This window comes from Megascapheus bottae, chromosome X, assembly GCF_031878675.1.
Source record: "Megascapheus bottae isolate mThoBot1 chromosome X, mThoBot2.hap1, whole genome shotgun sequence".
NCBI classification, from domain to species: domain Eukaryota; kingdom Metazoa; phylum Chordata; class Mammalia; order Rodentia; family Geomyidae; genus Megascapheus; species Megascapheus bottae.
This window is the reverse complement of record NC_143547.1, coordinates 36097019-36240554: the sequence shown is the minus strand read 5'-3', so window position 1 is coordinate 36240554 and position 143536 is coordinate 36097019. Positions and strand designations below refer to the sequence as shown.

The window sequence follows — 143536 nt, the reverse complement described above, 5'->3', positions numbered from 1 at the left end:
TGAAAGTTCACAGTATAATTGAACCAAAATACTAGCCCATTTGCTAGGAACATTGTCAGATTCAGAGAGTACTGTGAATTTACTGGGATTGAGACAGGGCATCATTCAATTACAAAGAGTTCATATGGAAGAATCCTCTCAAGCACTCTGATTCTCAGATTTCAACCACCTGAGTAGCTAGGATTACAGACATGAGCGACCATGCCTGTGCTTGGAAAGTAATATTTTAAATGTACAGAGGAGTTCCCAGCTTGGTTTCCTCCCCTAAGAGTATCATCCTCCTTTAGTTGAATTGTTTGTGTGAGAATGCCTAGAGTCCTCAAGTCCAAGCTTCCCAGGCTGGCTTTTTAATGGTAATTTTTGAAATCTCAGGTACTTTTCTGCTCAGACTGAACTGTATCTCCATGTCCTAAATAGCTAGGATTACAAGGCAGGAGCTACCAGTGTGTGGCTGATTAGCGTGTTGGTTTATTTTTAAGTCCTATTTTTTAAAATATTTGTCTACCTCCAGTTAATATTTTGAAATCTTAAAAGGAGAACTATGCGGTCAAACTAAAAACAGATTATTATATAAAATATTTGAGCTTCTCTTTTCCAATCACATTAAGGAGATTTGGATTTGAAGGAGAATGAGGCTTTCATCTGATTAGAAAGGGCTGTCCTTGAGTTTGCAGTTTGGTGTAGGGAGAAGCTAGTGGGGACCAAGCTCATGCTTCCCACAGCTTCTTGATAATCTAGAGAGAAATAGCTACTTAATAAATCTTGGAGATAGGAATGCAAAGCTCAGGGTTACAAATAATCTAAGAGATTTCTATGTAGCAAATGGTACACAGAAGTCACAGAGTGATTGCCAGTTTGGAGATGCAAAGTGAACAATGTCCCTAACTGATGACCTACCGGGACAAATGACCTCCTCAAAACCTTCCCAAGGTTTGGCATTTTGTAAGATGCCAGATCCAATTAGGAGGAGAACCCCCTACTTTTTTGGTGAAAGTGGCTATAGAGATTGAATTAAGAAAGGGGAGTATTTAAAAGCTATTTAAGGATATTGACAAAGAACATAGATGGAAATTACTTGATGTGAACTCCAGGTGAAATTATAATCTTCTTAATAAATTCCAGTTTTCACCAGCATAGCTTCCTGAGTAATCTAGGATTAAAATAATAACATGGTTTAATATGGAAGTGTGTTTTTTCCCCTTTTCTTTGAATTGCATTCTTTTTTTTTTGATCCTCTTATGAGCTCACTAAACTATTCTTCCTCCTGTATTTTTCCTTTCCACTAAAAGAAAAAAAAATAAATTTACTCTTAAGTTCCATAATAAAAAACCTGCTCAGTGCTGGGATTATAGGCCATGTGCTCACGCTTCCAGTATTTTCTTTTTTTTTTTTGCCAGACCTGGGCTTGAGCTCAGGGCCTGAGCACTGTCCTTGGACTTTCTCAAGGCCAGAGCTCTGAGCCTCAGCACCACTTCCAGCTTTTTTCTATGTATGTGGTACCAAGGAATTGAACCTGGGTCTTCGTGTGTGCTAGGTAAGCACTCTACCACTAGGCCAACCCCCCTCCCCTCCAGTATTATCTTCTAAAGGCTTTTAATTTGTCAGTACATTCTAGCCAACGACTAATCATAACAATTGTGCAATCCAACATAAAGATTCTGTTCCTGGGGCTTGAACTCATGGCTTGAGTGCTGTTCCCAGACCTTTTTGTGCGCAAGGCTAGCACTCTACCACTTGAGCCCCAACACCATTTCCAGCTTTTTCTGAGTAGTTTATTGGATATAAAAGTCTCATGGACTTTTCTTCCTAGGGCTGGCTTTGAGCTGTGGACTCTGGGCCTGGACATTTTCCCAGAGTTCTTCAGTCCAAGGCTACTGCCCTACCACTTGAGCCACAGCTCCACTTCTAGCTTTTTGGTGGTAAATCTGAGCTAGACTTTCACATATATTCCTGCTCATGATGGCTTTGAACCATGATCTTTAGATCTGTCTCCTAAATAGGTAGGATTACACGTATGTGCCACTAGCTCTTGACTATTTTTTTTTCTGAAACCTGGGGTTTTAACAAAAGGCTTGAGCACTGTCCCTGGCCTTTCTCAAGGCTAGAGCTCTAACCCTTGAGCCACAGCACCATTTCCAGGTTTTGTATGTATGTGGTACCAAGGACTTGAGCCAGAGTCTTGGTGCATGCTAGGCAAGGACTCTTACCATTAGACCAAACTCCCGGCCCTTTATTTTCTGTATATGCTGGTACAGGGACTTGAACTCAGCATGTGCACTGTCTCTTAGCATTTTTTTTTGTTTAAGGTTCGTTCTCTACCATGTGAGCTCCACTTCTACCGTTTTTCTGATTAATTGGAAATAAGGATCTTACAGATTTTTCTCACTGGGATGGCTTTCAACTATGGTCCTCAGATCTTAGCCTCCCGAATAGCTAGGATTACAAACATGAACCTCTAGTACCTGGCCTGAAAGATTCGTTTTTGATTCACCATTTCATTGGTTTCATCCCATGGTCATTGGCTGCACTGAGTCTGAGCTTGTGGTGTGGCAGAACATTCTTTTTTTTTTTTTGGCCAGTGCTGGGGGCTTGAACTCAGGGCCTTCTCAAGGCTAGAGTTCTACCACTTGAGCCGCAACACCACTTCCAGGCTTTTCTATGTATATGGTACTGAGGATTTGAACCCGAGTCTTCATGCATACTATGCAAGCACTCTATCACTAGGCCACACTCCCGGTGCCTAGAAGAACATTCTTTTTTTTTTTTTTTGCCAGTCCTGGGCTTGAGCTCAGGGCCTGAACACTGTCCTTGGACTTTCTCAAGGCTAGAGCTCTACAACTTGAGCCTCAGCAGCACTTCTGGCTTTTTTCTATGTATGTGGTACCGAGGAATCGAACCCGGATCTTCATGCATGCTAGGCAAGCACTTTAACCACTAGGCCAAACTCCTGGCCCTAGAAGAACATTCTTATGGTGAGAAAATGAGAGCATATCTACTTCATGGAGGTCAGGAAGCAAAGAAAAGAATATACAAAAAGAGGGATGGGAGTTTTGCCTAGTGGTAGAGTAGTTGCCTAGCACGCATGATTTCTTGGTACCATATACACAGAAAAAGCTGGAAGTGGTACTGTGGCTCAAGTGGTAGAGCTCTAGCCTTGGAAAAGCTCAAAGAGGACAGTGCACAAGCTCTGAGTTCAAGCCCCAGGACTGGCAAAAAAGAACATGCAGAGAGGGGCCAGACCAAGATGTAGCCCCAATGACACGCCCTCTACAGTGACCTACTTCCTCCTATTTTGCCTACTGTTCCTACTGTTCACTATCTCCCAATAAGGCCTCATATTATGAATCTGTCTAGGAATGAATCCATTCATTAGGTCAGAGTTCTCACTTCCCAAATGCTCATCAGCAAGTAGCCAAGCCCCTAGCACAGAAGCCTATTGGGAAAATTTTACGTGCAGACCATAACAGTACCTGTCTTTCCTCTTCACTCTACAGCAAATCCATCATTATGTACTTACAGTCAATTCTCCAGAACCATATCCTAAATTGATCTACTCTATACACTATGCTTTGTGTGTGTGTGTGTGTGTGTGTGTGTGTGTGTGTGTGTGTGTGTGTGGAGGGTTATGGGGCTTGAACTTGGCCTAGGCGCTGTCCCTGAGCTCTTCAGCTCAAGGCTACCACCTTTCCCCTGGGCCTGGGTGTTGTCCCTGAGGTCTTCCGCTCAAGGCTACCACCCTACCCTTGAGCCATAGCCCCACTTCCAATTTCCAGTTTACTAGAAGTTAATTGGAGATAAAAGTCTCAAATCCTTTTGTGCCTGAGCAGGCTTTGAACCTTGATCCTCAGATCTCAGCCTTCTGAGTAGCTAGGATTAGCCTTCCTACACTATGTACATTAAGAAATCTTGGGGAAAGAGCTGGGGATACAGTATTATTTTTGGTTGGTTGTTGGGCTTGAACTTAGGGCCCAGGCATGGTCTCTGAGCTTCTTTGTGCTCAAAGCTAGTGCTCTACCACTTGAGTGACAGTGGTTAATTGGAGATAATAGTCTTGCTGACGGGCTTCTGCCATGGCAGGCTTCGTAGGGTTGTAATATAACGCTTGCCTAACACTGAGTCCTCTGTCTAATGCAAGAAAAGGGAAAATTAACCAGCAAAAGGACAGAGGCTGGTAGAGGACCAGCCTTGAGTAGAAAAGATCCCAAGAGTGAAAGGCCCCAAGTTTAAGCCCCAGTATTAGCACACAAAAAACTGTTATCCCAATTTCATATTCAGTGGATACACACTTACTGAGCACCTTTCATCTCAGTAGTCCATACACAACCTCATCCCCACACTGGAGCTTGATCTTGGCAGAACAGGTTTTTTTTTTCTTTAAGACTGAACTCAAGTACAAGGATGCAGTCTGAGGAAATATTAGATTGTCAGGGCCTCAAAAAGGGTTCCCCTTTTGATGCGAAAACCCATCATCTCCATAGTCTTAGGTCATTTGGGGCCTCTCAGTCTTGTGCCCCTCCTCTACCTGTAAAGATAGATGGGATGTAACAAACTTTCTTTTAGACAGATAAGGAAACTGAAGCTTGTAATGGTACAGTAGACAAGGAAGAGTTTCTTACTGTCATCCCACTATGGAGTCAGGAGCCTTATCTTCAACTAACTAGCAAAAAGGCAGAGCTGGAGGTATGGCTCAATTGGTTAAGTGCCATCATGAGTTAAAAAGCCAAGTTAGAGCTTGGCTAATACAAGTACACACACACACACACACACACACACACACACACACACACATAATTGGTAAAGAGAGCAAAAAAAGGAACATTTGTAATTTTCCTAATCAGAGAGCAGTATACTTCTTGTACTTTGGCAAATGAGCCAGGGAGTAGAGAGAGAAAAATCATCATAAAGTTGTCTTTAATCATAAGGGAAGTTCACAGGTTAATGAGCTTACTATTAGTCTCTTCATTTATTTAGTAAAGGAAAATTTTTATCTTGTGCTGTTCCTGGGGCATGAACTCAGGGCCTAGGTGCTGTCTCTGAGTTTTTTTTTTCTTAAGGCTAGCACTCTGATACCTGAGTCACAGTATCACTTCTGGCTTTTTGGATGGTTAATTGGAGGACAGTCTCATGGGCTTTCCTGCACATAGCTGGCTTTGAACTATGATCTTCAGATCTCAGCCTCCTGAGTTAGCTAGGATTAAAAGTGTGAGCCACCAGAGCCTGGCTTTCAAATGTGTATTTTATGAATACTCAGGACCAGATATATGCCTTGTCCTCTAAGGAGCTGGAGAGTATTTTCCTTATACTGTATTACAGTTTATTTGCACATATTCTTCTCGCAATTCCTCTTTTTAAAAAAAATTTTTTATTGTAATTAGTAAAAGGGTTACATGATATTTGCCAGATAGAAGGTGCATTAATTCACATACATTGATACCCTTTCACATATCTTGGTACCTATTACCCTCCCCCCCTCGCAATTCCTCTTGATTGTCTAGTCAACTCTTTCCTTTTTTGGTCCTAAGGCATAAACTTAGGTTCTGGGAGCTGTCCTTGATCTTCTTTTACTTAAAGCTTGTCCTCTTCCACTTGAGCCACAGCTCCATTTCCCGCTTTTTGGTAGTTTATTAAAGATTGGAGTTTCATAGACTTTTCTGCCTGAACTGGCTTCGAACTGCAATCTCAGCCTTCTGAGTAGCATGAGCCACAGTGCCCTATTAGACTCAATTTACTTATTTATTTATTTAGCCAGTTCTGGGCCTTGTACTCAGAGTCTGAGCACTGTTCCTGGGGGTTTCTCAAGGCTAGAGCTCTACTACTTGAGCCACAGAATCACTTCCGGGTCTTTTTTTCTATGTATGTGGAACCCAGGTTTATATGCATGGTAGGCAAACACTTTACCACTAGGCCAAACTCCCTGCCCTAGACTCAATTTTTTTTGCATTTTTTATTGTAATTAGTAAAAGGGTTACATGATATTTGCCAGATAGAAGGTGCATTAATTCACGTACATTGATACCCTTTCACATGTCTTGGTACCCATTTCCCTCCCCCCCAAGACTCAATTTTTTAACACAAGATCTTGTTATGTAACCTAAACTGGCTACTAATGCTCACTTGTCTTGTCAACTCTTAACTCCTCCTCAAAGTTTAGTCCAAATCTACTCTCCTATAGGAGGTATTTATTAACTGGCATCTATTCACTTCGCTGTGTCTGGAGGCTGAGGTTAAGATAAAGATGAAGGAGCCAAGCTTGGTGGCTCACACCTGTAATCCTAGTGACTCAGAAGGCTGAGATCTGAGGATCAATGTTCAACACTTGCTCCGGCACAAAAGGACTTCAGACTCTTATCTCCAATTAATCTCTAGAAAATGGGAAGTGGGGCTTGGCATAAGGATAGGGCAGTAGCCTTGAGCTAACGTGTTCAGGGACAGTGCCCAGGCAAAGTTCAAGCCCCATGACCTACAAAAAATAAAATAAATAAAAAAAATAAAAAGATGAATGAGGCACTGTCCATTTTAAAGAAGCTTAATGGGGCGGGAGTTTGGCCTAGTGGTAGAGTGCTTGCCTAGAATGCACGAAGACCCGGGTTTGATTCCTCGGTACCACATACGTAGCAAAAAGCCAGAAGTGGTGCTGTGGCTCAAATGGTAGAGCCTTAGCCTTGAGAAAAAATCCAGGGACAGTGCTCAGGCCCTGAGCCCAAGCCCAGGACTGGCAAAAAAGAAAAAGAAGCTTAATGGGCTGGAAACTGAGAAAGGAACATAAAGGAACAGATGGTGACAAGAATGTGCAGGTGGATTTCAGTATGTGCTTGTCTACTTCTACCTGAGGACATCAACTGCAGAGAAAAGATAATGAAGAACCTGAGGAATCAAAGAATGTCAAATCACAAATGGCTAAACCACAGACACACACACACACACACACACACACACACACACACACACGCCACATGTGAATGAAAGGGTAAATAATTTTGGAGGAAGCTGAGCACTGGAGGCTCATAATTGTAATCCTAGCGACTCAGGAAGCTGAGATCTGAGCATCACTGTTTGAAGCCAACAGGGGCAGAAAAGTCCATGAGAACTGAGTGTCAGTGCCTGGAATCCTACATACTTAGAAGGATAAAATCTGAGGATCCCAGTTCCATGCCATCCCAGGCAGGAAAGTCTGAGACTCATATCTCCAATTAGCCAGCACATAGCTAGAAGTAGAGCTGTGGCTCCCATGGTAGAGCACCAACCATGTGGGGGTTGGGGGGGGAAGTTAAGGGAGAGCACCCAGGCTCAGAGTTCAAGCCCCAGCACTAGAACCAAACCAAACCAAACCAACAACAACAAAAAGTAAAGTTCATGAGACTCTTATTTTCAATTAATAGCAAAAAGCCAAAAATGGAGATGTAGCTTAAGTGGTACAATGCCAGCCTTATGTGAAAAACCCAAGTGAGAATTTGAGACTCCAAACAAAATAATTTTGGGGGTGCTGGGGATGAAACTCAAGGCCTCATGCATCTTAGGTGGTTATTCTAACCATTGAGTAAGGCATTCTGCCCAGAACTTGTATTTTTATCCTGTGGATGATGGAGAGCCATTGAAAAAAATTTAATTAGTGACATAATCTGATTAAATTGTGTGGTATAAAGCTTCAGCTCTGCAATGCTTTTCTGGAACTGGCTCTTGCTAGTTCCTAAGAAAGATAGTTGTTAAAAATGTCAGGAGTTGTATAAGCCAGTTGAAGTGGTGTTAGCACCCTGAAATTATTCATGATGGGAGTATTTTCATCATGAAAGTCACAAATGTTACAAATGAAAACTTGTTTTTTCCCTAGACAGGTTGGTGTTAAACATTTACCAGAACACAAGTGGACTGGAAGGACAAAACTGAAGTAATAAAGTCACATGCAAGAACAAAAAAGGAGAGGTCTCAAGAGAAAAAGAAAGCAAAAGGGGGGAGGGTCAAGGGTGTGGCCTATAGGTAGAGTGCTTGCCTACCATGCATGGATACCCTGGGTTTGATTCTTCAGTACTGCATATACAGAAAAAGCAGGAAGTGGAGGTGTGGCTCAAGGGGCAGAATGCTAGCTTTGAGCAGAAGAGCTCTGGGACAGCACCCAGGCCCCAAGTTCAAGCCTCAGGACTGACAAAAAATGTCCTCTACTTTTTTTTTTGCCAGTCGTGGAGACTGAACTCAGGGATTGAGCACTGTCTTTGGGTTTTCCGCAAGGATAGTGCCCTAACACTTGAGCCACAGCACCACTTTTAGCTTTTTTTCTATGTATGTGGTACCGAGGAATCAAACCCGTGTCTTTGTGCATGCTAGCTAAGCATTCTACCACTAGGCCAAACTCCCAGCCCCATGTCTTCTACTTCGGCTCCAAAACAAAACAAAACTTAAGGGCCTGAAGTTTGGCCTAATGGTAGCGTGCTTGCCAGCCGAGGCACCAAAGGACCTGAGAGTCTTATCCCCAGTTAACCTCTAGAAAATGGGAAATGGGGCTTGGCTCAAGGATAGGGCGGTAGGCTGGAGCTGAAGCACTCAGGGACAGTGGCCAGGCCGAGTTCAAGCTCCATGACTGACAAAAAATAAAATTGAACATTAATGGGCACTGTCTAGGGAGTAAAAATAAGAGCCACAGAATGTTTTCTAATCACATATATGATAAGGGATTAACATGTAAAATAGATAACAAACTGTGGCAGGTCACCCACCAAAGAACAACAATTAAATTTAAAATGATCAAATGAGCCAAACATTGATGGCTTGGATATGTAACTCTAGTTACTAACGAAGCTGAGATGTGAGGATTGTGGTTCAAAGCCAGCCCAGGCAAGAAAGTTTGTCAGATCTTTATCTCCAATTAACCACCAAAAAGGCAGAAGTGGTGCTGTGGCTCAAGTGATAGATAGCTAACTTTGAGTACAAAAGCTCAGGGTCAGTGCCCAGACCCAGAGTTCAAGCTCCAAGAATAGGCACAGAATAAGCAAGCAAGCAAGCAAGCAAGCAAACTAGCCAGACCCTGGTAGTTATATAATCCTAACTCCTCAGGTGGCTGAGATCTGAGGATTGAAGTTCAAATGGTAGAGTGCTATTTCTGAGGAAAAAGCTCAGGGTCATTACTCAGGCCCTGAATTCAAGCCCTATGAGAGCACACACACAAATTCAAGTGATTGCTTGAGACCCCGGTTGATGGAAATGAACTTCCATTGGACATAAGAATGTTCCACAGGGGCCGGGAGTTTGGCCTAGTGGTAGAGTGCTTGCCTAGCATGCAGGAAGACCCAAGTTTGATTCCTCAGTACCACATACATAGAAAAGAAGAGAGAAGTGGTGCTGTGACTCTAATGGTAGATCTCTAGCCCTGAGAAGTTTCAAGGACAGTACTCAGGCCCTGAGTACAAACCTCGGGACTTCCAAGAAAGAAAGACAGAAAGAAAGAAGAAAAAGCAAAAAAGAATGTTCTAGAACTAGATATTGGTTATGACTGTACTTAACATCACTGGATTGTATACTTGATCATATCCTTTGCTTATTCTGAATATTGCATATAAATGGAATCATGTAAGACCTTCATGTCTGCTTTCTACCTAGTATAATGTTTTGAAGGTTTATCTGTGTTATAGAAAGTATTAATGTTTCATTCCCTTTTGTGGCTTAATGATATTCCATTCTAGGCATACAGGATGGGATATCTTTTTCTGAAGAAATATGTATTCAAAACTTATAACCCATTTTTCTTTGAGATCGGGTTTCACTGTATAGCCCATGATCCTCTTGCCTAAGCTTTCCAAGACCTGGAATTACAGGTCTTTGCCTTTATTTATTTATTTAATTATATTTTAATTTTGGCAGAACAGTTTTTATCTTTTATATTTTTTCCAGTCCAGAGGCATGGACTCTGGGCCTGGGTGTTGACACTGAGCTTTTTTTTTTGTCAAGGCTAGCACTCTATCATTTGAGCCACAGCCAATTCTGTCATTAATTGGAGATAAGAGTCTCTCGAACTTTCCTCTCTGGGCTGGCTTCGAACTGTGATCCTCAGACCTCAGCCTCCTGAGTAGCTAGGATTACAGGCATGAATCACTGCTACCCAGCCACAAGTTTTACCTTAAAAAACAAATATTCAAGAAGGGTGTAGTGGCTCAGCCTGTAATCATAGCTACTCAAGAGACTGAGATCTGAGAACCAAGGTTCAAAGCCAGCCCAGACACAAAATGACCTGAGACCCTTATCTCCAATTAATCTCTAGAAGACAGGAAGTGGGGCTTGGCTCAAGGGTAGCCTTGAGCTGAAGAGCTCAGGGACAGCGCCCAGGCCGAGTTCAAGCCCCATGACCCCCCCCACACACACAAAAATCATTACAAATGTGTATGTTTGTGTGTGTGTGTGTTGGTATTGGGGCTTGTAAACAGGGCTTGGGCTCTCTCCTTTTGCAGTTTTGTTCAGGGCTGGCATACTACCACTTGAGCCACAGATTCACTTCTGGCTTTTTGCTAGTTACTTGGAGATAAAGGAATTTCCTGCCTGGTATAGCCTCAAATTATAATATTCATATCTATACCTCCTGATTAGCTAGGGTTACCGACATGAACCATCAGTACCTGGATCATTGCACTTATTTGAAAAGCAAACAACAATAATAACAACAAAAAATATCACAAACTTGGTACAAGTGGCTCATGCCTATAATCCTAGCTATACAGAGGCTGAGATCTGAGGATCATGGTTTGAACTCTGCCTAGGCAATAAAGTCCATGAAATTCTTATCTCCAATTAACTCCTAGAAAACCGAAAGTGGCTGTCCAAAGTGGCACTATGGCTTAATGTAGAGCACTAGCCTTGAAAAAAATATTTCAAGAACAGTGCCCAGGCTCTGAGTTTTAAGCCCCACAGATGGAAAAACAAAAACAAAGGAATGAGCTAAAAAAAAAGTCTTCCTAACCAGGAATGGTGGCTCATGCCTATAATCTTAGCTATTCAAGAGGCTGAGATTAGAGGATCATAGTTCAAATACAGCTTGGACACTAAATGTCTGTGAAACTATTATCTCCAGTTAGTCACCAGAAAAATCTGGGCATGCCCAGGCCCAGAGTTCAAGTCCCACCACCGAAAAAAAAAAGAAATCTTCCCACCTCCTATCATTCCTTGAAATAAAAGAGAAAACTAAACAAAAAAATAAAAAGCCCTCCCCCAACCCAAAAGAAAAACCAGAACAAAACAAAACCTAAACCCTGGTAATTCATTTACCCTGGGAGAAGGGGAATTTAAACTGTAATCGCTGCAAACATGATATAGATCTTTCAGCTACAGAAACCTGAAAGAAACTCAAAACAGAAGAAGAAACTCGAAAGGAGAAAAATAGATCACCATACAAACTAGATGAACAAAGATGAAAGAGGAAGGGTTTGGCTCTAGATCTGACACGGTATCCAGAAAAGCATGAGATCTGGAAAGATGGTAATATTTAGGTATACTTTTTTTTTTGGTCAGTCATGGGGTTTGAACTCTGGGCGTGGACCCTGAACCTGAGCTCTTTAGCTCAAGGCTACCACTACCCCTTGATCCACAGCACCACTTCCAGTTTTCTAGTGGTGAATTGGAAATAAGAGTATCACGGACTTTAGTGCCTAGCCTGGCTTTGAACCTGGATCTTCAGATCTCAGCCACCTGAGTAGCTAGTATTATAGGCGTGAGCCACTGCTCCCGGCCTGGTACACATTTTTTCTTATGCTGATACTGGGACATTTATAGTTTTTTGTTGGAGACCTGGACTTGAACTTGGTACTAGATGGACACTTTTGCTCATTGGATAGTGCTCTACCAATTGAGCCACACCTCCAACCCTTGATACTGGGTCTTAAACTCAGAGACTCACAATCTCATTTGGATTTTTCCTCTCAAGTGTGGCACTCTAGCATTTGAGCTGCACCTTTATTTCTGGTTTTAGCTGGTAAAGTGAAGATAAAAAGCCTCATTGATTTGCCTGCTTGAGCTGGCCTAGAACTGAGATACTCAGATCTCAGCCTCTGAGTAGCTAGGATTATGGTTATAAGCTACCAGCAATCAAATTACAAAAGAATTTCTCTCTTTCTCTCTCTCTGTCTGTCTCTGTCTCTGTCTCTGTCTCTGTCTCTCTCTCTCTGTCTCTCCTGTCTCTCCTGTCTCTCTCTCTTCCTCCCTCCCTCCCTCCTTCCCTCCCTCCCTTCCCCCCCCTCTCGTCCTGGTGCTTGAACTCAGGGCATGGGCACTGTCCTTGAGCTTTCTCAAGGCTAGTGCTCTACCACTTGAGCCACAGAACGACTTCCAGCTTTTTCTTTGTATGTGGTACTGAGGAATCAAACCCAGGACTCCATACATGCTAGGCAAGCACTCTACCAGTAGGCCATGCTCCTGGCCCCAGGAGCAGTGGGTACAGGAACTCTTTGCTTACTTGAAGAATAAAGAGTAAAGGGCAAGGATGAAGGCAGAAAGAGGTTGTATTGTATGACTTTTTTTTTGTCATTTGTGGGGCATGAACTCAGGGCCTGGGTACAGTCCCTCATCTTTTCCACTCAAGGCAAGTGCTCTACCTCTTTAAGCCACAATTCCACTTCTGGTTTTCTGGTGGTTAGTTGGAGATAAGAGTCTTATAGATTGTCCTGCCTCTGCTGGCTTTGAGCCACAATCCTCAGATCTCAGCTTCCTCAGTTGCTAGGACTACAAACTAGCCCCAGCACTACTCGTTGTACAACATTTATTTTGTGGGTCATGTGGCTTGAACTCTGGGCCTGGGCATTGTCCTTGGGCTTTCCCAAGGCTAGAGCTCTACCACTTGAGCCACAGCACCACTTTAGGCTTTTTTCTATGTATGTGGTAGCAAGGAATCGAACCTGGGTCTTCGTGCTAGGCCACTAGGCCAAATTCCCAGCCCATATACTTTTTATTTTTGGTACTAGAGATTTAATCTAGGGCTTTGTACATGCTAGGTGAATGTTCTACTATCTAACTATACCCAATCTCTCTATTACTTATTGTTCTTGTGTGTGTGTGTGTGTGTGTGTGTGTGTGTGTGTGTGTATTGGTAGGAGAGTTTGAACTTAGGGCCTGGGTGCTGTCTCTTAGATTTTTCTTTCTTTTATTTTTTTTGCCATTCCTGGGGGTTGAATTAAGGGCCTGAGCATTGTCCTTGGGCCTTCCTCAAAGCTAGTGCACTACCACTTGAACTAGAGCACCACATCTGGCTTTTTCTATGTATGTGGTACCAAGGAATCGAACCCGTGTCTTTGTGCATGCTAGGGAAGCACTTTACCACTAGGCCAGACTACTTCATGGCTTGTTTTGAAATGAGATTCTCAGATCTCATCCTCCTGAATAAGTTGAATTATAGGCTATACTGGAGTGGTGTTACATTTGTAGAAAGAGGGCCATTTTTCTCATTGTTTGTTTAATACTTATTTATTTGATATTCATTTATTTTGTGCCAGTACTGGGGCTTGAACTCAGGGACTTCCTTCCTTCCTTCCTTCCTTCCTTCCTTCCTTCCTTCCTTCCTTCCTTCCTTCCTTCCTTCCCCCGTCTCTGTTTCTTTTCTTTTGTGTTCTAAGTTGAACACTTGAACTCCATACCTGACACTTTACTCATTGGCTTTAACTCTTCTAAGTGAGCCACACTTTCAGTCCCACTTCCTTCTTATTAGTGGGTATTAATTATACAAGGAAGTTTTTCACTGTCTTTATTTGTCAATCCCTATGTGGCTGGGTTCACTTTAAAAAATGTATGTTGGAGAAAATAGAATGAAATCTCTTTTGTGTATGTGTGGTAAACACAGGACTTCATGTTCTCACTTGGCTTTATTCCTCATGGCTGGTGCTCAACCATTTTGGGTTTTTGATGGTTAAATGGAGATAAAAGTATCATGGAGGCCCGGGAGTGTGGTGTAGTGGTAGAGTGCTTGCCTAGCATGCATGAAGACATGGGCTTGATTCCTCAGTACCATATACATAGAAAAAGCTGGAGGTGTCCCTGTGGCTCAAGCGGTAGAGCAGTAGCCTTTAGCTGAAGAGCTCAAGGACAGAGCCCAGGCCCAGCGTTTAAGCCCCAGGACTGATCAAAAAAAAAGTATCATGGATTTTTCTGCGTAGCCTCGCTTTGAAAATAGCAAAACCTCAGATCTCAGCCTCCTCCTGAGTAGCTAGAATTACAGGCACAAGCTACTGGTACCAAACTTCCTTTTTTCGTCGGTTGTAAGACTTGAACTCTGCGCCTGGGCATTGTCCTGGAGCTCTCCAGCTCAGGGCTACCACCCTACCCTTTGAGCCACAGCATCACTTTCAATTTTCTGGTGGTTAATTGGAGATAAGAGTCTCAGGGACTTTAGTATCCTCAGATCTCAGCTTCCTGAGTAGCTAGGATTGCTGGTGTGAGTCACTGCGCCGGGCCAACTTCCTTTTCTTTTTTCTTTCTTTCTTTATTTTTTTTGTGGGTCTTGGGGCTTGAACTTGGCCTGGGTGCTGTCCCTGAGCTTTTCAGCTCAAGGCTACAGCCATACCCTTGAGCCAAGCCCCGATTCCCTTTTTCTAGAGGTTAATTGGAGATGAGAGTCTCCGGTCCTTTTGTGCCTGGGCTGGCTTTGAACCTTGATCCTCAGATATCAGCCTCCTGAGTAGCTAGGATTACAGGCGTGAGCCACCGGACCGGCTCCAACTTCCTTTTGATATTCACTTTGGAGAGAGAAAGATTGGCATAAAGGCGGAAGTTAAAATGTCCTCTTTAATCTTTTCCCACAAGCAATTAATAATATTTTCTAAGAGCTTGGTTTGTCTTTCTAGGAAAGAAACCTCTTCTAAGAAACCACAAAGCGTAAGCACTTGGTTTGTCATGAACCACAGCATCTGATAAAAGCAGGAACAGAAGAGGCTTTTAAAACCAATTGAGCCCACACACAAATCTAATTCTAACGAAGAATCAATAGTCTGGCAGATCATTTTTCCTGTGACTCCTTGGAGAAACCAACATTCAGTCAGTGTGGATAGTAAATAAAATGTTCTTTCTGAAATAAATCCAGTTGATTTAAAGGGGGAGATTAAGTAAATAGCAATGGATGTGGCATGTAGTCTGGACAAAGGTTCTATGGTGATTCTTAAGATAGTGTTTGGAAAACTGATGGAATAAAATCATTATTAAAAGGAACACAACCAAATATATACATAGATTCAAGGGGCTAAGAAACATTTGAAAAAATGTTCCAATGGACAGGTGTGCCCAGCCTAGAGAAGAAAGGACAGAAACTGGGCACTGGTGGCTCATGCCTGTAATCCTAGCTACTCAAGAGTCTAAGATCTGAAGACTGAAGTTCAAAGTCAGCCCAGGCAAGAAAGTCCCTGAGACTCTTATCTCCAATTAGCCACCAAAAAGCCAGGATGTAGAGCTGTGGCTCAAGTAATAGAGTAATAGTCTTGAGCAAAAAAACTCAAGGACAATGCCTAAACTCTGAATTTAAACCTAGGCATTGTCCTTGAGCTTTTTTGCTCAAGACTATTTCTCTATTACTCTATTACTTGAGCCACAGCTCTACATCCTGGCTTTTTGGTGGCTCTGAGCTCAAGCCTCAGTACTGGCACACACACACACACACACACACACACAAGACCGGGGGGGGGGGGGCAATACTGCTTGTTGATTTTAGCTTGTCCTGACTCATTTCTCCTCTTTGCTAACCATACTCTGATTGCCTTTGAGGAAATATCTTGGCACACTGTAGCTGCCCTGATCAGTTTCACCTTTTGCCAGAGTGTCTGGGGATCCATTCCATATCAGGTCTCACTCTTTCCTTATATGACTCAGGACTAAGTTCTGGTTGGTTGATGCCAGTAACTTCATGTGTGGTCTGCAAATTCTAAAAGATGCCCAAGATAAAGTCTTTTCAGTGTATTTATTTACCTTTTACATTTTCATTCATAAATACAAGAAGGAGGCTTTTTCTGGAGGTTTCCTGAAACAAGATACCATCACTCTGACAGATAAAAGAAACTGAGTATGTGTATTCTGGTATTTTCTAGAATTTTCTATTTTTATTGCACTGGTATTAGGGCTTAAACTCAGGGTCTTATACTCTTAGTTCTTTCTATTCAAGGCTGGTGCTCTATTGCTTGAGTCACATATCCACTTTTGGCTTTTGCTGGTTAACTGGAAATATGTGGCAGATTTGCCTTTAAAAGTGCTGCCAGGTGTGGTGGCTCATGTCTATATTCCTAGCTAATCAGGAGTCTGAGATCTGAGGATCATGGTTCAAAGCCAGCCCAGGCACGAAAGTCCGTGAGACACTTAACTTCAGTTAACTACCAGAACACCAGAAGTGGCTCTGTGCCTCTTGGGTAGGATGGTATCCTTGAGCTGAAGAGCTCAGAGACAGTGCCTAGTCCCAGAGTTCAAGTCCCACAACTGCCAAAAAAAACAGTATATGTCCTGAGACCAAGAAAGTTTAAAACTTTAAGTATAGAAATCTTATTCCTGTCAGGGACTGGTGGCTCATGCCTGTTAGCCTAGCTATTCAGTAGGCTGAGATCTGAGGATCTTGGTTCAAAGGCCAATCCAGGGTGAAAGTCTGTGAGACACTTATCTCCAGTTAACCCCTAGAAAACTGGAAGTAGCACTGTCCCTTAAGTGTTAGAGCCCTACTTCGAGCTGAAGAGCTCAGAGACAGCAGCACCCAGGCCCAGAGTTCAAACCTCAAGACTCATCCCCCCCCCAAAAAAAAAGAAAGAAAAAAAGGAAGAAAGAAAAGAGAGCAAATGATAGGGGCTGGGAATGTGGTTTGGTGGTAGAGAGCTTTCCTAGCATGCATGAAGCCCTGGCTTGGATTCCTCAGTAGCACATACACAGAAAAAGTCAGAAGAGATGCTGTGTGTGGCCAAAGTGCTAGCCTTGAGCACAAAGAGGCTCAGGGATAGTGCCCAGGCCCTGAGTTCAAGCCACAGGACTGTTTTTTTTTTGCCAGTCTTGGGCTTGAGCTCAGGGCCTGAGCATTGTCCTTGGACTTTCTCAAGGCTAGAGCTCTAGCTCTTGAGCCTCAGCACCACTTCCGGCTTTTTTCTATGTATGTGGTACCAAGGAATTGAACCTGGGTCTTCGTGTATGCTAGGCAAGCATTTTAACCACTAGGCTAAACTCCTGGCCCCCAGGACTGTTTTTTTTGTTTTTTGTTTTTTTTTTTGCCAGTCCTGGGCTTGAGCTTAGGGCCTGAGCACTGTCCTTGGACTTTCTCAAGGCTAGAGCTCTACCCACTTGAGCCTCAGCACCACTTCCGGCTTTTATTCTATATGTGGTACCGAGGAATCGAACCCGGGTCTTCATGCATGCTAGGCAAGCACTTTAACCACTAGGCCAAACTCCCGGCCCCAGGACTGGTTTTTTAAAAAAAAGAAGGGCCTGGAGTTTGGCCTAGTGGTAGAGTGCTTGGCTTGCATGTGCATGGCTTGCATGCATGAAGACCCACATTCAATTCCTCATTACCACATACATAGAAAAACCTGGAAATGGTGCTGTGGCTCAAGTGGTAGAGCTCTAGCCTTGAGAAAACCCAAGGATAGTACTCAGGCACTGACTTCAAGCCCCGGGACTGGCAAAAAAAAGGGGAAAAAGAAATGATGGAGGGCAAATAATATTGAAATACATCGAATGTATATATGAAGACATAAGAAACTCGTTGAAAGCTGTTATGGGGCAAAGGACAGAAAAAGCAATAGAAGGAATCTGAGATATAATATATGCATGCATGAAATAACATACTAAAAGTCCTTTGTACAATTAATATACACTAAACAATGACAGAAAGGCAGTCTCTGTTGGGGGGCAGTATTGCCAGCAGAAGCAAGTAGCATAAACCAAGGGAATGAATGAGGGTGAATATAGTGGAAATAGTTTATGTTTGCCTATGGAAATAGACAGTAGAACTTACTGAAATTGCCTTAAGAAGGGGGAGGAGGAATAAAGAAAAGCATGGATGGGGGAGTACATTTGATGGGATACATCATACACAAGTATTGAAACCTCACTATGAAATCGCTGAGGTTTGAACTCAAGACTTCATGCTTAGCCGGGCATGGTGGCGCATGCCTATAATCCTAGCTACTCAGGAGGCTGAGATCTGAGGATCAAGGTTCAAAGCCAGCCCTGGCCACTAAAGTCTGCAAGACTCTTATCTCTAAGTAATCACTGGAAACTAAGTGGTGCTGTGTCTCAATGGTTACTGCGCTAGCCTTGAGCTGAAGAGTTCAGAGACAGAGCCCAGGCCCAGAGTTCAAGTCTCATGACCCACCAAAAAAAAATCTTCATGCTTGCTATGCAGGCACTCTACCACTAAACCATGCCTCTAACCCAAAATGTTGCTTTAATGTCAGGCTGAGTGCTCATGGCTCATGTCCTAGCTACACAGGAGGATGACATCTGAGGATCATGATTCGGTGCCAGCCAAGGCACAAAGTCCATGAGATTCTTAACCTCAATTAACCAAGGGGAAAAAAAAAGCTGGAAGGCCGGGTGCCAGTGGCTCACTTCTGTAATCCTAGCTATTCAGGAGACAGATCTGAAGGGCATGGTTTAAAGCCAGCAGTGGCAAGAAAGCCAGTGAGACTCTTTAATTAACAACCAAAACAAAAAGCTGGAATTGGAACTCTGGATCAAGGGGTAGAGCACTAACCTGAAGCAAAAAACAACTGGGACGGGACCCAGGCCCTGAGTTCAAGCCCAAGACCAGTACAAAAAATAAGCTCGGTGCCAGTGGCTCATGCCTACTCACGATGCTGAGATCTGAGGATCATAGTGCTGGGAATTTGACCTAGTGGTAGAGTGTGCTTGCTATGCACAAAGACCCAGGTTTGATTCCTTGGCACCACATACATAGAAAAAGCCAGAAGTGGTGTTGTGGCTCAAGTGACAGACCACTGGCCTTGAGAAAGCCCAAGGACAGTGCTCAGGCCCTGAGTTCAAACCCCAGGACTGGGGCTGAAAAAAAAAAAGCTAAGAGAGGCTCTGAACTCCAGCCACTCAAGCCCCAGTACCAGCAAACAAACAAAGAAATAGAAACATATGAAGACGTGAGTGTTCTTTTTTTTTCTTAATTTCTTCCTCTGTGAAAGTGATCCATGTAAATCAAGATAGGCTCTTACAACAACAACAGAAAGTCACTGTACTGCTTTTACAGAAAGGCAGTGTGAAAAGGACTAGGTGCTTGATATAATAAATTAACCAACCCCGAGTAGCCCTACCTTTTGACTTATTTCTTTATTTTATTTCTTTACTGCCATTACTGGGGCTTGAACTCCGAGACTTGTGCCCTGCTTGACTTACGTGTGTGTGTGTGTGTGTGTGTGTGTGTGTGTGTGTGTGTGTGTGTGTGTGTGATGGGGCTTGAACTCGGCCTGGCCACTGTCCCTGAGCTCTTCGGCTCAAGGCTACCACCCTACTCTTGAGTCAAGCCCCCTTTCCCGTTTTCTAGAAGTTAATTGGAGATAAGAGTCTCAGGTCCTTTTGTGCCCAGGCTGGCTTTGAACCACTATCATCATATCTCAGCCTCCCGAGTAGCTAGCATTACAGGCATGAGCCACCGCACTGGCTGAATTTTTTTTCTCAAGGTTAGTGCTCTATTTGTTGACTCACAGATCCTCTTCTAGCTCTTTCTGGATAATTGGAGCTAAGTGTTTCATGAACTTCTCTGCTTGGGTTGGCTTCAAAAATCTTTTTCTTTTAGCTTGGTGTGGTGGGTCATACCTGTAATCCTAGCTACTCATGAGGCAGAGATCTGAGGCTCACGGTTCAAAGCCAGCCCTGGCATGAAACAGTTTGTGAGACAGGGCCAGGAGTTCGGTCTAGTGATAGAGTGCTTGCTTAACATGCACAAAGACTTGGGTTCAATTCCTTGATACCATATACATAGAAAAAGCTGGAAGTGGTGCTGTGGCTCAAGTGGTAGAGCTCTAGCCTTGAGAAAAGCCTAAGGACAGTGCTCAGGCCCTGAGCTCAAACCCCAGAATTTGAAAAAAATAAGTTTGTGAGACTCTTATCTCCAATTAATCACCAAAAAAACAGAAGTGGCACTGTGGCACAAGGGGTACGGAGATAGCCTTGAGCAGAAGAGCTCAGCAACAGTGCCCAGGCCCAGAGCTCAAGTACCACAACCAACAAAAATTAATCTTTTTTAGTGGGGGGGCACTCCTGGGACTTGAACTCAGGGCTTGGGCACTGTCCTTGAGCTTCTTCTGTTCAAGCCTAGCATTCTACCATTAGAGCCACAGCGACAGTTCAAACTTTTTCTGTGTATGTGTTACAGAGGAATCAAACCCAGGGCTACATGCATGCTAGGCAAGCACTTTACCACTGAGCCACATTCCCAGCCTGGTTGGCTTCAAATCTTGATCCTCAGATCTCAACCTCCTGAATAGCTGGGATTGCAGTGAACAATACAACATATGGTTTTAGTATGTTCTCAGTAAGGAAACTGAGTCACTGCCATGCCAGCACCTGCCCATGTGTTGGGGGCTGGGGGCTTCCCAGCCATCCTGGGGCCTCTGGCTAGAGGAGGGAATTCTCCACCCAGTGCTGGAAAGCCTAACAGTGAAAAAAGGGCATTCAATAAATGCAGATATCTAGCTCAAAGTGAGCTTGGGGGGCTCTGCTTGGGAGAATACAAAGCCTTACAAATGTAGATTTTGGGGTCTGCCTCTGGTCCTCATGGTGGGGAAAGTAAAGTCCCCTCCCCCAGGTGATGGGTGGTGCCTGCATGCCTGGAGCCAGGGTGGGCACTTGGCTGGTAGGTTTCTAGGCCTGTCAGTCAAGTACCTGGGACAGGGAGCTTCCTGTGACCCTGCCCTCTGCCCTGACTCTATGTAAATCTGAACCAATTTGGGTGCCAGGGCAGCATTGCCACAGGTCTTCATGTTAAGGTCCTGTGTCCTTTCTCCTGGCTGTTCTCTCATTAGCATGGCGTCCCAATTCAGCTCTCCATCAGAGCGGAATTGGATTGTTGGTATTGTATCTGTTGTTTCTGTCATCTCTGGCCTGTTTCCTGACTATTGAGTGTGTTTTCTGTCTGCTGGTCTTTGAGATGTGAGTCCGCCACACAGTCATTGGCCTTTTAAAATAAAGACTCCAAGATGTGTATTGGCAAAGTGTGGCTTCTATATGTTCTGTAAATTCTTGCCTTACAACACTTCCAAGTCAGATTTCTGGAAACACAAAACAGGTTTATAGATCCTGGATTATAAAATGTGAGGTTCTTTATCTTTATTACTATAACTAGGGATCGAAATCAGGGCCTTGCTCATGCTAGGCACGTGCTATCCCACTCAGCTACATTCTCAACCTCAAAACATAAGAGCCTTGAATCAGCAAAAAGCAGGTCACCCATTCAGAAAATTGGCAAATATTTGCTGAGTATCTAACTCGTTTAGGATAAGGGCAAAGCACCACATGAAACAGATGCAGTTCTTGTATTTGTGGAACTGGCAGTCTAGATAGAGACATAACCATTAAATAATCGATTGTACAAATATTTAGCTGCAGTAAACATTAAGAAGAAAAAGTAGCTGGGTGCTGATGACTCACACCTGGAGTTCTAGAGACTCAAATGGCTAACATCTGAGGATATCAGTTCAAAGTCAGCTTAGGCAGGCAAATCTTTGTTATTTCCACTTGATCAGCAAAAAACTGCAAGTGGAGGGGCTGGGAGTTTGGTGTAGTGGTAGAGTGCTTGCCTAACATGCACAAAGACGGGGATTCGATTCCTCGGTACCACAGGCATAGGAAAAGCAGGATGTGGTGCCATGGTTCAATGGTAGAGCTTTAGCCTTGAGAAAGCTCAAAGACAATGCTCAGACACTGAGTTCAAGCCCCAGGACTGGTTTTAAAAAAGCTCCAGGGGCCAGAATTTGGCCTAGTGGTAGAACGCTTGCCGAGCATGCGTGAAGACTCGGGTTCGATTCCTTGGCACTACATACATAGAAAAAAAAGCCAAAGTGGTGCTGTGGCTCAAGTGGTAGAGCTCTAGCTTTGAGTAAGTCCAAGGACAGTGCTCAGGCCCTGAGCTCAACCCCAGGACTGGCAAAAAGAAAAAAAAAAGCTCCAGAGAAGGTATTGTAGGATAGGAAAACCTGATTGTTGGAACAAAAAGAGAAAAATGCGGCCTAATACAGCCAGAGTGGTGGCAGGGAGTAGCTTTGTAGCCCAGTTCTTCCTTTTTGTGTGTGTGCTGGTACTGGGCTTTAACTCAGGGCCTAGGTACTGTCTTTGAGCTTTTCTGCTCTAGGCTAGCACTTTACCACTTTAGGTGATTAAGTGGAGATACGAGTTTTATGGACTTTCCTGCCCAGGCTGTCTTTGAACAGAAATCTTTAGATCTTAGCCTTCTGAGCAGCTACTGTAACAGGTGTGAGCCATTGGTGCATGGCTTAATCCTTCCTTTTTGAAAACTGTTACAAATGTGGTAAAATAAAATCATTTCTGTTTTATTTTCCCAGCCCTGGGGATCAAACTCAGCGCTTTGTGTATACTACCCAACAGTTCTACCACTGAGTTATACTTCCAGACCCCTTTTCTGTATTTTAATCTCTAAATGACTTAGAATATCTAATACAAGGCTAATGCTATGCAAACAGGTGTTTAAGTTTATAATGCTCAATATACATGCAATGATTCTAGGTTGAACTATATAGTACACACGAGTAACAACTGATGTGTACAGTAACAACTGGACTTACTTTCTTTCTTTCTTTCTTTCTTTCTTTCTTTCTTTCTTTCTTTCTTTCTTTCTTTGTCTTTTGTGTAGGAACTAGGGCTTGAACTCAGGGCCTGGGCACTGAGTTCACGTTTTTATTTTTATTTTTCTCCAGACTAGTGCTCTACTACTTGAGCCACAACTCTCCTTCTGGCTTTTTTTCCTGGTTAATTGGAGACAAGAGTCTCACAAAGTTTCCTGCCTGGGCTGGCTTCATACCACAATCATCAGATCTCAATCTCCTGAGTGGCTAGGGTTATAGGCATTAGCTACCAGAGCCCAGTTTCGTTTTGGTTTTCTCTTTTTGTTTGTGTGTTTGGGGTTTTTTTTTTTTTGGCTGACTCTGGGTCTTGCTATGTATTTCACACGGGTTTTGACCTCTAGATCCTTCTGAATAGCTTCATGAGTGGTATTACAGGTGTATATCATCACACCTGACTGAATTGTATTTTTGGTTTTGGGGTTTTTGTTGTTGTTGATTGTGGGGCTTAAACTCTGGGCTTGGGCGTTGTCCCTGAGCTCTTCAGCTCAATGCTAACCACCCTATCCCTTAAGCCACAGTGCCACTTCTGGTTTTTCAGTGGTTAATTGGAGATAAGAGTATCACAGTCTTTAGTGCCCAGGCTGGCTTTGAATAGTGATCCTCAGATCTCAGCATCCTGAGTAGCTAGGATTACAGGTGTGAGCCACCGTGCCTGGCCTACTTTTGACATTTTTTTCTGGTAACAAAGTCTGAACTCAGAGCATCATGCTTGCTTGTCTGGTGCTCTGCCACTTGAGTCACATGTTCAGCTGAGCCTTTTGCCATTTTGGAGATTAGAGCCTTCTCAAGGATAAGCCTATCTTGGATGGCCTTGAACCTTGACCCTCTAGATCTTATCCTTCTCCATAGGTAGTATTATATATGTGAGCCGCCAGTGCCCAGAAATTTTTGGCAAATAATTTTTTGATACTGGGGTTTTGAGTTCAGGGCATCTTGCTCTGGTTTAGCTTTTCCAGTTGGCACTCTAACACTTAAGCCATACTTGGCTTTGCTGGTTAATTGTAAATAAGTATCTCCTGGGAGGGAGGAAGGGGGAGCTGGAACTTGGCTTAGTGGTACAGTGCTTGCCCATCATGTATGAAGCCCTGGGTTCTATTCTTTAGTACCACATGAACAGAAAAAGCTGGAAATGGCACTATGGCTCTAGTGGTATAGCACTAGAGCACTAGCCTTGAGCAAAAGAAGCTCAGGGACAGTGCCCAGGCCCTGAGTTCAAGCTCCAGGACTGGCAAAGAAAGAAAGAAAAGAAAATTAATAGAATCTCCCAGGCTTTTTGTCTGGGCTAGTTTTGGACCAGGATCCTCATATCTGAGTCTCCTTAGTAGGTAGCGAACTTACAAATGTGAGCTGGCAAATATTTTGATCTGTGGTTTGTGAAATGCACAGATGTGAAACCTTAAGATATGGGTATCCAACTGAAAGGACTAGAAAATACAAGAGAAAAATAGAAGATGTTTACTGCAATTCTTCTAGAGGAAGCTACTTAAGGTTCCCTTGATTTTGTAAGGAGATGGAAGGAGCAGTGACAGAGGCCTTCGAGTTAGGCCAAGGGATATAAGGGAGAACATGAAAGGAACAGAAGCTCTCAGAACAATACTGAGCAGGATGGATGACGGTTCAAGGTTGCCCCCAGTGGAAAAATACTGCTATTGCACCACTAGGTAAGGGCCAAGTCTCAGGAGAGTCCAAAATAAATCTGGCCATGACAAGAAAATTCCACCAAGTATCTTCAGTGAAATTAGGGTATGTACTGTTTTTCTCCAAAGCAAGATGGTTAGGATTTGAAACTTTTTATGACAGCATTAAAAAAATGAAACCAGCTAGGTATTGGTAGCTCATGCTTGTAATCCTAGCTACTCAGGAGGTTGTGATTTGAAGAGTGTGCTTCAAAGCCAACCCAGGCAGGAAAGTCAATGAGACTCTTCTTTCCAATTAAACATGTGAAAAGGTTGGGAGTGAAGATGTGGTTCAAGTGGTAAAGTGCTACCCTTGAGCCACAAAGCTCAGGATGCTACCACAGGCCCTGTGTTCAAGCTCTAGGACTAACACACACACACACACACACACACACACACACACGCACACGCTCACGCTCATGCTCGAATTATGAGACTAACCCCAGGCTCTGGTGGTTAAGGCCTGTAATCCTAGATGTAAGCACCATTGCAGAAAACCACACAAACACAAGTCATGTAGAAGAAAGCAAGATTTAATGTCCACCAAAGCAGACAGGCTCATCTCCTGAGGAATAGAGAAGAGCAAATTGCTCTTAGGCAGGGGAGATAATTATAGGGTCAGTGAGGGTTGGTGCTGGAGACCAGAGAAGGAGCAGGAAATCTTTGAAGTTGCAGCAGGACCCTGGAGATATCAGCCAGCCAGGGCCAAACATCTTCTAGCTGGCTTATGCCAGGAAAACATCCTGGATCTGGCACATAACTCAGGCAATACATTCTGTAGCCAGGGCCAAACATCCTATAGCTGGCTTGTCACCAGAAAGCCTTCTATATTAGGGCACATGGTCAGGTCTGGGCATCTTGCATCTGGACACTAGAGATAGCATGTGACCGAGAATGGGGACTGGGACTGAGGCGACAGCATGTGGCTGACATAGTTGGGAATGGAGTTATGTGCACTTTGGGTGTGAATGGGCAACTGTGGTTGGGCCTAGCCAGGGGATGCCCAAGATGAAGACTGTCACCCTAAAATGGGGCCAATATGCCTACCCTAGATACTCAGTAATCTGGGATCTGAGGGTCCAGGATTGAAATCAGATCAAGAAGAAAACTCCCTGAGTCTCTTACCTCCAACTAACCAGTAAAAAGCAGAAAGTGGAGTTGGGCACTGGAGGCTTATGCCTATAATTCTAGCTACTCAGGAGGCTGAGATTTAAAAAAAATTATCATTATTTGCCAGTCCTGGGGACTTAACTCGGGGCTTGAGCATTGTCCTTGGGCTTTCTCAAGGACAGAGATCTGCAACTTGAGCCAAGCACTACTTCCATCTTTTACTATGTGTGTGGTACCGAGGAATTGAATCCAGGGCTCCTTGCATGCTAGGCAAGCACTCTACCACTAGGCCAAACTCCCAACTCCATGGGGGCTGAAATTTAAATACTGCAGTTGGAAGTCAGCCCAGGCAGGAAAGTACGGAGATTCTTGTCTCCAACTATTCACCAAAAACCAGAAGTGAAGTGGAATTGTGGCTCAAGGGGCAGAGTGCCAGCCTTGAGTGCACAAAACTAAGCGAGTGCAGGAGACCTTCACTTCAAGCTGAAGTACCAGTGCACCCCCCCACACACAAATGAGACCATATGAGCTTTACCTCTATGGGTACATTAAGACTTAAGGTGTTATATTTTATCCTAAATTGTCCTATAACATTGAAGTTCCACCACATTTATTTATTCATTCAACATTTGTTGAAATCCTACCAAGTGTCAGGTTCCAGGGAAGGTAGAGATAAGTAAGAAAAGCAGAGTTCCTGACTTCTAGATGTTTTGAGTTGGAAACAGATACATTGAACTAGTTCCAGAAATATATAGAGAGAGAACCAGGCACTGTTGTCTGAAGCCTATAATCCTAGCTACTCAGGAGGCTGAGATCTTACTATCTTGGGTCAAAGCCAGCCAGGGCAGAAAAGTCCATAAGACTCCTATTTCTAATAAACTACTCAGAAAAAGCCAGAAGTGGCTCTGTGGCTCAAGTGGTAGACCACTAGCCTTGAGCACTAACAGGCTCAGGTGCACTGTCCTGGCCCTGAGTTCAAGTCCCAGAATGGGGAAAAAAATTACACACACACACACACACACACACGTATGGACTTAAGAGGACCTCTTCAATCATCCTTCAAGGTGCTGATGTTTGAACTCAGCCGCACATTTGCTAGTGCTCACAATTGAGCCAGTCCAACAGCCCCCAGCTGTCTTGAAGTGTAAGTAGTCACTTCAAGTTTTCCAGTGGTCAATTGGACATGAGAATCTCACAGGTCCTTCCTGGGCTGGCTTTGAATGGTGATCCTCAGATCTTAGGCTCCTGAGTAGCTAGGATTACAGGCGCGAGCCACCAACGTCAGCTACCATTTTCTTTTGTTTTCATTTATCCCAAAATTCACAGAGGCTGCAAAAGATGTTGCCCGGATGTTTTGTCTTCAGCGGAGGTTGGAATCCCAGTGGGGAGGGGAGCATCCTCCGCCATGCTTGCCATTGCAGCCCATGGCCACAACGTGTCGCTATTGACCACCTGTCTACATCCAAGCTTTGCTCCAGGGCAAAGCTTGCTCAGTGAGGAGGTTGCAGCTCTAAAAGGCTGGTTTTCCTTTTCTTTTCTTTTTGTCACCATTATCTGTTTTTATTACATTACAATATTTAGGAACAGTACAGTTTATGAAAAAAATTTCAGATCGCAGCACATATTCCTATAAATATTTAAAGGCCCTCCTCTGTGTTTCCTTCCTTCCTTCTTTCCTTCCTTCCTTCCTTCCTTCCTTCCTTCCTTCCTTCCTTCCTTCCTTCCTTCCTTTCTTTCTTTTTTTTTGGTCAGTTGTGGGGCTTGAACTCATGGTCTGAGTGCTGTCCTTTTTGTGCTGAGCCTTTTTGTGCTCAAGGCTAGTGCTGTACCACTTGAGCCATAGCACCACTTCCTCCTAAAAACATTTAAAAGTTAATTAAAAGAGTGGTCATTTAAGGATGGGAGTTTGGTCTAGTGGTACAGTGTTTGCCTTGCATGCACCAAGAGACCTGGGTTCGATTTCTTGGTCCCCGGTACATAGGAAAAGCTGAAAGTGGTGCTGTGGCTTAAAGTGCTAGCCTTGAGAAAACCCAAGGAGAGTGCTCAGTCCTGAGTTCTTGCCCCAGGACTAGCAAAAAAAAAAAAGCAGTAGTCATTTTAAAATGTAATGCTTGATGTGACCAACATTGCTAGGTCAGCATAACCAAACTATGAAAAGGACTGGATCACACTGCATAGTGTCCCCCCACAAAAAAAGTGCAAAATATATAATATGTGCATGTATCAGTTTACACTATATAAAAATAGTTAAAATACATCCCAGGTAAACATATTACATTAAAATTAGTACTTGTGGGCTGGGAATGTGGCTTAGTGGTAGTGTGCTTTCTTAGTATGCATGAAGCCCTGGGTTTGATTCCTCAGTACCATGTAAAAAGAGAAAGCCAGAAGTGGTGCTGTGGTTCAAGTAGTAGAGTGCTAGCCTTGAGCAAAAGCAGCTCAGGAATAGTGTCTAGGCCCTGATTTCAAGCCCAGGAACTGGCAAAAAAAATAGTACTAGTAAGAAATTGGCACTCAAAGGAAAAACACAAAAGAATTTTCAACATGAAAACACAAGACAGCTGGGCACCAGTGGCTCATGCCTATAATCCTAGCAACCCAGGAGGCTGAGACAAGATTATGGCTCGAAGTCAGCTCGGGCTGTTATCTCCAATTAGCCACCAGAAAACTGGAAGTGGCACTGTGGCTTAAATCGGTAGACTACTAGTCTTAAGCTGAAAAGCTCAGGTACAATGCCCAGGCCCAAATTCAAGCCCCACAACCCACAATAAGAAAGAAAAAGAAGAAAAGAGAAAACACAAGACAGTAGAATTAGACCCCTTGAGCTCTATGGGAGGGGGGATCTTCTGAAATGAGAAAAATTTCTGCACATTATTTTGTTTTCTAAATTCCTCTAAATGTAAAAGGCCAACCTTTGTGCACATATACCCAGCAATTCTCAGCGCCTTCACTGCCTCCGAGGCATTGCCTGGCATGGAGTCAGGTGTTCATCCAGCACATTTCCTAAGAATTCATTGCAAAAGTCAAGAGGCATTCTTTGCAAGCTCCTGGAATTCCATTTTTTTTTATCATGGGGCTTGAACTCAAGACCTGGGCACTGTCTCTGAGCTTTGTTCCTCAAGGCTATTACTCTACCATTTTGAGCCACAGGGTCACTTCTGGTTTTCTGGTGGATAACTGGGGATAAGAGTCTCACAGCTTTTCCTGTCCCAGCTGGCTTTAAACCACGACCCTCAGATTTCAGCCTTCTAAGTAGCTAGGCCCATTCCTTTTACTGTCTTTTCCTTCCTTCCTTCCTTCCTTCCTTCCTTCTTTCCCCTCCTCTTTTTCATTCTTTCCTTTTTGTGCTAATAGGGCCAATCTCACATTTTTTTCCCTCAAGGCTGCCACTCTACCTCTTGAGCCACAGCTCTTCTTCTTACTTTTTCCGAGTTAATTGGAGATGAGAAGTAGCAACCAAGCGCTGGCAGATTATGCCTGTAATTCTAGCTACTCAGAAGGCTGAGATTTGAAGATTATGGTTTGAAGCTAGTTCAGGAAGGAAAGTCTGTAAGACTCTTATCTCCATTAACCACCAAAAACCTGGACATGAAGGTATGGCTCAAGTGGTAGAGCACTAGAATTGAGCAAAAACAAAACAAAACAAAAACATCTCATGTACAGTGCTCAGATCCTATGTTCAAGTCCAAGGACTGGTACCAAAAAAAAAAAGAAAAGAAAAAAAGATTATCAGACTTTTCTGCTTGAGCTGGCTTCCAACAGGGATCCTCAGATCCTCGGACTCCAGAGTAGTTTGGATTTGGCTTGAGCCACCAGTGCCCAGCTTGAAATTCCATTTTTTCTTCTTCTTCCTCCTCTTCCTCCTCCTCCTCCTCCTCCTCCTCCTCCTCCTCCTTTCTCTTCTTCTTGCCAGTCCTGGGGCTTGAGCTCAGGGCCTGAGCACTGTCCTTGGGCTTTCTCAAGGCTAGGGCTAAGGCTCTATCACTTGAGCCACAGCACCACTTCTGGCTTTTTTCTGTGTATGTGATACTGAGGAATTGAATCTGGGTCTTCATGTGTGCTAGCCAAGCATTCTACCATTAGGTCAAACTCCTGGCCCAGAAATTCCATTTCTTGAGCACAAAAATTTAGTTTCCTCCTAGAAGATTCCAGATCTGAAGAACACATAAGGATTTCTTAACTCTTCTTGGAGAAAAATACTTTCCAACTTCACTCTCCCAAAGAAGATCAGAGTGAAGTACACAGTATGTAGCTATTAGTCACTCTGTTTTCATTCCTTATTATTTTAGTAACAAAACCACATTTTTTGTCTTTTCTTTTTTTTATTTTTATTTTTTTATTGTAATTAGTAAAAGGGTTACATGATATTTGCCAGATAGAAGGTGCATTAATTCACGTACATTGATACCCTTTCACATGTCTTGGTACCCATTCCCCCCCCCCCACCAAAACCACATTTTTTTTAAGATTTCCTTTTTTTGCCAAGTCCTGGGGCTTGAACTCAGGGCCTGAGCCCTGTCCTTGGGCTTTGTCAAGGCTACCGATCTAGCACTTGAGCCTCAGAACCATTTCTAGCTTTTCTATGTATGTGGTACCCAGGAATCAAACCTGAGTTTTGATGCATGCTAGGCAAGCATTCTACCACTAAACCAACCTCTAAGCTCTCTTTAAAACATTTCTTTTGGTGTAATTAGTTTGTGTCTCACAGTTGCTTTGCAGGAGCTCTACCACTTGAGCCATCTATATCTTTCCTCTTTCCGTTGCCTGGTTTTTGTTGGTCATGGGGTTGAACTTAAGGCCTGGGTGCTGTCCCTGAGATTCTGTGCTCAGGGCTAGTGCTCTACCACTTTGAGCCACAGTGCCACTTCTGGTTCTCTGGTGGTTAATTGGAAATAAGAATTTCACAGACTTTCCTGCCTGGGCTGGATTCGAAACACGAGCCTCAGATTTCAAGCTTCCTCCGTAGCTAAGTTTAAATGTGTAAGCCACTAGCAGCTGGCCTCAAACTGTTGTTGTTTTTTTCCAGTTCTGGGGCTTGAACTCAGGGCCTAGGAACAGTACTTGGATAGTTTTTGCTCAAGGCTAGTACACTGCCACTTGAGCCACAGTGCCACTTTCAGATTTTTCTTTGTATGTGGCACTGAGGAAGCAAATCCAGGTCTTCATGCACGCTAGGCAAGCACTCTACCACTAGGCCAAACTCCTGGCCCCTGAGATTTTTTTGTTCAAGACTAGCACTTTACCACTTGAGCCACAGTGACACGTCTCCCTTTTTCTGTTTATTTGGTACTGAGAAATCAAACCCAGGGCTTCACTATACCATTAAGCCACACTCCCAGCCCCAGTTGGTTTAAATGAGATCCTTTGTAATTATACACACACACACACACACACACGCACACGCACACAGATTTACAGGTATGAGCCACGACTCCTGGCTTCTTTTCCTTTTCTGCTTTTTTCAGTTTTCTTTGTTCTGTTTGATTTCTTTCTTTTTATTTTCTTTTCATTTTTTTGCCAGTCCTGGGGACTGAACTCACAGCCTGAACACTGTCCTTGTGCTTTCTCAAGGCTAGCACAATAACACCATTTACAGCTTTTTCTATGTATGTGGTACCAAGGAAGCGAACCCGGGTCTTCATGTATGCTAGGCAAACACTCTACCACTAGGCCAAACTCCCGGCCTATTCTTATGAATTTCTTAAAACACAGTCATTTTCTACAGCCCAGACTGGCCATGAACTCATAATCTTTCTATCTCCACCTCCTGAGTGCTGGAATTAAAGATGTGCCTCATCTCACTATCTCCATTTGGACTCTTTTGAATACATTCTAATTAGTTGGGAGTATGAAAATAAGCCTTTGAGGCTCTTGAAGAGTCTTATGTTCTTGAGGTACTCAGACTGTGAATGTTAATGATTATTGTCACACTTCATGTTTTCCCTCTTGCTTTTGTGCCCACAGTGGGGCTTGAACTCAGGGCCTCACATTCTCATTTTACATTTTTTTCCCTCAAGGCTAGCACTCTACCACTTCAGCCCCAGCTCTACTTCCAGGTTTTGGTAGTCATCTTGAGATAAGAGTCTCAAGAACTTTCTTGCCTAGTGTGTCTTTGAACCACAATCCTCAGATCTTAGTTTCCTGAGTAGTAAGGATTGTGGCTTGAGCCACTGGCCCCTGGTAGATACAGATTTACCATAGAACTAGTAAAGTGCCCCAGTTTTACAAAGGCTACTCCATGTTTCTGGTTGTCACATGTGGGCAATTTGAAGGAAGTCTAATTATGCTTTACTAATTAAATATCATTTAATAAGTGTTCCTGAGGGGCCAGGAGTTTGGGCTAGTGATAGAGTGCTTGCCTAGCATGCACAAAGACCCAGGTTAGATTCCTTGGTACCACATACATAGAAAAAAGCTGGAAGTGGTGCTGAGGCTCAAGTGGTAGAACTTTGGCTTTGAGAAAGTCTGAGGACAGTGCTCAGGCCCTGAGCTCAAGCCCAGGACTGGCATAAAACCCAATAATAATAAATAAAATAAATATTCCTGAAATTTATAGTTCAAATATAAAGGAAACTGAGTAGATACTTTCCCCAAATGTAATTACAATCTTAAAATTTACAAGCCTAATAATGATTTGTGAAATTGAAACATTTTCAGGCAACTGATAACAAAAAAAAATCGACCAACAAAATTGATATGCAATAAATGGATTTTCTATTTGCTCTATAAAATGTTCTCCTTTTTTTGCCAGACCTGGGGTTGAGCCCAGGGCCTGAGGACTTTCTTTGGGCTTTCTCAGGGCTAGAGCTCTACCACTTGAGCTACAGCACCACTTACGGCTTTTTCTATAATTGGAGTACCAAGGATTCAAACCAGGCTCTTTGTGCATGGCAAGCAAGCACTCTACCACTAAGCCAAACTCCTGGCCCCTAGAAAAAAAATTTTCTTAAGTAATTATTCTATATAATTGTCATATAAAGAGGATATGAAAGTGGTTTCAGCCTTAAAAAATGTAGGAAAAATATTGTCAGTGAGGGCTGGAAGGGAGCCTAGTGGTAGTATGCTAGCCCTGGGTTCAATTCCCCGAAACCACATACACAGTAAAAGCCGGAAGTGGTGATGTGGCTCAAGTGGTAGAGTGCTAGCCTTGAGAAGGACCAAGGACATGCTCAGGCCCCGAGTTTCAAGTCCCAGAACCGGCAAAAAAAAAAAAAAGAGTCTCACAGACTTTCTTGCCTGCCTGCCCTGCCTTTGAACTATCAGCCTCAGATCTCAGTTTCGTGAGTAGCTAGGATTTACAGGCATAAGTCCCTGGCACCCAGGTTTTCAAAATCTTAAAAGCACAAAACCATTGGCAGATGGATTACAGGCTCACGTCTGTAATCCTAGCTACTCAGGATGCTGAGATCTGAGGATTACAATTAAAACTAGTCTAGGAAGAAAAGTCCATGTAATTATCAAAAAGCCAGGTTGGGAAGTTAGTTCTACTATATAGATTTAACATGTGTACCTATAGCTTGAAATATATATATATATATATATATATATATATATATATATATATATATACATCCTTCCTTGATCTTGATTCCTGAGAATTAACTACACATAGCTTTTTATATTCTTTCCAGCTACATATGTATTTATAAAGAATAATTGCCATTATATGGAACTACTTAAAAATTTGGATTAAACAATAGCCTCTCTGATCCTAGGGAAGAAGTCAGGCTGGAGGTAGGACCCAAATGGTAAAGCACCAGCCTGTGAGCACAGAAGCCAAAAGAGCTCCATGTCCAGAGTTCAAGCCCCTTTACCCACAAAAGAAACAAAAGCCAAGCAGCAAACAAAAAGAGGTTTAGGGGCATTTGCCAGTTTTCAAAACTTTTTTCCTGGAATAGGGTTGCGTGCGGATCATGCCAGCCTTTGGAGGCTGAGGTAGGAAAGGTTAGCATTATTGGTTGACAAGGTCTAGTCCCAAGTTTCCAACCAATGCTGTGTAAGGAAAGTCATTCAACATGTTCTTCTGAAATCACTTTTGTTTACTTTTTTTTTCCAGTCCTGGGGCTTGAACTCAGGGCCTGGACACTGTCCTTGGACACTTTTTGCTCAAGGCTAATGCCCTGCCACTTGAGCCACAGCACCACTTCCGGCTTTTTCTGAGTACGTGGTAACAAGGGCTTTGTCCATACTAGGGGAGCAGTCTACCACTAGGCTATGTTCCTGGCCCCTAAAACCAGTTTTATTGAGATATTATTTACCTGCCACTAGTATACATGTTGAACAGGTAGTTTTTGGTTTTTATTTATTTTGAGACAAGGTTTCTCTATGTAGTCTGGGCTGGCCTGGAAGTCACTTGAGATCCTCCTGACCCAGATTCCAGGCATGTGTCACCACTACCTTTGGCTCTCCCTCCTCCCCATAGTGGGGTTTCAGTTCAAGACCTCACATTCACATGGCTTATTTGCTCCTGGGTAGTGCTCTACCACTTAAATTGTTCTTCTAGCTTCTCTGGATTTTAAAAGGAGAGTCTTTGACATGCTTACTTTGCTTTGGTCACCATAGCAAAATATAATAGACTGAGTGACTTAAACTAAAATATATTTTCTCATAGTTCTAGAGGCCAGAGGTTTGAAATGAAGGTATCTTCTGATTTTCTTATTTTATTTTTCCCCAGTCCTGGGCTTGAGCTGAGGGCCTGAACACTGTCCTTCTCAAAGCTAGAGCTCTACCACTTGAGCCTCAGCACCACTTCGGACTTTTTTCTATGTATGTGGTACCAAGGAGTTGAACCTGGGTCTTTTTGTATGCTAGGCAAGCACTCTACCACTAGGCCAAACTACTGGCCCTACTTCTGGCTTTTTGATGGTAATTTGCGATAATAGCCTGACAGACTTCCCCCCCTGGGCTAGCTTCCAACCTCTACGGAACCCCGGTCTTTGTGCATGCTAGGCAAGCACTCTACTACTAGGGCACACTCCCGGCCCCTAGGATGCGTTTTAAAGACACGGATTGCTTTACGTTGTGTTTCTTGAGTGTTATCTGTAGAATGTTCTTATGCATTAGCCATAGGGATTCAATAGTCATAGTTTCACGGTTCTTGCACCTCTCATTTCGTTTGATTTTGTTAGTGCGTGTGATTGTAGCGGTGCTCCCTACATCGCTGGTTTACCTCTGTCCCCGCCTCCCCATGGGGCCGCATTTGCTGGTGGACTTTTCTACTACTCTAGTCTTCCTGCCAGGTCAGCGGAAAAGCAAGGCTGGGTTTTCTGCCTCGGCGTTCGGCTAGTTTGGTCTGGGGCTAGTTGGGGCGGGAACGGGTTGTGGAGGAGTCACGTGAGGCAGATGCTATGATGGCGGGTGCTGGGGAAGAATCGCGAGCGCTCTACAGAGCTGGCGTCCGAGCCGCACTGGAGGCTTGGCCTGCTTTGCAGGTGAGCTAAACCATGGCGGGAGGAAAGATTGGATTCGGAGTCCCAAGAGCTGGTTGGGCGAGATGTGTGAGGCGTGGATGGGCAGACATGGGCGATTCCCAGATCGTCACAGGCTGGTTCCTGAGCTGATATGGTGGGATTCGGACTATGTTTTCAGATCGCGGTGGACAATGGCTTCGGGGGCGTGCACAGCCAGGAAAAGGCCGAGTGGCTTTGTGGTGCAGTGGAGGATTATTTCTTCCGCAATGGTGAGTGTGGGACGCGGCTGTCTCTCTGTCTGCGTGGCGGTGGGGATGGGAGAGGAGGAGCCCGGTCTCAGAGAGCCTGCGCATCTCTGCAGAGGTTGATGATGGATGACCAGTTCGTTACCTGACGGCTAGGGGAAACGAATGCTGGTTTGGCAGTCATGATCCCTGGTTCTCGTAGCTGACGAGACTGTTCTCCTAAATTATCATATTTCCCTCAACCCTGACGAGATTTTACCCTTCGGAGATTCAGTTTTCTGGGTCTTAAAATGGGTATGACAGTTTCGACGCCAGCTTTGTCCACTAGTGTTGTGAGTCATCGCATTTAAAAATTGTTGAGCCGAGGGCGGGGCGGGGGAGGGGTGTAGCTCCTCGGTAGAGCATTTTTCTACCGTGCTCAAGGCCTTGAGTTCGATCTCAGGAACACCCAACCTTCCCACAATTAGCAGCCAATATAGTGAAAAGCAGATGGAATTAATGCTATGTTATTCAATTCAGCTCACAACCAAAAGGCTTCAACGTGTCACCAATGTTAACTTTTATTTTTATATATAATAAGCCTGGTTTTGGTGGCTCATGCCACCAAATCCTAGCTACTCAGGAGATCTGAGGATCGTGGTTTGAAACCAGCTTGGGTAGAAAAACCTGGGAGACCATTTTGTCCAATAAAGTACTCAGAAAATGCCCCCTAAGTGGCACTGTGGCTCAAGTGCTAGAGCAGTAGCCTTAAGAAACAGAATCTCAGAGACAGCACCAAGGCCCTGAGTTCAAGCCCCTGGGCCAACACACACACACACACACACACACACACGTAAAATGATTGTTTAAAAAATCTGATATTGTGGTACCACATACATAGAAAAAGCCAGAAATGGTGCTGTGGCTCAAGTGGTAGAGCTCTAGCCTTGAGAAAGCCCAAGGGCAGTGCTCAGGCCCCAGGACTGCCATAAAAAGAATAAAGATTTGATATTGCCTGGTATTACTACATCTCAATCTGACCTTGTTACATTTGTGTGTGTATATTTAACGCTGGGGCTTAAACACAGAGGTTGTTGCTTGCATCCTACCACCTGAACCATATTACTAATTCATAGCCTAATCAGGCATTTCAAATTTTCATTAACTGTATATGGTTATCAGGATGTCAAAGATGGATACCAGAGGCCCTTTTAAGTGTTTTACTGGAACAAAGGACCACATTAGGGATGGATTAAATGCTGGTTTTTGTTTTTGCCAGTTCTGGGCCTTGATCTCAGGGCCTGAGAACTCTCATTGGGGCTTTCTCAAGGCTAGAACTCTACCACTTGAGCCATAGAACCACTTCTGGCTTTTTTCTATGTATGTGGTACCGAGGAATAGAACCTTCGTGGATACTATGCAAGCACTCTTAACACTAGCCCAAACTCCCAGCCCCTAAATGCTGTTTTCTTTAAACAGCATTTTTTAACAGTGTTTTGTTTTTGCTTTTTTTAAAAAAAAAAACAGTTCTCCATTTTCTTGTCTTGGATTTGATATCTAGCAGAGTCCTACCTCAAGAAAGTTTACTATCAAGTCAGGGATAAAAATAAATGGACATATCCAAAGTTAGATAAATGTTCTGATAAAAAGGAACACAGGGTTCTTGTGGCAACTTGAGCTGGAGGTGGCACCTTCTCAGAGACAGTAGTGATTGGACTCCTTCCTTCAGGTTGAAAAGAAGGTAACGTGAGTGGGTGGGGACAGGTAGGAATGTTACACTCCAGAGGTCTGTCATGATGAGGAGATAGTGTATAACTTTTGGAAGATGTCAAAAGGATCATTGTTGTAAGGCCATTTTTGTGGAGTGCAGAGAGAATGAGGCTGGGTTGTAGGGAGACTCTCTACTCCAAAGGGATATATATGAAAAGGCTTTCCAAGCTGTGTGTGTGTGTGTGTGTGTGTGTATGTATGTGTGTATGTGTGTATGTGTATATGTGTATACATGCGCGCACGTGCGCGTGCATGTGCGCACTGATCCTGGGCCTTGAATTCATGCCTTGGCCTCTATTGCTGAGAGGCTAAGATTGGAGGATTGAACTTTGCAGCCCGCTTAGAAGGAAAAGCATATAAGAGAGTCATCTCTGTCTAAGCAGCAAAAAGTGAGAAGTGGAGGTGTGGCTCAAGTGGTAGAGAGCCAGCTTTGAGCAAAAATAGCCAAGCAAAAGAGCACTGGAGGCCCCAAGTCAAATTTTCAGTACCTGTATGTGTGTTTAGGAGATGAGTCCCAGAACAGGGCAATGGCATTTATTATGGAAAAGAAGCTGGATTAGGGTATAGGATAGTGCTTGTCTAAAAGTAGGGAGAGAAAAAGAAGCAGATTTCTGGTATGAATTGTGGGGTGGATTAAGTACCTTTCATGAAATAGAGGATCCCTGGAGGATGAAAAGCAGGTTTGGAAGTTGGATATAGGGGTCTGAGTTCTTTGTCAAATACCTAGGCCTACAAGTACTCTTAAATTGGAGATAGATTTGGAGGATATTAATTGAATGGCAGAGACAAGCAAGTAGGTGCGTGAACTCTTTCAGAGAGAGCATATACAGGGAGGAGAGACTTTTTCTTGCCAGTCCTGGGCCTTGAACTCCCGGCCTAGACACTGTCCCTGAGCTTCTTTTGCCCAAGGCTAGCACTCTCCCACTTGAGCTACAGCACTTCTGGCATTTTCTGTTTATGGCATACTGAGGAATCAAACTTAGGGCTTTATGCCTAGGATGCATGTACTCTACCTCTAAGCCATATTCCCAGCCCTGGGAGGAGAGACTTTAACTGAGATAAGTAGATTGTGGGCCCAGAGAGCAAGGCTTGACCAGAATCACATGGTAGGAGGTTTGTGTCAAGGCTGTGAGAATTTCCTTATTGGAAGTACCACACGTGGCCTGTAGTCTCCTGTATGAGGTGAGCCAGAGTTCTGAAGGTTCTCTATACTTCAAACCTTCAGGCATTGTGTTGGGTGAGTCCTCATATAAGTCCTTTGAGGAGGTCATTCATTATTAGTCCCACTTTACAGGTGAGAAAATTGAGGCTCAGAGAGAGAGAGTGTGTTGAGGGTCACATAGAAGGGAAGTTGGATAAAAGAAAGCATTTTAGTTGATAAATGTAAATGTTCCATTTGGGCCTTTACTTATTAATCAGGTGCAGACCTACCAAAAAGGAAAATAGTAGGCAGGGTGATGAAGGGTCCTATACTTTCCTATGCAGCTGACTTGGAGCTGGATGAAGTGGAAGACTTTCTTGGAGAGCTAATGACCAATGAGTTTGATACAGTCGTGGAGGATGGGAGTCTGCCCCAGGTGAGCTGATTTTGGTCATAGCTGCCACCTCCCAACTGTTTGCTTTGCTTCTAGAATCTCGGCTGAAACCATTCTGTGCTTGAGTCATATACCAGGCCATTCTAAGATTTCCTTTTGCCTAAAGGAAAAAGTAGTCTTCCAGGCCTTTCCAAATCTTCCATTTCTCCATATATTATTCCTAGCCAGATCTGTTCCTCATCCCCATCCCAAGAGCAGGCTGAGCCAGGTCGATTCCCCTCCTATTCCAGTTAGCATTACATATCCTGATGAGATTGTCTTCCCATAAAAAACTTCATGTTGCATATTTGTAATCTTAGCTACTCAATACACTGAAGTCTGAGGGCTGAGGTTTGAAACCAGCCAGGGCAGTAAAGTCTGCAGAGCTCTTTTTTTGCCTAGGGCCTGGGCACTGTCCCTGAGCTTCTTTTACTCAAGGCTAGCACTCTACCACTTGAGCCACAGAGCAAGTTCCAGCTTTTTCTGTTTATGCGGTACTGAGGAATGGAACCTAGGCCTTCATGCATGCTAGGCAAGCACTCTACCAGTAAACCAAATTCCTAGCCTCTCTCTGCAAGACTCTTACCTATAACTAACTATCAAAAAAAAGCTGGCAGTGAAACTGTGGCCCTGAACACAAAAAGCTCAGGGACAGACAGCACCTAGACTCTGCGTTCAAATCCCAGGACGAGCATACACAACAAAATCAAGCTCATGTCTTTTGTTTCTTTTCTGCTAGGATAGCCTTACTCACAGCTTCACCTGAGCCTTTTAGATGTGGCTGTCTCACTGGTGGACTTCTTAGAGAAGGAAAATCCCAGGCACCCCACTCCCTCCGCCCCCACACCTCTGAGCTGGCTGTATAGTAAGATATACGCTGGAAAATCAAACTGGCTGAATGTTTTCTTGGCAGGTGAGCCAACAGCTGCAAACCATGTTCCATCACTTCCAGAGAGGTGATGGGGCTGCACTGAAGGAGATGACCTCTCATATCACTCAAAAGAAGCGCAAAGTCACAGCCACTGCACTTAAGACTGCCAAACAGGCCGATGAAGCTGAAGCAGACACTGTGGAAGAAATGGAGGTGAAGAGGTACCCCTTGGGTGGTGAGGGTACAACATGCTTTCTGTTTTGTTCATGAGCAGGTAGAGTCACAAGGAATTGCTGACAGTGGTTTAGTGGTGGTGATGGTGATGGTATTCTCCAGAGAGGGAAAGGCCACCCAGCCAAATCCTGGCAAAGTTGGGTGAGCCTAAGTCTCCAATGGTTAACGATGCCATTTAGCACTCTCTCCTATTTTTCCTCCAGGTCACAGCTGTGAATAATGGGGATACTACTGATAGGGTGTGTCCCCAGCCTGAGTCCTCTGATTCGAATTTCCAGACTATTAAGGAAGAGGATATAGTGGAAGATGGCTGGACCATTGTGCGGAGAAAGAAATGAGTCCATCAGGAGACGGATTTTGAGTCTTTGTTTCTTAGATGTCTGGAGATTTCTGTAGGGTGTTGTTGTTGTTATTGTTGTTTTTTGGAGGTCTGTAGACCTCTAGAGTGTTTGTTTACCCTGTCCCCACCCTCTTCCCTGATCCCCTGTCCAGCTCCTTCCAGGGGAAAAAAAAGCCCTAGAGTCCTTGGTTGAGAGGGTGATGGGACCTTGTTTACCATACCCCTCAAGCCTTAAGGTACCAAATGAATGATTAGGCTGGCTTTTCCAGCACAGTGCCTCTTGGGTGTAGCCAGTGTGAAGAGGATAGAGGGGGGCAGTGTGGGTGTGGCTGAAGAAGGGGTTAGACTCTGGTGGACAGTAGGCAAATGAATGTGGAGAGGACCAGCACTCAAGTTTTAAGGGGCTGGCTGGTTCAGTAATGGCCAGATGGACATGCAGACCAAAGAAAGAGAGAGAGAAAGAGAGAGAGAGAGAGAGAGAGAGAAGAGAGAGAGAGAAGAGAGAGAGAGAGGAGACAGAGACAGAGAGAGATGTAAAGGAAAAAGAGCTTGTTGGTGCCTCTCCCCTGTCACCCTAAACTCCCCACAGAGTAACTCCTCCCCACACCCAAACTGGAGAGCTCTCAGAAATTGCCCTGCTACCTTCTTACATTCATTCCAGCCTTCCTACAGAGTTCTCTCAAAAATTCTAAGCCTGGCTAAGCGGTGAGGTTGGGAGAGTTGGGGTGTTCCCTCTCTCTTTCAACCTCTTCTATCACTTTTCTCCCATCCCTGGGATGAAGCTTCAGAAGTTAAAATGAATAGCTTCATTGTTTAATCTGTGGGTTGACCTGTGTAAGCCATGGAATCAGGCAGGCTTCTGGGAGCTGAGCTTCAGAGTTCAGCCACCAGTGAGAGGCTTCTGGGCTAACCTTTGGAGCCTGGCTACTTTGAACAGACAGACAGACAGACAGATGAATGGACTATCACAGTGCTCTGAAAGTTACTGTAAGCCTGAAATAAACTGTATTTTTCTTTAAAAACAAAACAAAGAGTATCCTTGTCCTCCCCCCACCCCTGTTCCCTTGTCCTTCCCGGTGGCCCTGCCATGGGTCTGGACGATAAAATACTGGGTAGCCTTGGGGCTGGGAAGCTATAAGCTGTGGAAGAGGCAGGAGAGGTCTAGTCACCACCCCACGTGAAGTCAAACACATGAACACACTGGTTGAAGAGTTCAGGGTAGGTTGGGCCCCAGGGTTTGTGGCAGAGCTGGCACTTGAATTTATGTTTCCTGCCTCTGGTGCTTTTTTGGGGGGGGGGAACAAAGAGGGGGTTGGATGGAGGCAGGATCTTTGGGGTGTTTGGGATGGGGAATATAATCGAATTCAGGTGGGTTTAGCAATAGCTTCCAACCTCCCTGCGGATAGGGATTTAAAAAGAAAATTAATATCATGGTAGGAATATTTGTTTTTAAAAGCCCACATTTTGTGAAAAGATGATTTTAAAAAACCCAAGACCCAGCATTCGGGATTGAAAGTGCCCGTAATGGGAGTTCAAGTATTGACTGAGCTGGGAGGGGAGGGGGCTAGAGTCCCCAGTTGGACATGGGCAGCTAGAGTGTGGGGTGGGGGTCTCCCAATCCCCCCCCAAACCCTCTAGGTCTTGTCTCGGGTCTGGGGGGCTTCAGGGGACTCAGAAGTGGATCCTGATGCTGCTGCTGGTGACTCCATCTCCCTGTCCTCAGACAGTGTGGGCCCTGGGCAGAATGTATCCCCACGGCCTGCCCGGCCCAGCACAGCCATCCAGCGCCGTTGAAGCTCCTCTGTCTCGGGACTGAAGTACCAGCTTAGGTGGCTCTGGGTGATCTTGAAGACGTGCCTTCTGTCAGGCCGCTCGCCTGCCTCAGGAGGCCCTACCTCAAAGCCAATGAGGGGCAAGCTGCGCTGGGCTTTCACATCCTGGGAAGGAAGGACAGAGCTAGGGTCACCTTGAGGGCTAGATCTTCCCCTCTATTGACTTGGCATCTATTCCTTTCTTTCTTCCCTTGCTCAAGAACCTTCCTTGGCTTCATTGTAATCAATATGAAAATGGGACTTGGTTCAACTACCCATCTCCTCCCACACCCCAAACCAGCTGGGCTAGTCTTTTTTTTTTCTTTTTGTTCCTTGTGCTGTTTGAACTCTGGGCCTGGGCACTGTCCTGAGCTCTTCAGCTCAAGATTAGCTGCACTTTGAGTCACAGCGCCACTTCTAGTTTCCTGGTGGTTAACTGGAGATCAGAGTCTCAAGGACTTTCGTGCCCAGGCTGCTTTGGAACTGTGATCCTCAGATGTCAGCCTCCTGAGTAACTAGGATTATAGGTGTGAGCCACAGGTGCCAGCCTGGGGGCTAGTCTCTTTTAAGTAGAATGGTGTCAGGCTTTGACTTCCTCCACGCCTACGTGTATACTCATCCTTACTCCAAATGAGACCCAGGACTGCCTGTTCCACTCCAGTTTTCTCCACCAAGCCAGGCTCCCCATCTCACCTACTTGTCTTCCATGCTTTGGCCCACAATCACAGCCAGACCTTATGACTGACCCAAGGGTGGGCTTCCCCTTCCAAATGGGCTTTACCCCATTTCCCAAGGCTAGCGAAGATGAGCCAGGCAAGGTAGATCACACCTGTAATCCTAGCTACTCAGGAGGCTGAGATCTGAGGATCACAGTTCAAAGTCAGGCCGCCGCTAAAGACTGTGAGACTTTATCACCAGTTAATCACTAGAAAAGGGGAAGTGGCACTGTGGCTCAAGGGGTAGGGCAGTAGCCTTGAGCTGAAGAGCTCAGGGACACAAGGACGTACCCAGGCCAGAGTTCAAGCCCTACAATCAACCAAAACAAAAAAAAGGTGAAAACCAGAGGGAAGAAAGGGTAGCAGTCTGAAAAGACTTGAAAGGAGGAGGATGCACACCTGAGGGGCTCCATAGATGTACAGCACCAAGGGTTCATTCTCAGGGACCACAAACCATGCCTTATGCCATCCTTTCCCGCCCTTCTCCATGTAGTGCAGGAAGCTGCAGATGACGCTGTTCTCAGCGGCCACAGAGGCCTGTTTCTGGGATCCAAGAGACATGGGTGAAGTCAGTGGTATCAGATGGCCTAGCCTGACTCCCTTCTAGTTGAAGTAGCTCTCCCTCCCCCAGTACATGACTTGCTATTTCCATGTCTCAAATGGAGACTGTGACACTCAGGTGATAGAAGTTTTCACTGTTGGCTCCTATTGAGTCAGAATTGAGATTCAAAGCTATACTTGTCTGTCTGACTTAGGCTATGGCTGTTGCATGTAAGAGCCAAAGAGGGAACCTGGGGCCTGGAGTTTAGCCTAGTGGTAGAGTGCTTGCCTAACATGCACGAAGACCCAGGTTCAATTCCTCGGTACCACATACACACAAAAAAGCCAGAAGTGGTGCTGAGGCTCAAGTGGTAGAGCTCTAGCCTTGAGAAAGTCCAAGGACAGTGCTTGGGCCCTGAGTTCAAGCCCCAGGACTGGGGAAAAAAAGAGAGAAGTAACCTGGGTATCAGTCGCTCACTCCCTAATCCTTGTTAATCAGGAGGCTGAGATCTGAGGATCACAGTTCGAAATTAGCCTGGGAAGGAAAGTTCATCAGACTTATTTCCATCAATTAACCACCAAAAGGAAAGCCAAAAGGAGAGGTGTGACTCAAGTATTAGAGTACCAGCCTGGAGTGAAAAAGCTAAGGGACAGCAACAAAGTCCTGAGTTCAAGCCCCAGAACTGGTATACACACACACACAGCCAGAGAAAGGCTATTCACATGCCAGCAAGGGCATCTAAAGGCAGTCAGGTACTCTGGTCAATTTATTCAAGCAGTTCACACATTCAATACCTCACCTTTTACATCTTTCATTATACATCTATCACTCAGCAAGGGGCAATCTAGCACTGTGGTTGAGGGGGTGGATGAGTAGGTGGTAGGTAGGTAATGCAAGTTGGCTCATACTCCCAGCTCTGGATGAAAATGTATGGACTTGGAAGGAAAACACAGAGGGCTCTTGTGAGGCTTAAATGAGCTAACATAAGCAAAGCGTTATTGGCACAGACACATAAGCTGTCTCTAAGTGTTACATGGCTTGATTTTCTTAAAAGAAAAACAAACTCCCCAAATATGTTCAGGAGCCTAGAAAGATAGGACAAGTGTTAATTTCTGAGAAGAAGAAATATAGTGCTTTATTTCTCCTGATCCTAGTTTGTAGTAAGAAAGGGCAATTTGTTAATTAAAAAAAAAACAACCTTGAGTTGTGTCTATAAATCCCAGCAACTCAGGAGGCTGGATGACTGAGGTCAGCCTAAGTAACACAGAAAAACCCCATTTCAAAAGACAAAAACGGGGCCGGGAGTTTGGCCTAGTGGTAGAGTGCTTGCCTAGCATGCACGAATACCCGGGTTCGATTCCTCAGTGCCACATACATAGAAAAAAGCCGGAAGTGGTGCTGAGGCTTAAGTGGTAGAGTGCTAGCCTTGAGAAAGCCCAAGGACAGTGCTCAGGCCCTGAACCCAAGCCCAAGACTGGCAAAAAAAAGACAAAAATGGCTGGGCACTGGTGGCTCCTGCCTGTAATGTTAGCTACTCAAGAGACCTGGATCTGAGGATCACAGTTTGGAGCCAGCCCAGGCAGGAAAATCTGTGGGACCCTTACCTCTAATTTAATCATCAAAATAGAAGTAGAGGTGTAGTGCAAGTGGTAGAGCACTAACTTTAAGCTAAAAAGCTCAAGCCTTGGAGTCAGGAGTTTGGCCTAGTGAGAGAGTACTTGCCTAGCATGCATGAAGACTAGGTTTGATTCCTCAGTACATATATAGAAAAAGCTGGAAGTGGTGCTGTGGCTCAAGTGGTAGAGCTCTAGCCTTGAGAAAGCCCTAAGTTCAAGCCACAGGACTGGCAAAAAAAAGCTCAAGCTTCATTAACTGACACAAACACACAAACAAAAACAACCACTTATTAACTGTGCACTTGGTCAAATAACGTCTCTCTGCAGTAGTTTCCTCATTTGTAAACTAGGGATAAGAGCATGGGTAGATTACTTGCTATAAGGGTCAAATGTGTAAAGCAGGGCTGGGAGTTTGGCCTAGTGGACAAGTGCTTACCTAGCATGCATGAAGCCCTGGGTTCAATTCCTAGGTACCATATATACAGAAAAAGCTGGAAGTGGCTCAGGTGGCAGAGTACTATCCTCTAAACAGTGCCCAGGCCCTAAGTTCAAGCCTCAGGACTAGCAAAAATATCTATAAAACATTTTAATAAAATGACTGCCTTGGATTTACTCCCTTTTTGGCCAATCCTGGGGCTTAATCTCTGGGCCTGGGTGCTGTCCCTGGGCTTTTATGCTCATGGCTAGAGCACTACCACTTGAGCCAGAACTCCACTTCTGGCCTTTTGTGGTTCATTGGAGATAAGAGTCTTACAAACTTTTCTGCCTGGCCTGACTGTGAACTGCAATCCTCAATCCCAGCATCCTGAGTAGCTAGGATTATAGGTCCAATCCACCATCGTCCGCCTGGATTAACTCTTATACTACTTTTGCCCTGGGCTACTTTATCAGCCAGTGCACATAACACCTACATTTCAGAGAGCCTAGGTCTCCTCAAATCGTAGGGGTCAGAGGCTTGGCTCTTACCTCAAGGATAGACCTCCTGCGCTGGGGTGTATGTTGGTTGCAGGCTGGACTGCTCCCAGGCACCCCATGCAAGGCCACATAGCAGTCAGTACACACACGATTGGAGCGGTTGTTATCATAGATGAGGCGGGCCCGGAACTCGGAACACTTCCCACAAACCACCTGGGGTGGCAAGTGGACAAAAGCAGCTTGATTCTAGCAGGCCTTCCCCTTTAGTGTAGCAAGTACCACATGTGCAGATTTGCAGGCTCTCCCTTTCCCCCCTCCCCTCCCTTCCCCCACCTGCTGTTGAAGGGTATCCATTTCAGAAGGGGGTTTGGGGGCTTCCCCTGTCTCCTAACACTCACATGCCCACAGGCCTTGCAGTGGTGTCTGCGTTTGGTGATGGAGTTGAAAGGCTCCTGGCAGCGCATGCACATGGTGACTTCCTTTTCCCGGATGGGCGTGGGTGCCCTCTTCCCAAGGTCCACATTCTAGGAGAACGGCCAGAATCCAGGTCAGAGACAGCTTCTCCTCTGCTCAGTCCAACCAACCCTTGTTCATTTCCCAAGACTTAGGGGGATGGGGGGAGGGGGTGCAGCAAAGACATTGAGAACACCTAACCCCTTTTTTGGGGGGCTTCAACTCAGGGCCTCGGCACTGTCCTTGAGCTTCTTTTGCTCAAGGCTAGCGCTCTATTTCACTTCCAAGTATTTTTTGAGGGTGGGGGTAGTTAATTGGAGACAAGAGTCTCCAGGATTGTTCTTGCCTGGGTTGCCTTCAAACTGTGATCCCAAGATCTCAGCCTCCTAAATAGCAAGGATTACCTGTAGCTTTGAGCCTAGCTTGGCTCCTCCTGCCTCACTGTGCCACCCGAGGTAGGTCACTTTTACTCTCTAGGCCTGTTCCCTCAATGATTTCTCTGCAGTCCTACAAACAAAAGACTGCTCCTGGGGCTGAGAGTATGACCTAGTGGTAGAGTGCTTGCCTAACATGCACAAAGTCCTAGGTTCAGTTCCTTGGTATCACATACATAGGAAAAGCTGGAAGTAGCGCTGTGTCTCGAGATGTAGAATGCTAGCCTTGAGAAAGCTCAAGTACAGTGCCAGGCCCTGAGTTCAAGCACCAGAAAAGGCAAAAATAAAATAAAAAAGAGTAGCTGGGCACGGTGGCCCACACCTATAGTCTTAGCTATTTAGGAGGCTGAGATCTGAGGATTGCAGTTCAAAGCCAGCCCAGGCACTAAAGTCTGTGAGACTCATATCTCCAATTAACCACTAGAAAACCAGAAGTGGAGGTATAGCTCCAGAGGTAGGGTGGTAGCCTTAAGCTGAGGAGCTCAGGGACAGTGCCCAGGCCCAGAGTTCAAGTCCCACGAAAAAAAAAAGACTGTTCCTTTGAGTCCATTCATTGTCAATCTAATCTCTACTTCCTTAGAATGAGAGATCATGTTTCAAGGTGGGAATTCAGAGGCTGGAAAGGGTTTTCCAGTGCTGAGGGTGATGGGGGGGACCCTTACTGGTGAGTTGGGTGGGGTGTCTTCATCTTCCCTGTTTGTCGAGTTCAACAGTTTGAAGGTCTCCAGGGTCTGTTCATGCTTTAAGAGAGTGGAGTTGATGGCCTACCAGGGAGGGGTAAGAAATGAGAGGTCAGAGCACTGGACAAGCCACATATCCCCACCCTCACTTCACCTTCCTATGCCTTAGTCTGGAGGAAGGAAAATTTAAGTTCTAGGCTCAGCTGTGCCCATGCCAGACACATAATCTTGAGCAAACCCCTCCCCTACTGCAGGTAATTAGAAAAATGAGAGGGAAAAGTGGGGGATGGGGGAGGGTCTGATAGTGGAAAAACCTTAGCCGGCTTTCTTAGCCTCTGCCTGTGTTAAGGATTCACAAGTCTTGACTCACTCGGAGGAACCAACATCCTGAATTTGTGAGTTTCTGTTTTGCCACTGGACTTCAGTTTGCTTAGCTATAAAATGGGAATGGCAGAGTTCGTTGGAAGGCAGGTTAGACAGGAGTTTTGGGGAGAAGAATCCGTGTCCCCTGAGACCTGTTAATACTCTTTCAGCCCCCTCCCACCAAGCCTTCTTGGATGTTACCTGGACCCAATCTTTCTTCTCCTCCTCAGTCCTTGTGGGGAAGAAAGAAAAATGCTGAGTTAGGTAGATCAATTGCAAAACAAACAAACAAACAAAAAACAACAATTGGAAACCAGGCACTAGTGGCTCACATCTATAATCCTAGCTACTTAGGAAGTTGAGATCTAAAGATCATAGTTTAAAGCCAGCCTAAGCAGAAAAGTGTGGGAGACCCTTACCTATAATTAACCGCCAAAATGTCAGAAGTAGAACTGTAGGGGTAGGGCATGCGCCTTGAGCTTTTAAAAGCTAAGGGACAAGTTGGGCTCCAATGGCTTACGCCTGTAATACTAGGTACTCAGGAGGCTGAGATCTGAGGATCAAGGTTCAAAGCCAGCCTGGGCACTAAAGTCCATGAGACCTTTATCTCCAGTTCAGCACCCCCTCCAAAAAAAGTTGTAAGTAGAGTTATGTATGGCTCAAATGGTAGAGGATTACTAGCCTTGAGCCAAAAAACTCAAGGGCAATTCCTAGGCCCCGAATTCAAACAACAGGACTTGCGTGTGCCTGCACACTCCCCTACCCCCACAGAATGGCAAAGATAACTATTATTTTGGGGTTCATTCTGAGCATCACTGAGATAACGTATAAAGGACCAAGCAGAATGTCTGTTACACTAGGTGCTCAATCACTGTGACTTCCTCCGTTATGTGTGTGTGTGTGTGTGTGTTCCAGTACTGGGACTTAACCTCAAGGGGCCTTGTTCTCTTCTCTTAGCATTGTCCCTCACGGTCCTTCCTCTTTGGTTTTCCTGCCTCCCCAAGGCCTGGGCCTCCGTGAGACCTCCTCCAACAACTCACTCTGTCTTCTATTTCCTTCCACATTCATACTCCAGGCATCAAAAGCATTTTTTCCTAGTTGACTGTGATGTAATCCCAGCTACCATGGAGGCAGAGACAGGAGCAAAATTAGTAACACTCAGTGTCAAAAGCAAACAGAATAATGGACTATTAAGTGGTATAGCTCTTGTCTAGTAAGCACAAAGCAAGGGATTCATCATGTATATTCATCTTGAACTCAGGTGCTATCCTTGAGATTTTGTGCTCAAGTCTACTGCTCTACCACTTGAGTAACAACTCCACTTCTGGCTTTTTGGTAGTTAACTGGAGATAAATATCTCCCATATTACCCAGGATGGCTTCAAATTGCAGTCCTCAGATCTTGGCATCCCGAGGAATTAGAATTACATGTATGAGCAACCAGTAACTGGCAAAATGTATTTTTAACAAGATTTCATTTTAATGCTCTTACATAGCTAAGAGCAGTTATAGATGAAAGTAATATTAGAGTTTACTAACTTATCAGATAGTATTTTTGGTATTTGACATTCTGCTGAAATGTCCTTTCCTTAATTAATATTAAATTAAAATGTAGTTACAACCTATAGACATAGCAATGTTTAATTTTTAAAATATTTTTTCTCTGTTCTTATTTTAAATTTGATGACTTCTGTTGAAAATGTCAATACAGATTTACATTCTACTTTACCTGATTTCTGAAATTTAAATATTGAGACTTGTTTCAGGTATTAGAAAAATGTATTTTTCTAACATGAAAATCTGATTATATCCTTAAAACCACTTCATGAAAAAGTAGAGATGTGGTGCTGGGAGTTTGGCCTAGTGGTAGAGTGCTTGCCTAGAATGCACAAAGACCCGGATTCAATTCATCTGTATCACATACACAGAAAAAGCTGGAAGTGGTGCTATGTCTCAAGTGGTAGAGTGCTAACCTTGAGAAAACCCAAGGACAGTGCCCTGAGTTCAAGCCCCACAACTGAAAAAAAGAAGAAAAAAGGGAAAGCAAAAGTAAGTATATGGCTCAGTATTTAGCTTTAAGAATGATTATTACAGGGATTGGTGGCTGACGCCTGTAATCCAGAGGCTGAGATTTGAGGGTCATGGTTTGATGCCAGCCAGGGCAGAAAATTCTTTGACACTCTGATCTCCAATTAAGCACCAAAAAATGCTGGATGTTTAGCTGTGACTCAAGTAGATGAGCACTAGCCTTGATTACAAAAGTTCAGGCCCTGAGTTCAAGGCCCATGATCAGCACCAAAAAAAAGAAAGAAAGAAAAGAAAAACAAGAAAAGAAAGAATGAAAAGAAAATATAAAATATAGCTAGCATATTTTTGTTAAAAATATGTGACATAGTGGCCTGGGAGTTTGGCCTAGTGGGTAGAGTGCTTGCCTAGCATGCATAAAGACTCGGGTTTAATTCCTCAGTACCACATACATAGAAAAAAGCCGGAAATGGTGCTGAGGCTCAAGTGGTAGAGCTCTAACCTTGAGAAAGTCCAAGGACAGTGCTCAGGCCCTGAGGAAAAGCCCAAGACTGGGGAAAAATATGTGACATAATTTCCTACATTATATAAATTTAATAATTAAAAATTTACCCAAATAAAGGGGGTTGCTTAAAAAAGTAATGAAGTAAAACTAATGATTTACATGCCAGACTCTTGAGAACTATGTGTAGTGATATTTGCACTATACATCACTGGATTGGTGAAAGGCTAAAAGGAGAGATATATGATAATTAAATATTGCATAGTAATAACAAATACTATCTAAATGATGAGTCTGAGTGTTCACTGTAATTCTTTCTCATTTTCTGTATTTTGAAAACTTTCACAATGAAATGTGGTAAGAAAAGTTGGGAAGGGGTTCTGAGAAACACATTAGCACAAGTTATTTCTGAGTGGCAGGGTTGATTGTATTGTTTTTAAAAATTATTTCATGGCCGGGAGTTTGGCCTAGTGGTAGAGTGCTTGCCTAGCATGCACAAAGACCCGGGTTCAATTCCTTGGTACCACATACATAGAAAAAAAGCTGGAATGGTGCTGAGGCTCTAGCCTTGAGAAAGCCCAAGGACAGTGCTCAGGCCCTGAGCTCAAGTGCAGGACTGGCAAAAAAAAATTATGACCAGGTGCTGGTGACTCAAAAGCTACTACAATCTAGCTGTAATCTAAGTCTGAACTCTGAGCTATTCAGGAGGCTGAGATCTGAGGATCATAATTTGAAGCCAACTTGGACAGAAAAGTATGTAAACTCTTATGTCCAAATAATCAGCAAAAAACCAGAAAGTAGAACTGTGGCTTACGTGGTAGAGTGCCAGTCTTGATGAAAAAGCTAAGGGCATGTGAGGTCCTGGGTATAAGCCCCAGTACTGGTGCATGCACAAACACACAAATATTTTTACCTTTGCTGGGTGGTACTGGATTTGAACACAGGAATTTGTGTTTGCTAGGCAAGTAATTTAGCCCCCAAATTTATTTCCTATTAATCTATGTGTATATATATATATATATATATATATATATATATGTTTTGGAAAACAATTGGTTATGATTTATATTTTAATTTCCCTCCTTCCTTCCTTCCTTCCTTCCTTCCTTCCTTCCTTCCTTCCTTCCTTCCTTCCTCTCCTTCCCTCCCTCTCTCCCCCCTCTCTTTATTCAGTACTGGGGTGTGAACTCAGGACATCACACTTGCTAGGCAGGCACTTTACCACATAAGCAATACCTCCAGCCTACTAACTTTTAGTTGGGCTTTCTATTTTTAAAAATGTTTAAATTAAGACAGGAACCCGTGACTCATGCCTCTAGTCCTAGCTACTCCAGAGGCTAAGATCTAAGGATCACGGGTTGAAGCCAGACCAGACAGGAAAATCTGAGTCTCTTATCTTCAATAAACTACTCAGAAAAAGCCAGAATCGATGCTGTGGCTCAAACGGTAGAGCACTACCCTTAAGCACAAAGAGGCTCAGAATTTTAATTAGCATACATTAGTTGCACAATGGCGGTTTCACTGTAATATTTCCACACTTTTTTTTTACAATATATCCCAGTTAAAATTACTCCTTTTATCACGCTCCCTTCTTAAAACAATTTCAACAGGCTTTATTACGTTCATACAAGCAAATAAAGTATTTTGACCATATGCACACTCACTCACCCTCTTCATTAGCTATCCCCACTCCTGTTAGTACACATTCTCCCAGTAGATCCTGTTTTACTTATTTATTCTTCCTACTGTGTATTAATTGAAGTAAGGGGTTGCACCATAGTATTTCAGATATTCATATAATCTGTTCAGAATTACTCTCTCCATTGCTTTCTCTTTCCTTACCTGATCCACAGCTTTTCATTGGTATCTACATCACAGCTGCAAAGTATTTCAAAATTATTCATCCTCCATCTTTCTTTTTTGTTGTCAGTCTCTTGGGAGGCAGAGGGCCGGTAGCTAACACCTGTAATCCTAGCTACTCAGGAGGCTGAGATCTGAGGATCATGGTTCGAAGACAGCCCAGGCATGAAAGTCCATGAGACTCTTACCTTGAATTAACCATCAGAAAATATGAAGTGGTGCTGTGACTCAAAGTGATAGAGTGCTAGCCTTGAGTGAAAAACATCAAGACAGTCTCCAGGCCCTGAGTTCAAGCCTCACAACTAACACAAAGAGAGGGGGGCAGGGCTTGGACTTTCCTGGCCTGGCTGGCTTTGAACTTCAATTCTCAGATCTCAGCCTCCTGGGTAGCTAAGATTACAGCTATGAGCCACATGCCTGGCCACTCTTCATCATTCTTTTTCCCTCTCCCCCCCTGTCTCATTTTCCACACCACTACCTAGTCTCATATTTAAAATCCTTTAACCAATATTTAAAAACTTTGTTTTTGCCAGTCCTGGGGCTTGAACTCAGGACCTGGGCACTGTTCTTGGGCTTTCTCAAGGTTACCACTCTACCATTTGAGCTATAGCACTACTTCTAGCTTTTTCTGTGTATGTGGTATGGAGGAATTGAACACAGGGTTTTGTACATGCTAGGCAATCTTTACCTCTAGGCCAGGCTCCCAGCCCCAAATATATTTTTTCATAGTTTTTTTGCCAGTCTTGGGGCTTAAACTAGGGGCCTGAGCACTGTCCTTGGGCTTTCTCAAGGCTAGAGCTCTACTACTTGAGCCACAGCACCACTTCAGACTTTTTCTATGCATGTGATGTTGAGGAATCAAATCCAGGTCTTTGTGCATTCTAGGTAAGCACTCTACCACTAAGCCAAACTCCCAGCCCCACTACTTTTTAAATTGCTTGTGGAGCATGAACTCAGGACCTGCGTGGTGTCCATGAGCTTCCTTGTCTCAAGGTTAATGCTGTACCACTTGAGCCACAATACCACTTCCGGTTTTTGAGTGGTTAATTGGAGATAAACACTTCATAGGGACTTTTTGGCCTGGATGGGCTTCAAACCTTGATCCTCAGATCTCAACCTCCTGAGTAGTTAGGATTACAGGTGTGATCCACTGGTACCTGGCTGACCAGTATTTCATATATGTATTTCTGTGCCCATATTGGGGCTTGAACTCAGGACCTTGTAATCCAATTGGTGTTTTCACTCAAGGCTGACATTCTACCACTTGAGCTATACCTCAACTTCCTGTAATTTACTTTAAGATTATTCAGCAAAGGACATATATGGAAGGCCAGTTGTGATGTCATATGCCTATAGTTCCACTTTCTTGGGAGGCTGAAACAAGAAGCCCAGGATGATTCAAGGCCAGCCTAGGAAAAAGATCCCAACAAAAAGGAAAGCTGGAAAAAAAATAAATCTGATAAAATGCTTGTAGCTGACATTCTCTTTTGCATGATACTTGAAGCAGAACCCAGGGCCTTGAGCTATAACCCCCAGACCCAATTATTGACTTTAAATAATTGGCTCTGGGCCCTGGTTCACACATTAAAATTACCTGAGGACTCTACCCTCCACCTTGGTTGATCATGGGGGCTTGAACTCTGGGCCTGGGTGTCTGTCCCTGAGATCTTCAGCTCAAGGTTCATGATCTACTTTGAGCTACAGCACCATGTCTGGTTTTCTTGTAGTTAATTGGAGATAAGAGTCTCATGGACTTTTGGACTTCTGTGCATGGGGTGGCTTAGAACTGAGATCCTCAGATCTCAGCCTCTTGAGTAGCTAGAATTACAGCTGTGAGCCCTCAGTGCCCAGCGTCTGAGGAGGTCTTAAAAGCTCTCAACATTGAGGCTCTACCCTATACCATTTAAATCAGAACCTTGGGGGATAGAGTTTGGGGCACCAATTACTTTTAGAAGTTCTGCACTGGGTCCTGGGGCTGCAATCATTGAGAACTGGTTATCTAACTTGGGGGAATATGAGTGTTTATTGTATCACTTCTCTGAGTGTTTGGAGTTTTCCATTAAAATCTATTTGGGGGGGACAGTCTGGGGCTTGAGCTCATTGCTTAGGTGCTGTCCTTGAGGCTTTCTGCTCAAGGCTAGTGTTCTACCACTTGAGCCACAGTTCTAGTTGTAGCTTGGTTACCTGGAGATCAAGTCTCACAGAGACTCTTCAAATTGAGATCCTCACATCTCAGCCTGCTTGAGTAGTAAGAATTATAGGCATGAGCCACCAGTGCCTGGCTTAAAAAACAATTGTTTTTTTTTCCAGCCAGTCAGCAAGTTAACTAAGTTTATTGAAGTCATAAAAGGTTTAACAAACTGCACAATAGAATGACACCAATGGTTTGTTAAAAAATCACAGTGAATTACTAGACTACAACAATGTGATTCCTCTTTGAAGGATTGATGGACAAGGTGAATATTATCAAGAACAAGATCTTTTCAGCCATCACTCCCCAGCTATGTGTTTCCAAAAAGACTGTTGGAGAAAGCTGAGCCTTTCCCTCATATATTCTCTGAAAATTACTAAGCAACTTAAAAACAGTTCCTAAGGGAAGTAAAAGCAAACTCTTTGTTCCTTCTTTCTGCCACTAGGTGGAAACCCTGCACTTCTTGGAGGCCCAGAATCTCTCTCATGGACTCTTTTGCCATAGCTGGCTGTGAACCAGGATCCTCAGATCTCACTGTCTTGAGTAGCTAGGATTACAGGTATGAGCTGCTAGTGCCTGGCTTTATATATGAAAGATATCTTGACTCATCAGTCTTTTCTTGGTGGTGGTAGTGGTGGTGGTGGTCATGAGGCTTGAACTGTGGGCCTGGGCTTTGTCCCTGAACTCTTTAGCTAAAGACTACTACCATTCTACCACTTGAGCCACAGTGCTGTTTCTGGTTTTCTAGTGGTTAATTGGAGATAAGCATCTCATGGATGTTCGTGCCCCGGCTAGCTTTGAACTTCCATCCTCAGATCTCAGGCTCCTGAGTAGCTAGGATTACAGATATGAACCATTGGCACCTGGCTTCATTAGTCATTTGTTTTATCTTTTTTTGCCAGTCCTGGGGCTTGAACTCAGGGCTTCAGCACTGTCCTTGAGCTTTCTCAAAGCTAGTGCTCTACCACTTGAGCCATAGCACCATTTCTGGCTTTTTCTGTGTATATGGTACCGTGGAATCAAACCTAGAGCTTTATGCAAGTTAAGCAAACATTCTACCACTAGGACACACTCCAGACGCTTCATCAGTCATTTTTTTCCCTTCAGTTGCTTTTCCTCCCAGTACTTAGGGCTATCACTTGACTTTTTCACTCAAGGATGGTTCTCTACTATTTGAGCCAAACCTCCACTTCCAGCTTTTTAGATGGTTAATTGGAGAATCTCATGAACTTTCTGGCCTAAGCTGGTTTTGAACTGTGATCCTCAGATCTCATCCCCCTGAGCAGCTAGGATTACAAATGTGAGAAACTGGTGCCTGGCCAACAAATGTTTTAGGGCTGTTTTTCCCACACCAGGCTCCTACCATGGACAAAGCATTACAATTGTTTATTCCTGGTTATTTTAGTTATTTTCTTCAAATCAGCGAATCTACACTATACTGTTTGTGATGCTGGTGTTCATGACAGGATTACAATACTATCATTCTCTAATAAAACCCACTAGAAGAAATGTTCATTTCAATCAGGGAGAGCTTATTCAATCTCCAAAAGGCTCTGCTGGCAAGGGTTCTGCATCATTTTCATACATAAAGTACTCACCCTAAATCCATATGTTGGCTAGCCCTCAGGGATCACCCCCATTGCTGAAGAACATGCCTGCATCTTGGGGGAAAGGTGTCTGGAATGCCTCAGCATATCTGAAGGAAAGAGGGGTTTGAAGGGAAGACAGGCAAGGATAGGTACCTGGCCTGGAGCTCCAGGGAGCGCTGCTTTCCTGACACCAGGAAGGTCCGAGGAAGGTTGAAATTGGAGCTTTCCTTTAGCTGAATGGAGGGAGAAAGGGCCATGGTTAAGTTTATTGAGCTCCCCAGGGTCTAGCACTCTGCAGCATGCACTCATAGATAGACTCAATGTCAAAACCAGGCAGTCTTTCCTCTTCCCAAAAGCAAGGTACCACTCTGGGGTGCTCACCTCCATGCCATCTACATCGATGCGGGCACGCACGCTAAACTTCTGGCCAAGCAGTCGCAGCCTGGGCACGCAGTAAAGGAGGCGGTCGTTGAACTAGAAAAGAAGATACAGACCTTGGACAAGTCCCTTCTCTCTAAATCTTAGTGATATCATCTGTAAAGAAGATGAAAGAAGTGGGGCATGGTGGCTCACGTCTGTAATTCTACCTACTCAGCAGGCTGAGATCTTAGGATTAAGGTTCAAAGCCATCCTGGGCACAAAAGGACCTGAGACTCTTATCTCCAATTAACTTCTAGAAAATGGGAAGTGGGGCTTGGCTTGAGGGTAGGTCAGTAGCCTTGAGCTGAATAGCTCAAGGACAGCATCCAGGCTGAGTTCAAGCACCATAACACCCCCCCACACACACAAAGATGAAAGAGCCAGGCACCAGGCACAGTGGCTCACGCCTATGATCCTAGCTACTCAGGAGGCTGAGATCTGACGATTGAGGTTCAAAGCCAGTCCAGGCACTAAAGAATTTGAGAATCTTATCTCCAATTGATCATTAGAAAATGGGAAGTTGGGCTGTGGCTCAAGGATAGGGTGGTAGCTTTGAGCTAAAAGCTCAGGGACAGCACCTAGACCCAGAGTTCAAGCCCCATGATCCACAAGAAGAAGAAGAAGAAGAAGAAGAAGAAGAAGAAGAAGAAGAAGAAGAAGAAGAAGAAGAAGAAGAAGAAGAAGAAGAAGAAGAGGAGGAGGAGGAGGAGGAGGAGGAGGAGGAGGAGGAGGAGGAGGAGGAGGAGGAGGAGGAGGAGGAGGAGGAGGAGGAGGAGGAGGAGGAGGAGGAGGAGAAAGCAAGCAAGCCAGGTGCTAGTGGCTCATGCCTGTAATCATAGCTACTCAGTAGGCTGAGATAGAGTGCTTGCATAGCATACATGAAGCCCTGGGTTGGATTCCTCAGTGCCACATTTACAGAAAAACACTGTAGCTCAAGTGGTATATGCTAGCCTTGAGTAAAACAAGCTCAGGGACAGTGCCCAGGCCCTAGATATAAGTCCCACCACTCGCAAAATAAAAACAATGCTGGGTGCAGTGGCTTACAACTGTAATCCTAGCTACTCAGGAGGCTGAGATCGAGGATCAAGGTTCAAAGCCAGCCTGGCCACTAAACTCCATGAGACTTTTATTTCCAGTTACCCACTAGAAAACCATAAGTGGCACTGTGGCTCAAGAGGTAAGGTGGTAGCCTTAGGCTGAAGAACTCAGGGACGACAAGCCCCAGGACCAACAACAATAACAAAAACCAGCCCTGGCAGAAAAGCCCATGAGATTCATCTCCAGTCAACCAGCAAAATGCCAGAAGTGGAATGTGATTCAGTGTTAGAGTGTCAACCTTGGACAAAAACAAAACAAAACAAACAACAAAACCAAGCAAAGGTACAATGCCTGAGTTCAAGCCTAAGTAAAAGTGTGTGCGTGCATGCGCAAATACACACACACACACACACACACACACACACACACACACTCTTTTTTTGGTCAGTCCTGAGGCTTGAACTCAGGGCTTGAGCACTGTCTTTGGGCTTTCTCAAGGTGAGAGCTCTGCCACTTGAGCCACAGCACCATTCCCGGCTTCTTATTCTATGTATTTGGTACCAAGGAATCAAAGCTGGGTCTTTGTTAATGCTAGGCAAGCATTCTACCACTAGGCCAAACTCCTGGCCCAAGTCCATGAGACTCTTATCTCCAATTAATCACCAGAATGTCAGATGTGGAGCTGTGACTCAAGAGGTACTAGCCTTGAACAGGGATAGTATCCAGACCCTGAGTTCAAGCCCCAGGACTGATACAAAAAGAAAGCCTGTAATCCTAACAACTCTGGAGGCTGAAATTTGAGGATCATGGTTTAAAGCCAGCCTAAGCAAAGTCCATGAGACTCTTATCTCCTCGACCAGCAGAAAACTGGAAGTGAAGCTGTGGTTAAAGTGATACAGTGCCAGCCTTGAGCAAAAAAGCTAAGGGACAGCATTCACGTCCTGAATTCAAGCCTAAGTACTCGCACAAGCAAACAAAGCTGCAGAGCTGGGAGCATAGCCTAGCAGTAGAGTGCTTGCCTAGCATCCAGAAAACCCTGGGTTCGATTCCTCTGTACCACATATGCAGAAAAAGCTGAAAGTGGTGCAGTTTGAGAATTTAGCTCAGTGGAAGAGCAAGTGCCTGGCAAGTGCAAAACTTCAAGTTCAGTCCTCAGTTCTGAAAGCAAATAAACAAACAACCGAGCTGGCAGCTGGCACAGCCCTGAGTGACCACCAGGTCCATCTGTGTAGAGGAAATAACGGAATATCCATTGCCACCACCAAGGCCACTGCTGTTACTTACTAGTATGAGGTATCGGTCTTGAGTGGTCCCATTCTTTGCTGAGAGCTTCAGGATGTGGCCTTCTTTTATGAGCTCTTTGGTTGGGCTGACAATGTCCTCCTCGCCTCCTAGCAGCTCATAAACCTTTAGCAGCTTGTGCATTCGCTCCTGGAAGAAGATAGCAGGCCTTGGGTGCCAACTGCCCCTGGATATCCTCAAGGTATAATAAGCTCACCTCCAATCCTAGGACAGATACCAAAGACATGTAGCCAAGGATAGGAGGGAGTCAGAAGGACCACTCACCATTTTGCGAATGGCAGCATTGGAGTGCTCTGCCGCTGTGGCTATCAGCTCCAGAGACTCTATGGGAAGAAAGAGGCAAGATCAGATGGGAGACTAAAAGAGGGGAAGCTCTGGGGACTTCTTTCCTCCATGGATGATATCTTGTGGTCGGCCCACAAACATCTCATACCACAAAGTGCAGCCTAATGGTGTCCATAGCAGCTTGGTGTGATGGCTGCAGCTTGTAATCCTAGCTACTGTGGAGGCAGAGATAGGAGATTGTGTTTGAGGCTAGCCTGCACAAAAAAGGAGAGATTCTCTCTCAACTAATGGCTCAGAGCAGGGGTGCACTCCTAGCTATAAGGTAAGCACAATGGAGAGGATAAGTCCAAGTAGGAGGACTGCAGCCCAGGTTAGTCTATGGAGTGAGACATAAGCTCAAAAAATAACCAACATAGGGACCAGGAGTTTGGCCTAGTGGTAGAGTGCTTGCCTAGCATTCACGAAGACCCAGGTTCAATTCCTCGGTACCACATACATAGGAAAAAGCCAGACGTGGTGCTGAGGCTTAAGTGGTACAGCTCTAGCCTTGAGAAAGTCCAAGGACAGTGCTCAGGCCCTGAGCTCAAGCCCAGGCCTGGCAAAAAAAAATAACCAACATAAGCGGGTGCCAGTGGCTCACACCTGAAATCCTAGCTACTCAGGAGGCTGACATCAGAAAATTGTTGTTCAAAGCCAGCCTGGGCATGAAAGTCTACCTCTTATCTCCAATTAACCACCAGGAAATTGGAAGTGGAAGTGGGTCAAAGTGGTAGATCGCTAGCCTTGAGCTAAAATGCTCAGGGACAGCACCCAGCCCCAGAGTACAAGCCCTAGGCCAAATAAACAAACAAACAAATAACCAAAACAAAAAAGTGAGACCGTACTTCATAAATAACCAACAGAAAAAGGGGCTGGAATTGTGACTCAAATGGTAGAACATCTGTCTAGCACCTATGAGACCCTGTGTTCAATATTGAGTATCACACGTACAAAAATAAGTTCACAGCAACATCATTTGAAACCAGAAATTGTCTCAACTAATTTCATAGTAAAAAAAAATCACAGTATATAGGGTAGCTGACAGCCAATAAAATGGAAGCTTGGTAAATTACTATTACCATTAGTAGTAGCAACAATAACATTTACAAATGTAATTGTGAGGAAACATTCCTGTGCAGGAAGCTGTCCTTGGATGGTGGGGCTATGTGTGATTTTCATTGTGTTCTTTAAAGTTTTTTTTTGTTTTAATTGCTCATTTTTTTGTAACAGAATCTAGTTATAATGCTCTTGCTGGTTTCAAACTCCTAAGTTGGAGGGATCTTTCTATCTCAGACTCTTGCATAGCTGGGACTACAGGTTCGCACTATAACATCCAGCTTTATTCCACATTTTTTTTCACTCATGGACATGGAGACCTTTTTTTAAAAAAATTAATTTATGAGCATCCTCTTTGAAGCTAGTTTCTGTACATTCATTTGCATTAAGAGAAGTTTGCTCATTCCTGCATTTTTTATTTGGGCTTGAACTCAGAGCCTGGGGTACTAGAACTCTTATCACTTGAGCCACAACTGTATTTCCAACTTTTTGTGTATACTTAATTGGAGAAACAGTCTCATAGACTTTCCTAGCCTAGATGGCTTTCCACAGCAACACTCTGATCTCAGCCTCCTGAGTAGCTAGGATTTTTTTTTTGCCAGTCCGGGGCTTGGGCTCAGGGCCTGAGCACTGTCCCTGGACTTTCTCAAGGCTAGGGCTCTACCACTTGAGCCACAACACCACTTCTGGCTTTTTGCTATGTATGTGGTACCGAGGAATCGAACCCAGGTCTTTGTGCATGCTAGGCAAGCACTCTCCCACTAGGCCAAACTCCCGGCCCTGAGTAGCTAGGATTATAGGCATGAGCCACCAGCTACATTACTTTTGTCATCATTCCTAGAATTTCTAGGTTTACTACACTGGACAAATACCATCAGTGAAAAAAACTGAAAAGAACCCACAGAAACCTCTACTCCTTGTACAGCTTCAATACCCCCCAGTCTACATGCTGAGTCTCCCTACTTAGAACATGCACCTTGATGAGTGCTGGTGGCTCACAATTGTAGTCCTAGCTACACAGGAGGCTGAGAGCTGAGGATGGCAGTTCGAAGCCAGCCTGGGCAGAAAAGACCCTGTGAGATTCTGATCCCCAATTAACCACTAAAAACCTGGAAGTAGCACTGTGGTTCAAAGAGGTTCAGGGACAGTTCCCAGTCGAGTTCAAACTCGACAGCCGGGGGAGGGAGGGAGGGAGGAAGGAAAGCAAAGGAAAGGAAAAAAACAAGACATACCTGCAGTGAAGGGGCCCAAGTGAGATAGTTCATTTATGTAACAAATGAAATCATGGACTGGGAGTTTGGCCTAGTGGTAGAGTGCTTGCTAGCATGCACAAAGTCCTGGGTCCAATTCCTCAGTACCACATACTCAGAAAAAGCCAGAAGTGGTGCTGTGGCTTAAGTGGTAGAGCTCTAGCCTAGAGAAAGTTCAAGGACAGTACTCAGGCCCGAAGTTCAAGCCCCAAGATAGCCAAAAAACAAAAAAGATAAAAATCTGTGTGTGTGTGTGTGTGTGTGTGTGTGTGTGTGTGTGTGTGTGTTTGCCAGTACTGGCCTTGACCTCAGGGCCTCATACTAAATCACTTAGCGTTTACATTCAAGACTGGTACTCTACTACTTGAGCCACAGCTTCTCTTTAGACATTTTGGTAGTTAATTGGAGATAAGTGTCTCTCAGATATCTGTCCAGGCTAGTTTCAAACGTGGATCGTCAGGTCTCGGCCTCCTAAGTACCCAGGTTCAAGAGACCACTATCTGGTTTAAACAAAGTCTTGTTTTCCTAGGAATCTGCATGTCTAGGATCAAGTTTGGGTCATAGACCAAGCAGATCTGTGGCCACTGACCCAGCTGAGGCTTTCATATACATTTCTGGTGCAGAGCCTCCTTTTCCCACCTTCTTTCATCCTGGCCATCAGAAAATCCCACATAACACTCGTTCCCTGTCATTCTTCTGCTCCAACCTGTCAACAGCTGCCTGTAGGGGAAAAAGCAGCCCCTCCACTTTTTGTTCAGTTCCTTGGCCTTGAACTCAGGGCCCAAGCACTGTTCTTGAGCTTTTTTCAAGGTTAGCATTCTACCAGTTCAGACCCAGCACCACTTCTGGCTCTTTTCTGTGTATGTGATACCAAGGAATCAAACCCAGATCTTTGTGCATGCTAGGCAAGTACTCTACCACTAGGCCACACTCTTAGCCCCCAAAGCCCTTTAACCTGGCATTGAAAGCCCTTGGTGACTGGCATCTGTGGACCTCTGGCTTCTTCCATGTATGTCTCCCTCAACATTTCCTGGTCTACTCCATCAGGCCAACTGCCACGCAGTCTTACTGAAGCTCTTTACCTTCTGTAAACATGTCCTGAGTACCCAGGCTGGGTTAGGACCATCTGGGTTCCCACATTCTGCTCTGTTCCCTTCCATCCTGGGACTGTCATTGGATCTATATCTCTCAGTAAAGGAAGTGATCCTAAGGATAGACCCACATTCCGACTCCCCTCTCCATGCACATCAACAGGTGTGGTTTTTTTTTGCCAGTCCTGGGGCTTGAATTCAGGGCCTTAGCACTGTCCTTGGGCTATCTTCAGGCTAGAGTTCTACCACTTGAGCCACACCACCACTTCTGGCTTTTTCTATGTATATGGTACCAAAGAATTGAACCTGGGTCTTTGTGCATGCTTGTCAAGCACTCTGTCACTAAACTGAACTCCCAGACATCAACAGGTGTTCTGCATAACCAGCTTCTTCCTTAGTCTCAACTCTGTAACATAGGTGTGATAGCCTCACCAAGAGGGGGGTTGTCTTGGTTTACCTGGGAAGAGAGGCTTGTCTCTCCCAAATGCTTTTTTTTCCTCCTACATATTCTATCCTTCCCACCCCAGGGAAAGGGGGTTGGATCAGTGCTAGAGGTAGAGAGAGCTCAGCGAAAGGGAACAGGAAGAAGACCAGCCAAGCTGTGGGCACACAAGCTCAGGCCTGTGTAGGTTTCTGTACACAGGCGTGATTGAAAGCACTGCTTGCTTCAGGTAACTCTGTGTGTAGATACACCATGTGGGAGGCAGATTGGCATTTCCAGGAGTCTAATGTGTAAGGTTCCAGCTAAGTGTTAAGTGTGGGAATGTAGTCTAGGATTTTACCTGGAGGTTTAGTCTAGAGAGTTTGGGTAATTTGCTATAGTGGCATAGTCTGAATGCTTAACTGAGGCCTGTCCTGGGTTTGGCAGGTAGAGATCCTGGTTTGGCGTTCAATCTTGGCCTTCATGTAGGAAGCTGAGGTCAGCAGTTCCAGCTCACCTGGTTTGGGGAGCTGAGCCTCCAGTCCAGCCTCCAGAGTCCAGCCTGGGAGCTAGAAAGTGGGTGAGTCAGTCTGCAGAATCAGAGTTATGACTCAGTGGGGCTCAGCCTGGGGATTTTAGTTAAAGGGATTTAAAAAAAAAATAAGTGAGCTCACCTTAGGATCTTGAGTTGAAGAATTTAGTAGGTATATCACATCGGGCTCTCCTTCAGAGAGCCCCGCCCTCAGTGAGGACCAGATGGGGAAGTTCTTACTCGGGGGGGGGGGGGGGGATCTTTGGGCTCATTAAGGGAGCTCAATAGGCCAAACTCAAGTTCTGAGGTTTGTTCTAAGGACTCAAATAGGGTTAGGACTGGTACATAACAATCTAAATTTGAAGAGATAGCTAGGTACCAATGGCTCATACCTGTAGTCCTACTTATTCAAGAGCCTAAGATCTGAGGATGATGGTTTGAAGCCAGCCTGGGTAGGAAAATCTGGGAGACTCTTATCTCTAATGGACTACCAAAAAGTTAGAAGTGGAACTGTAGCTCAAGTAGCAGAGGCCTAGCCTTGAGCAAAAAGAAGCTCAAGGATGGTGCCCAAGACTCGAGTTCAAGCCCCACAACCAAGCAAACCAAACCAAACCAAACACATGTGGTCGGGCACTGGTGGCTCATTCTTGTAATTCTAGCTACTCAGGAGGCTGAGGTTTGAGGATCATGGTTTGCAGCCAGCCCAGGCAGGAGACTATGAGACCCTAATCTTCAATATACTACTCAGAAAAAGTCGGAAGTGCTGCTGTGGCTAGAGTGGCAGAGTGCTAGCCTTGATCAAAAGAAGCTCAGGGACAGAGCCCAAGCCCTGAGTTCAAGCCCCAGAACTGGCAAGAAAGAAAGGAAGAAAGGAAGAAAGGAAGAAAGGAAGAAAGAAAGAAAGAAAGAAAGAAAGAAAGAAAGAAAAGAAATCTCATTTCCATTGAGCCTTTTCCATGTGCCAAATACTGTGCTAAATGTTTTCCTTACATTACCTCATTTATCCTCAAAACAACCCCATGAGGTAAGCCTCATTAGCATCCCATTTCACATTTGAAGAAACCATCTGAGCAGCTCGCTTGTGGATAAAAAGGGGGAGGAGCAGGTGCTAGTGGCTACTGCCTGTAATCCTAGCCACTAAGAAGGCTGAGATCTGAGGATCATGGTTCAAAGCCAGCCCAGGCACCAAAGTCCATGAAACTCTTATCTCCAATTAACCACCAGAAAACCAGAAGTGGCGATGTGGCTCAAGTGGTAGAGCTCTAGCCTTGAGCTGATGACTCACGACCGACAAAAAAAAAGTGTGTGGGGGAGAGACTCAATTTTAGGATTAGTCTAGGGAACTTACTCTGGGGGTCACTAAAGACAGTTTCCATATAGGACTGGATGCTAATGGTTCACAATTGCATTCCTTGCTACTCAGGAAGCTGAGATCTGAGGATGGAGGTTCAAATTTAGCCCCAGTGAACAATGCAAAACAAAACAAACTCCTACTGCCAATTAACTAACAAAAAAGTCAAACGTGAAAGGAAATTTGCAGAAATGAGTCCTGGAAACTCAATGTGAATGCCTAAGCGTGTGATTTTGCAGGGGGGCAGATAGGTAAAAAACCCAGAATCAATAGATTAGGGGATTGCCTTTGCTGGGTCTCTAAACAGAACCTAGTCTGGAGATTGTGTCCTGTAGATTCACCCTGCGTATCTCAATCTACAAATTCAAGTCCTAGAGGTAGAAAATAGGGAGCTTAGTCTGAGGGGGAATCAGTCTAGGAGATGAGACTAGGAAGATAAGCCTAATACTTAGCTTGAATGTCTTAATTTGGGGGACAATTAGGACATTAGGCCAGGCGCCAGTGACTAATGCCTATAATCCTAGCTACTCAGGAAGCTGAGATCTGAGGGTCGTAGTTCAAAACCAATCCTGGCATGAAAGTCTGTGAGACTCTTATCTCCAGTCAACAACTAGAAAACTGGAAGTTGCATTGTGGATCAACATGGTACAGTGCTAGCCTTAGGCTAAAGACCTAAGGGACAATGCCTAGGCACAGAGTTCAACCGACACAAAGACAAAACCAAAAAAAACAAACCTAGGACATAAAGCTGAAGGCTTGATGAGGGACTTTCAATTTGATAGATGGAAAATAGGGGGCTTCAGGGTGGTAGAGTTGGACTAGGGAGATTAGAGTAGAATCTCTAGTGTTCATTCTTGGCTGTTGCTCAGTTTCAGTTCTGTTTTTGTTGTTGTTGTTGTTGTTGTCACTCATGGGGCTTGAACTCAGGGCTTGGCCACTGTCACTTAACTTTTTTGCTCAAGGCCAGTTCTCTATCACTTTGAAGCACAACACCACTTCTGGTTTACTGGTGGTTAATTGGAGATAAAAGTCTCATGAATTTTCCTGCCCAGGCTGGCTTTGAACTATAACCCTCAGATCTCAGCCTCCTGAGTAGCTAGGATTATAGGTGTGAGCCACCAATCCCCAGCTAGTTTTAGGGTTTTATCAGGGATTCACACCAGGAAATTTAGCAAATCCAGTCTGAGAGCTTGGTGAATTTTCACTGTGTGGGATAGAAGAAGAGTCAGTCTTTTGGGATCTGGATTCAAGTTTCTTTTTTTCCTTTTATGTCAATACTGGGTCTTCAACTCAGATTCACACTCTCACTTTGCTTTTCCTCTCAAAGATGATGCTCTACACTTGGGTCAGATCTTCATTTCTGGCTTTTGTCTGGTTAACTGGAGATAAGAATCTTTGTCTTTCCTGCTCAGGCTGGCTTTGAACTTCGATCCTCAAAGTTCAGCCTCCTGAGTAGCTAGGATTACAGGCATAAGCTACTGATATCTGGCTTAGAAGTTTCCATATAAGGCATAGTAAATAGTAGGGTAATTATCCTAGGGTACTCAGCCTGGCAATACATATCTGGAGAATGGCATCCAAGAAGATGAGACTGGGAAGATGTTTGGGAAAAGTCTCTGTTTTCATGATGAAAACTCTGACTGTGAATCTACTCCAGGACTCACAGTGGAAGAAGCCAGTCAGGAGATTTTAGTAGAAGAAACTACTGTAAATATTTTTTTGCCAGTCCTGGGGCTTGAGCTCAGGGCCTAAGCACTGTCCTTGGGCTTTCTCAAGGCTAGAGCTCTACCACTTGAGCCACAGTACCACTTCCGGCTTTTTCTATGTATGTGGAACTGAGGAATTGAACCCGGGATATTGTGCAAGGTGCACAAGCACTCTACCAGTAGGCCAAACTCTTTTTTTTTTTTTGGCCAGTCCTGGGCCTGAGCTCAGTGCCTGAGCACTGTCCTTGGACTTTCTCAAGGCTAGAGCTCTACCACTTGAGCCTCAGCACCACTTCCGGCTTTTTTCTATGTATGTGGTACCGAGGAATCAAACCTGGGTCTTCATGCATGCTAGGCAAGCACTTTAACCACTAGGCCAAACTCCCGGCCCTAGGCCAAACTCTTGAGCCAATATTTTTTTAAATAAGTTTTTATCTGTGAATTTAATTTCTTTCTTCTTTTTGCCAGTCCTGGGGCTTGAACTCAGGGCTTAGGCACTGTGTCTGAGTTTCTTTTACTCAAGGCTAGCACTCTACCACTTTAGTCACAGCACCACTTCCAGCTTTTTCTGTTTATATGGTACTGAGGAATCGAACCCAAGGCTTCATGCATTCTAGGCAAGCACTCTACCACTAAGCCACATTCCCAGACCCCATTGTAGAGATTTATACATGGAATACTAGACTGGGCTTAGCCTGAGTGTTGAGGCTAAGGGGATTAGGCTATCATTCCATAGGGCTCATCTCAAGGAATAAGTCTAGAACACTTTATAGGTTTAGCTTATGTCACTTATCCTAACATGTCAGTGGAACTCTTATTCTGGATTGGGAATGAGGTATTTAGGGTGCAGATGTGTGTGTGTGTGTGTGTGTGTGTGTGTGTGTGTGTGTGCGCGTGTGTGTGAGAGAGAGAGAGAGAGAGAGAGAGAGAGAGAGAGAGAGAGAGAGAGAGAGAGAGAGAGAGAGAGAGAGAGAGAAAGAAAGAAACAGAGCTAGAGCCAAAAAGAGACAGAATACCAGGGATTGAACTCAGGGTGTGGGCACTGTCCCCTTGCTTTTTTGCTCAAGGATAGTACTGAACCTACCATTTGAGCCATATCCCTACTCTGGCTTCTCTTTTGCTGGTTAATTGGTGCTAACAGTATCATAAGTTTTGAACTATGATCATCAGATCTCCACCTGCTGCCAGTAGTATTATAGGCGTCACTGACGGGCCCTTGGTATCAGATGTCTGGACAGTTCAACTATGGGACTTTTTAGAGGTTTATCTCTTTCTTAAAGTCTAAGTCTTGGAGCAAACTTCCCCACCTGGTGTGGGGAAGTGGATACATCATAACACAATTGTCTGTTCCCCATTCCTGTGTTTCCCACAGGTTCTTAGTTTTCTCCCTACCTTTATGGCTACTCCATGTGAATCTCCTCTGCTGATTCTACTTCTCTGAGCTTCATCCTTGGCCCCTTTCCTTCCTGTCTTACACTCTCTTCCATGATCCTGGCTAGCTCCACAATTTTGAATCCTATCCATGTGCCAACAGCATCCAAATCTCTCTCCCTGGAATTCTAGATGCAGTTAACTATTTAAGCTGGCAGCCCCACTGTTAGTATGTCCCAAATCAGTAGAGCTGTGACTCAAGTGGTAGAGTGTTACCCTTGAGCAAACAAAGCTCAAAGACAGTGCCCAGGCCTTGGTTAATTGGAGAAAAGAGACTCATGGACTTTCATGCCTGGGCTGGCTTTGAATGATGATCCTCAGATCTCAGCCTCCTGAGTAGGTAGGATTATAGGTGTAAGGCCACTAGTGCCTGGCTCTCTTTCTCTTTCTCTTTCTCTTCCCCCTTCCCCTCTCTGTCTCTTTCTCCTGGTACTAGGGCTTGATCTCAGGGCCTAGCACACTCATTTGGCTTTTTCTGTTTAAGGCTGGTGTTCTACCATTTGAGCCATAGCTCCATTTCCAGCTTTTAGATGGCTGACTGGAGACAAAAAGTTTCATGGCCTCTTCTTACAGGGCTGTCTTGGAACTATGATCCTCAGATCACAGCCCCCTGAGTACCTAGGATTACAGGAGTGAGCCACTAGTGCACAAATCTTGGCTCTCTCTCTTGCTTCTCATGTAAGGCAGACCAAAATTTCCCATAGCAACCACCATACTTAGAATCAGTCTTGGCCTTCAAAGTCTTGCTTCTCTCTCCAGCCCCACTTCTCTCATTTCACCCTCATTTGTCATGCTTAAATCACACTAACCCGCCTACTGGGTCCAGAGATATGCTCAGTCCCAACTTCTCCCAGTCTTCCCCATCTTTGGAACTTGGCACCTGTAGTTACCTTTCTCTAGAACAAGTCCCACCCATTTTGTTTTGCTTTTGCCAGTATTAGGCTTGAACTCAGTCTGCTTATTTGGCTTTCTTTCACAACTGGTGCTCTATTACTTTAAGCCAAGGCCTTTTATGCATTTTTTTTGCCAGTCCTGGGACTTTAACTCAGGGCCTGGATGTTGGCCTTGAACCTCTGCACTCAAAGCTAGTGTTTTACCACTTGAGCTACAGCACCAATTTTGCCTTTTTTCTGAGTACTTTATTGAAGGTAAGAGTGGCACAGACTTTTCTTCCCCAGGCTAGCTTCAAAGTGTGATCCTCAGATTTCAACCTCCTGAGTAGCTCGGATTACAGATGTGAGCCTCTGGCACCTGGCCTTTACTAGATATTTTGGGGATGGTGTTTGTAGACTTTACTGTATAATCTGGTTTCGAAGTGAGATATTTCAGATCTCAGCTTCCTGAGGAGCTAAGATTACAGGTGTGAGTCACCAGTACTAGTTCTTATTCAGGTTTTGATTCAAAGAGAAATTACCCAATCTAAAGTATACTAGCCAGTCACTGTCTCATTATTCTCTTCTAGCTCTCTGAATCATACTTAGCTCCTATCCAGCATTCTCCCATGTGCTTATTTACTTTTGTTTTTGTATCTCTCCCTAACATCAAGGATTGGTCCACACATTTTCCCCCCACACTGGTGTTTCAACTCAGGACTTAGCATTTGCTTCTACAGCAGCTTGACTGCTTGGGCCATACCCCCAGGCCTGGGATCTTATTTGTTTTGTTCACTTCCACATCCCCAGTGCTTAGAACAATGCACAGAGCACTGATGTACTCAGTAAGTAGCTGTTGAGGTAATCAGTCAATAAAGTGGAGGTAAGAGTCTAGGGAAAGAGAAATGGAGTGGGCACTGGATTGACCTATCTAGGGATTGACTGTGTAGATGGCAGACACTGGAGGAATCATATGATGTACTTTTCTAGTGGTTCAGTGTGTGGGAAGGAAGACCCAGTCAGATTTGGGAGAAAATACAGGAATCAGTCTGAGGTACTCAGTTCTAGGGAAACAGGCCTGTAGGTTTTCTGATTAGAGTGGAAAGTTCTCTGCAAAGGTTCATTCTGGGGAGTGGCCAGTGGGTATGGCACTGGCCATTTTAACTCTGGTGAATGGAAAATAAGAAGTTTGATGACACAGACCTCTCTTTCTGAGGTGCTTAGTCACAGACTCAGTAAAAAGGTCTTAGCCTGAGGGGGGAGGGTATCAGGCTCTGCTGTCAGTCTAGTGGAGGCTCAGGTTCATTTTATTCTTGTTACATCTTCGTGTGGGGATACATCTAGGCATCAGCCTCAGAAATGGATAGATCCACGAGGTGTCTGTGGTTCATGCCTGTAATCCTAACCGCTTGGAAGGCTGAGATTGGGAAGGGTGTGGTTTGAGCCAAGTCTGGAGCAGAAAAGTTCATGAGAGTGCTTCTCAAAGAGGAGCTGGACATGGTGGATCATGCCTGTTACCTTAGAAACAATAGGATGCCTAACATAGATAGATTTCTCCCCAGGCACATATGTGGGTAGGAAGCAAGACCTATCTCAGAAATAACCAGCAAGCCAGGCACTGGTGGCTTTCACCTGTAATGCTGGCTGCTTAGGAAGCGAAGATTTGGAAGATCTTGGTTTGCAGCCAGCCCAGGCAGAAAAGTTCACAAGATTCCAGGTACAAAATAACCAGCAAAAATCTGGCTGGACTCATAGCATTTGCTTAGCAAGTGTGAGGGCTTGAGTTCAATCCTCAGTCCCATTAAAAAGAAAGGATGAAGACAGGCACACGTAGATCATACCTGTAATCCTAGATATCCAGGAAGCTGCGATCTGAGGATTTATGTTCAAAACCAGCCTGGGTAGGAAATCCTGTGAGAATTTCATCTCCAATTAACTACCAAAATAAGCTGGAGGTAAAGCTGTGGCTCAAGTGGTAGAGCATTAGTGTTGTACAAAAAAGCTCAGCCATAGTGCCCAGGCCTTTAGTTCAAGCCTCCCCCCATACACACATATATACTCATGTGCATGCATGTGCATGGATGAATCCCTTTAGGGAATCATTCTGGGTAAACCCTTTAAATGCTGAAGTCCCAATTAGGAAGATGCTGATGGGGAACTTCTCTCAAATGTTCTTTCTGGATACTCAGGCTAGAATCCCAACCTAAAGATCCATCCTAGGGTCTCACCTCAGAGCCTTAATACAGCCCTTAGAGTTTAGAGATGGTATTGTGGGATTTTGTTGTTGGTGGTGGCGGTGGTGGTGGTTGTGGACTTGAACTCTTGGCCTGGGTGCTGTCCCTGAGCTTTTCAGCTCAAGAATACTGACTTACCTCATGAGCCACAGTTCCACTTCCGGTTTTCTGGTGGTTAATTGGAGATAAGAATTTCATGGACGTGAGTGTTAATGCCTGGGCTGGCTTTAAACCTTGATCCTCAGATCTCAGCCTCCTGAGTAGCTAGGATTACAGGTGTGAGCCACCGGCACCCCACTGTATTGTGGGATCTTAAGCACATGATAACGGAAGGATCATCCTAAAATTTAAGTTTGGGGATCCTGCCTCAGAATCTGGCATAGGGCAGCCAGTGTGGATGATCACACTCACTTTGGGCGTCCTTGCTGTCCGGGGAGCCATGAGGCAGCTTTAACAGATAGTCCTTGAGAAGCAGCTCATAGCGAGGGATGCGCTGCACAGGCTCCAGCATGTGATGCTGTAGTGTCAGGTTGCCACAGGCTTCCTCCTTCTGTGATAAGCAAAAGCAAAGGGGCTGAGGTTTGGCTGCAGACCCCTGTCACCAGATCCCTGTAGATCTCTCCTCCCACAGTCTTGTTCCTCTCAGCTTTAACCCTTACCTGCACCTCATGGATGATGACTTTAAACTGGGTAGAGCGCTCTGTCCAGGTGTTAACCAGCTCTACAGCCCGGTCAAAGTTTTTCACATACTCGCCATACATTTTGAGGAAGGGGGCCAGCTTCTGTAGGATGTCTCCAATGCGTGGGTAGCGGTCCCTGGGGTGGAAGCGGAGGCTGATATGGTCCTGCTGATCCGTTGTCATTAGGATCATTCCCCACAAGCGCTCTCCATCAGGGAGACCACTGGAACTCTCTGTCTCTCTCTGTCTCTCTCTCTCCCCCTCCTCCCCATTTCTCTCTCCCTATCTCCCTTCCTCCCTCCTTCCCTTCTTCCCTTTCTCTTACTTTGTGCCAGTTCTGAGGCTGGAACTCACGGACTGGACACTGTCCCTTAGCTTTTTTGCTCAAGGTTGGTGCTCAACCACTTGTGCCACAGCTCCACCTCTGGTCTTTTGCTGATGCATGGGACAAAAGTCTCACAGACATTCCTAACCAGACTGGCTTTGAACTGCAATCTTCAGATCTCATCCTTCTTAGCAGCTAGGATTAAAGGCTTGAGCCATCAACCCATTGTACTTTCTTTGTTTCAATTCATTCTTTTTATAATAAACTTTTGTGAGTGTGCTGGTACTGGATTTGAACTCAGGGCCTGGATGCTCTTGCAGTCCCTTAGCCTTTTCCCTCAAGACTGGTCCTCTATTACTTGAACCATACCTCTATTTTGGGCTATTTTCTTGTTAATTAGAGATAAGGTTCTCAGATTTGTCTGACCTGTCTGGTTTTGAACTGTGATCCTCAGATTTCAGCCTCTGGAGTAGCTAGGATTATAGGTGTGAGCCACCAGAGACCCTGCCTGAAAACTTATTTCTTCGCCAGTCTGCTTCATTGGAAATGCTGTTCACATGGTAAGTCAATTAGGCCAACAGTCTTGCTTTGACCTGAGACCATAGCTTGAGACATCTTCCCCAAGCCTGCGTGTTCGGGAATCATCTCCCTAAGCTTATAGTAAGGTCTACCTCATACACTCATTATTGATTCTGTGCTGCTGGGGACACAGAAAGTCATTTCAAATCGAGCCTTAACAGCCTCACTGTCTGGTAGAGAACACAAAGTGATCACTCATCAGTCACAGTTTGGTTAGGAAGACAGACCAGACCTGAGGCCATAGGTTGGAGTGGAGTGGGGAGGAGAGATAGCAGAAACAGTCCTCTGTGGACACATTCTAGAGGGACACACTTCATTCCATGTGTGTGGAACATGGAGATTATTTTAAGTACTGATTGACATGGTCGACTGTTGTTTAGAAAGATCATTCAAGGGCTTGGAATGTGGCCTAGTGGTAGAGTGCTTGCCTAGCATGCATGAAGTCCTGGGTTTGATTCTTCAGTACCACATAAACAGAAAAAATCAGAAGTGACACTGTGGCTCAAGTGGTAGAGCACTGGCCTTGAGCACAGAGAGGCTCAGGGATACAGCCCAGGCCTTGAGTTCAAGACCCAGTACTGGCATGTTAGAGAGACAGAGAGAAACATAGAAGGAAAAACAGAAACAAAGAAAAGATAGATGCCGGTGGCTCACGCCTGTTATCCTAGCTACTCAAGAGCTCTGAGAATTATGGTTGGAAGCCAGCTTGGGCAGGAAAATCTGTAAGTCTCTTATCTCCAATTAACTACTGAAAAAGCCAGAAGTGGAACTGTGGCTAAAACAGTAGAGTGCTATCCTTGACCACAAAAGTTCAGGGACAGCACCCAAGCCCTGAGTCCAAGCTTCTAGACTGACAAAAGAGACAGAGAAAGAAAAAAGAAAGAACATTAGTACAGGCCACATAAAATCTAAAGGCTGGAGGAGCACTGATGACTCATGCCTATAAACCTGGCTACTGAGGAGGCTGAAATATGAGGATCACGATTCAAAGCCAGCCTGGGCACAAAAAGTGTGTGAGACTCTTATCTCCATTAGCCACTGGAAAACCGGAAGTGGGGCTTTGGCTGAAAGTGATAGAGTACTAGCCTTGAGCTGAGGAGCTTAGAGACAGCTCTCAGGCCCAGAGTTCAAGCCCTACAACCAACAAAATAAATGAATAAATAACAACAGCTTTCAATCATTGAACACCTGTACACCAAGTGTTTTCTAAGCTGTCTACAAGTAGTAACACATTAACCAGCTGTTATTTTATCCCCATCTTGGCTTGGAGTTAGCATGAAAGTGGACATAGGAGTAGGCATCATGGGACTGGGGCCCCTTACCATTCCTCCATGCGCTTCTCCAGCTCTGGCAGCAGGAACTGCTGATGGAAGCAATAGATGGAGCAGATGTTGGAGAAGATGCCGTGGACCACGTCGGCAGGGAAGGAACTTCGATTCCGAGCTTCTTCCAGCAGCCGAGCACAAAACACCTGTGGAAGAAAGCAGGCCTACTCAACCCAGCGAGGCCTAGGACTTAGCAGGGGAAGGGGTAGCTTACAAGTAAGCAGCATGTGTGTGTGAGTAGCTTTGTGGAGCTTTAGGGTTCGCATTAGTCTTCAAAATGAGGAGCAAAGGAATGGAAGTAAGTTATTTATGAGGTTGGACTATAAGATGGCAAAGTTATAAACTCGAGCTTGGCGTTGGTATAATGAGAAGTCAGAATCATGGTCAAGGTCAGAAATAGATGGAATGGGAGAGATAGTTGAAACTCAATCCATTCATTTATCAAAGCTTTTGACTGTCTACTGCATTGTCAGACACTGTCCTCGGGGCAGGGATAGAGCAGGCAATAAGGCATACAAAAATCTATACTCTTAGGGATTCTAGTATATTCGGGGTCAGGAAAAGGCCAAGGGTAGACTAAGAATCACAGTGAGGTTAAATTCAAAACCAGGGGAAAAGAGGCAGCATTTAGGGGCTGGGAGTATAGCCTAGTGGTAGAGTGCTCGACTAGCATGAATGAAGCCCTGGGTTCCATTCCTCAGTACCACATACACAGAAAGAACTGGAAGTGGCACTATGGCTCAAGTGGCAGTGCATTAGCCTTAAGAAAAAAATGTGCCAAAGGGGGCTGGGACTTTGGTCTAGTGGTAGAGTGCTTGCCTAGCACGCACGAAGACCTGGATTTGATTCCTCAGTACCACATACATAGAAAGAAAAAAAAGCCAGAAGTGGTGCTCAAGTGGTAGAGATCTAGCCTTGAGGAAGCTCAAGGACAGGACTTAAGCCCTGAGCCCAAGCCCAGGACTGGGAAAAAAAAAGAAAGAAAGAAAAATATGTCAAAGGATAGTGTCCAGGCCCTGAGTTCAAGCCCCAGGACTGGCAAAAAAAAAGTCAGCATTTATACGAGAGCCACAGTCATGAGTGATATATCTGCCCACAGGAGTAATGATTGATACAAGGATCAAACCTGAGATTATAATCAAGAGTTGGGCCAGGAGTGTGGCCTACTGGTAGAGTGCGTGCCTAGTATACATGAGGACCCAGGTTTGCTTCCTTGGTACCACATACACAGAAAAACGCTGCAAGTGGTGCTGTGGCTCAAGTGGTAGAGTGATAGCCTTGAGAAAGCCCAAGGACAGCAGCTAGGCCCAGAGTTCAAGCACCGGGACTGGCAAAAAAAAAAAAAGAGTATTTTTTGGAACCAGGAGTTTGGCCTACTGGTAGAGTGCACAAAGACCCAGGTTGATTCCTCCATACCACAGCCATAGAAAAGCTGGAAGTGGTGCTGTGGCTCAAGTGGTAGAATGCTAGCCTTGAGGATAAAGCCCAAGGACCGTGCCTAGGCCCTGAGCTCAAGCTCCAAGACTGGCAAAAAAAAAAAAGAGATGGCTTCATGGGCAAGTTGTCTCCTGGTCAGAGAGGGGCCTTAGCAACTTTAAAGGCTGCCCTCAGTGGTGGGATTGGGCTTAGGTCTTACTGCTTCCCCCTTGGAACTTCCTACTAATTTCTGGGGTCCCAGGACCTCTGAGGGGCCATTCACCTGATCCAGAAGATGAAGCCTAGAAACATAGGCCTTCTCAGTTTGCAGGAGTTCGTTGGCAATGTGGAATACCTTCTGCTGCACCGTCAGCTGAAAAGGAAGACATAATCTCTGATCATAACCCTAACACAGCCCTGGAATTCTCTTTTGGTTTTTTTGGTACTGGTCCTGGGGCTTGAACTCAGGACCCAGGTGCTGTCCTGAGCTTTTTTGTTTGTCTTGTTCAAAGGTAGGACTTGAGCCACAGTTCCACTTATAGCTCTTTGGTGGTTAATTGGAGATAAGATTCTCATAGACTTTCCTCCCCAGGCTGAGATCAGACTGTGATCCTCAGATCTCAGCTGCCTGAGTAGCTAGAATTATAGGTGTGAGCTTTTAATACTCAGCTTCTTCTTCATTTTGAGAGTGGGGATGTTGGGGTTTAAGCTCAAGGCTTTGTAGCTGCAAAGCAAGTATTCAACCTCGTGTGTGTGTGTGTGTGTGTGTGTGTGTGTGATGGGGTTTGAACTCGGCCTGGGCGCTGTCCCTGAGCTCTTCAGTTCAAGGCTACCGCCCTACCCTTGAGCCAAGCCCCACTTCCCATTTTTTAGAGGCTAATTGGAGTTAAAAGTCTCAGGTCCTTTTGTGCCCAGGCTGGCTTTGAACCTTGATCCTCAGATCTCAGCCTCCTGAGTACCTAGGATTACAGGCATGATCCACCATGCCAGGCTGCACTCAACCTCTTGAACCACATCAACAACCCGTTTAGCTTTGGCTATTTTTCTTTTTGTCAGTCATGGGGATTGAACTCTGGGCCACAGTGCTGTCCCTGAGTTCTCAGCTCAAAGCTACTACCCTACCCCTTGAGCCGCAGCATTACATCTGGTTTTCCAGTGGTTCATTGGTGATAAGAGTCTCATGGACTTTAGTGCCCAGGTTGGCTTTGAACCACGATCCTCCTGTCTCAGCCTCCTGAGTAGCTAGGATTACAGGCATGAGCCACTGAGCCTGGCATTTTGGCTATTTCTGTGTGGATGCGTGTGCCAATCCTGAGGCTTGAACACCGGTTCTGGGTGCTGTCCCTGAGCTTTTGTGTTCAAGGCAAACACTCTACCTCTTGAGGGAAGAGAGCTCCATTTAGGGTTTTTTTTTGTTTGTTTTTGGTGCTTAATTAGAAATAAGAATCTCATGGACTTTCCTACCTGGGATGGCTTTGAATGAGGATCCTCAGACCTCAACCTCCTGAGTAACTAGGATTAAAGGCATGAATTACTGACAAGAGTCTAATGAAAACTATTTTTTATGTTGTCTGAATTGGCCTTGAACTCCTGGGCTCAAGCAATCTTTCCTAGTAGCTCCTCAGTTGCTAGGGTTACAAGTTTCCACACACCTTCCCTAAAATTCAAGAACAGCTTATAAGCTGATCTAAAGCTTAACATTACCCTGAGATAACCCTGACCCAAGCTTTAACCCTGGCCTATACAGATGGATCACAAAGCTCACCCTTAATTCTGATGACAAACACTCCCTTCCTTAGCCCTCATTTACCCATTCATCTGCTTTTTCTCTTCAGAGTGGCTAAGCACGGAAACTGGGAACCCAGACCTACTAGATTCAAATCTCAGATCTTCCATTCACTAACTTGCATAATAAGTTACTGAACTGTTCAGTATTTAGGACTCCTGATCCAGAAATACCACCAACGGATTATGTAGTCTATAAATATTAGCTATTTATTCACCCACTCAGTTCACTGCCAGCAAAAGGTTGCTTAGTACCTTGGGAATGAGGAAAAACACAAGTGTGAAAATGGAAAAATCAGGAAGTGGTGCTCTGGATCAAAGTGGTAGAGTGGTAGGCTTGCATACCTAGGTACTTAGGCCCTGAGTTCAAGCCCCACGATGAACAACAACAAAAAATGTGAAAAATCACCAGGTGCTACTGGCTTACACCTGCAATCCTAGTTACTTAGGAGCCTGAAATCTAAGGATCATAGTTCAAAGGCAGCTGGTACATGAATGTCCATGAGACACTTAACTCCACAAAACTACTTAAAAAAAACCCTGAAAGTGAAGCTGTAGCTCAAGTGTACAGGGATAGCTTTGAGCATAAAATCTCAGGCAGTGTCCAACCTCTGAAATCAAGCCACAGGATTGGCACAAAAATGTTAAAAATCCATTTTCTGCTGGATGTCAGCAGCTTATGCCTGTAATGCTAGCTACTCATAAGAATTTGAAGTTCAATACCAGTCAGAGAAGCCAATTCTAAGAAAGACTCTTATTTCCAAAGAACCTGCAAAACACTGAAAATGGAGATATGGTTCAAGTGGTAGAGTATTCGTCTTGAGCAAAAATGCCAAGCAAGAATGTAAGGCTCTGGCCGGGTGTGGTGGCTCATGCCTGTAATCCTAGCTACGCAGGAGGCTGAGATTTGAGGATCATGGTTCAAAGCCAGCCCAGGCACTAAAGTCTATGAGACTCTTATCTCCAATTAACCACTAGAAAACCAGAAGTGGGCACATAGCTCAAGGGGTAGGGCGGTAGCCTTGAGCTAAAGAGCTCAGGGACAGCACCCAGGCCCAGAGTTCTAGTCCCACAACCAACAATAACAACAAAAAAGAGTATAAGGCCCTGAGTTCAAGCCTGAGCACCCGTACGTACACACACACACATACACACACACACACTTCCATTTCCCAGTGGCCCAGTGTCCTATTCAGTATACACAGACTTACTGAGCTCCTTCCTTCCTTCCTTCCCCCCCACCTCTCTCTTTCCCTTTCTTTGTCGGTCATGGGGCTTGAACTCTGGGTCTGGGCATTATCCCTAAGCTCTTCAGGGCAAGGCTATTGCTCTACCACTTTGAGCCACAGTGCCACTTCCATTAAGCACCTTTCATCTCATTAGTCCACGGCCTCATTCCCTCACTGGAGCTTGAGCTTGGCAGAACAGGTTTGAAAATAGGATGCAGTTTGAACACCAGTTATGCCACCAGAGCCCAGAAAGGGATCCATGATGCCAAAAGCTATCATCTCCATAATCTTAGGCCCTTTTAAGGCTCTTGGTTTTGGCCCATCCTCTAGTTGTGTGGAAGTCTCTCTGGGTTGTGAGAGGCTTTCTTTCTATTATACAGATAAGGAAACTGAGGCTTATAGTGGTGGATTAGATAGGGAAGGTACTTTCTCAGTGTTACCCAACTACAGAGCCATGGAAATTTCTAGCTGAGACAGGAGTTTAAAGTTTCATAACCAGGATGCCCATCAAGATGAAAAAACTGAGGGCTACCTAGTCGCTGATGAGAGTAAAACGACTTCTTAAGTGGATATTTGGAATGGTACATGGCCATTTTGACAATCATGTAAGTGAAGGGAGGTATTTAGTGCCTGGAGACCAAAAAACTAAAAAAAAAATCTGGCTGAGAGTGTGGCCTAGTGTTAGAGTGTTTGCATAAAGCCCTGGGTTCAATTCCTTGGTACCGCATATACAGACAAAAGCCAGAAATGGTTCTATGGTTCAAGTGGTAGAGCACTAGCCTTAACAGGACAGTGCTTAGCCCTGAGTTCAAGCCCCAGGACTGGCAAAGAAAAAAATCCTAGCCAAGCTCAGTGGCTCCTTCCTGTACTGTTTTCTACTCAGGAACATGAGATCTGAGGATTGCAGTTCAAAGCCAGCCAAAGCAGGAAAGTCCATCATCTCTAATTAACTGGGAAAAAGCCAGAAATGGAGCTGTGGTAAGAGTGCTAGCCTTGAGCAAAACAGCTTAGCAACAGTGTCCAGTCCCTGAGGTCAAGCTCCAGGACCAGCACCAAAACAAAACCAAACAACAACAAAATGCTACATGGAAACAATGCTTTGTTTGGGGAAGAACCAAGCACAGAAGCCAGGATCCTTGGTTTTCTGCACATTGTCCTGCCTCTTGGGGGAACATGGGTTTAGTACCTCCACAGACTCCTGTCTCTCCATTGGGGGCACTGGGATTTCTCTGTCTTTCACTTCCTCTTCCTCCTCGTCTTCCTCCTCCTCCTCCTCATCCTCTTCCTCCTCCAGGTCACTGTCAACCTCCTGAGAGCCAGGCCGGTGGGGATCAGCCAAAGCAACTGGTACACTGGCCAAGGCCGGGGGCCCAGCACAGAGGCTGTGACTGGGGACCCCATCATCACTGACGAAGCAGGTCTCTTCGCTGTTGGATGGTGAGCTGATGCTGTCAATGCCACTGTCTCGGTTGGGTACCTTCTCACCATCCCGGGGCCCAGGAGCCAACAGGAACAGGCATCGGGAGGCCTCCCCCTCAGGAAGCTGCGACACTGGTGGCTGCAGGGGTGGCTGTGGCAACATAGCTGGCTCTGGAGGACCAGGACAGGGGCCAGGGGCTGGCCTCTCGGTGGTGATAATCACAGGTTCTCTGAGGGCAGAGGCAGAAGATACACATGGAGGTAGGGCCTGAGCTTGACTGAGAGGTCTTGACAATTTTCCCTTCCTGTTCCAGACCTACTCTTAACTGCATAGGCTCTCACAGAGAAACAGACTCACCTTTCAAACTTCTCAATCAGTGAAGATACAGCTGCAGAACTGGGACTGGCTTCTGCCTTAGCGGCCAGGCCCTTGGCCACTCGAGGATCTGCAGGCAGTGGGCGTGATGGTGGAGGAGGGATGGGCTCAGGTGGAGGGGGCATCCGGGGCATCTGCAGGTAGCTGGGCTTTGGGGGAACTAGAGAATTGGATGGTGAAAGAGAGGAGAGATATGGATGAGCTAAATTGGGAGGTAACTCCTTGTCCTCTTTACAAATCTCATCTTTAAAATAATAATAATAATAATAATAATTATTATTATTATTATTATTATTGCCAGTCCTGGGCTTGAGCTCTGGGCCTGAGCACCATCCTTGAACTTTCTCAAGGCTAGAGCTCTACCACTTGAGCCTCAGCACCACTTCCAGCTTTTTTTCTATGTATGTGGTACTGAGGAATCGAACCCTGGTCTTCATGCATGTGAGGCAAGCAATCTATACTACTAGGCCAAACACCCAGCCCAATTATTCTTATTTTTATTTTGCTCACCTTTGGCCTTGAACTCAAGGCCTGGGCATTGTCTCTGAGCTCGTTTGCTCAAGGCTAGTATTCTCCCACTTGAGCCACAGCACTACTTCTAGTTTTTTGGGATTCATTGGAGATACAAATCTCACAGACTTTTCTGCATGGACTTATTTTGAACATATTTATACTTTCTATGCATAACAACCCCAGAAATCCTCAGATCTCAGCTTTCAGAATAGCTAAGATTATACGTGTAAGTCAGCCCACCTGGCTGGCTCAATCCCTCTCCCTCTCCCTCTCCCTCTCTCCCCCCTCTCTCTTTCTCTTTGCCTGGGGTATGTAATTCTTCTCAGCAGGGCACAGCTTTCTGCATTGCCCCTGAGACAGTGTTCCCTCCAGATACTCCTTCTGTATGTATGTGCCAGTCGTGGCCTTGAACTCAGGGCCTGGGCCCTGTCTCTGAATTTTTGTGCTCAAGACTAGTGCTTCATCGCTGAAGCCACAGCTCCACTTCTGGCTTTCTTGTTTGCTGGTTAATTTCAATTAAGAGTCTTACTGACATTCCTGCCTAGGCTAACTTTGAACCACAATACTCACATTAGAGCCTCTGGAATAGCTAGGATTATAGACATGAGCCATCAGCAAGCACCCAGGAACCTCTGGGTACTGCTAATAACGCCCTCTCCTCTGCTACCAATGAACTTCTCCCTCCTCTGTGCTCTCTCCCCTGGGCCACTTTTCTGTTCTTTCTGGAAATACTTACCCTGTGGCTTTGGGCCCGGTGCCCGCTTCAGTGGTGAAGGACGCTGGCTAGGGATTTCGGTGGGGGGGCCTGGGTCTGAGCGAAGCCGCTGGGGACCTTCTGGATGAGGCTCAAGACTCTGGCCAGGGTCAAGGGACAAACTTTTAACCAGGATCCGGTTTCCCTGGTGCAGCACTGCAGAAAGGAAGAAACATTAGGTGAGGTGATTGCATTTATCCTAAAGGAGACTAGGCAGTTGTCTGTGCTAGCCAATATCTGGAAGCCTTTCTCTATCCACACTACGTTACCAGGAAGCTCTTAGCCCAGTCCTCAGATGGAGGGCGATGCCCAGGGCTGGGGCTGGCTGTTGTCACCAACAGACAGGACTTGTCTGTGATTAGCACAGTAATTCTATGTATGCTAGCAGGCATTGCTAAGTTTAACTAGGCTGGGGGCAGGAGTGAGTGTCCTAAATAAAGTTGGTATAGATGGTTGCACAGTCAAAATGGGGATATCATCTAAAAAATATTTGTATTCCTGCTGGACGTGGTGGCTCATGCCTGTAATTCTACCTACTCAGGAGGCTGAGATCTGAGGATCGAGGTTCAAAGTCAGCCTGGGCACTAAAGGCCGTGAGACTCTTATCTCCAGTTAACCACTAGAAAAGTGTAAGTGGCCTTGTGGTTCAAAGGGTAGGGAGGTGGCCTTGAGCTGAAGAGCTCAGAGACAGTGCTCAGGCCCAGAGTTCAAGCCCAATGACCAACGAAAACAAAACTTCAAATTCTGTGTGTGTGTGTGTGTGTGCTGGCGCAGTCCTAGGGCTTAAATTTGGTCCTTGTGCACTTGCGTGCTCTCCCCCTCTTTTTTTTTTCTCCCACCCCACCTTCTCTCTCTTATTTCTCTTATTGCATTTTCCCTCACAGGTGACACACTACTAATTCAGCCACACTTTTACGTATGGCTTTTGTTGGTTAACTGGATATAAGATTGTTCTGGATGTGTCTCACTAGACTAGCCTTGAACCATGATCCTCACATCTCAGTCTCTATAGTAGAAGTCTCTAGGAAGCTAGGAATACAAGTGTGAGCCAACAGTGCCTGGATCCTTCTTAGCATGGCATTTAGAATAGCTGAACTTTCTTATGTATAAGTTTGTACAGTTGAGTATACTTCAAAATGGTGAAAACAGAACCAGGTGGCCTCATACCTCTAACCATACCTAATCAGGAGGTTGAGATCAATCTAAGGATCATGGTTTGAAGCCAGCCTGGGCAGAAAAGTCCTTGAGATTTATCTCTAATTAACCAACAGAAAAATACTAGAAATGGTGTTATGGCTCAAAGTGATAGAGCACTATCCTTGGGCAAAACAGCTCAGGGATGGCACCCAGGCCTTCAGTTTAAGTCCCATGACCAACAAGAAAAAGGGAAAAAATGGTAAAAAAAACTGGAGCTGGGGGTGTGACACAGGTGGTAGAGAACCTGCCTGGCAAACACAAGGCCCTGAGTTAAAACCCCAGTATCACACACACACACACACACACACACACACACACACACACACACACACACACAATGATGATAGTTTAGTGGCAGAGCATCTCCTTAGCATTGGTGAGGCCTTGTGTTCCATTCCACCCACCCCCCCGCCTCTGCCACACACACAGATGATCCTAAGTCAAATAAGCAAACATTGTGCTTCTAAAAACCCAAGGTTTTTGACACATTTACACACTCTATGCATAACACCCCCAGAATCTGACTTTAGATCACAGAATGCTTTTAAAACATAAGCAAACCAGGCTCTGATGGCTCGTGCCTGTAATCCTAGCTACTCAGCAGGCTTAGATCTGAAGATCCTGGTTTCAATCCAGTCCACACATGAAAGCATGTGAGACTTTATCTCCAATTAACCACCAAAAAAGTCAGAAGTCAATCTGTGGATCCAGTGATAGAATACCAACCTTAAGCAAGAAAGCCAATGAATGTTCAAGGCTGTGGGTTTAAGCCCCAGTACCAGCACAAAATCAAATAAGTAAGCCGTGTGCTGGTGGCTCACACCTGCAATCACAACTGCTAAGGAGACTGAAATCTGAGAATCACAGTTCAAAGCCAATCAGGCAAGAAAATCCATCAGACTCTTATTGCCAATAAACTACTCAGAAAAATTGGAAAATGGTACAGTGACTCAAGTAGTAGAGCCTTGAGCAAAAGAAGCACAAGGGACAATGCCCAGGCCCAGAGTTCAAGCCCCAAGATTGACAAAAAAAAATAAAGAAAAAAATTGTAAAAATTAGCAAGGAGCAAATTCAGAAAATGAGGAAACTTTTTTGTTGTGCCCTTTTTCTTTTCTCTTATGCTAGGTCTCCTATACTGCCCTATTTGGGTCCCTAAAAGGGAATTAGCCACACTTAAGAGAGGTTTTAGTCTGTGAGGCCGTTAAGGACAGTGAGGTGTGCCAGAGAAGGGGAGTGCTGGATGCCAGGCTAGCTGATTGTCTATCATGCTGCAGAAGAGAAACGTGAGAAGCCCTTGTGCATAGAGAGCCACAGACAAGTTGGTGTGAAGACAGTGAATGAGCATCAGTCCACAGCTCTTGAACTACTACCAGTACACAGTGCCATATCTATGTGGCCTCTCATAGCCACAAACTGCCTATGACCCAGTGTCATAGTGTCATAAAAGCCAGTAACAAATGAGCCTACTCTGTCACCAGAATACACCTGAATGGCAACACAAAATCAACCATCTCAACAGACAGCTGCAAGTGGCTCATGCCTGGAATCCTAGCTACTCAAGAGACTGAGATCTGAGCATCTTGGTTCAAAGCCAGCCCAACTAGGAGTGTCCATGAGATTTTTTTTTTCTTGCTGATCATAGGATTTGAACTCTAGGCCTGGGTTCTCCAATTATCTCCAATTAATCACTAAAAAACCAGAAGTGGGGCTGTGGATCATGGGATAGGGCGATAGCCTTGACCTGAAGAGCTCAGGGACAACACTCAGGCCCAGAGTTCAAGCCCCATGACCCACAAAAAGAGTCAGAAATAATGCTGTTGCTCAAGTGGTAGAGCTCTAGCCTTAAGAAAGCCTAAGGACAGTGCTCAGGCCCTGAACTCCATCCAGCCCCAGGACTGGCAAAAAATAGATTAGAAAGATAGATAGATAGATAGATAGATAGATAGATAGATAGATAGATAGATAGAATGTAGAATGGAGCTGTGGCTTCAGTAGTAGAGTGTCTGCCTTGAGCAAAAATGTCACCTATGAGGCCCCAAGCCCCAATACTGGCCATACATATGTATGCACACACACACACACACACACACACACACACACACACACACACACACACACACACTCAAAACCACCCATGAAATTACCTTTTTAAAAAAATCTATCTTTCTTTCTTTCTTTCTTCTTTTTTTTAACCAGTCCTAGTGCTTGAGTTCAGGGCCTGAGCACTGTCCTTGGGCTTTCTTAAGGCTAGTGCTCTACCACTGGAGCTACAGCCCCACTTCTGGTTTTTTTCTATGTATGTATAACTGAGGAATTGAACCTGGGTTTCCATGCGTGCTAGGCAAACACTCCCAGCCCCTGATATTACACTTTTGAAAGCTTGGCTATAGGTTGTGAGTGTAGCCTAGTGATAGATTACTTGCCTAGCATGCATGGAGCCATGGGTTCAATTCCTCAGTATCACATACACAGAAAAATCCAGACGTGGAGCTGTGGCCCAAGTGGTAGAGCACTAGCCTTGACAATGCTCAAGGACAGTGCGCAGGCTCTGAGTTCAAGCTCCAAGACTGGCAATAAAAAAGAAAGCTTGCTTATATAGAAGCAAGTTATCATATAATCTTGCAATCATGGTCATATGTGGTCACAAAGATGCTCCCACACTGGTAGTTTTACTATCTCACATATAATCATAGTTTTGGGGGTTTTTTTTGTTTTTGTCTTTTTTTCTTGGTTATGGGACTTGAACTCTGGGCCTGGGTGTTGAACCTTGTTGAACTCTTTTGCTCAAAACTAACACTCTACCACTTTGAGCCACAGTGCCATTTCTGGTTTTCCGGTGCTTAACTGGAGATAAGAGTCTCATGGATGAGTGTAAAGGCTGGCTTTGAACCATGATCCCCTCAGAGCTCAGCCTTGTGAGTAACTAGGATTACAGATGAGTTACCAGTGCCCAGCTTTTTATTCATACATTTTTTATACGACCCTCAAACACGATGCCACTGGGTCACAAAGTATAGCATCACCATACTATGTTTCAAATTGCAGGGTCACATGGGCTTCACTGTTACATAATGTGGCTTTGCACATCTACACACACAGGTACACAAAATGACTATAGCCATGCAAAGTCCATTATAACAGGCTAAACACAATCTCACAAGCAAAACAGCAAAAAGACACACAGCACTACATACTCAGGATCAGACACATGCATAATTAAACATTTCATATTCATGATAGAAAAACATGTCCATGGCATCCCAGTTCTTATCACAGGGATGTACACAACCACAAAGCCACTCGACTGCTTCAAAAATATACAGCTTCAGGCTGGTAATTTGGCCTAGTGGTAAGAGTACTTGCCTAGCATGCACGAAGACCAGGGTTCGATTCCTCAGTACCATATACATAGAAAAAATCCAGAAGTGGGGCTGTAGCTCAAGTGGTAGAACACGAACCTTGAGAACGTCAAGGAACAGACTCAGGCCCTGAATTCAAGCCACAGGACTAACAAAAAAAATACAGCTTCAGGGCCGGGAGTTTTGCCTAGTGGTTAGAGAGCTTGTCTAGCATACACGAAAACCCAGGTTCCATTCCTCAGTACCACATACACACATACATAGAAAAGGCCAGAAGTGGTACTGTGGCTCAAGTGGTAGAGCTGTAGCACTGAGAAAGTCCAAGGATAATGTTCAGGCCCTGAGTTCAAGCTCCAGGACTGGCAGAAAAAATACAGCTTCAGATAATAGAAAGGATGATATTGATCAAGACACATTATACAGAAAGGGGGCCTAGCCGGGCCGGAGCGAGCAGGGCCGGAGCGAGCGGGGCCGGAGCGAGCGGGGCCTGAGCTAGAAAGGGGGCCTAGCCGGGCCGGAGCGAGCGGGGCCGGAGCGAGCGGGGTCAGAAAGAGAAAAGGGGCCAAAAAAAAAAAAAAGACACATTATACACATAATACATTGAATTGAGGTCTTTTTGCACAATGATTTAAAGATGAAAAGAAAAAAGAAAAGCCAGGTGCCAGTGGCTCACGCCTGTAATCTAAGCTTTTCCTGAGGCTGCGATCTGAGGATTGCAGTTCCAAAGTAGCCTGAGCAGGAAAGTCTGTGAGATTTTTATCTACAATTAACCAGCAAAAAGCCAACATGGAGTGGTGGCTCAAGTAGTAAAAGTGCCAGCCTCCAAAAAAAAAAACCCAAAACAAACAAAAAACCCACCACCACCACAATAACATGTTCAAAGACAGCACCCAGGACCTGAGTTCAAAACCTAGTACAGTCACAAAAGTTAACCAAAAACCAAAAACCTAACAACTTCAGCCTGAAGAGAGATAGCCACACCTTTCTTCACAAGGTCCAATAGCCGGAGAAAGTTACAGGAGGCTTAAGTTTCCCAGTCTAGGAAGACAGCACTAGCTAACCCAGAGTGTTCCAGAAGCTTCCCTAGGCCCCTGACTCCTCCCTGGCTTCAGCCCAGCCAGCGTGGCTGCAGGAGACTCAAGCCAAGGGCCCTTCCCTGCCTGAGGGATTATGGTCCACAGTCTCAGGTGGTCCCCCACCCAGTACCTTGCTCTAGAAGCCAGTGTCCTTCTCCACCTGAGCAGACAGGGCCGGCCTGCACAGAGGAGGTACTCTTCTCCTTGTAGCCCAGTTGGGCTGCTTAGCTGTCCTGCTCAGCACATCCTGGCCAGTCCTGCCTGCCTTCCCCCTTGGGTGTGGGGGTTGAAGAAGATGAATCACCTAGAGGGAAGTACAGGCCGAGACACAGTTGGGAAGACACATGGCCAGAGAAAGTGAGAGATACACAGAATAGCTGCCAGAGTCAAACAGCCAGTGAGCAAAGCCAGGCACCCTACTGTACAGATAGCCACACTGGTGCCAGAGGCCTGGGGACTCCCTGTCTGCCTCCTTGGGCCTGTATAGGATACCTGTAGAGGCTTCCTTCTCTGTGTCTCCAAGCACAAGGGCCTTCCTGGGCAAGCCCTACCCATTCTGTCAGAGCCTCTGTGGGACTTCCCTTCTCTGCTCTACTACCAGTCCTTAGGGTTGTGTAATTATAATATCCTCCATGATGCCGCCCTGGCTCACCCTCTGTCCCTGGGAGCCCACAGATGGGCTGGTCTCTTCATTCTCTCTGTCACCTTGTAGGCAGCCCTACAGAATAGGAGATTAAATGAAATTGCCAGATTTGAGAGTATCCTGGAATCCCAGGTGAGGTAGACAGAGATGGTCAGCTCAGCTCAGTTTCTAGTGTGGAGATGAAGGCAGGAAAATAATCTATATCTATATCTGTATATCTCTATATAGATCTATCTATGTGCAGATAGATAGATAGATACATAGATACATAGATGGAGAGAGGGGGGAGGACAGAGGTAGACCCCAGTGCTTTAGGAAGTCATAGACTTAACTGCTATAAGGCAATTAAAATATTTCTTTAGCTAGGTACTGGTGGCTCATGCCTATAACCTAGCTACTCAGAAGGCTGAGATCTGAGGATCCCAGTTCAAAACCAGACCAGACAGAAAAGTCCATGAGACTCTTATCTCCAATCAATCACCAGAACACTGGAAATGGTATTGTGTCTCAAAGTGGTAGAGTATTAGCCTTGATGGAAAGAGCTTAGGAACAATGCCTAGGCTCTGAGTTCAAGTCCCATGATTGACCAAATAACTTATTTAGAAAAGTTACAAACTGAGAGAGTTAGGAAAGGGATGACATTGTCCAAAAAGAAATATAGTTTTTACCTGACTTATGTAACTACAACCCCCTGTACATTACCTGAATAACAATAACAAAAAATTATCTCTGACTAACCACCAGAAAACCAGAAGTGGTCCTATCATTCAAGTCCCAGAGTTCAAGCCCCACCGCCAAAAAAAAATATTAAGGAGCCAGGAGTGTGGCCTAGTGGTAGAGTGCTTACCTAGCATGCATGAAGCCCTGGGTATGATTCCTCAGTACCACATACACAGAAAAAGCATACACACAAAAAACAATATTTTTGCCAGTCCTGGGCTTGAGCTCAGGGCCTGAGCACTGTCCTTGGACTTTCTCAAAGCTAGAGCTCTTCAACTTGAGCCTTAGCACCACTTCCGGCTTTTTTTTTCTATGTATGTAGTACCAAGGAATCGAACACAGGTCTTCATGCATGCTAGGGAAGCACTCTACAACTAGGCCAAACTCCTGGCCCCCAACAATTTCTTTAATGAACTATGCAACTTGAGGGTATGGTATGGGATGAAGACAGAAGGTAGAACAATGGAAGAGATGACATTGACCAAGATGCATTGTCATCTAACCAGACTTCTGGGATTTAAACAATAATAAATAGCTTAGTATCCTTACAATATAAGGATCATAGCTTCAGGTCAGTGGGCAGAAAATGCCTGTCAACAGGAATGCAAACAGAAGAATCAGAGTTCATTCATGCATCCAAGCAGGAAGTAGTGAGACCCTATCTAAAAAGAAACGGGGGTGGGGGTGGGGGAGGGACTAGAGGCATGGTTTAGCCTTACAAGCACAAAGCCCTGAGTACAAATCCCAATATATTCACAAAAAGGTCACAAATTTCAGTGGTCACCCCCAACATCATCCCTAGTGGTTGGCAGGGCTCCAGTTCAGGTGTCTAACTATGGCCAAGAATCATGCCAGGTTCCATTGAGGGGAAGAAGGGTCATCCCTGTCTCTATATTAGTATTCCTCCCTCCTTTTTTTGTGCCAATCCTGGGCTTGAGCTCAGGGCCTGAGCACTGTTCTTGGGCTTTCTCAAGGCTAGAGCTCTACCACTTGAGCCACAGCACTACTTCTGGCTTTTTCTATGTATGTGGTACTGAGGAATAGAACCCTGGTCAACCACTTTACCACCAGTCCAAACTCCTGGCCCCTTCCCCCCTCCCTTTTTTCAGCCCATTTCCTCCTAACTTTTCCCACAGTGACTCCCCTAGGCCTCAGGGCTTGCTCACTTGAGGAGCTTGGTTATATTTTCGTATACTATACCTAGATCATGTGATATACTTGCAGGAGAACCATCCATAACTCCCTAGTGCCCATGAAAAACCAGAAACTTTTTTTTGCTAGGTTTTTATGGCTCCTCACAGCCTTGATCTCTCTGATTTCCCTTGGTTTAGTTTGGATCTCTCAGATATTTCAGAGCCTGGTGAACTCTGCTGGGGGAATGAGAAAATCCTATTCCTATTCTCAGAGAGTTCCCAGGGTAGAATCCACCACCTCCTTTCTAGAAACTATAGTCATCCAGTGCTTCATTCCCTCCCAACCCTACTAGGGCCTAGCATTGAGTTTCTTTTTATGTGTATGTGTGCCACTCCTGGGGCTTGAACTCAGGCTGTCCCTGAACTGTTTTACTCAAGGCTACAGTTCTACCACTCGAACCATTTGGGCCACAACTCCAAGAGTCTCATGAACTTCCCTGCGCAGGTTGGCTTTAAACTGTGATTCTTAGATCTCAGCCTCCTGAGTAGCTAGAATGACAGACATAAGCTATGCCCAGTGAGTTTCTTTCTTTCTTTTCTTCCTTCCCTCCTTCCCTCCTTCCTTCCTTCCTTTCTTTCTTTCTTTCTTTCTTTCTTTCTTTCTTTCTTTCTTTCTTTCTTTCTTTCTTTCTTTCTTTCTTCCAGTTGTGGGACTTGAACTCTGGGCCTGGGCATTGTCCCTGAGCTCTTTAGCTCAAGGCTACCACCCTATACCTGGAGCCACAGCACCCCTTCTGGTTTTCTAGAGGTTAATTGTAGATAAGAGTCTCGTGGACCTTTTAGTGCCCAGGTTGGCTTTGAACCTTCATCCTCAGATCTCTGCCTCCTGAGTAGCTAGGATTACAGGCATAAGCCAGTCTTAAAAGACCTGAGGCAGCCATTCAGGAAAAATAAAGTGGTGGTTTAGGAAGTGCAATGGGGTCAGCTTAACAGAGAAGCCCAGGGAAAGGAGCGGCAAGGGAAAGGATAGCCAAATAAAATACAGGGCACTCAATTAAATTTGAGTTTTGGAAAAACAATGAATATTTTTAGGGAAAGCATATTTCATGCTGAAAGTAGTGTTTTTTCATGACTAAAAAATTATACAGCTGGGTGTGGTAATAAAGGCATGCTTGTAATCCCAGTATTCAGAAGGTGGAGGAGGAGAGTCCCAGGCTACCATGGGCTGTATACTTATTTGTTTCTATTTTTATTATAAAGGTGTTGTACGGAGGGTTTATAGTTATATAAGTCAGGACAAGAGTATGTTTCACTGATATGTTGCTTAGTGACAAAGCACTTGCCTACCAAGTGAAAAGTCCTGGGTTCAAGCCCCAATACCAAGAAAAGACACACACACACAATCCTCCATCTCTTGCTGGGCACTAGTGGCTCACATGTATAATCCAAGTTTCTCAGGAGGCTGAAATCTTGAGCATCACAGTTCAAAGCCAGGACAGGCACAAAAGTCCATGAGACACTTATCTCCAATTAACTACCAGAAAACTTGAAGTGGTGGTGTGGCTCAAAATGGTAGAGCACTCGCAAAATAGTAAACTAGTTCAGGGATAGTGCCCACGTCCGAAGTTCAAGCCCCACAACCAACTCTGTCCCAAAAAAAAAAGTATGTTTCTTTTTTGACAATGTTGCCCCTTCTCCCACTCTCTTCCAGTTGGGCATATTTACAATCAAGTATCATTCTTTTGCTTTTGTCTTTCCTTTTTCTGGGATTTGAACTCAAGTTATTAAGCAGGTGCTTTACCACTTGAACCATGCTCCCGGTCCCTTTTTGCTTTAGTTTTTTTTTTCAGATAGGGTCTCATGCTTTTTGCACAGGCCAACTGGTATAGCTAGGCATGTTCCACACACTCAGCATGTTTGTTTAATATGATTTCTTGGTTAACTTTTTGTTCCGGCTGGCTTCAAAATATAATCCTTTCAATCTTTGTCTCCTAATTAGCTGAGATGACATGCACAAACTATTGTAGCTGGCCCTGTAATGCCCAGTTTGAAAAACACACACAAGGTTCCTACACAGGTTTCCTATCATTTATCACAAGTGCATTGGATAGTAAGTGATTTTGGCATATTTACAGAGATATTACCTAACATGAAACTCGAAAACCTGAATTTTAGAGCAATTTGAATTTTCGATTGGCTTTTCCCATTTTGTCCTGAAAAAAATTATGCTGTCATCTAGCTGTAACTTTCTGGAGCTAATTCTGGCAACCCTAGTCAGAGATGCCCACTCCCCCTCTTTTTTGGTTGGTATTGGGATTTTAACTCAGGGTCTTACACTGGCTTAATACCTTCTCTTGGCTTGCGTTCTACCCCTAGAATCACTCCAGCTTCAGAATGAATGAACACACCTGGCAAACAACGCCCTCCCCCACAACTGCCTGTTTATGTCTTATGTAGGCAGGGGGTTTACCCAATTTCCCCTGCAGCGGGTACTTGGATACCTATGACATTATTTCAGAGATAATCTTCAATTTGGTCTTATTTTGTTAAAAACAGAGATGAGGCTGGGGATATAGATCAGTTAGAACAATTGCCTGGCAAGATCCTCAACACTAAAGAGGAGGGGGAAGGGAGTGGGAGAGGAAGTGGGGAGGGGAAGAGAGGAGCGAGAAGGGGCAAACAGAGAAGGGGGAGGGGAAAGGGGATAAAGGGGGGAGGGGAGATAAAGAGGAAGTCGAGAGTAGGGGGAGGAGAAAGAGAGGAGGTGGAGAAGGGCAAGGTGAAATAATTAAGAATCTTGTGTGTGTTAAGGCACCACAGCATCTGTATTCAGAACTGACTCAGGAATCAGACCTTAGTTTAACTCCCAATACCACTATCTATTACCAAAGCAGCCCAGGCCCCAACTAGCTGAGCCTCAGTTTTCTTTTCTTGCAAATAAGATAATTGTGGTTTCCTGGCCTGGGGGAAGAGCCTATGGAGACAATGAAGAGAAATAGCAATGTGACCCTGGACATATTGAAAATCAGAAAAGGAAACACACATCTACGAAGACACATAACTTCACAGAGATAAAGCAAGTCCACTGACGTGGAGCTAATGATCAGTGGAGAGGAATTCCAAATCCAGCCCCACTCACCATCACAGCTCTACTGGTCAGACTCGCTTCCTGTCAGAAGCAGCCAACCAGTGAAATAACCATGATGGCTTAGCTCCCTCATTCAAATACAATTCAAAATACAAATCACACAAAAGGGGAAAAATGTGTGTCAACAAGTGTAGCTGAGTTTTGAATTTTCCCATGACAACTTATTGTTGTTGACATAGCCAAATCATTCCAAAAAGCATTCTGGTGGCTGCATGCCCCTGCTTGGCAGGTGCCCCGAGCACATGCTTTTAGGTTTACTGGCAGAGCAGGTCCAGCTTCTAGCTGAACTATAGAAGGATCCCTCCTTCAGCCTTTTTCATACTGGAACCAGAAATTGCTTCTCCCTCACATTTTTTTTTCTGGGAACTTCAGCAACCTTTCCCCATTCCCTAACCTGCAGCACCCTTGTTCACTTTTCCTAGTTGAAGTTTTGTCTTAACTTTTTTTTTTGCCAGTCCTGGATCTTGAACTCAGGTCCTGGGCACTGTCCTTTGACACTTTTGCTCAAGGCTAGTTCTCTGCCACTTGAGCCACAGCACCACTTCCGGATTTTTTCTGAGTATGGAAACGAGGAATCAATCCTAGGGCTTTGTGCATGCTAGGCAAACACTTCCACTAGGCAATCCTCCTAGCCCAGTCTTAATCTTGAAATAGCCATTAGAACTTCAGATTGGACCTTGGTCCATTAACTCCCTGGTAACCTGGGACATAGCTTCAGAGTTTGGGATATCAACTTCCCCATTTAAAAAAAATGAGAGGAACTTGGGTGTACTGTTCCAATGAGGGCCTACTGAGATGCTAGGGTTGGCAGAAGATGGCCTAAGGGTTCAGGCCTTTTCATAGCTGAGGCAACCTTCTCCAAACAGCTCCGGCCCCCTTCTTTGCCTTTCCCAGCTGAGAGATAAGCCCCAGAGATGAATGAATTCCTTGGGTCTGGGTGGGGTAGGAAAAGGGAACTAGAGGGAGTAGAAAAGAATAGCAAAAAGAAAAGTGACTTTAGGGAAGGCTGCGTTGTAGGGGGAGGAGAGGCATTTCAGTTTGAGTTAAAAAGAGCAGGAACACCAGTAGTTCACGTCTTTATGTCTGTAATCCTAGCTACTCAGGAGGCTGAGATCTGAGAATGACATACTTCGAAGCCCAACCTAGGCAGAAAAGTCTCCATGAGAGTCTTATCTCAATTCAAAAAATCAGAAGTGGATCTGTGGCTCAATTGATAAAGTGCCAGCCTTGAGCACAAAGAGGCTCAGGGAAAACACCCAAGCTCCACAACTGACCCCCCCCAAAAAAGGAGCGAGGGCTGAAGGCCTATCTGTGAGCTCAGCCCAGCTGTGTGGTGCTGCTTTCCAGTGACACTGCATTCACAACTTGCTTGGGCTAGCATGAAAGTTTCAACACACCGCGCTGTCAAGTATGAAACAGATGTTTGCAGGAACACTGTCTGTCATCCAGAGGTTCCTTCTCTGAAGCCCACTAGAGTCCATTAAATGTAAAAACTTTGCAGAAATGGGGTGTTTCCTTACAGTGAAGACATTTTGGAGAATGGGAGCCACTCTTGCAAGTAAGGGCTTCCTGAAGATTGCTCTCACCTGCAAAGCTAAGCTTTCACAAAATGGAGGACCTTTTCTTTTTTTTCTTTTCTTTCTTTCTTTCTTTCTTTCTTTTTTTTTGCTAGTTCTGGGGCTTGAACCCAGGGCCAGGGCACTTTCCTTGGACACTTTTTGATCAAGGCTAGCACTCTGCCACTTGAGCCACACAGTGCCACTTCTGGCTTTTTCTGGGTATGTGGTACTCAGCATTCAAACCCAGGGCTTCATGCATGCTAGGGGAGCACTCTACCACTAGGCTACCCTCCCAGACCCATTTTTAAAGGCATTATCTGGCTGGGCACTGGTGTTTCATGCCTTTAATCCTACTTTCTCTGGAGACTGAGATCTAAGGATAATGGTTTGAAGTTACCTCGGGCAGACAAAGGAACAAGCCAGAAATGAAGCTGTGACTCAAATGGTAAAGCTCCAGCTTTGGGGATGGGAATAAGGTAAAGCTAACTAAGATAGCACAAAACCCCAACACTAGTACCAAAAAAAGTTCTAGCTGTGAAGTTCCACAGAAGCCATTCCCCAAAATGAATGACCTATATGTAAATGTAAGATCTGGCAATGCTGGTAAAATGGAGAAGCCATTATTTTGTAATGTGAGACCCCCAACAGTAAAGTAAGATTATACCCCTTGTGATAACTGAGGAACTTTCAATATTACAATGGTGAGTGAATTGCAACCCCTTTGTACAACTACTTAAAGATAACTTACAATTTTACAAAAATATATATAATCCTTGTTGATAAAGCCCTACATGTGAAAAGAATTTTTTGTTAAAATAGAATTTCTGGAGGCCAATGGATCACACCTGCAGTCCTAGCTACTCAGGAGACAGAGAACTGAGGTTCATGGTTAGAAACCAGCCTGAGGGGCTGGCAGTTTGGCCTAGTGGTAGAGTGCTTGCCTAGAATGCAGGAAGACCTGGGTTTGATTCCTTGGTACCACATACACAGAAAAAACTGGAAGTCATACTTTGGCTCAAATGGTAGGATTCTAGCCTTGAGGAAAGCCCAAAGACAGTGCTCAGGCCCTGAAGCTCAAGCCCAGGACTGACAAAAAAATAAAGAAGCCAGCCTGAGGAGGAAAGTCTGAAACTCTCGTCTCTAATTAACCACTGAAAAAACAAAAAACACAAAAAAGCTGGAAGTGGAGCTGTGCATTGAGTGGTAGAGTGCTAGCCTTGAGCAAAAAAGCTCAAGCATAATCACTAAGCCCTGATTTTAAGAACCCAGGACTAGGACAAAGAAATTAGAATTATTAGACTGGAGCTGGTGGTTCATGCCTGTAATCTTAACTACTAAGGAGGCTAAATAGCTGAGGATCATGGTTCAAAGCCAGCCGGAGTACAAAAGTCTGTGGGATTTTTTTTTGTCAGTAGTGGGGCTTGAACTCTGAGCCTGGGTGCTGTCCCTGAACTCTTCAACTCAAGGCTACCACCCTACCCGGCAGCCACAGCACCACTTCTGGTGTTCTAGTGGTTAACTGGAGCTAAGAGTCTCTCAGAGTTTAGTGCCTGGGCTGGCTTTGAGCCACGATCCTTAGATCTCAGCATCCTGAGTAGCTAGGATTACAGGTGTGAGCCACTGTGCCCAGCACTTATCTCCAGTTAATCACCAGAAAACCGGGAGTGGCACTGTGGCTCATGTGGTAGAGTGATAGCCTTGAGCTGTCTTAGGAACATTGCCCAGGCTCAGAGTTCAAGCCCTATGAGTGACAAAAAAAATTAGAATTATATCATGTAATTAATTGGTTCTAGAATTCAGCACATTTCTGAATAAATCAAACACAAAATGTGTTATATTTGACTGTGCTATTAACAACTTGTCTAGATTTATACTGTTTTTAGGAAAAAAAACACCAAGATAAACCACACACAAAAAAGGAATGCTGGGGACTAGGAGAAACTGCAGAGCACATGCTTCACTAATGTAGGAACAGTAGCTCCTCCCCTCGTACAGTTATTACTTCACAGGAATAGGGCCCTGTATTGTTAAGATCACCTAGTATTTCAAGAGAATCCAGAAATGTAGCTTTTTTTGTGTGCGTTTGTGTGTGGGTCTGGGGCTTGAACTGTGAGCCTGGGCACTGTCCCTGAGCTCTTCAGCTCAAGGCTCCCGCTCTACCCCTTGAGCCACAGCAGCACTTTCGGTTTTCTATTAGTTAACTGGAGATAAGAGTCTGATGGTCTTTAGTGCTGGATTGGCTTTGAACTGTAAAACTCAGATCTCAGCCTCCCAAGGAGCTAGGATTATAGGCGTGAGTCACAACACCCAGCTGAAATGTAGCTTTTTATACACAATCTTTCTCCCTCCCACCCCTTTGGTGCTAGTACAACGGCTATCAGGGCACTCTCACTTTGCTTTTTAGCTCAAGGCTGGTGCTCTACCAACTGAGACACAGCTTCACTTCTAGCTTTTTGTTGGTTAACTGGAAATGAGTTCATGGACTCTGTCTGGGCTGGCTTTGAACCTCAACCCTCAGATCTCCTTTTCTTTTTTTCCAGTCCTGGGACTTGAACTGAGGGCCTGAGCACCGTCCTTGAGCTTTCTCAAGGCTAATGCTCTGCCACTTAAGCCACAGCCCCACTTCCGGCTTTTTCTATGTAAGTGATAAGCAAGGAATCAAATCCAGGTCTTCGTGCATGCTAAGCAAGCACTCTACCACTAGGTCAAACCCCCAGACAACTCTGCAAGTCTTTTGTGTTGGTTTTTTAATGATAGGATCTCCCTTTGTGGTTGGGCCAACCTGAGCTGAAATTCTATTTGTGCTTCTCTGCATAGCTAGGATGACAGCTGCATACCATCACACCCAGCCAGACTTAAGATGGAGTCTCTCAAACTTTTCTGAGATCCTCTAATCCAAGCACTAGGATTAAAGACTTGAGCTCATTGCAACCAGGTCAAATGTAATGTCTCAATCAAATACAACTTGGAGCCATCATATCCCAATATCTGAGTTACAGTCCATAAAGGTCCTTCTATCGCTGCTGTTTATGTTTCCATGAAGGCCCCCTGTCCTATATTTTGGACCTAAGCAGTTCAGGGAAGCTGGTTCATACAGTACTTATTAGTGTCATGAAAAGGAATTTTCTTTTTGCTCTGTCCTGCTCAGAGAGATCCTCTCCTGTCTCTGTGTAGGATAGCTACAGAAGATAGCATGCAATCAAAGAACACAGAGAATTCCTAGGAGCTTGGCAATAGTAGCTCATGCCTGTAATCCTAGGTATTCAGGAGGGTGAGATCTGAGGATCAAAGATCTAAACCAACATGGACAGAAAATCCATGACATTATCTCCAACTCACCAGCAGAAAGCCAGAAGTGTTGGTGTGGGTCAAATGGTAGACCAGTAGTCTAGCAAAAAAAGCCAAACAAGTGACAGAGGTCATGAGTTCAAATACCAGCACGCACGTACACACTGTACACACATACACTTCTCTGGAATTCAAGCTGTAACTTTTTTTTAATAGAAGACATAGGGTGGGAAAATTCAACTGCGTGTTGAATATCTACTTTGGCCAGGCATTATTTTGATACATTTCTGTGTAGCACATTCCTAACAATTCTGTTCCATTTTACAGATAAAAAAAAAACCCGATGTTCAAAGCAGCAAAATAACTATCTTGAGGATACACAAGAAGAAATAATTGTGTTAGGGCTAGATCCCAAATGAGTCTGTATCTAGTATCACAAAACTCATTTTCACCAACTACTGAAAAGAATTCACCTGTGGAGGGGAAGTGGAAAGGATTTTCTAAAGATGGCTTTTGCCAGGTGTTGGTGGCTCACACCTTTAATCCTGACTAATCAGGAGGCTGAGATCTGAGGATCTAAGCTTGAAGCCAGCCTGGGCAGGAAAGTCTGTGTGACTCTTATTACCACCAGGAAACCGGAAGTGATGTTGTGACTTAAAGTGGTTAGAGCACTACTAGCCTTGAGTGAAAAAGCTCAGGGACACCCCCCAGACCTTGAGTTCAAGCTCCACGACCACCACACCAATAACAACAACAAACATTTCAAAGAAGATGGCTTTTAGTTGAGCCGTCCAGGATAGAATATATTACTGAGGATGGTCCTGGGAAGAAAAGCAGCAAATGTGTTGTTACTTGGCAGAGGGTATGGGTGAAGAAGCATGTGTTTCGGGGATGGAGTGCTGGGTTTATCAGAAGGTTTTACGGCAGGAAGAAGGGCAGGACTCTCCATCACAATCAAGAGTCAGAGACAATCTGAGGATCACTATTCAAGCCAGCTCAGCCAGACAAATACTAGAGATCATCTCGAATATCTAGCCAAAGACGTAAACTGGTGGTGTGGCTCAAGTCTTAGACAGTTAGCTATGAGTACAAGAGCCAACAATGAAAGAGGTTACATTGATAAAAATGAATTGTAATCTAAGCATATATATTGAATTGAAGCCCTTTGTAACAACTACTTAAATAAATAAAATGTGAAGTAAGAGGGCTGGGAATGTGGCTTAGTGGTAGAGTGCTTGCTTAGCATGCACAAAGCTCTGGATTTGATTACTCAGTACCACATAAACAGAAAAATCCAGATGTGGTGCTATGGCTCAAATGGTAGAGCACTAGCCTTGAGCAAAAGAAGCTCAGGGACAGTGCCCAGGCCCTGAGTTCAAGGCCCAGAACTGGAAAAATTTAAAAAAATGAAGAGTGAGGCCCAGAGTTCAAGCCCCAGTACTAGTGAACATACAAAAATAGACACTGAGTCTGGGAGCGTTGGCTCACACCTGTAATCCTAGCTACTTAGGAAGCTGAAATCTGAGGATCACGGTTCAAAGCCAGCCCAGGCATTAAATTCCAAGAGATTCTTATCTCTAATTAAACACCAGAAAATCGGAAGTGGCGCTGTGGCTCAAGGGGTAGGGTGGCAGCCTTGAGCTGAAGAGCTCAGGGAGAGTGCCCAGACCGAGAGTTCAAGTCCCACGACCGACCAAAAAAAAAAAAAACAGACATTGAGACAGATGTGACTATAGCATAGTTACAGAGACAGATTGACTAATACATAATATGTACAGAGAACCATAAGTAGAAGTATCTATAGGGTTAGAAATAACATATAACCTGGAACACATGGATCCCAGGACACATGTAGTTATACAGAAATACTCAAACTTACACCTAGGCATACAGAAATAAAAACATTAAGATATACAAAACAGACCCATGTAGACAAAAAACATCCCTAACACACACACACACACACACCCCAGCACACAGCTACCCCCAGATCAGAAGCTGTTTGTCCTTCTTCCAGTCCCAGTGACTTGATTGCTGTGAAGGCTGGCAGCCTCCACCTAGCTTCTCTGGACCAGAGGCCAGAGAAGGACGTTGTGGTGTGGGGGGGGAGGTTGTAGCTCCACCCCTGGGAGGAACTGGGGACTTCAGAGGACAGGAAGGGAAGGGAGTGGAGCTGCAGCAGGGAGCACTGGGGGCAGTAATTACCCAGTGATGGGGCTGCCACGCTGGCTGGGATTCCCCTCCCTGAGAGGACAAAGCTACTAGGGGGCTGGTCCCGACCTCTACCTCAGGAACCTCCAAACCCACTCATTCTCCCCTCTCATCCACCAGAGGCCTGGGCAAGGAGACAGGAAAACTAAGAGGCCCAGCAATATCCGTAGAGGAAGACAGAAGAAGGAAGGGACAAATCAGAAAGGAGACAGATTAAAACAAAAAAAAAAAAAACAGACGGAGTAGGGCCCTGAGAATAACTGGAGGAGGCAGACTTAGAGAAGCAATGGAACAGGAACAAGAGGTCATGGCTAGGCCAAGAGCTGGACATGACTGTGTCCTGCCTAAGGCTGTGAACTTGGCTGACAGCAGTTCAATTCCTCATTGCCCTAGGCAGAGGAGTTAACAACCTCGTTTTACATGGTGAGGAACTGACTTGCTCAAAGTCACCTGAAACTTCACCAAGGGGCAGAGCTGGGGGGTGGGGGAGGGGCTATCCCCATAGCCAGAGACAAAGGTCCAAACAGGGATGTTCTCGGAAAGAATTTACCACCTCTTCAAGAGGAGGGAGAGACTCACCCTAAACGATGCACAGTGGAGACAGAGCCATGCCTTTCCTGCACCCCCCTCCTCCCAAGCTGCCCCAGGGTGGGTAGGAGAGAGGCCTCATCTACACCTGGAATGCATTAGGTAGAGAGGCCAGGACCAGGGGAGCTGGGAAGAGGCTGGAAGGAAAGCAGGGAAGGTGAAGGCCAAGGCCCAGTGTGGGCGGCCGCAGCGACACCAATGTGGCTCCACAAGGCCAGGGCCTAGCAGGCCAGGCGGAAGAGCTGCCAGCTGCAGCTCCCATGGGCCAACCCTGCCAGTCCCGCCTTTCCCGCTCTCCACAGGCCCCTTCCTTTGGTGATTTAACCCCTTCCCTGCACAAGGCCATGGCAAAGCTGTGACAGACAAAGTCATTGGGGCTCTCAGCCACACACACCTGTGTGCTCTTCAGTTTCTTGTCCTGACCCTAAAACCCCCCCAAATACCTCTGTATTGTCCCCTCCCCAGACTTAGTGTATCCCGAAGAAAACACATCCCTATCTCAATCCCCTCTTTTCCTCCATCTCAGAGACAGTACCTCCAATGAACCAATCTATTAAGTCACAGGTGGGTTCTATCCAAAACTCCTTTATTCCCAGAGAGTCCCCCAAGTTTTGAGGATTCTGCTATCTACACAGTTGTAGCCCCCCCCCCAACCTCCTTACTGGTTTTCTTCCATCCTAGGGCCTTCTTCCAGTCCTTTTCAAATCCTTCAGCCTTGCCATGGGCAACCCTTGCCTTCGGGATGAACTCCAAACTCCTGAGCACAGGGACAAAGCTGGCCTAAGCTTCCTTCCCCCCTATCCTTCCCTGCCCCCACCCCCAGGCCACAATGGCCTCTTGTCTGTTCCTCGAAAGTGCTCTCTTCCGCCGGGGGCTTTGGCACATGTCATTCCCAGAGACTGAACAGCTTTTCTACTTTCTCCTTACCTCTGGACTCCTATTTTATCCTTCAGGTCTCAACACAAGGATCTTTTTGTCCATCATGGGACTTGAATTCTAGGCCTGAGCAGTCCCTGAGCTCTTCAGCAAAAGGCTACTGCTTTACCATTTTGACCCACAGCACCAATTCTGGTTTTCTAGTGGTTAATTAGAGATAAGAGTCTCACAGACTTGGGGCTGGGAGTTTGGCCTAGTGGTAGAGTGCTTGCCTAGCATGCGCGAAGACCTGGGTTTGATTCCTCAGTACCACATACATAGCAAAAAGCCAGAAGTGGTAGACCTCTAGCCTTGAGAAAAATCCAGGGACAGTACTCAGGCCCTGAGCCCAAGCCCAGGACTGGCAAAAAAAAAGTCTCACAGACTTTAATGCCCAGGCTGGCTTTGAATGCAATCCTCAGTTCTCAGCCTCCTAAACTAGGATTACAGGGGTGAACCACCAGTGCCTGGCAACACAAAGATCTTTCTAGCCTCATTCCTTGTGTTCTGGTGGCATCTGTGCTGAGAATTCATCCCTGAGAACAGATATACATGACACGTAGTGTCCAACACATAGTGGACACTCAATGGATACATTAAAGAAATACCCTCCTTCCTCTCTGCCTTCTCTTTCTTTCTTCTTGTCAGTCATAGGACTTGAAGTCTGGTCCTGGGCACTGTGCCTGAGCTCTTCAGCTCAAGGCTACCACCCTACCCCTTGAGCCACAGCACCACTTCTGTTTTTTTGGTGGTTCATTGGAGATAAGAGTCTCATGGTCTTTAGTGCCTGGGCTAGTTTTGAACTGAGATCCTCAGATCTGCGCCTCCAAAGTAGCTAGGATTACAGGTGTGAGCCACCACGTCCCACTATTATTTTTTTCTGTGCTGATCTAGAGGCTTGAACTCAAGGCCTAGGCACTGTCCCAGAGATTTTGTGTTCTAGGTTATTGCTCTACCATTTTGAGCCACAACTCCACTTCTGAATTTTTGAAGTTAATCAGAAATAAGAGTCTCAGCCAAGTGTCAATGGCTCACACCTGTCATCCTAGCTACTCAGTGGGCTTAGATCTGAGGATAAATATCCTGGAAGGATGCTTCTGTGAGACTCTTATCTCCAATTGACCACCAGAAAATTGCAAATGGGGTTGTGGCTCAAAGTGGTAGAGCACTAGCCTTGAGCTGAAGAGTTCAGGGACAGATCCCAGGCCTTAAGTACAAGCCCCATGACTGACAAAAGAAAGAGAGGGGGGCAGGGCAGGGAGGGTGTCAGTCTCATGGATTTTCCTGTGGAGGATGTCCTTAATCTGGATCCTCATAGCTCAGCCTCCTGAGTAGCTAGGATTATAGGTATGAGCCACTGGAGTGCCCTCATGAATTTGCTCACCAAGTAAAAATGGGCGAATCTTTATTTCCCTGAGCAGAAATGAAGGTCAGAAGACACAAAGAATCAATCAATAACAGAGCCAGGAGTGTTGAGACTCCTCTGGCTGCTGCCCTGTATCCTTGTCTCCAGGTATTGCAGAGGTGTGATGCCTTCCAGGCTGAGGGTGAACTGGTTACTCCCAACTTATGTGCTCTCTTCAGATCAGGGAACTTCAATCAAGGGAGGCTAGCCAATAGCAGACTGTGCTTTCTGCCCTCATTCCAGACAGGTCTTAGCTCCACCCAGCCAGAGTCTGGCCAGATCCACATCTGCCTAAGGCATTTAGCTAACAAATCCCCAGAAAGCTATAGCCATAGATTGTGCTTGTCCAAGGGTACTATTAATGCCATTTACATTTTGTGGGATGTGGCCCTAACAGGGCCCTCCCTCAGGAAGAGGGAATGTTCTATTATTTGTTTTTAGTGTCAGTATTAGGGCTTGAACTCAGGGCCTCATGCTCTTTTTTCATTTGTTTGGTCATGGGGCTTGAACTCTGGGCCTTGGAGCTGTCCTTGAGTTCTTCAGCTCAAAGCTACCACCCTACCCCTGGGCTTAGGTGCTGTCCCTGAGCTCTTCAACTCAAGGCTACCTCCCTACTCCTTTGAGCCACAGTGCCACTTCTGGTTTTCTAGTGGTTTATTGGAGATAAGAGTCTCACAGGCTTTTGTGCCCGGGCTGGCTTTGAATTGCAATCCTCAGATCTCAGCCTCCTGAGTAGTTAGGATTACAGGTGTGAGCCACTGACGCCCTGCTTCTGGCTTTTTTGTGTGCTAGTACTGGGATTGAACTTAAGAGTCTGGGTATTGTCTCTGAGCTTTTGTGTTCAAGGGGTATAACTCTACCACTTGAGCCATATGTCTACTTCTGGCTTTTGGGTGGTTAATTAGAGATAAGAATCTAATGCACTTTCCTTATAAATAAGAGCTTCATGACACCAGGTGCCAGTGGCGTACACCTTTAATCCTAGCTACTCAGGAGGATGGTGGCTCAAAGTCAGCCTAGCCAGGAAAGTCCATGAGAGACTCTTACCTCCAATTAGCCACCAGAAAACCAGAATGGTGCCATGGATCAAAGTTGTAGAATGCTAGGCTTGAGCAAAACAGCTCAGGGACAGTGTCAGGACCTGATTTCAAGCTCCACAAATGAGAAAAACAAAAGTCCCATGGATTCTCCTACTGGCTTAAAACCAGGATCCTCAGATGCTAGTAGCTAGGATTACAGGTGTGAGCCAGTGGTCTTCACATGTGATTTTTTTTCTTTTTGGTGCTGGTACTGAGGTTTGAACTCAGGGTCTTGTGCTCTTGCTTAGCTTTTTCTCTCAAGACAGAGGCTGTACTATTTGTGCCATATCTCCACTCCCCAGTTTTTGTTTTTGTTTTTGTTTTGTCGCTTAATTGGAGATAAGTCTCTCATATTTGTCTGTCTTTGATGTCTATGACATACATGGTGTGTGTAGCAGGTCCCAGCTAACAAAAAACAAAAACTTTTATTCCCTCTCAAACATATTCTGGTAGTCTCAACTACTGCTCTCCAAACCAGACTTCCTCTGAGCCCTCTTAGGATACGTTACCAATATTATTTTTCTTTCAGTGTTTCTTCACTTCTTTCCAAAAAATCAGTAACCACCTCCCCGCCTCCAATTGGTAAAAGGGGTCTCAGCTCTATACAAATAATGCTTTACAAGCTGTTGCCCCAAAGAGACTTTGTATATGTGCCTGCCAATTCTAGGGGCTTGAACAATGAGCCTCATCCTTTTGCATGGCTCTTTTTTTCCTCAAGACTGGTGCTCTACCAGTTGAATCCCAACTCTTAATTCTGACCTTCTGGTGGTTAACTGGAGATCAGAATCTCATGGATTTTTTCTGACTGGGCTGGGTTCAAAGCTAGATCTTCAGGTCTCAGCCTCTTAAATAGCTAGGATTACAGGCATGAGCCACTCGCACCTTGCTTCCCCAAAGTTATTTCTCAGGGAAAGTTTGGGTAAGTAGTGAATGTAAAGAATGATTTTATTTAGCTCACAATCTTCAAAAATGCCAAAGAGCCATGCCTAGAATCCTAGCTGATTAGGAGGCTGAGATATGAGGATCGTGGTTTGAAGGCAGCCTAGGCAAAAAGTCAGTGAGATTCTTACCACCAATAAACTCCTTAAAAAAACAAAGCCAGAAGTGACGTTTATGGCTCAGGTGGTAGAGTCTTGAGCAAAAGAAGCTTAGGGATAGTGCCCAGGCCCTGAGATCAAGCCCCAGGACTAACACACACACACACACACACACACACACACACACACACACACACACACACACACACACACACACAATGGCATTGGACCTCAGACCATGCACAGTCTCCCCATGAGCAAACATGATGGCCATTGTATATATTGATGGGAAAAAGTTCCAAACATTTCTTGTCTCAGGACTCTTTCCTGAGATTTCAAATCCTACAATCAAATGCTTGCTTATCATCCCCTCGATGTTCCCCCAAGGTCCTTCAAACTCAGCATACTTCAAATATTAACTTGCTATCTTCCTTTAGGGCTGTTCCTTCTCATAAAGATAGATGGCCTCATTATCATTCATAAGGTTATAGTAGTTGGCTTTAGGAACCAACTCAGAGGAAGTGGCGCTGTGCCTCAAGTGGTAGAGTGCTAACCTTGAGCTGAAGAGCTCAAGGACAGTACCCAGGCCCAGAGTTCAAGCCCCACAACCCACAAAAAAAGCAACTCAGAGATATTCTGTATTTTCTCACTTCTCTAGCTTCTACTTTTATTTGTTGTTGTTTGTTTTGGTCTGCGACCAGAATTCGAACTTGCTACTCATTAAAGCTAGTGGTCTATCAACTAAGCCACTGTGCCATTTCCTTCTCCAGCTTCTATATCTAATACATTACTAAGGCCATGTTAGTACCAAAATGTTTCTTTTTCTGTGTGTGTATGCCAGCAATGGGGCTTGAACTCAGAGTCTTTTGCTCTTGCTTAGCTTTTTCTCTCTCAGGACTAGTGCTCTAACCACTGAACTACAGCTCCACTTCTGGCTTTTTGATGGTCACTTAGAGATAAGAGTACCAGGGGCTCAGGTAGCCCTGCCTGGGCTAGCCTCAAACAGTAATCATCAGATCTCATTTCCAAAGTAGCTAGCTGTGAGTCACCAGCATCCAGGTCCCAGTTCTGGGGCATGAACTCAGGGCCTGGGCACTGTCCTTGACCTTTCCCAAGGCTAGAGCTCTACCACTTGAGCCGCAGCACCACTTCCAGCTTTTTCTATATATGTGGTACTGAGGAATCAAACCCAGGGCTTCGTGTATGCTAGGCAAGTACTCTACCACTAGGCCATTCTCCTGTATCCCTACTAAATGCTTCTTAAATCCTTCCTTCTTTCCCCACCTTCCAGAACTCAACCTTAGCTTCCTTGGCCTCTTATTGCTATGGCTAAAACCTCCAGCTGTGTCTCAGTGTCCATTCTTGAATTCCTTTCACCCATTCTCCATTTGCATCCTTAGACAGCTTCCAAACCTCCACTTTTGAGCACATCATCTCCTTGACAATAAGCCCTCCAGTGGTTCCTGCATGCTCTGGGAGATGTAGACACTTTGCCAGCCAATACCAGTGCTTAATATCTCCATGCCTTTGCTCCCACCTTTGAACTGAGCTATCTTACATGTTTCTGGGTAGCTTTATACTCCTTCTTTGTCAGCTCTCTAGGGCTCTTCCTTTGGGTTGGGCCCCATGAGGGTAGGATTTCTTCTGCATGGAGGTCCTTTACTACAAGCCTTCCAACTTAAAACTTTCAAATGGCACCTGAAACAGCTGGAGATAAAGGTAAACCGAGGCAGCCAGTGCTTGCACCTATGCATGTGAGGGCTCATTCTATCCTAGATCTCCTATCTCTCTTTCAGGCTGGGGATGAGTTGAAAGAGACCCATGTAGGGACCTGGGGTGGGGACATTAGAGGGAGAGTCCGATGCTGACTTTTTACATTAAATAACTAAGTAAGTTACTCCCTGGGCCTCTCCTGTGTCAACTGGAAAATGAGATAGGGCATGCACGCATCAGAATCACCTAGAATCTTTTGAAACTAGATTCCTAGTTTCTAACTCCAAGATTTTGGAGCCTTGAGGTAGAGAAATTAATTTTATTTTTTGTCAGTCATGGGGCTTGAACTCTGGGCCTGGGCACTGTCCCTGAGCTCTTCAGCTCAAGACTATCTCTCTACCCCTTGAGCCACAGGGCCACTTTCTGTTTTCTGGCAGTTAATGGAGATAAGAGTCTCACAGTCTTTTTGTGCCTCGGCTGGCTTTGAACCGTGAACTTCAGATCTCAGCCTCCAGAATAGCTGAGATTACAGGTGTGAGCCACCAGTGCCTGGAGAGAAATGAAGTTTTTAAGGTCAATAAGGGATTCTGATGTTCACTCAGTATGGGAAACCCAGGATCAGACAGTGTCTGAGGACTTCGCCACTTCCAAATTTAAGTCTTTTTTTTCCCAGGTCTGGGCACTGTCCCTGAGCTTCTTTTGCTAAAGGCTAGCACTCTACCAGTGATCCAGAGTACCACTTCCAGCATTTGTCTGTTTATGTGGTATTGAAGAATCAAATCCAGGGCTTCATGCATGCTAGGCAAGCATTCTGCCACTAAGTTGTATTCCTAGACCCCGAATTTAACTCTCAAAGGTCTCTGAAGGTACCCCAAGTTCCAAGTGAGAAGGAGCCAGCCCCTTTCTCCTCCTGCATTGGCTCAACTTCCCAAAGTATCCATGAAATTGTTCTAGCATCAGGTGCAGTGTGTGTGTTGTGTGTGTGCGTGTGTGTGTGTGTGTGTGTGTGTGTGTGTGTGTGTGTGTGTGTACTCACGCTTGTACCAGTACTGGGGCTTGAGCTCAGAGCCTTACACTCTGGCTTTTTTCACTGAAGGTTGGTGCTCTATCCCTTAAGCCACACCTCACTTCCTTTGGTGCTGGTCCTAGCACATGAATTCAAGGCTCAGGCACTGTCCTTAAGCCCTGTTCTTGCTCAAGGCTAGCATTCTACCACTTGAACCACAACTTCATTCTAGTTTTTCAGTGGTTAAGTGGAAATAAGAGTTTCATGGAATTTCCTGCCAGTATTGGCCTTAACTCATAATCCTCGTATCTCAGCCTCTTAAGTAGCTAAGAGTACAAGTATGAGCCACAAGTACTTGGCCATTTCCAGCTTTTTGATGATTAATTGGTTAAAAAAAAGAGAAGACATCGTTGCCTGGGTTGGCTTTAAATTGCTATCCTCAGACCTCAGCCTCTTAAATATCTAGGATGACAGGTGTGAGCCACTAGAACTTACTGCACGTCTTTGACTTAATTGGGATATGGCTCTAAGGTTTTCCCAAACATGTAGAAGAGCAATGAAGGTCTCAACTCTGGAGAGTAGGATAGGACTCTTCCAAATCTCTATGCACAAACTTGTACTTGGAAAATCCTTTCTAACCCTCTCTGGGATCTCAGTGAGTTATTCCAGTGACCCAGTGAAGCTTTTGGCATTATCAACCTGGAAAATAGGCATACTACCAATAGTGTCTCCCACTAGCAGGAGACAAGGTAGCTAAAACAGAAAGGACATGGAAGTAATTTAAGGCTCCCTATAAGAATAAGATATAATTATTATTGTAGAAAGTTTCCCCCGCCTCCTGACAAAGGATGAACAAATGCAGCAGTGATACTCACAAGACACTATGTTGAAAATGAATTATACAACTTGTGGGTAGTACAGAAGGGAAAAACTAGGAGGCAGTAGAGGAAGGGGTGACCCTGTCCAAAAAGAAATGCACTTTTCCTGACTTATATAAGTGTAACCCATCAGTACCTTACTTTTATAATAATGATACAATAATCGACATTTTGTTTTTTAAATGTACCCCCTCCTAGTCAGAATGGGTCAGTGCGTTCCAAGAGTAGCAGTTAAAGGCTTTAGTAATCTGAGAGAGGAAGTCAGCCCAGCATAGGGAAATCTTAACATGTGGATAAAAATGCTTCAACCCTTTAATTGAAGTTCAGGAATACCTCTCTCCACTTTACACACCACACACACACACACACACACACACACACACACACACTAGCCAACCACCAGCCCTACCCACTTTGGGCCAATTATAGGAAAGTCCCGTGGAGAGAGAAGCAAGTCACTTGTGCCCACCCCTGGGTTGGCTGGGCAATGGGGGAGGCGGGCCTCTCACAACCCATGCTGCTGTGAATCACATGGCCCAGTGCCTGCCTTGCCAGGGCTTGAGTAATTCCTCCACCTCCTCCTCACAAGGTTTTCTCTCTTATTATTTTATTTTAGTTCTTAAATTCTTGGTTGCTGGAGATTTGTACCATGTTGTAAGCTGCAGGCTTTTCAATCCGTCTATATCTCCTAGACTCCACATAGAATTTTCTAGATGAGGAAAATGAGGTTCACTCCACTGAGTGAACCAGGGGTCACATAGTGAATCAGTTGGAATGGTTTAATGGGAGACTGGTCTTTCTTTCCCTGAGAATCCTTGTTTTGGAGTTAAGACAAAAAGTTCCCTGCCATGCAATTGCAGAGGCAATGACTTTATTGGGGGAATGGATCCTGAGAGTTTTTACAGTGTTGCTTTGTGGGGAGGTACTATGATTTGTAATATGGAAGGATTGGTGGTATAGGAAGTCATACTCCGAATCACCACCAAGGCTGGGCTGGTGGCTCATTCTTGTAATCCTAGCTACTCAAGAGATTGAGATTTGACAATGCTGGTTCAAAGCCAGGCTACGTATACAAATCTTTCAGGCTCTTATCTCTAACCAGCGAAAAGTTGCCAGAAGTGGAGCTGTAGCTCCAGTGGTAGAGCACCAACTTCGTATAGGAAAAACCTAAACCAGAGCACACAAGCCCTGAGTTCAAGCTCCAGTACAGAGAGGAAAAAAAAAAGATTACTACCAAGTATGTATCAGAAACACCAGGAGACCAGGCGTCTAGACATTCCCAGCTATTGTCTCCTAGACTAAGAAGAGTACAAGGCAGGCAGGAAGTCTGTGCTCTTCTCTCAGCATAGTTACTGAGAGCCTTCCCTGCTCCCTTGGTATCTGCTCTGCCATTTACTCAACAACACCTTCCTGAGTACCTACTGGATGCTAGGCTCAGGGCCAGTTGTTGGGGATATGACTGTGAACAAAACAGACTCCATTCCCTTGCCCTCAACCAGTTCGCATTCTAGTAGACAAAGGCAGCCAATAAACAAGAGCTACATCCAAAGGGGTAACTTCAGATTGTATTAAAATGCAAGGATCGAAGCACACTGGCAGCTGTGAGGGAGAGTCACAAGAGGCCCTACTTAAAAGTGGTTGGGGAAGGTCTTTAGGAGGTGACATTTGAGCTGAGACCCGAAAGATGAGGAGCAAGCCAGGTGGGAGGGCTGGAGAAAAAGCTACCAGGCAGAAGGCAAAGCAAATGCAAAGACCCATGGAGTGGGAGTGTTGTGGGTGTTTGGGGATCTGGAAGACTGCGCTACAGTAAAGTGAGTATGAGTAGCCCCCTCCACACAGCATCTGTCAAGGGGAGTTTGGAAAAGCAGCAGAAGCAAGAAGCCAGGCACAGCATGAAAAGGGTCTGTCGTCAGCTGGCTATCTCAAGCCTACAAGGAAGGGAGCGCCAGAAATGTCCCAGAGGTTCCATCCATAACCAGCCCAAGAACACAAGCAAGGAGACACATCCTACCCCACTTTCTGCTTTACTATTGCTACAGTCCCAATGACCTGTGGAGTTTGGGCTGGGTGCCACAGACTCCTCTAGAGGCTTCAGTGTGGGTTAGAAGGTAGAGCAGATGCACACTGTCTTTTTACTGTGGCTCTTGGGCTCAGGCCTACATGAAAACATCCCCCAGAAGGAGGAGGTCCCACTGGTCTCCTCAGAAACTCAAGGCAGTGCAGTGCAAATGCTTCTCCAGGTCTGTGGCTCCAGGCCACAGACCTAGATGTGCTCCGCCTTTGCAAACCCCAACAACTATACTGATTTATCCTCACAAACAACCTCCTGGCCCAGCAACCGGCCAGCCAGCTCTTCTCAACTGCCTTCTGCTTCCTCTGACCTTTTTGATGTCTTCCCTACCTCCCAGTTCCCAGCCCTCTCTTCCAGCCTGATCGCTCATCTTTTTCTCTCCCATCAGCACCTTCTACTCCTTCCTTCCCCTGTCCTCCCGCCACACACACCTGGCAAAACCCCAGTCTTGGATCAATTCTCATTCTCTCCCCCCCTCTCTCTCCTCCCCCCCTTTCCACACATACTTCAGGGCTATTGAGTAGTACAGGAGAAAATCACATAAGCAGAAGGCTTGGCACTACTTCCACGATCTCCAGTCTCAGTTTGGGGAAGCAGAAAGACCACAGACTTTGGACTCAGATCTGCTTTTGAATCCTGAGTCCATACTAGCTGTGTGACCTTGGGCAAGTTATTTGACTTCTCTGAGCTTATTTCCTGTCCTACTATGCGTGGCTAATGATAACTACATAGAGGGCTCCTGAATTTGGAATGAGAGACCATGCAAAGCATCCAGTTTAGTGCCATACACAATGTAAGTGGTTGGCTAATGGGAGATTTCTTTTCTCCTATTCCCCCAACTAAATCCCTGTTGTTTCCCAACCACATCCTCATTGCTTGCCTTGCAATCCAGCCCCCTTTTCTTAGAGTGCTTCCTCTCCCATTAGCCCCAGCAGTTACAGGAGAAGAGAACCACGGGGGTTGGCGATGGTTTGGGGGGAGGCAAAAGGGAGACAGAAGAGGAGACAGAGGTTGAAAGGACTAGACTGGACAGAAGGCCCAGAAATGGGGGGGGGAGATGGGGATTGAGAGGGCCCAAGGGGCCAGGGTGAGCAGGCCAGCTCCACCGTGGAGCTTAACGCGAGCGCCCCAGAACAAGAACCCGTTCCCAGTACCAGGCCCATGGCCCGACTCCCATGCTGTCTGGATCACTTACCAGGCCGAGGTTGTGAGCCCTCCAGGTGGTAGGAGAAGCGCAGGGCCCGGTGGTGCTGTGGACTGGGGCCGCAGGGCAAGACCCGGGGGCCCAGCACAGCACTCAGGCAGATGTCCGACGGTCCGGCAAACTGGGGATCCAGGGGGGCGCCAAGAGCCGAGCCAGAGCCTCGGCGCACTGGCAGTCGGGGTTCCAAAGCTCCAGGGTCCGAGTCGGCACAGGCCAGTGGAGCGGAGCCGGGGGGATTCGGGGCCGGGTGTTCGGGATCCGAAGGCCCGGCGCCCCCCGGGGCTCGGTGGCCAAGCATGGTCCGGGCCCGGGCGCGGGGCCCGGGCTCCCCGTTTGGCTCCAGCTCCTGGGGCGGAGGCGCGGGCGGAGGAGGCCCGGCGCCCGGCGGAGCAGCGGCCTCAGGCTTGGGGGGCGGGGCTGCGGGCTCAGCCCCACCGCGGAGACTGGAGCCCCCGACCCGGGCCAGCAGCCGTGGCAGCGATGGCAGTAGCAGCAACAGCCGCAGCCACTGCCGCTGCCTGGCTAGGCATCACGGGCCCTGGCCCCAAGCGGGGAGTGGGTTTGGCGAGGCCGGGGAAGGGGGGGTGCCGCTGGGGAGCGCTGTCTATGCGGCTGTGGCTGGGCGAGGGTCGGGGGGCTGCAGTAGGCGCGGGCTCTCCGATGGATTGCGAGCCACTTCCGTGGCTCTGGGACGAGTAGCCAGTGCGATCGGAGCGTATAGGTCTCTTCTTTTTCCCCGAATGAGAATCGATCTGGGTTCTCCTGGCTGGTCGGGAAGGGTTCTTCCTCCCGCCGCAGCGGAGGCTGGGGGCGGAGGAGAGAGGAGGGGAGGGGAAGGGAGGGAAGAGAGCACCGCGATGGCCTGGGGGCGCGCGTGTGCGCCGCGCGTTGGAGCTGCGGGGGTCGCCTTCAGCCAGTCCTCGAGGACGAAGCTCCAGCCATGGGGGCAGAGGAACAGCCTGGATCGGGCCCCACCGTCCTCAGCCTGGGTCTCTGCGGCGACGGGCGGGAAGAAGTCCTGGGAAGGGGGGTGGGGAGGCGGGAGCCTTCGCTGAGGCAGCCGCAGCCACAGCGGCGCTGGGACCCAGTTACCGGGGCCCCACCCCCACGCCCGGGATTTGCACTTGACCACGCCCCCTTACTTGGGCCAGCTTCACTCCAAGCTGCAAACACCCTCCAGGCCCTCAGGCTCCTTGTAAGTCCCCCCCCCACTCCCCACCCATTAGCTTGCCCTTCCCATCTCTCCCTGGTCTTCCCCCCCACCCCCACACAAACACGTTCCTAAGGCTCCACCCTCTAAATCTGTCCATCTGTCCCATTTCAGGTCTTCTTCGGCTCTCCCATCATCACCCTCTTTTCCAGAAATCCTTTCTATGGAGTTTCCCTAGGGCTTGGCTCTAGCAGACCTGTCTATAACACCCTTCCAGACTTCACGGGCCCCTTACCAATAGCCTCAGTTCCCCATCCCAAACTTGGATTCGTCCAACTCTCCATCTTTTCTATGCCTGTGCCCAGGCAGTTAAACACTGCTGGAGAAAACTATTCAACTTCACAGATATGTGCCACAAACCCATTTTCCAGCTTCTATGAGGCTAGCACTCCTGGCCCACAACCCTTCTAAGTCAATTCTTCCATTCTCACCACTGCACTCTTAACTAATCACCTCTCTCCCATTCTCCACAGTGATCATATAAAAACCTTCTCTCTCCTTGGCTCCCTCATTTCTCCATTTACCCCTCTAACCCTCAGCAGATGACCTGTACTTCCTATTCCGTATAGTAAACCAGTGATCAAAACAACTGATTGACTGCTTGCCACCACGTTTAGAAATGTGTCTCTGCTCCTCAACAGTATCTGAACATATTCAGTCTAAAAACAAGCAATTAGCAAAATGTCTCTTTATTCAACCACGCTTCTCTCTTTTCCTTTTCTACAGACTTCTCAACACTTTTCCACACTCAACTATTCATTTTCCCACCTCCTACTTAACTTTTCGACCCACTCCAACCTGTCCCAGCTGTTCACCAAATCTTCTCTCTTACCAACTATGCCAGAGTTGTTTTGGTACTAAATCTGTCTCTGTGTGTGTGTGTGTGTGTGTGTGTGTGTGTGTGTGTGTGTGTGTGTGTGTGTGCGCGCGCACAGGTCCTGGGGCTTGAACTAAGGGCTGGAGTGCTGTCCCTGAGCCTTTTTGCTCAGGGTTACTATTCTACCACTTGAGCCACAGATCTACTTCCTTTTCTTTTTTTTTGGTGGTTAATTGGAGCTAAGCATCTCATGTACTTTTCTGCTTGGGCTGGCCTCAAACTTTGATCCTCAGATCTCAACCTCCTGACTTGCTATTTTTTTTTTGCCAGTCCTGGGCTTGAGCTTAGGGCCTGAGCACTGTCCTTGGACTTTCTCAAGGCTAGAGCTCTACCACTTGAGCCTCAGCACCACTTCCGGCTTTTTTCTATGTATGTGGTACCGAGGAATCGAACCCGGGTATTCATGCATGCTAGGCACGCACTTTAACCACTAGGCCAAACTCCTGGCCCCCTGAGTTGCTATTATTATAGGCATTAGTCGCTGGAGGCCGTCATTCCAATAGAATCTTTTCAGAGGTTATTCTAGTTGACTTCTTGGTGGCATATGGCAATAGTGACTATCTCCTTTCTTGTTCTCCTCCTTCTTTTCCTCAGATTGATCTCAAGGCCTGGGGCATTATCTCTGAGATTTTGTGCTCAAGGCTATCTGCCATTTGAGCAACAACTCCACTTTTAGCTTTTTTGTAGTAAATTGTAGAGTCTTATAGACTTTCCTGACCATGCTGGATTGGAGCCATGTGCTGGCTTCAAACCACATTTTTTTTTGCCAGTCCTGGGCTTGAGCTCAGGGCCTGAGCACTGTCCTTGGACTTTCTCGAGGCTAGAGCTCTACCACTTGAGCCTCAGCACCACTTCCAGCTTTTTTCTATTCATGTGGTACCGAGGAATCGAACCCGGGTTTTCATGCATGCTAGGCAAGTACTCTACCACTAGGCCAAACTCCCGGCCCCCACTGATATCTTTTTTATTGGCCATTCCTGGGGCTTGAACTCACGGCCTGAGCACTGTCCTTGTGCTCTACCACTTGAGCCACAGCACCACTTCCAGCTTTTTTCTATGCATGTGGTACAGAGGAATTGAACCCAGGTCTTTGTGCGTGCTAGGTGAGCACTCTACTACTAGGCCATGCTCCCAACCCTACCCTACACTGACATCTTACATGTAGATGTTTCTCCTGACTCATTCACTCAACTGATTATTGGACAGCTTTAGCTGAATAGCCTAGGAAAACCTAAAGCCTCGGCTTTTACCCTGCTCAGGGCATCATCTGCAACTGATTTGTCCTTTGTACCTTACCTTAGTGAATAGCCCTAAAGTAGAAACCTTAGCAATACCTTGATTCTTTTTCACTCCATCCTTTCATGCAATTACCAAGTCGTGTGTGTGTGTGTGTGTGCACGCGCGCGTGTGCACGCGTGCGTGCATGTGCATGCCAGTACTAGGCCAGAGTGCTGTCCTTTAGGTTTTGGATTAAGGTAAAAAATCCACCAGTAGGGGCCAGGAGTTTGGCCTAGTGGTTAAAGTGCTTGCCTAGCATGCATGAAGACCCGGGTTCGATTCCTCGGCACCACATACATAGAAAAAAACCGGAAATGGTGCTGAGGCTCAAGTGGTAGAGCTCTAGCTTTGAGAAAGTCCAAGGACAGTGCTCAAGCCCTGAGCTCAAGCCCAGGACTGGTAAAAAAAAAATCCACCAGTTGAGCCACTTCTGGCTTTTCGTGGTTACTTGAACATAATAGTTATGGACTTTACAGCCCAAGATGGCTTCAAATTGTCATCTTCAGACCTTGGCCTCTTGAGTAGCACCAGCACCCGGCCTTTTTTTAGGATTTTAAAAATCAGTATACAGGAGTTCGGAGTTTAGCCCAGTGGTAGAGTGTTTGCCTAGCATACACAAAGACCCGGGTTCAATTCCTGGGTACCACATGCATAGAAGAAAAGCCAGAAATGATGCCGGGGCGCAAGTGATAGAGCTCTAGCCTTGAGAAAGCCCAAGGACAGTGCCCAGGCCCTGAGTTCAAGGCCAGGACTGGCAAAAAAAAATCAGTATACATTAGCAGCACAAGAGGAGTTTCATTGTGAGTATTTCCATACTGGTATATATACTATTCCATCAACATTACCCCTTCTATCATTCGTCCTTACCTCTCCATCCCTCTCAAAACAATTTCAAGCCAGGCATCTGTGGCTCCTAACTACTCAGGAAGCTGAGATCTCAGGATCACAGTTCAAAGTCAGACTGGGCAGGAAAGTCTAGAAAACTCTTCTTCTTTTTTTTCCAGTCCTGGGACTTTAACTCAGGGCCTGGACACTGTCCTTCAGCTTTGTTAAGGCTAGTGCTTTACCACTTGAGCTACAGCACCACTTTCAGCTTTTTCTGTGGATGTGGTACCAAGGAATCAAATCCAGGCCTTCATGGATGCTAGGAATGCACTCTATCACTAGGCCACACTCCTGGCCTCCAAGAAGACTTTTATCTCCAATTAATCACCAAAAAGAGCCAGAAGTAAAGCGGTGACTCATGTAGTACAGTGCCAGCATTGAAAGGAACAATACCCAGGCCACAAGTTTAAACCCTAGTATCACACATATATATTTTTTCATATATTGTTACTGTAATTAATAGAAAGGTTACATTATATTCGCCAGATAGAAGGTGCATTAATTCACATACATTGATACCCTTTCTCATGTCTTGGTTCCCATTTCCCTCCCCCCCACCCCCACCCACACACACACATATATATATATATATTTTTTTTTTTTTTAAAGAGCTGTGCAGGAGCTAGACTCTTCAGGGTTTTCCAGCACTAGGTAAAGGAAGTGGACTTTATTTTCTAAATAATATAAAGATATTAAAGCAGTTTTAGGGGCCGGAAGCATAGCCTAGTTGTAGAATGCTTGCCTAACATTCATGAAGCCCTGGATTCGATTCCTTGAACACATACCCAGAAAAAGCCAAAAGTGGTACTGTAGCTCAAGTGACAGAGCTCTAGCCTTGAACAGAACGTGTCCAAGGACAGTGCCCAGACCTTGAGTTCAAGCCCCAGGAATGGCAAAAGAAAAGCTGTTTTAGTTGTGTATCAAATTGAGGAACATACTGAAGTCAACTTGAAAATAGAAAATATTAGAGTGTATAATAGAAATATGTGGGAAAGGTAGATATACTTCATGTAACTTCTGTTTGTATCATATATGAACTGGAACTTGAGGAAAATAGTCTTTTGTAGATACTTAATATCCAAAAAGAAAACTATGTTGAAAGGTATGTGTATGTGTGTGTGTGTGTGTGTGTGTGTGTGTGTGTGTTTATGTTGCATACATGCTAGTACTGGGGCTTGAAATCAGGGCCTGGGCAAAGTCCCTGAGATTTTTTGAGCCACTCCGCTATTTCCAGATTTTTGGTGGATAATTGGAGATAAAGAGTGGAAATTTTGCCCAGGTTGGCTTCAAAAACAGATCCTCAAATCTGAGCCACCTAAGTAGCAAGAATTACAGGCATAAACCACTATCACCTGACTAACAACCATGAAAAGGTTTTGTATTTTGGTGTGTGTGTGTGTGTGCTGGTCGTGGGGCTTGAACTCAAAGTCTAGATACTGTCTTGAAGCTTTTCGACTCAAGGCTAGCACTCTACCAACCATAGCCCTACTTCCGGTTTTCTGATGGTTAATTGGAAATCAGAGTTTCATAGACTTTCCTGCCAGAGCAGAGAGTGGAAGAGTATCCTTGTTGATCTCTAATCAACTCCAGCTTTACAAGTTGGGTGTAAAAGCGAGAGTTACTAAGAGATCAAGAAGGAGCTGGATGTTAGTGGTGCACACCTATAAAACAAAGCCAGCCAGAGCAAGAAAGTCAGTAAGACGCTTATCCTCAATCAATCAGCAAAAAGCTGGAAGCAGAGCTGTGGCTCACCTGGTACAGTGCTAGAGTGAGTGAAAAGGCAAGCCAGAACACCTGAGTCAAGCCATAGAATTGTCACAAAAGTGCTGAATGTAGGTAAATGGCAGAAAGATTCTTACTGAAAGCTATTAAACATAAGGGTTTGTGGGGGCAACAGAAAGGTTTGTTCTTACTAAAATACAGTATTGGGACAAGGAGCGTAGCCTAGTGGTAGAGTGCTCACCTAGCATGCACGAAGCCCTGGGTTCGATTCCTCAGTAACACATACACAGAAAAAGCCAGAAGTGGCGCTGTGGTTCAAGTGACAGTGCAAGCCTTGAACAAAAAGTGTCGAAGGACAGTGCCCAGGCCCTGAGTTCACTCCCTAGGACTGGCAAAAAAATATATATATATATACATTATATGCACATTACAATTCATATATATTAAATATGAATGATAAGAAAGGAAAATAGTCTCTTTTGGGAGGGTGAATATTAATTGGAGGTGGAGAGGGAGTGGAAAGGATAATGGAACATAAATAAGGTCAAATTAATTTTATAGGCATGTATGAAAACAGAACAAAAGAATCTTTTGAAATTGTTTTAAGAAGGGAGAGGGAATAAGAATGATAACGAGGGTAGGGTTGATGGGAATATATTGTATGATATATAGAAATATCATAATGCAATCATTCTTGTACAACTAATACATGCTAACTTTTTTTTTGCAGCCGGGTATGGTGACTCCCACCTGTAATCCTAGCTACTCAGGAGGCTGAGATCTGAGGATCGAGGTTCAATGCCAGCCTAGGCACTAGAGACGGTGATCTTCTTATCACCAATTAACCACTAGAAAACCGAAAGTGGTACTGTGGCTCAAGGGTTAGGGCAGTAGCCTTGAGCTGCAGATCTCAGGGACAGCACCAAGTTCCAGAGTCCAAGCCCCATGACCGACCAAAAAACATTATTTTTTTTGGCCGGTCCTGGGGCATGAATTCAGAGCCTAGGCACTGTCCCAGAACTTCTTTTGCTCAAGATTAGCATTCTACCACTTGAGCCACAGCTCCACTTCTGGCTTTTTCTGTTTACCTGGTACTGAAGAAATGAACACAGGGCTTCCTACATGCTAGACAAGCATTCTACCTCTAAGCCACATTCCCAGCCCAACAAAAAATTATTTAATGCCACTTGCTGGTGGCTACTCAGGAGATCTGAGAATGAAAATTTGAAGCCAGGTCAAGTAGAAAAACTTGTGGGAACGTATCACTAAACCAGCAACAATTTGGAAGTGGAGCTGTAGCTCTAGTGGTAGAGCACCTGCCTTGAGTGTAAAGGCCAAGAGAGAACTTGAGGTCTTGAGTTCCCAGGAATGTCACAAATAAAGTCAGTCCTGGGGCTTGAACTCAGGGCCTGGGCATTGTTCCTGGTAATTTTTGATCAAGACTGGTGTTATACCTTTTGAGCTAAAGCTCTACTTCTAGCCTTTTTTCAGTGCTTAATTGGAGATGTCTCTCCTATAATCCTAACTACTAGGAAGTGGAAAGCTGAGGATCATAGTTTAAAGCCAGCCTCAACAGGAAGGTCTTTGATACTCTTATCTCCAATAACCACCAGAAAACTGGAAGTGGTGCTGTGGTGCTAAGTGGTAGAGCCCTGGCCTTGAGCAAAAGAGCTCTGAGACAGTGCCCAAGCTCTGAGTTCAAGTACCACAACTGACAAAAAGAAAAAAGTCTCAGAGACTTTCCTACCCAAACTGGCTTTGAACTACAATCTTTTTTTTTTTGGGGGGGGGGGGCGGTTCATGGGGCTTGAACTTTGGGCCTGGGCACTGTCCCTGAGCTCTTCAGTTTAAAGCTACCGCCCTATCCCCTGAGCCTCAGCCCCACTTACCATTTTCTAGTGGTTAATTGGAGAAAAGAGTCTCACGTTCTTTAGTTCTTTAGTGCCCGGGCTGGCTTTGAACAACAATCCTCAGGTCTCGGCCTCCTGAGTAGCTAGGATTATAGGCATGAGCCACTGCACCCAGCTCTACAATCCATTTTTTGTATGTCTGCTTGTCCTGGGCTTGAACTCAGGGCCTAGGCACTGTCCTAAAACTTTTTTTGAAACAATAATATTGTTTATTATTAATATATTATGTACTATTCAGAGATTATTACGTTTCCAAATAGCCAAACAATTCTCTGTAGTGTCTCCTAAGACACTTTGTACGACTTTTCTCAGTTACATACATGATAATGTCCTTAAACTTTTTGCTCAGGGTTAGCACTCTACGACTAGATCCACAGCTCCATCTCTGGTTTTTTTTGTTGCTTAATTAGAGAAAGGAATCTTGTGGACTTTCTTGCCTGGGCAAGCTTCAAAGCTTGAGCCTCAGATCTCAGCCTGCAGAGTAGCAAGCATTACAGGTTATGAGCCACCAGCACCTGGCTTATTTTAAGATCAACATTCAAAAATCAACATATTTAATCCTTTTCAAGATTTTTTTCCCCTATTTTGTCTGTCCTAGAGTCTGAGCTTGTGGGTTTTGCACTTTCTCTGACTTGCTTCCTCATGGATGATGCTCTACCACCCAAGCCACACCTCCAACTCAGCTGTGTGTGTGCGTGTGTGTGTGTGTGTGTGTGTGTGTGTGTGTGTGTGTGTGTGTGTGTGATGGGGCTTGAAATCTGGGCCTGGGCACTGTCCCTGAGCTCTTCAGCTCAAGGCTACTCCTCCCTACTCCTGAGCTACAGCCCCACTTCCCATTTTCTGGTGATTAATTGGAGATAAGAGTCTCATATTCTGGCCGGGAGTTTGGCCTAGTGGTTAAAGTGCTTGCCTTGCATGCATGAAGACCCAGGTTCGATTCCTCGGTACCACATACATAGAAAAAAGCCAGAGGTGGTGCTGAGGCTCAAGTGGTAGAGCTCTAGCCTTGAGAAAGTCCAAGGACAGTGCTCAGGCCCTGAGCTCAAGCCCAGGACTGGCAAAAAAAAAAGAGTCTCATATTCTTTAATGGCTGGGCTGGCTTTGAACCGGGACCTCTGATCTCAGCCTTCAGAGTAGCTAGGATTACAGGCGTGAGCCACTGGCACTTGGCCAGTTTTTTTTTATTTGCCAGTCCTGGGGCTTGAACTTAGGGTCTGAGCACTGTCCTTGGGCTTTCTCAAGGCTAGGACTCTACCACTTGAACCACAGCACCACTTCTAGCTTTTTTTTTTCTATGTATGTGGTACCGAGGTGTCAAACCTGGGTCTTCGTTCATGCTAGTCAAGCACTCTACCACTAGGCCAATCTGCCAGCCCCCAGTTTTAATTTCTAATACAATAAAGTCCCACATAAACCAAAGTATCTTGCTTTTATTTATATTTTTTGTGCTGTTACTAGGACTTAAACTTAAGGCCTAGGAGCAGCCTGTCTCTTAGCAATTTTCACTGATGGCTAGTTATCTATCAGTTGAACCACAGTTCTACTTCTGACTCTTTTGGTTCTTAATTGGAAATAAGAGTTTAGTGGAATTTCCTATTTGGTTTGGCTTTGAAAAGATATCCCTTTATCTCAGCCTCCTGAATAGCTAGGACTATAGGCCAGAGCCTCTGGTGGCAATCTGCAATGCTTTATTTTGCCAGTCCTGGGCTTGATATCAGGGCCTGAGCACTGTCCTTGGACTTTCTCAAGGCTAGAGCTCTACCACTTGGACCTCAGCACCACTTCTGATTTCTTTCTATGAATGTGGTACCAAGGAATTGAACCTGGGCGTTCGTGCATGCTAAGCAAGCACTCTACCACTAGGCCAAACTCCTGGCCCCCAATCTGCAATGCTTTTTAAGGCTGTTTGCCAGGCATGGAGGTGGGATGCCTGTAGTTCCAGGTATTTGGGTAGCTGAGGAAGGAGAACTATTTGAACCAGTAATTCAACGCCATTTGGGTAACAAAGTGAGTGAAGATAGAGGGCTGGGAGCGTGGCCTAGTGGTAGAGTGATTGCCTTGCATGCACAAAGCCCTGGGTTTGATTCCCTGGTACCACATATACAGAAAAAGCCAGAAGTGGTGCTATGGCTCAAGTAGTAAAGTGCTAACCTTGAGAAAGCTCAAGGACAGGGTCCAGGTCCTGAGTTCAAGCTTTAGGACAGGCAAAAAAAGGAGGTGAAGGGTCTTAGAGACTGAAAAGTTTGTAAACTGCCCTTGAAAAATCCTTGTCCCTATGTATTGGAAGCCACTTTAGCAATGTGTAACAAAAGCCTGTGTGGAGCACCTAGAACTGGAAACAAGCCTGGTATGCATATACTGAAATAGTTTTATACAACAGAATGCTACAATGAAATAAAAATGAATTCTATGGACAAATATCAACATGGATGAGACTCAGGAAACCTGATGCTAATTCAAAACAGTCACCGAGAACATGTTTATATAAAATATGCAAAATTAAACAACACATGGGTATAGTCATATGTCATAAAAGAATACAAAAAGGAATGAGCTGGTGGTTGATGCCAGTAATCCTAACTACGGAGGAGTCTGAGATCTGAAGATGGTGGTTCAAAGCCAGACTGGACAGGAAAGTCCTTGAGACTCTTACTGCCTATTAATCAGTGGAGCTGTGGCTCTAGTGGTAGAATACAAGCCTTGTGCAAAAAAACCTTAGAGACAGTGCCCGAGTTCTGATTTTGAGCCCCAGGACTGGCATATAAAATAAAGAATAGGCCAGGAGTATGGCCTAGTGGTAGAGTGCTCCCCTAGCATGCTCGAAGCCATGGGTTTGATTCCTCTGTACCACATACACAGAAAAGGCTGAAAGTGTTGTTGTGGCTTAAGAAAGCTCAAGGATAGTTCCCAGGCCCTGAGTTTAAGCCCCAGGACAGAAGAAGGAGAAAGAGGAGGAGGAGGAGGAGGAGGAAGAGGAGGAGGAGGAGGAGGAGGAGGAGAAGGAGGAGGAGGAGGAGGAGGAGGAGGATAAAGACAGAATAAATAAGAGAAAATTCAGGGGTTTGGTTACCTCTCAGTGAGAAGAAAGATTCAGTTTGGAAGGGTCCAATATGGGATGTTGTCACTAGTAATCATATGTTTTCAAGGCTCAGTGCTTGGGTACACTAGTACTTGTTTCTATAATTTATTCCATGAGCGTATAGGGTATATTCTAAATTTATGATGTATGTCATAAAAACACATTGAGTATTTTTTTGTCATCTAGGGCCTGGGAACTAATCTTGAGCCCTTTTACTCAAGGCTAGCACTCTACCACTCAGCCTTAGCTCCAGTTCTGGTTTCCTAGTGGTTAAATGTAGAGAAGAATCTCATAAACTTTCCTGCCCCGGCTGATTTTGAGCCACGATCTTCAGATATCAGCCTCATGAAGAGCTAGGATTACAGGCATGAGCCACCAGGACCCAGCTTGAGTGAAATTTTTTATGCTGGTCCCACGATTGAATGCAGCAATCATACCCCCGATAGGCTTTTATCACTCAAGCCTGGCACTATACTACTTAAGCCACAGCTCCAATAATATCTTTTTGGTGGATTAATTTGAGATAAGTGTCTAGTGGCTGGTTTCAAATGGTGCTACTCAGATCTTGGCCTCCTGAGTTGCTAGGGTTACATTTTTCTGAGGGGACTGGTCCTCAGGCTTGAACTCAGGGCCTGGGCACTGTCCTTGAGCTTTTTTGCTCAAGCCTAGCACTCTACCATTTGAGCTACCCCGTTAAAAAACCATAATTCTACCTGGTCACTCGTGGCTTATGCACATAAATAATCCTAGTTAATCAGGATGCTGAGACGTGAGGATCACAGTTTGAAGCCAGCCTGGGCAGGAAAGTCTATGCTATTCTGATCTCCAATTAACTACCACAACAAGTCAGAAGTGAAGCTGTGAGTAGAGTGGGATTGCTAGCCTTCAGCACATAAGCTCTGGGACCACTGCCCAGGGCCTGAGTTCAAGCCCTAAGACTGGCACAAAAAGAAGGAATAAAGGGCTGGGAGTTTGGCCTAGTGGTAGAGTGCTTGCCTAGCATGCATGAAGACCCAGGTTCAGTTCCTTGGTACCACACACATAGAAAAAAAAGCTGGAAGTGGTGCTGTAGCTAAAGTGGTAGAGCTCTAGCCTTGAGAAAACCCCAGGACAGTGCTCAGGCCCTGAGCTCAAACCCAGGACTGGCAAAAAATAAATAAAAATTTTTAAAAAGAAAGAAAAGAAAAGAAAACTTTCCACGTCAAAATAATATATTGCAGTTTAGGATCACTGTAGGAGAATTTTTGTCAAGTTTCTTTCATATGAGTTGCAAGCTTTCAGGACATTCCTTCTCCTTTTTTCTTTGTTATTTATTTATTTATGTAGTTATTTATTTATTTTGCCAGTACTGGGCTTGACCTCAGGGTCTCACACTGTCAGTTGGCTTTATTTATTTATTTATTTATTTAATTAGTTATTTAGACCAGTCCTGGGTTTTGAACTCAGAGCCTGGGCACTGTTCCTGAGCCTCTCTGTATTCAAGGCTACTACTCTACTACTTGAGCCACATCGCCATTTTGGCTTTTTCTGTGTATGTGGTACTGAGTAAGTGAACCTAGGGCTTCATACAGGCTAGGCAAGCACTCTACCACTAAGCCACATTCCCAGCCTTGGCAGTTGGCTTTTTCACTCAAGGCTGGAATTTAACTACTTGAGCCTCACCTCTACTTTTGACTTTTTTTGTGATTGATAAGAGTCTCATAGACTTCCTGCCTGGGATAGCTCCAAATTGCAATTAGAGGTATGGTCCAGGGGCAACAGAGTATTTCAGTTTTCTTATAAACCAACAAATCTTTAGTACCGAGGTTTCCATTTTTCATTAACCAAGGCCTTGAAGGGATTTGTGTGAATCAGGGGTCCTGAAGCTTAATCTTTAATAATATCTTTGTACATCTATCTCTGGCCTCTCTAAACTATTTCCTACTCCAGAAAGTTTTCTTTGCATTCCCCAAGCCTAAGTTCTTCTTCAGTGCTTTATTTCTCCCATTCATTTCCCTGAGCTTAAGTACAGCTGTCTCTTCTGTTAGATGATTGGAATTCCTGAGGACATGGATTTTCTTCCTTCCTTCCTTTCTTCCTTCCTTCCTTCCTTCCTTCCTTCCTGCCTGCCTGCCTGCCTGCCTTCCTTCCTTCCTTCCTTCCTTCCTTCCTTCCTTCCTTCCTTCCTTCCTTCCTCTCGTTCTTTATCTCTCCCCTCCCTTCCTCCCCTGCATTACTTCATTTCTCTCTCTCTCTCTCTCTCTCTCTCTCTCTCTCTCTCTCTCTCTCTCTCTCTCTCTCTCTCTGTCCTTTCTTTCTTCTTTCTTCTTTTGCTGGTCCTGGGTCTTGAACTCGGGGCATTTTCACTGTCCCTGAGCTTTTGGACTCAAAGCTAGCGCTCTGCCACTTAAGCCACAGCTACACCCCCTGCTTTTTTGTTTGGGGAGAGTGATTCATTGGAGATAAGTCTCACAGACTTTGGTGCCCAGGCTAGCCTTGAACTAAAGCCCACAGATCTCAGCCTCCTGAGTAGCTAAGATTATAGGTGTGAGCCACTGACACCCAGCCAGGCTAATCATTTATTCATGATACATGCTCACAGTTGGTGCAGACTGAGGCTTCATTTCTAGCTCCTTTGTGTGACCATGGGCAAGTTACTTGAACTTGGGCAATTTACTCATTGCCTAAAGTCTCAGTTTCTCCATCTTTAAACTGCAGACAATAATAATACCTACTATGTCAGAATTATGACGATTTTGGAATATCATCCATACAAATGCATGCAAAGCATCTGGGACCTAATGCTTAATGACAACTCTCTCTGGGTGTGGCATTCTATGATGGGTTTAGGATGAAGTACTGAACACTAAAGGCCTGTGTCCTTCTTTCTTTCTCTCCTTATTTTTTTTCTTGGTGCAGATATTAGGGCTTGAATTCAGTGCTTGGCATTTTTTTTTGGTTTCAGGTTAATGCTCTAACACTTAAGTCATAATATCTTCTTCTGGCATGTTGGTGGCTAACTGGAGATACAAGTGTCCCAAATTTGTCTGCCTGGGCTGGTTTGAACTGCAATCCTCATATTTCAGCCTCCTGAGTAGCTAGGATTACAGGTGTGAAATACCAGGCCCTGGCAGACTTGGAGTTCACAGTCTAGTGGGCTTTATACAGCTCAGTGCCAGGTGTGAAGTAGTCAACAGATACGTGAATAGTTAAGCTGAAATGATGTCATTCTTTTGTCTCTATTTCTGTTTTGTTGCTCTCTTTTCCTGGGGTCACCATCACTGTCACCACCTTCTCAGACATCACCTATATGTTTCTATTTTGCTTTCTCATCTTTCTCTACATCTGTCCCACTGTTTATCACTTCTCTATTTTTTTCCTGCCTTTCTTTTTTGTGTTGTTGGGGATGAACTCAAGGTCTTGCCCATACTTGGTAAGTGTTTGGCTGAGCTGCACTCTAGCTCTTTCCTAGTCTCTTTCTGAAATTCCCTTTCTTGTTTTTGCTCTGTGCCTCTATATTTGTTTTGCTGGGGGCTGCTTTGTCTGTAATCTAAGTCTAATTCATCATCTTCATCTTGTCTGTGGCCTGACCATATAGACATTTTCTAATTCATATGTTTCTATATTTCTGTGCTCCTTAGCTTCTTTTCTGTCCCTGTCCCACTGTCTTTATTTTTTGTCTGTCATGGGACTTGAACTCTGGGCCTGGGCACTGTCCCTGAGCTCTTCAGCTCGAGGCTAGAGTTCTACCACTTTGAGCCGCAGTGCCACTTCTGGTTTTCTGGTGATTCATTGGACTTGACCAAGTAGTAGAGTGCTTGCCTAGCATGAATGAAAACCTGGGTTCGATTCCTCGGTACCACATACATAGAAAAGGCCAGAAAGTACCTGGGCACCAGTGGCTCATGCCTATAATCCTAGCTACAAGAGGCTGAGATCTGAGGATCATGGTTCAAAGCCATTCTGTGCACTGAAGACTATGAGACTCTTATCTCACAAAACCGGCACTGTGGCTCAAGGGGTAGGATGGTAGCCTTGAGCTGAAGAGCTCAGGGACAGTGCCCAGGCTCAGAGTCCAAGCCCCATGGCCGACCAAAATTAATTTTTTTTTGGCCTGTCCTGGCGCATAAACTCAGAGCCTGGGCACTGTCCCTGAGCTTCTTTTGCTCAAGATTAACACTCTACCACTTGAGCCACAGCACCATTTCTGGCTTTTTCTGTTTACCTGGTACTGAGGAATTGAATCCAGGGCTTCCTGCATGCTAGACAAGCACTCTACCATCAAGCCACATTCCCAGCTAACAAAAAATTATTTAATACCAGTTGCTGGTGGCTTCTCAGGAGTATGAGATCTGTGGATGAAAATTTGAAGCCAGGTCAGGTAGAAAAACTTGTGAGACCGTATCACTAACCAGTAAAAATTTGGAAGTGAAGGTGTAGCTCTAGTGGTAGAGCACCTGCCTTGAGTAAAAAGGCCAAGAGAGACTCCAATTAACCACCAGAAAACCGGAAGTAGCACTGTGGCTCAAGTGGTAGAATGCTAGTGTAAAGCTGAAGAGCTAAGGGACAGTGCCCAGGCCCAGAGTTCAAGCCCCATGACCACCAACAACAACAACCAAAAAGCCAGAAATGATGCTATGGCTCAAGATCTAGCCTTGAGAAAGCCCAAGGACATTGCTCAGGTCTTGAGTTCAAGCCAGGACTGGCAAAAAAAATGGGAGCCTCACAAAATTTCCTGGTTAGGCTGGCTTTAAACCACGACCCTCAGATTTCAGCTTCCAGAGCAGCTAGGATTACGGGAATTAGCCATCAGTGCCCGATATCCCTCTGTCTTTACGTATATTATCTGTCTCCAGCTCCTTATCTAATTGTGTTGCTTCATTCATCCGCCTATGTCCCCCCACCTGTCTCTCTATTCTTGCCTTAGTCTTCCAATCTCTGTCTTCATCTCCATTGCATTTCACCTTCATGGTCTCCGTCTCTGTCACTGTCAAAATAGTGAAATGCGTGTCTCTGGTGTTAGATTGGATTCCATTCCTAACAGAGACACTGATTTACTGTATTTGTGTCATCTGCAGAAAAAGAGTGATGGTAAAGGTGAGCACCAGTGGCTCATGTCTGTAATCCTAGGTACTCAGGAGGCTGAGATCTGAAAGACTGTAGTTTGAGGGCACCTTGAGAAGGAAAGTCCATGAGACTCCATTTGCAGTTAACCAGCAAAAAGCAGGACTGAAAAAAAGCAGGACTGGAGATGTGGCTCAAGTGGAAGAATGTCAGCTAAATAAGCAAACTGACTGAATATGAGGCCCTGATTCATACTCTGGCCAAAGTACAAAAGTCATATGATAATAATACATATATTTTATAGCATTATTATGAAGATGAAATGTTAATTTATAAAGAGCTCACAGAGCAATACTTTAACAGAATAAATGCCCCAAAATATTGGTTTTGGCTGACTTCTCTGGTGGCTCATGCCTGTAATCCTAATTACTCAGAGACTGAGATCTGAGGATAACATTTCAAAGCCAGCATAGGGAGGAAAGTCCATGAAAATCTTATTTTTACCAATAAGCTAGAAATGGAGATATGGCTTAATCGCTAGCTTGACCTCAGGGTCTGCTAGCACCAGGCTCTAAATCCAAGTCCTGGGACTGCCACTAAAAAAATAATAATTTAAATATCAATATTTTCTCATTGTTACCACTGTGTATATTTATATTTTCTGCTATCTAATTCCAGTTATTCCTCCCCATGTATGTAGCTTTGCTACCTTCATCTGTTTCTTGGACCTCTTTCATTTTTATGTGTGGCATGTATGTGTATATGTATGCTTGTATAGGAGTGTGCACACATGTTCTGGTACCGAGGCTTGAACTCGGAGACTTTTCTTGCTTGGCTTTTTGGCTCAATGATGGTGCTCTACCACTTGAGTCACAAGTCCATTTCTGTTTTATTCACTGGTTAAATGGAAATAAGAGTCTTAAGAGCTTTCCTTCCAGGCTGGCTTCAAACTAGTATTCTCAAATCTCTGCATCCTAAATAGCAAAAATTACAGAAGTGAGCTACAAGGGCCCACATATGATATTCTTTTTTTTTCTTTTCTTTTTCTTTATTTTTTTGCAGCCCTGGGACTTGAACTCTCAGCCTGGGCACTGTCCCTGAGCTTCTTTTGCTCAAGGCTAGCACTCTACCACTTGAGCCACACCTCCTCTTCTGGCTTTTTCTGTGATTAATTGGAATTAAGAATTTCACTGACTTTCCTATCTGAGCTGCCTTGGAACTGCGATCCTCAGATCTCACCCTTCTGAGTAGAAAGGAGCCACTGGTGCCTAGCTGTGACATGATTATTGTAGCTGCTTTTCTAACCACAGTCTGTTTCCATTACTCCCTACATTTCTGTCTCGTCTAGGCTAGACTCCCTTTTTTCACCCTATTCATTTACTTTTTCTTTGTATTTCCCTGCCCCCCATTCTATCTATATCTATTTTTCCCCAGTCTTGGGCTTGAGCTCGGCCTGAGCACTGTTCTTGGACTTTCTCAAGGCTAGAACTCTACCACTTGAGTCTCAGCACCACTTCTGGCTTTTTTCTATGTATGTGGTACTAAGGAATTAAACCCGGGTCCTCGTGCATGCTAGGCAAGCACTCTACTGCTAGGCCAAACTCCCGGCCTTCTATCTATATCTTAATCCTCATTTTAACTCTTTCATTTTTGAGAGGGTCTCCCTAACACTGGCTGACTTGTAGCTCTCCATACAGCCAAAGCTCGCCTCAATCTCTCTACTCTCCTGCCTCAGCCTCTAAGTACTAGGATTACAGGCTTAATCTCCATTTTTAACTGTGTGTTCCTACTTTCTCAACTTTATTTCTTGGTCTCTCTTTGTGATTGCCTATCTTCCTCCCCTCCCCCTCTTTTCTCCTCATATCTGCCTTTATTTACTTAAAAATTATGCTGTTTCTTTGTCCCCATCTCCCTGAGTCTTCCTCTGGCCCCTGAATAATTTAGATTAGAATTGAGCTGGTAGATAATGTGGGGCTATAAAAGGGCTTAGGAGAAAGAAGTGGGCCTGGCAACAGGCGAGTGGCAGGGTGTGGAATTTCATGGCTCTGCCAAAACCTCCTGAACCACGTGGCCTCTGAGGTCAAGGTTAGCATAAACCCCCTCAACTGAGTCTCCTGAAGAAAGACAAAGAATGCTGCATTTATTGGGAGGACCAGGAAGGGGTATTTTTTTTTCTGAGTGAAATTCCATCCGGAAGCTGGAATCCAGAGCATTTCCTGTTGTAATGTTTCTTCCAGACTTGCAGAGTCTGAACTTGCCACGTAGCATGTGCACCCCATACATACATTTCCACAGTGAAACTCACATATGCAAACAGGATTTCCCATCCTTAGAGACCCACACACAGGGGCTCACAAAAAAATACACATAGAATCACCCACCCTGACAGATGCAGAGTCATGGAAATGATGCAGAATTACTCACCCACTGGCAGATATGGAGCCATATGCAGGGACAGAGAGTCACAGAGTTATCTTCTTCTAGCTCAGAGACCCATGAAAACAGATACAGAAGAGCTACATAGACAAACATTCAGGCAATTTCCCTTGGAAAAATTGTTCCCTTTCAGTCTTATATTTTTGTATACACAGAAGTCGAGCAGATCATCACGTATAAACATACACATTCATAGAAGTGCATACAATCACATATATAGTATATTCAAAGCTAGAGAATCACACATGACTTCCCCCCCACCTACAAGTGCAAAGGAGCCAAGCTCCCTTTGGCCCCCAAATGACAGGCAGGCTGCTCTTCTGGCGTCCCTTAATCTTTTCTGAGTAGGCATTGCCAGGTGCTCAAGCCAGAAACCTGCCTGCTAGGAGCTAGAGAGAAGTAATTTGAAAATGGAGATAAGATTTATTTTCCAGAACTAGAGAAAAATAAGATGACAATGATCTATAGAAAGTATAGAATTTGGTAGAGTGCTTGCCTAGCATGCACGAAGCCCTGGGTTCAATTCCTCAGTCCCACATACATAGAAAAAGTTGGAAGTGGTGTTGTGGCTTAAGTGGTAGAGCTCTAGTCTTGAGAAAGCCCAAGGACAGTGCTCAAGCCCTGAGTTCATGGCCCAGGATTGGCCAAAAAAAAAAAAGCATAGAATTTGAATAGATGACTCTATTAATGAACATGAAATGGTAGTCAGGAAACTCTCCCAAGTGTCCCCTTCCCCTAATCCAGTCACACCCAGAGGGTTTTACAGTTTCATAGTGACATTTTTTCAAGAAATTTAACTATCTTTTATTTAAATATAGATTGATGGACTCATTGGTTGTTGGTACTGGGTCTGTATTGGGGCCCCACCTTCCTGTTTAGTAATTTTGTTTCAGGTTCCCACTCTACCACTTGAGCCATATCTCTACTTCCAATATTTCATTACTTCATTTGAGGCGAGAGTGTAAGAGACTTGTCTGCCTGGGCTAGTTTGTAATTGCTATCTTCAGATCTCAGACTCCTAAATAGCTAGGATTATGGGAGTGAGCCACCAGTGCCCAGCTATTTATTTATTTATATATTTCATAGTGCTAGAGATAGAATCCAGAGCTTCATGCACATTGGGCAAGAATTACATGCCTGAGCCAATTTTCTGCACATTATTCAAGAAAACAGAAAATGAGACCAAGTTCACTGAGTCATTTAATTACTCTAGTACAATCCTGAAATCTTGACTCTAAAGCCAGGTTAAAAATAATACAAAAAGAGAGAAAATTATAGGCTTATTTCACTTATTAGCATGAGATGCAAAAATCTTTTCTTCTTTTAGAAACAGGGTCTCATTATGTTGCCCAGGTTGGTCTTGAACCTGGACAACATAGTGAGAAATAGTAGCTAAAAATCTCCTAAATAAAAATATTAGCTAGTGACTAAAAATCCCAAGTACCTGAAAAATCTTAAATATTAGCTAGTGAAACCCAACACTATATTAAAAAATACATTGTGATCATATTTGTTGCAAGATTATAAAGAGAATTTGTTCAGTCTTAGAAAAGAAACTCAGAAGACCTCAACAACAGCGCCCATGCCCAGAGTTCAAGCCCTACAAAGGACAAAAAAGCCATTAAAAATAAAAAGAATCTACCAACATAATTCACTGTATTAATAGACTAAAAGACAGTAATCAGGGTCTGAGAATTGTCTTAATGGTACAGTGCTTACCTAGCATGCATGAAGCAATATACACAGAAAAAAGCCAGAGTGGTGCTGTGATTAAAGTGATAGAGTGCTAGCCTTGAGCAAAAGAAGCTTGGGGATAGTGCCTAGGCCTGGAGTTCAAGCTCCAGGACTAGAAAAGAGAATAATAATATAATTGTTTCAGTGCAGAAAAAAAATTACATGCCTACAAAAAAGTAAAATTCTTAGCAACCTAGGAGTAACATGAGCTTTCCTCCTCCTCTTTGTCCTCCTCCTCCTCCTCTTCCACCTCCTTCACCTTCTTCATGTCATGGCGCTTGAACTCCAGCCCTAGGTGCTGTCCCTGAGTTCTTTTGCTCAGGGCTAATGCTCTACCACTTTGAGCGACAGGCCACTTCTGTTGTTGGTTAATCAGAGATAAGAGTCTCAGAGTTTACTGCCTGGGCAGGCTTTGAACTGACATCTTCAGATCTCAGTGTTGCAGGCATGAGCCACTGCATCTGCCTCCTCCTCCTCCTCTTCCTCCTCCTCCTCCTCCTCTGGAAATAATCATGTTGCCCACCCTGATCTCAAATCCCCAATCTTCTTTTTTTTAAATTACATTTTATTTTTTATTGTCGGGGTAATGTATAGAGGGGTTACAGTTACATTTGCCATATAAATCCCTAATTCTTCTGCATCATCCTCCTGAGTAGCTGGGGTGAGTTCATCATTGCATGCCATTGGATGACTATTTTTTAAGGTTACATGTAGAAACAATATACTTTATGACAGATGGGAAATATAAGATGATTTTCCTTTATGATGAATAAGTTTGAGCACATTTGAAACATGGCTAATGTGGTAGAGAACTTGCCTAGTTAGAATGATTCCCTAGATTTAATCCCCAGCAGTAAAATAAATAATCCTTAAAAAAAAAGGCTCACCAGGCACAGGTGGCTCATGCATATAGTCCTAGCTACTCAGGAGGCTGAGATCTGAGAATCAAAGGTTCAAAGCCAACCCAGGCACAAAAAGACCTGAGACTCTTATCTCCAATTAACCTCTAGAAAATAGGAAATGAGGCTTGGCTCAAGCATAGGGCCATAGCCTTGTACTGAAGAGCTCAAGGACAGTACCCAGACCGAGTTCAAGTCCCATAACCCCCCCTCCACCCCACACACACAAAAGACTAGCCAGATGCCAGTGGCTTGTGACTACAATTCTAATTATTCAAGTGGCTGAGATTTGAGAATTTGGTGAGGAGCCAGCCCAGGGAGACAGATCCACAAAACTCTTATCTCCAGCATAAAGCCAAAAGTGGTGTGGCTCAAGTGGTATGGTGCTAGTTTTTGTTTGTTTTGACAGTCCTGTGGATTGAACTGAGATTCTGAGCACTGTCTTGGGCTTTTCTCAAGGCTAGTGCTCTACCACTTGAACCACAGTGCCACTTCAGTTTTTTTTTCTGTATACGTGGCACTGAGGAATCAAACCTGGGTCTTTGTTCATGCCAGGCAAGCACTCTACCACTAGGCCACCCCGGCCCTATAGTACTAGGTTTAAGCAAAAAGATAAGGCAGTGTGTGAGGTCTCAAATTTTAGCTCCTTATTATCAAGGAAGAAAGGAAGGAAAGAAGAAAGGAAGCAAAGAGACAGAATAAAAGTAGACAATCTCCCAACTACTATTTAATATTGAAATGGAAGTCTTGGGCTGAGAGTTTGGCCTAGTGGTACAGCTTATGTCTAGCATGCCCGAAGACCCGGGTTCCATTCCTCCATACCACATACATTGAAAAAAGCTGGAAATGGTGGCGTGGCTCAAGTGGTAGAGCTCTAGCCTTGAGGAAAGCCCAAGGACAGTGCTCAGACCCTGAGTTCAAGCTCCAGGACTGGCAAAATTAAAAAAAAAGGAAATGGAAGTCTTGGTCAAGATTTTTTTTTGACAGTCCTGAGGATTGAACTCAGGGCCCGGGTACTGTCCTTGAGCTTTCTCAAGGCTCAAGCTCTGTCACTTGAGCCACAGCACCCCTTCTGGCTTTTTCTGTGTATGTGGTATGGAGGAATGGAACCCAGGGCTTCACCCAGGCACTGGTGGCTCAAGCCTATAATCCTAGCTACTCAAGAGTCTTAGCACAGTGGACCATAGTTTAAAACCAGCCCAAGCAGAAAAAGTTCCCATGAGACTCATCTCAAATAAAGTACTCAAAAAAGGTGGAAGTGGCACTGTGGTTCAAGTGGTAGATCAGTTGCCTTGAGCACAAAGAGGCTTTGGGACAGTGCCCAGGCCCAGAGTTCAAGTCCCAGAATCAGCAATTTAAAAGAAATCAATAATAAGGCCGGGAGTTTGGTCTAGTGGTAAAGTGCTTGACTAGCATGCATGAAGACCCAGGTTAATTCCTCGATACCATATTCATAGAAAAAGCCAGAAGTAGTGCTGTGGCTCAAGTGGTAGAGCTCTAGCCTTGAGAAAAGCCCAAGGAGAATGCTCAGGTCCTGAGTTTAAGCCTCAGAACTGGCTAGAGATGTAGCCCAGTGTGAAAGCATATGCTTAACATGCATGAGGCTTTGGTATTATAACAATGAACACAAAATTACCAACATTTTTTTGCCAGTCCTGGGACTTGAAATTGGAATCTGAGCACTGTCCCTGTGCTTCTTTTGCTCAAGGCTAGCACTCTACCACTTGAGCCACAGTGCTACTTCCAGCTTTTTTTGTGAATTGAACCCAGAGCTTCATACATGCTAGGCAAGCACTTTACCACTAAGCCACATTACTAGCCCTAACATTTTCTTTTATCTTAGCAATAAAGAATGAGAAAAGGGAACTGGGTGCTTGTGGCATATACATTGCAATCTTAGCTACTCAGGAGGCTGAGATACAAAGATCTCAGTTGAAACGCTTTCCAAGTAGCCAGAAAATTGCTGGAAATGGAGTTATGGCTCAAGTGGTAGAACACCAGCTCCTTTTCTTTCATGACAGTACTGGGGCTTGAACTCAGGGTCTAGGTCCTGTCCTGAGCTTTTGTCAAGGCCAGTTCTTCACTGGCCTTAGCTCCATTTCTAGCCTTTCTGGTGATTAACTGGAGATAAGAGGCTTATGAACTTTCCTGTTGAGCTGGCTCCAAACCATTCTCCTCAGATCTCCGCTTCCTGAGCAACTAGGATTACAGGTGTGAATCACTGGCACCCAGCACCAGAGTTCCAGCTTTGGGTGAAAAAGCTAAGGAACAATACTTAGGCTCTGAGTTCAAGCCCCAGTACTGGCACAAAAACATGCATGAAAAAAGTATTAAAGAAAAGACAAAATGAATTACTGTTCAAAATCTTAACTTTCTTTCATAGTAGGGTTTGAAGTGAGTACCGAATGCTTGCTAGCCAGGTGCTGTACCATTTGAAGCATACTTCTACTTCATAAATCTATATTTTTCTATCTTCCCACTTTTTGTGTGTGTAGTGCCAGGGATCAAAGCCAGAGCCTTACACATTTGACCACTAAGGTATATGCCCAGTCCTAAACTTTTCTAAATGTCAGAATAAGTATAAAAGCAAGCAAAAAAGAGACTATAGAACTGCTTTCAATATATAAATGTACAGATGAAAATAAAATAGGAAGTGGCATTGTAGCTCAAGGGATAAGGCAGTAGCCTTAAGCTGAAGAGCTCAGGGGCAATGCCCAGGCCCAGAGTTCAAGCCCCATGACCGCCAAAATAAATAAAATAATCAGCACAAAACATCTTTCATATCAGTTAATGTAAATGGTATTGGTCCTGGTGTCATGGCTGATGCCTGTAATCCCAGGTATTCTTCAGGTGGAAATCAAGAGGAATGAGATTTGAGGTCAGTCCTGGCAAAATATTAGTAAGCCACAAAACTAACTGCCTATAACTTAGCTATGTGGAAGGCATAGTAGTTAGAGGCTGGCTCCAGGTAAGAAAAATCCAACTACTATTTTCAAGAGCATCAGCTAGGACAGGGGGTGAAGTTCCGTGTTGAGAACTTCCTTACCTTATGGCAGAAAAAGAGAGGAGAGTCAGGGAAGGAATAGGAGGAAAGGAGAAGGGATAGAAGGGGAAAGGAAGAGGGAGAGACAGAACAATGATTCAGAAAGATAAAATTATGAGTGGAGCTGGGCACTGCTGGCTCCCGCCTGTAATCCTAGCTACCCAGGAGGCAGAGATCTAAGGATCATGGTTCAAAGGCAGCCTGGGCAGGAAAGTTTGTGATACTCTTACCAAAACACCTGGTAGTGGAGCTGTAGCTCATGTGGTAGATTTCTAGTCTTTTTTTTTTTCGTCGTGGGACTTGAACTCTGCGCCCAGGCACTGTCCCTGAGTTCTTCACCTCAAGGCTACCGCCCTACTCCCTGAGCCTGAGCCACAGCGCCACTTCCAGTTTTCTGGTGGTTAATTGGAGATAAGAGTCTCAGGGACTTTAGTGCCCGGGCTGGTTTTGAACTGTAATCCTCAGATCTGAGTCTCCTGAATAGCTAGGATTACAGGCGTGAGCCAGAACACCCGCCTTTAGATTGCTAGTCTTGAGAAAAAGAGACCAGGGACAGTGCTCACACTTGGAGTTCAAGCCCCATGACAGAAAGATAAATGTGTATGCACATGCAAGCAAGCAAGCAAGCAAGTGAGGGAGAGAGAGAGAGAGAGAGAGAGAGAGAGAGAGAGAGAGAGAGAGAGAGAGAGAGAGAGAGAGAGAGAGAGAGAGAGAAGGGGGAGGGGGAGGGGAGGAGGAGGGGGAGAGAGATACATCAGTCAAGGGCCAGGAGTTTGGCCTAGTGGTAGAGTGACTGCCTAACATTCACAAAGACCCAGGTTCGATTCCTTGGTACCACATACCTAGAAAAACCTGGAAGTGGTGCTGTTGCTCAAGTGCTAGAGCACTAGCCTTGAGAAAAGCCCAAGGAAGGACAGTGCTGAGTACAAGCCCTCACCACTGGCAAAAATAAAAAAGATACACCATTCAAATGGAAATAAAACTGGCAAAAGTCACTGTCTTCATTCTCTCCACTAGTACTGGGACTAGAACCCAGGGCCTCACAGTCTCCCTTGACTTTTGTGCTCCAGGCTGGTGCTTTACCATTTGAATCACAGGTCAACTTTTGGCTTTTTGCTGGTTAATTAGAGAGAAAAAGCTTGTGGACTTTTCTGCTGGGGCTAGCTTTGAACTATGATCTTGAAGTCTCAATCTCCTTAGTAGCTAGTATTACAGGGCTGTACCTGGCTTAGGTTGCACTTTGTGTGTGTGTGTGTGTGTGTGTGTGTGTGTGTGTGTGTGTGTGTGTGTATGCATGTGTACATGTGAGTACATGTGTTCATGTGTGTGCTGGGCTTGGGGCTTGAACTCGGAGTGTGGGTGCTGTCCCTAAGCTTTTAATTCTTTTTGTTTGTTGGTTTGTTTACAGTTAGAGTTCTACCACTTGAGACACACCTCCACTTCTGGATTGTTTTTGGTAGTTAATTTGGAGATAAGAGTGTCGTGGCCTTTTTGCCCAGAATGGCTTCACAGTGTAATCCTCAGATTTCAGCCTCCAGAGTAGCTACTATTGCCTGGCTATGGTTGCAGTCTTAATAGCAAATAAGTTAGGAATTCATATCAAAAGCAAAAATATTAGCCAGGGGTCAGTGGCTCATACCTGTAATCCTAGCTATTCAGGAGGCCAAGATTTGAGGATCGTGGTTCAAAACCAGCCCAGGAATTCAAGTCTATGAGACTCTTCAATTAACCACCAGAAAATGGCACTGTGGTTCAAAGTGGTAGAGCAATAGCCTTGAGTTGCAGAGCTCAGGGACAGGACCCAGGTCCAGAGATCAAGCCTCAGGACCAACTATATACATCTATATCTGAAATCCTGTGCACGTGCATGTGTATGAGCACTGGCTTGTGCCTACACACACACACACACACACACACACACACACGGACACACATGGATACACACAAAATGATACATTTGTGAAGAGCAACTTTTGCAATATTGAACAAGGTTTCAAATATAATTCTCAGAGTTCACTGTGAGAAATCTCAGCAAATGTGGCAGCATCTGTAATATCAAAGAGTAAAAGCACTCCAAGTCCATCACCAGGGAACTCTGGTTATCACATAAAAGATAGTGCATCCACATAATTTAAGTAAATTTTCTATGTGCATTCACAGAGTTGCTCCCAAGTACTGAACACACTCTAATGCAATGATCTGGAAAGTTGTCCATGATGTGTTATTATGGGAAAGAATAACACATGTAATAGTATTTACCATATGGTACCTTTGGGGAAACAGAAGTGGAGACTGGAATAGGCTCTGTGTGTGCGTGTGTGTGTGTGTGTGTGTGTGTGTGTGCGCATGCTAGGCAAGCATTCTACCACTAGGCCAAACTCCCGGCCAGTAATGCACCTTCTATCTGGTGAATGTAATGTAACCCTTCTATTAATTACAATAAAAATATATGAAAAACCCCCCAAAGACCAAGGATTGATTCCTTAGTGCTACATACATAGAAAAAGCTGGAAGTGGTGCTGTGGTTCAAGTGGCAGAGCACTAGCCTTGAGGGAAAAAGCCCAATGACAGTGCTGAGGCCCTCAATTCAAGCCTCAGGACCGGCAAAAAAAGATATTTATACACTTATGTTCATTGCAGTGTCCTTGACTGTAATCAAGAGATGGGTATATCACAAGTACCCATTAATACATAGATTAAAAAAGTACAGTGAAATGTCATTCAGCAATAAAAAACAGATGAAGGATCCTCAAAAAAAACCCCAGTAATTACTGGACACTGGTGGCTCATGTTTGTAACACTAGCTACTTGGGAGACTGAGATGTGAGGGTTGCATTGAAACTCTTATCTCCAATAAACTAGTCAGAAAAAGCTGAGGCTCAAGTAGAAGTTTGCAAACCTTGAGTCAAAGAATCTCAAGGACAGTGTTCACATTCAGGGGTCAAGCCCGAGTACCAGAAAAAAAACCCTACATATACATTTATGCATTCCAAGCTCTTGTATGGAACAAGTTATTGTTTTAAAGTATAATGACATCAACTCTCCCAAATTAATTTTTAAATCCAGTGTCATTCCCATCAAAATGTATCTGTGTGTGTGTGTGTGTGTGTGTGTGTGTGTGTGTGTGTGTGTGTGTGCTGGTAATGGAGCTTGAATTCAGGGCCTTATTCTCTTGCTTAGTTTTTTTTCCCCCTCAAGGTTGGTGTTCTACCACCAGAGTAACACTTCCACTTCTGGCTTTCTGCAGGTTAACTAAAGTTAAAAGTATCTCAGCCTTGTATTTGTCTTCTGGTGCTGACTTTAAATCCGGATCCTTAGAACAGTTCAGAATTTCATGGTGGAAATTCTGGCTTCCTATATGCAAAGAAACAAAAGGCATCCTTGGGCTAGAATGGAGCTCAATTGAAATATGCTTACCTAGTGAGTGCAACATTCTGGGTTCAATTCCCAGTATCGAAAAAGAAATGACAACAAAATGAAAATACTTATATATTACCATTTATAAGAGTATGGATCCGCAGCAGGGTGCAGTGGCTTATGCCTGTAATCCTTGCTACTCAGGAGGCTGAGATCTGAGGATCGAGGTTCAAAGCCAGCCCAGGCACTAAAGTCTATGAGACTCTTATCTCCAATTAATCACCAAAAAACTGGAAGTGGCACTGTTGCTCAAGAGGTAGGGTGGTAGCCTTGAGCTGAAGAGCTCAGGGATAGTGCGCAATTCAAGCTCTATGACCCACCAAAAAAATGTGGTATCTAGGGCCAGGGATTTGGCCTAGTGGTAGAGTGCTTGCCTAGCATGCGCGATGAGCCAGGTTTGATTTCTCGGTACCTCATACATAGAAAAGCCAGAAATGTTTCTGTGGCTCAAGTGGTAGAGTTGTGGCCCTGCGAATGCCCAAGGACAGAACTTAGGTCCTGAGTTCAAGCCCCAGGTCTGGCAAAAAGAAATGTGGTATCTAGAATGCTGTCAGTAACAGCTTTATCATTATCATTATTGTCACCTGAGAACTTGCTGGAAATAAAAATTCCTGGGTCTTAAACCAGTTACCAAATCAAAACTCTGGGCAAGGAGCCCAGAATTTGCTATTTTAATAAGCTCTCCTAGTGATTCTGATGTTTGCCAAAGCTAGAGAACGAATGATCTGGATTTAACTATTATTAACATTTTTTAAATCCTTGATTTAAAAACTATGAAATATTTCAGGCCTATAAGTATAGAAAATAATACAACAAACACTCAGGGATGTGTATGCTGCTTAGGAAATAAAATATTAGGGGCTGGGAGTTTGGCCTAGTGGTAGAGTACTTGCCTAGCATGCACAAAAACCTGGGGTCAATCCCCAGGAACCACAAGCATAGAAAAAAGCCCGAAATGGTGCTGTGGCTCAAGTAGAGCTCTAGCCTTGAGAAAGCCCAAGGACAGCACTCAGGCCCTGGGTTCTAGCCCCAGGACTGACAAAAAATAAAATATTAGGCAAACACTTAAATTCCCCTTTTCTTCCATTGTTTTCTTCTCCAGGGGGTAATTATAAACCTCTATTTGGTATTTCTCTTTTTTGTCTGTATTGATCCTGGGGTTTGAATTCAGTGGCTGGATGATGTCTCTGAGCTTTTGCTCATGGCTCATGATCTACCATTTAAGCCACGGCACTATTTCCAATTTTCTGATCGCTAATTGGAGATAAGTGTCTCATGGACTTTTCTGCCTAGGCTGGCTTTGAACCAAGATCCTTAGATCTCAGCCTCCTGAGTAGCTAGGTTTATAGGTGTGAGTCACCAGCACTCAGGTAGGCTTGCATTTTATTTCATAACTATGAAATGTATTTAGATTCATGCATGTTACTTTATTCATTCTTGTTCAATGTTTTATTCCATCTTATGGCTATCATTTTTATTCACTATCCATTGATAGACTTTCAGATTTTTCAGCCTTTTCTCTATTATCATATTTCTCAATTAACCTGCAAAAAAACTGGAGTGGAGTTGTGGGTTACGTGATGGACCTTCAACCCTGAAGGGAAAAAAGGAAGAGAACCTTGACTCAAGCCTGGTGCTGGTGACTCATGCCTGTAATCCTTGCTTCTCTGATGAGATGTGGGGATAAGTCTTCAAAACCAGCACAGGAAAAAAAGTCCACGAGAGTTTTGTCTCCAGTTAACCACCAAAATTCATAAATGTAGCTGTGGCTTGAAGAGGAAGGGTGCTATTCTTGAACGCAAAAATTCAGGGACAGTGCTGAGGCCCTAAGTTCAAGCTCCAGGACTAGCAAAAGAAAGAGTGTGTGTGGGGGAGACACACACACACACACACACACACACACGCATAGAGAAACAGAGACAGGGACAGAGTGAGAAATTCTGGCTCTAAAAATGTCCTTTTCCAGTCACTGATCTCAAAGGTATTTTTCATGCACATTTTATACTAGCTTTTAACTTTTACTTTTCTCATTCCATCTCTCTCTTATAGAATAAATAATGGTCCAGTCTTATTTTACCACTTCTTGTGAACTTTTCACTTCTTACTGATTTGTGGTACAGGCCTGAAAGTCACCCATTTTAACAAATTAGCTTGAAGCCAGTCTTGTATGGGTCTTGTGTTGCATGTGGTTGTGAGTTCAAGGACAAGCAGGCCCTGCTCTCAGGAGTCCTCATCTGAGGAAATACAGCCTCATGAATAATCATAGTTAAGAGTGGTTCTAGGCAGGGTTGGAGGAAAAGGTGTTGTGGATTTCTTAAGATATAGGTCAGGTCTTAGAGAAATACAAAGGATTTGAAAATGCAGGAGGAAAGGTGAATGTGGCCTGGGTTAGTCTGGGGTTCAGAGGCACTTTGTGGGTCTCACAAGGGTGAGACTTTAATAGCACCCTACAGATATAGTCCAATGTGAATAAAAGGCAGAGGGTGGGAGGGAGACTGCACCTCACTGCTAGGAGACCCTGTTTATGCCAGAGGAAAAGGGACTGGAATTGAATGAGTTTATTTTTCAGATTAATATTTAGGTTTTAGAGATACATCTCACTCTCCGGACACATCAGGGGCTTCTTGTGATGGTTTCCACAGAAACCCTGCTTGCTTCCACTTCAGTGATATTAATGTATTTCCTTTTGTAAACCAGACTCCTAGAATCTGGGGAGGAGGATTAGGGGGGAGGAAGGAAAACGGGTGGGCAAGGCTTCCAGTTGTGCTGATTTCGGCTGTAGCAAGGCTTGGCTGAGGATCTGAGTTACTGGAACTACGGTTTAGAGGGCAGCTCTCAAGCCTAGTCAGGAAGATTCCTGGGAACCACTGATCATTCAGGTGGGAAATACTCGGCCAGACATGTGACCCAAGCAGCCATTTTCTCACACCCTGCCTGTCGCCATCTTCCAGGCAGACAAAGACACCAAACCCCACCCTCGTCTGCTGCAGACACAGTGATCACTTGGCCATTATGATCTAGGAACATGCATTGTTAGTGTCACACAGAGGCGTACGGAGATTTCATCATCCGAGTAGATTATTTCGTCTCACCAGTACGTACACGCCCACCTCTGACCATTTCTCCACCTTCCTTCTCTTTTGCTTTTACTCGTTCCGCAGCCAGGAGGCGGGGCAGGCGTGAGAGCTAGGAAGGGATCGGCAGGCGCGAGCTGTCAATCCGAATCTCCGCCCCTGCGCTGAACGCACAGTGGGCGGAGCCGTACGCCGCAAGACTGGGATCCGGAAGTCTGAATCTAGCAGCGTGAGCGTACCTCCTCAGTCAGCGTTGGTGAGCAATCCTGCCTCCCAGATCCACGCCAGAAGTGTAAGTAAGAGACCGCTCGGCTCTTTTATCCTGATGAGCGTTCACCCTGCTAGCGGCACAGTAAAGATCGTCGTTTTGAGACGGTCCAGAGATGCCCTCCAGCCTGAAATAGAGAGGTAGACAGATGGTTCCCTTCCAGGGTACCAGGGCCCAAAAGAGAGGTAGAAATGGCTCCACACGTGGAGATATGCGGAACTACACTAGTGCAGGGTCAGGGAGCGTGGGTTCATACCCTATCTAGAAAGGTATACGTCCTGGACATACTGTAGAGGGACACAGATCACACTTGTGTGGAGAAGAAAGGGTTGATTGCTTTCTACCCCGCAGAGCGGAGAGGCTCCATTTTGCATTACTCCTTCCTGTGTGACAGGTATCTATTCAATGAAGATGTGGCGACATCCTTCCACACTTAGTTGCGTAGACCTGTTCTGGTTTATGACGCACAAATTCACATCGAGGCAACTCCTTCCACAGGATGGGTTTTGGCTATTAACTCCTCCCACCTCAAAAATATATAGGAGCTCAGAAACACGCGTAATTCCTAAAGGAAGCAAAGGTCCTTTTTTGATGTAGAGGGAGAACTAGAGGTCTTTCCGTCTTCCCCACTCCTGCCTAGTATCTAATTGAAGGAAATCTTTCCTCCACATCTGATCAGTTCTTCCCCCATAATGATTAGAGGCACAGACTTCAGCTTCCTGAGAACCGCTCATATTTACCCCCTTCTTAGGCTGGAGTGAGTCCCCATTGTCGAAAATTAGACCCGACCTCGACCCCATTAAGAAGGGATGTTTGGGGCTGGGAATGTGGCTTAGTGGTAAAATGCTTGACTAGCATGCATGAAGCCCTGGGTTCAATTCCTTAGTACCATTTAAACAGAAAAAGCCGGAGGTGGTGCTGTGGCTTAAGTGGTAGAGCTCTAGCCTTGAGCGCAGAGAAGCTTATGACACTGCTCAGGCCCTGAGTTCAAGCCCCAGGACTGGCAAAAAATTAAAATTAAAGAAGGGCTATTTTGTTGGATTTGAAAAGGCCCACAAAACAAAATCACAACAGATCTTATAGTCTCTGATGAGACAAAATTTTGCCCCTCAAGAAAAGCTCTATGTAGGGGGACTACAGTTTATTCTTTGGGGCTGGGAATATGGTTTAATGGTGGAGTGCTTGTCTAGCATACATGAAGCCCTGGGTTCCATTCCTCAGTACCACATAAACAGAAAAAGTCAGAAGTGGTGATGTGCCTCAACTGGGACAGTTGCTAACCTTGAGTCCAGGCCCTGAGATCAAGCCTCA

General features: G+C 45.0%; 2 protein-coding genes across 3 annotated transcripts; one reads left to right on the top strand and one right to left on the bottom strand.

Moving 5' to 3' along the window:
- Positions 1-34901: 34901 nt before the first annotated feature.
- Positions 34902-40470, top strand: Tsr2 (TSR2 ribosome maturation factor). 2 transcript variants are annotated; one of them, XM_090326518.1, is made up of 5 exons: positions 34902-35004; positions 35162-35252; positions 38463-38554; positions 39465-39635; positions 39860-40470. In XM_090326518.1, exons 1-5 carry the CDS (start codon positions 34921-34923, stop codon positions 39992-39994), a joined length of 573 nt encoding a protein of 190 aa, XP_090182644.1. In that variant the 5' UTR covers positions 34902-34920; the 3' UTR covers positions 39995-40470. The 2 variants fall into 2 exon arrangements, with proteins under 2 accessions (XP_090182644.1, XP_090182645.1); XM_090326519.1 differs by having other exon boundaries at positions 39465-39643; positions 39860-39955.
- A 465-nt stretch (positions 40471-40935) lies between these two features.
- On the bottom strand, positions 40936-111713 carry Fgd1 (FYVE, RhoGEF and PH domain containing 1). The gene is made up of 18 exons (XM_090326517.1): positions 111342-111713; positions 81103-81276; positions 79836-80013; positions 79245-79707; positions 75328-75417; positions 73626-73774; positions 71379-71535; positions 71131-71269; positions 58716-58774; positions 58434-58580; positions 56073-56165; positions 55845-55924; positions 47727-47757; positions 47145-47246; positions 45994-46119; positions 45647-45808; positions 42923-43066; positions 40936-41933 (listed from the first exon to the last, which is right to left on the bottom strand). The coding sequence occupies exons 1-18, from the start codon at positions 111646-111648 to the stop codon at positions 41631-41633; spliced, it is 2904 nt and encodes a 967-aa protein (XP_090182643.1). The 5' UTR covers positions 111649-111713; the 3' UTR covers positions 40936-41630.
- Positions 111714-143536: the final 31823 nt, after the last annotated feature.

Bases quoted from the DNA above. Each gene is read 5' to 3' on its own strand.
- Tsr2 (XM_090326518.1), top strand. From the start codon at position 34,921: ATGATGGCGGGTGCTGGGGAAGAATCGCGAGCGCTCTACAGAGCTGGC. The intron at 38,555-39,464 runs GTGAGCTGATTT...TTTTCTTGGCAG, and splicing joins AGGATGGGAGTCTGCCCCAG to GTGAGCCAACAGCTGCAAAC. The intron at 39,636-39,859 runs GTGAAGAGGTAC...TTTTTCCTCCAG, and splicing joins ACACTGTGGAAGAAATGGAG to GTCACAGCTGTGAATAATGG.
- Fgd1 (XM_090326517.1), bottom strand. From the start codon at position 111,648: ATGCTTGGCCACCGAGCCCCGGGGGGCGCCGGGCCTTCGGATCCCGAA. The intron at 79,708-79,835 runs GTGAGTCTGTTT...CTCTGCCCTCAG, and splicing joins CTGATTGAGAAGTTTGAAAG to AGAACCTGTGATTATCACCA. The intron at 43,067-45,646 runs GTAAGAGCCAAG...CTTGGATCCCAG, and splicing joins GCAGGAGGTCTATCCTTGAG to AAACAGGCCTCTGTGGCCGC.